Source organism: Lacerta agilis, chromosome 2 (assembly GCF_009819535.1).
Source record: "Lacerta agilis isolate rLacAgi1 chromosome 2, rLacAgi1.pri, whole genome shotgun sequence".
Lineage (NCBI taxonomy): Eukaryota > Metazoa > Chordata > Lepidosauria > Squamata > Lacertidae > Lacerta > Lacerta agilis.
The window spans coordinates 91,862,206-91,996,570 of record NC_046313.1 but is presented as its reverse complement, the minus strand read 5'-3'; the positions used below and the strand labels follow the sequence as shown (position 1 = coordinate 91,996,570).

Here is a 134,365-nt window from a genome sequence, read left to right as displayed (position 1 = left end):
CAAGGGAGAGCAGGAGCCTTGAAGTTGTTCGCCAGGCGTCAGCAGCACCTGGTCAGCAGACTGAGCCGGTGCACAAGTCACTATGTGTCTTCCCCAGTAAGCAAGGTGTATTGTGTTTCTATTTAAATTACAGTAATCGTTTTTAAATTTGCTTGTCTGTATATAAATTGCCATTTGCGAATGGTTACAACAATTGATGTCATCTTTTTGTTTCGGTGATGCAAATCCTCCTTTTTGGCAACGCTTAACTGGCCATTGTCGGGGTTCGGGTGCTGGAGCTCCTCGTGCACAAACTTAAGCTGCCCATGCACGAGGTACCAGTAGCGGGGAAAAGCGGCCAGCGTTCCACGTGCTTATGAGCACAGGCACCGGCCAAGTCTCACAATCTGAAGGAAGCTGAGTAAGACGGAAAATGACTCCGAAGGTGTGTGAGTTCTTGAATGCCTTCTAACTAAAATAATGCCTCGAAAACTAATGGATGCCTCGAAAACCAAAGGACGCCCTGAATCTGAACCATGTAAAGCAAACCAAGGACATTGCGTTGAAATTAAAATTCTTAAAACCTTTACCCCCTTTTCCCCAAATGACGACAGACAATGGATCTTTCTTTTTTGGCTTTGGCAAAACCCGCATAGGCTCGTCTTCTGGCCCTAAGCTAAGTTTCCCTGAGCTCTAAGTCCCTGCGCGCCAATTCTTCCGCGATACTAAATTAATCTAAATCTAAACCGAATATCTTCCGCAATTCTAGCCCTAGGCTAAACCTAAGAAACCTAACTAAGGCTAAACCGAATATCTTCCGCGAACTAAACCTAACTAAAGGCAAAAACCCATCCAACCCAACCAGCCCGCTCCCAAAATCCCTTAAACTAAACTTGACCTGAACTGAAAGTAAAAGTTCCCAAAAGAATAAAACTTGCCTAAGCGGGGAGCCTCAGCCTTTTATTAGGGAACAGATGTGACATCACGATTGACACTTCAACCAATAAAACCACTGTTGCTGCCCTCCAAAAAGGCGGGAAGCAGATTTAACGTTCATTGATAACTTCAAATATTGCCGGAACTACAAATAAAAGGCGGATTAATCTTATTGGTAAAGCAACTATTCATTCTTACTTTCACTTTTGCTTTCACGCGTAAAGATACTAAAAGTAGTTCTCAAAAACCCATTAAAGCAAATGAAACAACCGCGGATCTTTTGACGGATCCACGCAGCGTATTCCGACAGGCCATCATTGTTCTGGTGTTGAAAATCTGAGCTGAGCATAAGCTCAGAGGCATATTGCTTCTTAATTTTAAATGTATTTTTTGCGCGCGCACAAGTCCTGCAGTCATTATTCTGTACCCGGCACTTGTTGATGGACCTGGAACAGTGTTTTGGAGCCCATGGCAGGATGGTGTCCTGGGCCCCTTCTTACCTTGCCAACAGGATAGGCAACCACAGTCTTTATATCCACCAAATGTAAAACATTCCATGTAATACACAAAAGCATTTTTAAAAAATAAAAAAAGTTTAGTTTAAAAGCACTTTCTAGAACCTCAAAGCAAATTACAGTGGTGTGGCGCAGGCATCCTCCTGGATACCTCAACCAGAAGGACCCTCTTGGCCCTTTCTTAGAGCCCAGGTGCTGAAGGAGGTGCCACCCATGTTGCCACCACAGTTCAATTAGCAAATAATGTATAAAATAAAAGTAGGACAGGGGGCAGAGGGAAAAACAAAGAGGGAGAGGGAAGAACAAAGCAACATCCCATGCAATCCCAATGCAATCTGTTACCTGAGTTATTAACACTGAGGACATTAGTCTAAGCATATTAATTAAACAACAGGGACCTTTAATTTAATAGAGCATCGAGCAGAATGTGTCAGACCCTCTTCCCAACTGGGGTTTCCCCTGCCTCAGAGGGAAACCTCTCTTGGCCTTGCTCATTTCCACAACCCCCCGCAAATTATATATACATATAACAGACGAGTGTTGGCCAGGAATCTCATAGCTGTCAACTTTTCCCCTTTTTTTGCGGGAAATTCCCTTATTATAGCATTGGGGAACAGCAGGGAGGGTTGAAAGCTATGTATATAGCAGTGGGGAACAGCAAGGAGGGTTAACAGCTATGGCCAGGATAGGAAGCACATCTGAATTCTGCTTCAGGCAGCAAATTGTCTTGGGCTGCCGCTATACAGAAAAAAAATGTTTTAGAAGGCTGCCTGGGTGGTAAGAAGAAAGAGCTGGAAGACTCTTAAGAGCCAGCCCCAATTCAACCCCCTGCAGCAAGTGAAGGGAATCTTGTCGCCACATTCCCACACATCAGCATATGCAACCCAGACATCAATGTGTCATACATCGGCTGAGTCTTGCCCTGGAAATTTTTTTACTGGTGTGAAGCTTCACTCCATCTCGTAACACCCCGTCTCGACTAACATCAAAGCTCCAAACCATGAGGGTATGAACACCGCACCCCAAGTTGCTTTAAATAAAAAATAAAAATCATTACAAATAAACAAGACAGACATTTGAGAGACAGGAACAAACAATGGCTTGCCTATTTGGCATCATATGGTTCACAACTTAAGAAGACGAAAAATGATGCAGAGTGGAGAAATGGTTATTGCAGAGAGATAGAAACAATGCTATGAATAATAAGATCATGATTCCACGGAACCACAATGGAGTGTTCAGGAATAAGCCCTGGAATGAATTAAATCCAGAAACAAACAAAAAATTAACCCTAACCCTTACCCTGCCAGCCACAAGTTTGTCTTTTGACATAGTTCATGGATGGTCACCATAGGTTTGGCTTTACCCCTGGAAACCCATAAAGAATGAGTGCAGATATTACAAAGCGGGTTCTCCTTCATGGAGAGCACCTGTTGCAGAAGGGTTAACAAGACAACCCCCTGTTGCTGGGCGGGTTAGTTTGGATGGCCACGGATGTGATTGGGCTCCTCTTGTTGTTGGGGAGATGTTGATGTTGTGAATTGTTGATTAACAGCCATAGGCTTTAAATTCCCTGCACACAACGTTGAGCTTCCTCTTTTCGCTGCGTGCATCGGATCTCCCGTCCACTCTCCCTGTTTTCAGGACATTTGCATTTGACCTTGCTATGCCTGTCATGGGGTCACCTACTTTGGGGCAGGGGCCTGGTAGGAATTTTGTCCAATTGGCTGGTGCCATTTGGTTTTTGCCTACTGCGTAGCAAATCGTCACAACTTGTAAGGTTGCGGTTAGGCATTGGTTAAAATTGGTTGGTGGAGGGGTAAGGAATCGGTTGTGCCTGCCCCTCAAAATGCTGCTGCTGCAAGGGTATTCCATTAAAGGAATCCAGGGGCTCACCATGCTTTTGTCCGTACCCCCAGCAAGGGGCTAGGGCCACGCAAGAGCCCCTGGGAGCATTTAGGGAGAGGTGAGGGCCTGGAACCCAGCTCTATTCTCTCCCCTAAAGTGTTTACCCTTACTGACTTCACTGGCTAGCGGATTCGGTTCTGTCCCAGGGCGAGGGACAGGTAGTCGGAACCAATGCCAAAGCAACCACTCACATTGTTTTGTATTTAAATAAAGTTGTGGCCAAAATTATGCCAAAAACCTTAAACTTAAATTGCTGTGTGAAATGTGAATTTATTTGGGGGGTGTCTTGGGACCTTGACATGCAGTAGGAAATACTTCCTCAAACCCAGCATCGAGGAAAAAGGTCAAGTTAGTCCTCCGTCCCACTCCCTGGGCAGCAGTTAGTTGAGCGGCGACAAGCAGAATTGTCATCGGTGAAGATGGATAGCAAACAAAGCTGTGGATCTCTTTATCTGTGGTTTCCTGCAAAACTTGCCTGGGGCCCTGGAGAACTACAGTCAGCCCAAGTAGGCAGTACTGGGCTACAAGGGCTAGTCAGCTGACTCAGTATAAGGGAGCTCCATATATTTATAAGTAGCATGTATGGAGCTCCCATCTCTGTTAATAACATTTAATACTTAGGGGAAAGTAGTTGCAACATCTCACAGGTGGCAAGTACAGGAACTCACAGGAACTTTTTTTTCTGGTCAGCTGCAAGATCCCTGAGGAGTTCAAAGCTTGTGAATCTGTTTTAACAAAGTTGGGGTGGCCTGGGAAAAACTTTATGGGGTGTGTATGTGTGTAAGTGTGTGTATAGGAGAGTGGGGGGAGGGAAGAATGAGAGCGCACATGTGTTGCCTAAACCTAGCATTTTAGAAATTGGTCGTCATCATAACCCCCTCTATTGTCAATGGCCGGAGGTGAGTGTGGATCCTTTTATAATCCAAACACAAGAGGGGAGGTATCAGCAGGCTTGGGAAAACCCAGGAGGTTGAAGAAAACAAGAGAGAGAGAGAGAGAGAGAGAGAGAGAGCGCTCTAAAGGGGGGGAACCAAAAATTTGCCCAATGGGGAATGAACATGCTCAGTGGACATGGAATGCTGACTGACTGGTGTGTGGGGTGGATAGAGTATCATGGAACTGGGCATGGCTGGCTGCCTCACTAAACTAGAGACTTTGTGGGTAAATGGTCCCCATATCTGATAAACAGAGCTTTACTAAGAGGTTAATTACAACTGCTGCAGCAGAAATTCACATTAACATCAACAATTCATATTAACAACAACAACAACAACAACCATTCACATTAACAGATCCAAAATCACCACTATTTCACCACTGCAAAATGGATTAAACACACAAACATGCACTTAGTTCCGTATGTGGGTCTCCTGATACCTTATGGTTGTCCCTTTCTGTCTTCCCCCACATCACAAACCAGCCAAAGTGAAGCAATTCATATCCAGAGCACATGATTCAATACCCAAAACACTTACCCTCTAGATGCAGTGAAGAGGGGGCTGCAAAGACTTTCACATTTGTTGCAGCATTATTTATTGGCAACTCACTCTGGATTCAGCCATGGAAAGACTCTTAGAAGTTCACAGATTTAGCATTTAAATTGAGCGTGGCCTTCTCCAGAGGAATCATTTAAAAGATTAAGTAGGAGCAAGGCTTTGGGATGTGATTATTTACAGTTAGTCTATAGCCAAATTAAGGGACTACGGGGTTTTAGTGCCACTCTCAAAGTACTCACAACCACCCCAAAACGCCCTCATGTAAGGCCCATCAAAGTAAATGGATTTTGGCACAAGAGAACAGATTGAGAATCAAGCTCTGTACCCTGCTATAAATTACAAAGTGGATTCTTTTCCAGTGTAAATTGATACCAGGGATTTCAGCAACATTATGCCACTTCGTCCTTGCTGAGGAAATAGGCCGTAATAAGCCTGTACTTATTGTTGCAGTTGTCTTTCATTCCAATTACGGTCCTAAATCAGAGGTGCCCTTGATCATAGGACACATATTACAGCAGTTTACGAGATATAAACATTTAACATCTATACTGAGCCACTGGGAGTGGTCATTGGGAGATTTGAGATGAGCTGTCTGCAGTATGGTGCTGACACCCACCTCTGTTTCTCAGTAACATCTGAATCAGGAGAGGCTGTGCATGACCTGAACCGGTGCCTGGATGCAATGAGGGGCTGGAGCAAAGTAACGAAACCGAGGCTGAACCCTGATAAGAGGGTGACTCTGTGGGTAGATGATTCCCAGGTCCAGTAAACAATGGTTTACTAAAAGGCTAGATACAAAAACAAAAAGTTCCACCACTATATTAAGAAACCTCTATCACTTTTTGTCTTGGCAGCACCTTTTGTGGCAATGGGACTAGTTTAGGGTTACCATATTTCAAAAAGTTGTTGAGCTTTGAGGGTGGGGCAAAGTTGTTGAGCTACTGAAGTTTTTAAGCTATTTTAAAGGAAATACTTCAATTCCGACATGGGTTGCCATATGTCTGGGTTTCCCCACACATTTGCCAAAAACAAAAAAAAAATGGGGGGGGGGGAACCCTGGACGCCATTTTCTACAGATGTAGTCGAGTTTATCTGGAATTCTGACCATCATGTTGTTCACATCTACTTGCATCAAAGCCCAGAATGTGCTTTTGCTTTTAAATGAAACACATTTCAAAGCTGCACCTAATCATAGCTGTCAACTTTCGGATTTCAAAATAAGGGATCAGCAGCCTCACCTATGATAGTCACGTGGCAGTGGTGGGCGGAGCCAGAAGCAAAAGTGGGCGGAGCCAATGGGAAAATATGCCGAGGCTCCACTCTGGGCGCAGCAGACCACGGCCACCAGGACCGGAGCGGAGAAGACGCTGAAGATCCTGCCTCGTTCCAAGCCCCACATCCCTCCACTCCGGGCTCGCTTCCCGCCGCCGCAGCCACGTGCGGTTCCGGCTGCCCGAGAGCCGCCGAAGAAGAGGCGGAGCCTGTGGCAGTCCCCTCGCCTGCCTCTCTCTCTCTCTCCTCCGACGCTCCCCCCGCCCACCCCTCCCGCCCAGCGCAGGAGGCTGAGGCGAAGCTCCTGAGGAGAGCGAGCGAGTGAGAGGCAGCTGAGGAGAACTGCTCCCCCAGCACCCCCACCCCGCGCCGCCAGTCCTCTCCCCCCCTCCCCACACGCCTCGCTCAGGGAGGGAGCACCGCGGCTCGGACTTGGTGCTCAGGGCACCAGCGAGCTGCGGGCGCCGAGCTCGGATGGGCGCCGCCGCCGCCTTCTCCCATGAGGAGACTCTTCTCGGCTCCTCTGGGAGCCGTCCATGCCACGCAGGCACCCCCAGAGAGCCCTTGTGGCCGGGCGCCTCGGGCGAAGCTGAGGCCACCTCGGTAAGAACCACCACCACCAGCAGCCACCGCCTTCCCGCCCTCCTCCGCTTAGTGCTGCCTGCACTGAGACGGCGGCAGCTAGCAACAGCGCCAATGCCAAGCACGCATTCAGGCGCGAGCCGGGTGGAGCCTCACGCACCAAAGCAGGTGTGGGACAGGCGGCGGCAGCCACAGGTGCAGCTTCTCCTGAGAGGCGAACCCAGGAATATACGTTTTTTTTTTAGTAATCTGGGATTGCAGCGGGATACACGATTAAAAACGGGGGAATCCCGGCCGATACGGGATACTTGACACCACTGCACCCAATACACACCCCAAGGATAACTAGAGGAAGCAACTAGAGGAACATTCTGGGGAGAAGGAAAGTCCCATTCATTCTGAGACATCTCCACCACAGAAATCCAGCAAGGTGGACTGCACAGTCCACTTTAACCTGACTGCAAGTCCTGTGTGGAGTCACCTCTTAGGCCAGTTTTCCCCAAACCTCCAGATGTTTAGGACTACAACGTCCATCTACTCCAGAGAGGTTGAGCTGGCAGTGGCTTATGAGAGTTGTAATCCAAACCATCTATGGATAGACCATGGAGAACACAGCGCCCTGAAATAACAGCACACAATCAGTTAAGTTAGATCTATCTTGCTATGCCCCTGTTTATAAAGGAGCCTCAGAGATCGGGATCTGTTTTCTGTCCACTGCCACCTTCCACGGTTCTAGTTGCAGCTGCCATCTCTAGGCACATGCTCTCAAGATGAATCTGGTCACCTGAGTACCCCCTGCTTTTACTCAGTATCTTGCAGGTACTAAGTTTAGTTTAGTTATTGCTGGAGAACTAAAAAGTCCTCTGGAATTTTCTGTAGCGTGAATTAGCTGCCATTTATACTCCTGATGCTCTTTAGGCAGTCTCATCTCCCCACAGATGGTAACCTTTCTTTTCCAGCAGGCATTTCAAGTAAGCTGTATTATGTTTCTCTTCTTTTCTTTGTCAGTGGTTTCCTTTTATTATTGTTTTAGACGCCGCATTATTTGATTGCTGGGTTGTTTCATTGATTGCTCTGTAAACCACTTTGTGGTGGCCTTGCATGGTGAAAAGCGGCCTGTCAATATCAGAAATAAAAATACGGGGGACCCGGGTGCCCTCAGCAGGCCCTGGCTGCGGGTGGAGATGCTCTACTGCCGCCAACTTCTCTGCTGTCAGGCAGTGAAGCTCCAGCCAGTGCTCATATGTTCTTTGCTGCTCTTTCTCTCACATCCTCGCCTTGTGTTTTTCTCTGTGTAACAGTCGGCACAGGGAGATCCTTTCAGAGATCTGAAGTGCAGACAGCGTGGGTTGCTGCCTGCCTCCTTCCACATTCTCACGTGCGCCCACGGCTCTGGCTCTCTGCCACCTGTCAAAGGAGCATTTCGCTTCCTCGTTACTCAGCTTTTGCCCGCAGGATCTCTCCCAGCCTTCTGCACAGACAGGGCCACCCTCCCTTCATGCTCTTACACCAAGCAACTCAGCTGTGCTCCATCCTGAAAGGTTAAGATCCTTCTCTCTTCGTTTGCTTTCAAGTTATTTCCGTTCTGTGTTCAGCAGCATATGCCTCCAACATACTGGACGCCATGTTATTTGTTCTAACTTTCAGAAATAATGTTTTAAAATTGTGTTTATGTTTGTATCCTCTGAAACAGGGGTCCCCAAACTAAGGCCCGGGGGCCGGATGCGGCCCAATTGCCTTCTAAATGCAGCCCACGGATGGTCCGGGAATCAGTGTGTTTTTACATGAGTAGAATGTGTCCTTTTATTTAAAATGCATCTCTGGGTTATTTGTGGGGCCTGCCTGGTGTTTTTACATGAGTAGAATGTGTGCTTTTATTTAAAATGCATCTCTGGGTTATTTGTGGGGCATAGGAATTCATTCATTTTTTTCCCCAAAATATAGTCCAGCCCCCACAAGGTCTGAGGGACTGTGGACCGGCCCCCTGCTGAAAAAGTTTGCTGACCCCTGCTCTGAAACCTCCATGCTGAAGAGACTCTGGATGTGCTCCGCAGGCATCAAATATGGAGCAGGATGTTATACCATGGTTAGGGCAAGGAACGTGGAACAAGATTTCCTCTCCTCTCTCTGTGATCTCCCTCCCAAATCTGTTCTGGAAAGTTGGGGGAGGACCCCCAAAACAGATTTTTTTTTATGGAGGTGAGGAAGTCCTGTAGCACAGGTAGAAGTCCATGAACTAATGGGGCACCTCTGTTGGATGCAACCTTGACTGCAAAATGCATCCCTGTCTTCTTTAACAACAAACAGTGCACTCATTTGATGCTGTTTTCTCTGGCATCTCTTACAATCAACTCCACTTGGACCAAGTGGATTCTGCAAAACTTTCAGATCTTATTGCCCTACCCAAAGTCACAAACCTGTTCACCTGAGTAGGCTTGATTGCCTACTTTTTACACAAGGTCATATGGATTCCGAATTTTATTTAAAACAAAAAAACACCAACTCGTCTGGGATTTCCCACATCATAAGCTAACTGTCATCCTAACACGGCTATTTTTCTTCCCAAGTAGGGGCTTGGTTTTAATTTATAGATAGGTGAGTCTCAGCATTAAACTAACAGCAGGGTTTGCCCATCACACATGCTCTTGCTATGAAATAGAAGCAGGAGGTAGCAGGTATGGAAGTATCAAGTCAATGACAAATATCACCTAAGCTCCAAGGTCCCTGTACCCATGCGGGGATGTCTTTATCTGGATAAAATCCAGGGCTTTTCTTCAACTGGAACTTGCAAGCACTTCTCAGGTGGGTGCCAATGCCATTCTAAGAGAATGAGAGAGATGTTCACGGCGAGTTCCAGCACCTCTTTTTCTAGATAAATTGCACTGTTAAAATCTATACATGTATATAGGGCTCAGGGAAGTATGGAAAGCAAGCTCTACAGAAACTCAAGAGTGGAAAGTAGGGGAAATGTCATGAAATCGCTCCGAAGAATATCCCAGCAGCTTCTGCCACCCCCCTAAAAAAAGCTGTCAACATTCTACACTTTTGACTATATTGAAAGGAATATGCCAAACGTGACAGGGTAAGTATGGAGAGAGTTGGAGAAATTGGATCCTTTATGACTGGCTAAAGCATTTTATCCCGGGGATAGATCATGGCTCTGAGCATATGCTTGCGATGGCTGGAATCCAGATGGGAAGCCTGTGAGCAGGGCCTGAGCGCAACAGCACTTGCACCTCTTGTGGTTACCAGCCCCTGGTATACAGAAGCATACTGCCTCCAGCTCTGGAGGTTTCAACATAGCCAGCATGGTTAGTGGCCTTCTCCTCCACAAATTTGCCTAATCCTCTTTTAAAGCTGTCCAGGTTGGTGGCTGTCACTGGCTCCTGCAGGAGCCAGTTCCATGGTTCAATTATGGAGGTAGGTTAGCTTGAAAGTCAGGAACTTTCCCAAGGGCAAGTGTGTGGGGCGTAGGGAGCCGCTTTGCTGCCCAGGGCGGCAAATGTGAGGGCACCCCCCAAGGGGCGGGGCGCTGCTCCCTAGCGCACGTGTGCCCTGACGTCACGAAGCATGTGCTGTGACATCACAGCACACGCGCAGCATCCCAGGTGGACTGTGCATGGGCAGACATGCGCAGTCCACCCAAGATGGCGGGCGCGAGCGGCCGGCACCCCTCCCGACCGTGTGGCAGTGCGGCAACCTTTAAGGCTGCAGCACGTGAACAGCAGCACAGACGCTGTGCTGCTGTTCACGCGCTGCAGCCTTAAAAGTTGTCGTGCCCCACGCACGCCAGTGGCACCGATCGCGGGGGCGGTGCACCGCCCCGAGTGTCACACACACACACACCCCCGGGGCAGCCCACCGACCGCCCCCCTTGCTCCACCCCTGCAAGTGAGCTTTTTGACTGAGGCAAGATGTGAATTTGAGTTTGCTGCATCTTCAGAGCCCTACCCATTGTGGCACCCTAGCTCTCATGCAAACAGAACAGGATTGATCTAAGCTGGAAACATAACTTTCCAGAGGTTGTTCTTGTCTTCCAGGATTGGCTAAACAATTGTGTGCAGTGCCAAGCATCATTGGTAGGGTCCTTTCCAATGGCTCAGATTTATCCTGGTGTCGTTGTGTGCGGGTTGCTAAAGTCACTCGGCTGTGGATTGGCCACCATCACCCTTGCATTGTAGGAGTAACTCCTCCAGGTTCAGAAGGGCAAAGAGGGTAGCAAATTCAGCACCAGCACCTCCCTGCGTACATTGAACCACACAGGTAAACTTGAATTTTTGCATGAGGGTTCCCCCTTCCCCCCTTATTAACATGCAGCAAAACAAAGCTGTCTGCATCTTCCCCACAAGAGCTGCCTAAAAAAGAATTGCATGAGGCTGAGGCTGGATTTACAAGCATTGTAGTTATAGCAACAGGCGCTTGAGTTTATGCAAGAGAGCTCTGTGAGACGGTTACACAACCGCCAGCTTCACATGAAGAAAAGGGAATGTGCTGGAGAAAGTATATGACCAGGAAGGTGACAGAAAACTCTGGCAAAGGGCAAGGCAAAGATTGCTGCTGGCAGGGAAGACAACCTGCCCTCCTTTGATTGGTCTCTGCAATAATTTCCCTGATTTTATTGTGTGGGGGCGTTTTGTTTTGTTTTGTTTTGTTTTAGCGCAAGCGTCTAGCTTTTCTCTCTCTCCAGGCTCAAACTTTCATGTCTCTCCCTCCCCACACCTATCCAAGCTCATTCATGCCCCTGAGTAGTGAAATAATAACTGCAGGGAAACGATGCAACCTTCCTACCTGTGCATTTGCGACTGAAAGCATCCTGCAAGTGTGTAACGTGCACTCGTTTGGCAAGGCAAGTCGGTGTCCTTAAATTACACAGTGCTGACTTTCTCTTACTCACCGCAGGCAGTTGGGCTAAAGAGCAATTCTCCCTGCCTGCAACTCAGAGTCCCTGCTAGAAAATCAATAGTCATTTGGCAGCATCCTGGCAGTGAACCAGCCATATTGCAAAGTCTCCGGAGAAGCAGCTTTTAGTTCCACCTGGCAAAATCAAAAAAGCACGTTAACAAAAAAAAAAAAAAAAAACCTCAAGACCCGAAGAGTCCTCATCCAATTCTGGTCCTGCTCTCTGGTCCGATTCACTCTTTTCTACACTGGGTTCTTGTAAGACAGCCCAAAGCCCTGCAAAAGTTAAAGCTGCTTCTGCTGACAGTTACATGTTGGTGTTGGGCAGGCTGAGAAATTAATCCAAGTTAATTTCCTGCAATTTTGGAGGGGTATTTTTATTTATTTATACTGTGTTTTAGAATTGTATATTCTGTTGGTGTAACCTGCCTTATGGCGAAGGGAAGATAAGAAATCTTATAAATAAATAAAGTAGACCTGAAAAAATTATGACCCACCCAAGCCAAATGCAGCTCATGAAACACAGGCTTAATAACTGTTGTTGTTGTTGTTCAGTCGTTCAGTCGTGTCCGACTCTTCGTGACCCCATGGACCAGAGCACGCCAGGCACACCTATCCTTCACTGCCTCTCGCAGTTTGGCCAAACTCATGTTAGTAGCTTCGAGAACACTGTCCAACCATCTCATCCTCTGTCATCCCCTTCTCCTTGTGCCCTCCATCTTTCCCAACATAATAATAATAATAATATTTTTTTTATCAGGGTCTTTCCTAGGGAGTCTTCTCTTCTCATGAGGTGGCCAAAGTACTGGAGCCTCAACTTCAGGATCTGTCCTTCTAGTGAGCACTCAGGGCTGATTTCTTTCAGAATGGATAGGTTTGATCTTCTTGCAGTCCATGGGACTCTCAAGAGTCTCCTCCAGCAGAGCCGTCTTAAGGGGATCTGCTGCCCTGGCGCGGCTATCCCTCCGGCGCCCCCGCCATGCCGCCTCTTCGCCGCCTCCCTCCCGCGCTTGCCGCCCCTTGGGAGGGGCATGGCGCTGGAGCGGTGCGGGGCTCTGCGCGCCCTTCCAGCGCTTCCGGGATGGGAGGCGAGGGCGGCCGGCTCGCGCTCCCGCGCGCAGCCGGATGGCGCGGCGCGGCTGGGCAGCTTGCGCTCCGTGCGCAGCCGGCCGCCCACCCGATGCAGCGCGAGCTGCCCAGCCGCGCCGCGCCGTCCGGCTGCGCGCGGGAGCGCGAGCCGGCCGCCCTCGCCTCCCATCCCGGAAGCGCTGGAAGGGCGCGCAGAGCTCCTGTGCTCTGCTGGGCAGCCAGAGGGTGTGGCGTGGCCGGCCAGCTCCCTTGCCGGGAGTCAGAGGGCGCTGCCGGCAGGCGCTGCCAGCGGGGCTGGAGGGCGGAGGCGCCCTCCAGGCCATTGCGCCCTGGTGCGCCGCGCCACCAGCCCCAATGAATGAGACGGCTCTGTCCTCCAGCACCATAATTCAAAAGCATCAATTCTTCGGCGATCAGCCTTCTTGATGGTCCAGCTCTCACTTCCGTACATTACTACTGGGAAAACCATAGCTTTAACTATACTGACCTTTGTCGGCAAGGTGATGTCTTTGCTTTTTAAGATGCTGTCTAGGTTTGTCATTGCTTTTCTCCCAAGAAGCAGGCGTCTTCTAATTTCGTGACTGCTGTCACCATCTGCAATGATCATGGAACCCAAGAAAGTGAAATCTATCACTGCCTCCATTTCTTCCCCTTCTATTTGCCAGGAGGTGATGGGACCAGGCTTAATAACTAAATGCCATATTTTTACTGGTTGCCTGGAATTCTCAAAACTTGGGGTACTGTTAATCAGCTAAGAAGGGCAAAATGTGTCACTGGTGGTAAATTGTGCAGCCCTGACAGCTAATACTATTCCCCTGAGAATAGGACAATTGAAATTAATGCATGGCAGATCAGAAGGTAGATCAGGATCTAACAAGAGATCAGCGAGGGTTTCCAAAGCCCAACTTATCAACAACAGCAACAACAAAATTTCCCCACCTAAATCAGGCTACTGAGATGTGGAAGGTCAACCAGGAGTGAACTTTTCTGTGAAACAACTGCGAGCTCAGTTCAGTCCTTTTTCCGGGTGAGAGTATGCTCAGGGGCTTCCTGTTCTTTCGTTTTAACTTTGTGTCTAAGGACTCAGCTAGATTGGTAAAGAAAAAGCATTTTATATGTGTTGTATATGTGATTCCTTTTATAACACTGTGACACCAGAAGGCGCTGTGGAGTCCCGTCTTTCCCTACCGGATTTCCCTGTATGAGTTTTCAATGCGTTTAAATGAATTGCTTCTTTGATGTGTCTAGATCCAACCTAACTGTAGCTGTTTTATACCTTACTCTGGTTGGTAGCTCTTGGGTTATATCTTGGGCTTCTAGTAAAAAAGAAAGAAGATCCATGAAGCCTGAAGTCTGCCCATTGTTCATTTTTTTTAAGACTTAGAAAAGAATGCCCAAGAACGAATGCCAATGTCAACACCAGAGAATCATCCCATTGCCTGCAATGAGTAATACCTTCTTGGTGCTAAATTGTTAAGCCCAGATTCATAGTTGACGTTAATAACAACTTCTTCCTTGGAAAAATGCCGTATTGAAAGACAATTTCCTGTGTTGCTAATGGATTCGGAGTTCTTTAAATTCCCTTACGGTTCAACTCGCACGCTTAAAAACAGTACGGGAATATTTATTTTTCCACACTACCCAGTAGAATGCACAACCAACGCAAGTTTGCATCCCTAAAGCAGCTCTGTGCACACTTACAAGCAAATCTCAACTGGTGGTGGCAGCGGTGGCGGCAGCAGCAGGGAGAACGGCACAACTCTTCCCCCCCCAGGGTGTTGCTTGTGATAAGGGGGAATATTAAGACCTCTAATCTGTTTCCAATGTGGAGGTTACAGGGGGCCATTTGGGAAGGAAACCCTGCCAGGAAATGTATGGAGTCTCATTATCTTTTATCTTACTCATGCAGAAAGTTTGCAGAAATCGGCTGCTCAGCCACAAAGGAGCTTTCCCAAAGAATTATGCAGGCCGTGTGTGCATGCTTATCAGGACTACAAGAGCAACTCTCCATCAGCCAGCTGTGGGGCCTTGCAGAGATAAAGCTATCCCTCTGCCCGGCGCTGACTTTGCGGATAAATCATCCTGTCCCCTCTGCGCCATTACGCCTAACCTCTGCTTGGCCCTCTCCAATTGTTAGACAATTTTGCTGCAAGAGCCAAAACAAATGAGCAAAGCATCTGCGCCTTTCTCAAGTTTCTCCAGCCGTTACTGCAAGCAAAAAGAAAAAAGAAAAGAAAAGAAAAAGAAAAAGTGGAAGGGGGGGGGAGAGAAAAAGCAGCTGCTTAGCTTTGAAGAGCAAGGTAGCCCCATTATAAATGGGCCTATGCAGCTTTTAATGTGAGGCAATCCTACACCTGCACACACACACAGAGCCAAGGCAGGTGGGAAGGGAACATGAGACGAGCCTGGGAAGGAAAAGCGTGGGGTTCAGGTCTCCCGGATCCCAAGCAAGGTTCTTTTTCAAGGTGCAGAGCATACTCATAATATATCATGATTATCACAACCTTCAGAGACCAATTCATCAGCAAGGAATGCATATGCATTATTTCCGCGATAACACACATACAAAGTTGCCGACTCTTGAAATAAGGTTTTTAAAAGCCTGGTCCTTGGGGATCATAGATTAGCAGTTCCAGGAATTGGGGGCAGGGATGTCAGGAGGCAAGGAAAGCTCTGCTCATCTAAGGCAGCCTTTCCTAACCTGGTTTTCCCCAGATGTTTTTGGATTGCAGATGCCATCCTCCCTGATCATTAACTCTGCTGGCTGGGACGGATGCAAGTCCAAAATATCTGGCATGTGCTAAGCTACAGAAAACTAATCCAAGGCTGTTGTATTTTTTTAAATTCCACTTTCCTCCAAAAAAAGCTCCTGTTGACTACATTGTTCTTCCCACCTGTGAGTTTGGAGTAGGCTGAAAAAGAGAGACTGGGGTCTCAACCACATTTCTGCTTGTCCCATCTAGAAAGCATGGAGGATCCAAGTAGTTTTCCCCAGCTCCACTCCTTTCCCATGGAAAATCCGTTCTTTAGTGCTCAATCAGAGCAAACGTCAATCTGGAGGAAAACCTGAATTGCCATTTACTCAAACTGTGAGCTACAATACAGACCTCATGGGCTGGCGGTTTCCCACTCCCATTTTAAAACTGAAGACACTGCTTGTGTTCCTCTTGCATGCTTCCAGAAGCATCTGGTTGGCCACTGTGAGGACAGGAGGTTGGACTAGACAGGCCATTGGCCAGATCCAGCAAGTTCTTCTTATGTTCTTATGAGGCTGAAAGCAAGGTCCTCCTTTTCTGGGAAGCTGTTGTCCAGTTCCAGTTCTAGGGTGGTCCCTGGGGGAAAAAATGTGGAAGAAGAAGAAGAAGAAGAAGAAGAAGAAGAAGAAGAAGAAGAAGAAGAAGTGGAGGAGTTTGGATTTGATATCCCGCTTTTCACTACCCAAAGGAGTCTCAAAGCGGCTAACATTCTCCTTTCCCTTCCTCCCCCACAACAAACACTCTGTGAGGTGAGTGGGGCTGAGAGACTTCAAAGAAGTGTGACTAGCCCAAGGTCACCCAGCAGCTGCATGTGGAGGAGTGGAGACACGAACCCGGTTCCCCAGATTACGAGTCTGCTGCTCTTAATCACTACACCACACTGGCTCTCACTGGAACATGATACATGGCTGAGAAATGGTAAAATTTTAGGGGTACATCTCTTTTAGCTACTCTGGTGTTCACACCTGAGAGTTATGCCAACTTACTCCCTGTTTTTCATATCACAGCATCATATTGAAATATTATTACTTAGCTAGGTACACACCTTCATTGTTACCTTAAAAGCATAGGTGGCTGACCTGCAGCCTCAGCCAGCATGGCCAATGGCCGAGGATGATGGGAGCTTCAGTCCAACAACACCTGGAGGGCCACAAATAAATTACCCCTGCCATAAAGAGATGACAATAGTGGTGAAGGAGAGCAGCCACAAATACAGTGGTGCCCCACTAGACGAATGCCTCGCTAGATGAAAAACTCGCTAGACGAACGGCATTCGTCTAGCGGAAGCTGCCCCGCAAGACGAAAAAGTCAATGGGGCTGCTTCGCATGACGAAAACTTTTTTTTTAGCGCGAAAACCTCCGCGCTCCATTGCCGCCGCTTCGCTAGACGAATAATTCACTCTACGAAAAAACTCGTAGAACGAATTATTTTCATCTACCGGGGCACCACTGTACAGTTTATACTGCTGGTCAATCACATCAACAATGGAGATCCTGTAGCTCACCCTCCAGCTGTTGTTGGACTCCTACACCCATCAGCCCAGTCAGCATGGCCGTTGGTTAAGGGTCATGGCTGCTGTAGTCCAACAACATCCAGAGTGCCACAGGTTCACTAACTCTAAACAGCACATTGCTCTACCAAGTGGTGGGGAGAATGGTACCATTCTCAAATTTCTGATCAGGTATGGAAGTGTCAGAAACGTAGCCTCACTAATTGCCAGGATCATAGAATCATAGAACTGTATCATTGGAAGGGGTTCTGAGGATCATCTAGTCCAACACCCTGCAATGCAGAAATATGCAGCTGTCCCATACGGGGATCGAATCTGTAACCTTGGCAATAGGTTGACCACGCTCTAACCAACTGAGCTATCCAGGCTCTTGGTTATTGATATTATGGATGAATGATCTGCCTAACAGCTGCATCTGCATGTGCACTGTGGGAAGTTGTCACTTGCTGAAATTATTATTATTATTATTATTATTATTATTATTATTATTATTAGGCTCCAGTACTTTGGCCACCTCATGAGAAGAGAAGACTCCCTAGAAAAGACCCTGATGTTGGGAAAGATGGAGGGCACAAGGAGAAGGGGACGACAGAGGATGAGATGGTTGGACAGTGTTCTCGAAGCTACTAACATGAGTTTGGCCAAACTGCGGGAGGCAGTGGAGGATAGGCATGCCTGGCGTGCTCTAGTCCATGGGGTCACGAAGAGTCGGACACAACTGAACGACTGAACAACAACAACAAATTAGAATTAGAATTTATATACCGTCCTATACCCACAGGTCTCAGGGCGGTTCACAGAAATTGTTGTCTGTATTGTGTTCCAATCTTCTTAGCCATCCAGGTGAATTTTCCTGGCTTCCCAGAACAAAACACAGAAAAATATGTTCCAGTCAATAATTTAGCGTACCTAGGTGGCAACATAATTATGTTAGCACAGCGCTGTAGGCCTCTGTCTGGTAGCACAAGATGCTATGAGTTTTTGTTAACACGGGCTGTATTTAAACACATTGGATCAATTTGAATCAATTTGACATGTACACACTTCAGGGCCTGGCTAGTTTCAAATCAATTAAAGTCCTTATGACTTTATGATTAGAACCCCAAGGTTATAAAACATTAATGTAAAACTCACAGTTTAAAGTGGAAACGTAAAATCCCAGAGTTATGCTTCGCCAAAAATAAAAAAATAAAAAATGTATATATCACTGGAATCATTATATAAGCTCCGCTGAAGAAACAAGGTAAGGGCCATTAGACTGTAAATTGTGTGTAGCTGGATGTAGGCTTTTTTTTTTAATAAGGAGAGGCTATAATTAGGGTTTGCTGGACAGTTAAATGAAAATGAGGAAGTGCAGTTAACTAGCAGCCTTCAGCCGAAAGGCAGAAAGGGGAACAGAAGCTCCAAATCAGAATGTTAACAATGGGGTCGTTTGTACAAATAAACAGAGACATTCTTGTTGGTTTTAACTAGAAAAGTAGAATAGATTTGGGGTCATAGTCAGCACAGAAATAGTCCTCATATCACAACCATCTTGTTTTCTTGAGTCCAAGTTGTGGTGCTGGGTGAGGTGTTGGGTTTGGACCAGGAAAACCTGGACTCGTATCCTAGTTCAGCCATGAAGTTCATTACACACACACACACACACACACCCCACATTTTTTAATCTAACCTTATAGGATTGTCCTGAGGCTACCATGGAGACATACACTCCAAGGCATACAATCCAAAGCTCGTGAAATCATAGATTATAGATGGCCTGCAGGCAACATCTAGTCAATCTACCCAGTGTTCCATGTGATCAAAACAATGGCAAGCATGGTCAATGGCCAAGGATGATGGGACCTGTAGTTCAACAACATCTGGAAGACCGAAGGTTCCTTACTCTTGCCTTAGAGAGTGTGGGAGGTTCACATGTCACTTGGTTTGCTCATGTCACCAGGATCTCTTTTTTCAGCTGGCGGCTTTCAGCAGCGGATCGGCACCCTGCTTTTGGTACTCTGGACTTCATTGTGCCTGTTGACCTAGGGAAGGGGAGAAATTCAGTTTTGCATCTTAATGAGAAACAACCTAATTCACACTTCTTTCCAATAAGTGAACTGAAACACCTATCCTTCAAAACTTCACTCATCCAGATTTTATGAAGCAATTCTCCAACCAAAAAATCCATATGTTAGGAAGAAAGTGTGCATAAAAATGAATATGTTAGTGAAAATGACATACAAAGATGCATTGTAATAGGGGGAATTGCTAGCAAACATGTGCCCATTACTCAAGACTTCATAAAATAATTGTTTATTGGGAGACATTGCTGACCAATTTTCATGAGGATTTTTTGAATCGCAAATTGCTGCAGAAATGTGGAGAGCTGCATTAAAGAATGGAAAAGTGAGAAACGGAGGGAACCAAAATTGAAAGATAAGTCCATCCATATACTGACCTACAGGCTTTGGATTACACTTGGACTTACTTTGTTGGGTGGGTGGGTGTTAGAGCATAGGCTTGTACACGTTACACTGAACACAGGGTACAAATTGTCTCTGGACATGTACCTGCAAGTGTTTGTGTGAACGTGTGCATACCTCTTGATTTGTACAGCTCAACTATTTGCAAACAACAGGTACATAGGCCATACACACATTGAACTTTACACGTGAACCATGCTCATGTAATGCGTTTTGTTCCAGTTGTGAGCCTATGAATGGAGAGTATTTGTGTGAAATTCACGAAATGGGCAAATCACAGCTAGGGATGCAACCTTTTACAACCTGCCACTATAGCTGAAACTTTGAAAACAGCCTGCCGTACGGACATTAGCAGGTGATAATGCTTCCTTCCATGCTAGGAAAAGTTTAACCCACTGTGCTGAACAGGACACTGCAGGCCATGCATGTTTTTCTGATAAGCCAGCAACCCGAATCACAACCAGGCTGCATTTAAACCATTCAATTATATTTGTATCCTGCTCAAGCTTGGGGCAAGACAGTGGGATTACACACACACACACACACACCAGAATAAAAATTAATAATAATAATACAACAACAACAACAACAACAACAATACTTCCCTTGCCTCTTGCCTGTTACTCTCCCTCAGATAAGTGGCAAACCTCAAAACTGTCCTTCACTGTACAGTATTTCCACTTTGCTGCTCCAAAGTACCGAGACAGTAAATCTTTAGAAGTGCTGCTGGAGAGACAGGGCCAAGAGTTATGCTCATGCACCTCTAAATGATTACAGTTCAATGTCTTCCTGGGATATGGTGAGTGGCAGAAGGGGAGGTTATTTGGTCAGCGCAGGTACAAGGGGGGTCATTAGTGTGCGAGAGCATGGCAGATAAATGGGTCAATTTGGATTTGCTACTCAGCCTGACAAGATGGAATTGCTGGTCTTATACTGCTGCAGATAATTAGCTCTGGCGACTGCCTTTTAGAGCATTGGCAGGCTATAGTTCCTCTGTTAGATGGTGACGGGTGTTTTTGTTTCAGACAGAAATTCTCCTTTTACGGATGGCCGCCTTTAACTCCATTAGCAGTCTGGTTGTGGTACTGGCACATTGTTACTATACTTATTTAGGTGTCCCTCCCCCCCACTTTAACAAAAGCAAAGGAAAGCTACCTTCTCTTTTAGGTACATGGAGCTATTCATTTGGGAGTCTATACAATTGATGCTTTTGAATTATGGTGCTGGAGGAGACTCTTGAGAGTCCCATGGACTGCAAGAAGATCAAACCTATCCATTCTCAAGGAAATCGGCCCTGAGTGCTCACTAGAAGGACAGATCCTGAAGTTGAGGCTCCAGCACTTTGGCCACCTCATGAGAAGAGAAGACTCCTTGGAAAAGACCCTGATGTTGGGAAAGATGGAGGGCACAAGGAGAAGGGGACGACAGAGGATGAGATGGTTGGACAGTGTTCTCGAAGCTACTAACATGAGTTTGGCCAAACTGCGAGAGGCAGTGAAGGATAGGCGTGCCTGGCGTGCTCTGGTCCATGGGGTCACGAAGAGTCGGACACGACTGAACAACAACAACAACAACAACAACAACAACAACAACAACAATTCTATATGTGTCCACTCAGAAATAAGTCTCACTGAGTTCAAAGGATCTTACTCTCAGACGAAGGGCTCGTCCACACTTCTGCTTGTTCCACTCCTTTCCCTTGGAAAATCCCGCTGTTTACCAGAACAAATGTCCATGTGTTTCTCTACAGACTGATGTGTGTTCCAATCCAGCGGTACCTCACCCCAGTCTATCTGGACCTCCTGAGCTGCCTCTGGCATCCCCCACGGTACATACAAGGGCACAACATTTGTATATTGAATATGGGAGGGGTGGCCAAGTAGCACCAGCAAGATATGGTTGAGCCCCAGCTCCCATCAGCCGCCCTCAACTAACATGGTCAGGGATTATAGGAGCTGGGAGTTTTCTTTTGTAGCAGGGCAAAAGAAAAATCTACCAGACCCATGCCTGCAAATCATACGACAAATGGAAGAAAACACAAGAAAAACAAAAAGTGTTTGTGAGCCTTCTATCTCTATGTCTCCTTATACCTACAGTATTAAATGCACCAGAAAGCAGTTGGCAATATGGGCTGGGATATTAAGAATAAAACAGCAGCTGGTTTATCTCAGATGAACATTGTGTTTGTTTGTTGTCAAATGGGGAAATTGTGACTTTTTATTTTGAAAAAAGTTGTGGGGAGAAGGTAGGAACTCGCCACTCCCAGCTGTGTCCGAAAACTACTCTTTTTTGTTAAAAATGCAACCCTTTTAGAGAAGTTCGTTGCAGAACAGATGGACATATGTCTAAGAGGATTTAGTTGTTTCGAGGATCAACACCTGTCCTTTGGGGAGCAAGCTATAATGCTTGGCATTTTAGGGAGTCTGCAATTCAGTCTTGTATTGCTTTTGCCATATGGTTTTACTTCAAACAAAATGGCATCCGGTCCCTCCTTACTTCCTTAGTTTCTAATGCACAATTTACAACGCACTCTAGGGGAACAGGCCAGGCTTTCAACCTAGCTATCATATTGTAGAGGGAACCTGGAGTGCAGCACAAATGTTTTTCAGAAGGCAAACAGCCAGCATGCACACACACACACACACACACACACACCCTCCCCCGAGATATATGGAATACATGCAAAATATTTTTAATTAAAAAATGAAGCAATTATTGTTGAAGATAAACCAAACATCTGCTTCAGAACAAAAATATAGTAGAACGTTGAAGGTTTTATTCACATTTGGCTATAAAATCTGAAATCTAGATGCCAACTTTTTGTTGTTACTTCCCCCCTTTTCCCCCTCTTTGCAGCTAAGCAGAGCCCCACTGAAGCCTAGATATGGTTCTACTTCTCTTCCAATCCAAACGTAACAGGGCTTCAGAAATCCCTGCACTGGACAAATCAGCTCTCTCTGTGTTGGCTACAAGCTGAGAAGGAGAAGTCAGGTCTATATATTTTATTTACAAAAAGCATATTCAAGGTGGTTCACAATAGCCAAATAATTACAAGTCATAAAGTATAAATAAATAAATAAATAAATAAAGAAGAACTTGCAGATCCCATTACCTGGTTTCTTTAAGAATCTACATATGAGGATGTGTCATTTGTCACAGGCACTTTTTCACGGTGAGTGTGTACACTGGGAATGCTCACATTCCACCCACCTTGGCAACAGCTGCTGACCATCTTCAGGCTTCCTGACAGGGAAGGAAATGTCTGCATCACTGCCATCTTGGTGTTGCTCTCATCTTGCCTTTGCTAGGCAGAGGGCCTTCTCGGTAGTGGCGCCCGCCCTGTGGAACGCCCTCCCATCAGATGTCAAGGAAATAAAGAACTACCTGACTTTTAGAAGACATCTGAAGGCAGCCCTGTTTAGGGAAGTTTTTAATGTCTGATGTTTTATTGTGCTTTAAATTCTGTTGGGAGCCGCCCAGAGTGGCTGGGGAAACCTGTGGGAATACGCTTTAGCGTCTCCCGTGCGACAGCCGCTGCGCTGATCCTTCCGCGCTGCTGCGCAGAAGGAAAAAGAAGATCCAGCCAAAATTGGAGTCGGGATCCCCCCGCTCCCCCAAAAGCGTGCCAGGTAGTCTCTAGTTAACGGCTGTTAAGGGTGTTTCCCGCCCGGAAGGGCTTGTTAATGCTGAGTTGTAATTGGTTGGTGTTATGCTGATGACGATGTACAAAATGCTAATAAATAGCCCCTGCCTCAGTTTGAGGCGATGGAGAGCTCGCTCACTATCAGTGAGTGCCCTTCACGAGTTGACTGCAGTCTATTTTATTTTCGGCCTCCTTCTGCTGCTTCGGCCGCCTTTTGCTTTTCTTGCTGCCTATCGCTTCTTTAGCCCTCTTCAATTCCTCCAAATCCTCACGACCTTCAAGACTTTCATGACCAGCTGGAGCAGGTTACGCCAACAACTGGTTATCCCAACAGAAACCCAGCCAGATGGGCAGGGTATAAATTGCTGCTGCTGCTGCTGCTGCTGGAGAAACTGTATTTTATTAAATCAAAAGATTTTTCAAAATCACCCTTCAGCCTTATAACTACTGGGGCAGTAAACTAAAATAATCATACCGAGATAAAATGCAGCAATACAGCCAATACTCAACACTTAAAATGCCCAGGGAGATAATAAAACATGTTTAGCCTGATGCCAAGTGGATTGTCATAGAGTCATAGAATCATAGAATTGTAGAGTTGGAAGGGACCCAGAGGGTCATCTAATCCAACCTCCTGCAATGCAGGAATCTCAAGAATTCGTGGGAGATGGGTGTCCAACCTTGTTCCCTCTTCCATGTGACAGCCCTTGAGATATTTGACGACGGCTAGCACATCTCCTCTCAGTCTCCTCTTTTCCAGGCTAAACATACCCAGCTCCTCCAAGTGTTCCTCATAAGGCTTGGTTTCCAGACCTTTTATCATCTTGGTCACCCTCCTCTGCACATGTTCCAGCTTGTCTATACCCTCCTTAAGTGGTGGCGCCCAGAACTGGACACAGTATTCCAGGTATGGACAAGATGTCGTAGCTGCACTTTCCCCATGCCTTACCTCAAGACATTGTGGTGCAGGGAACTGTGGGGTTGTTGGGGGTAAGCAATGGAGGGCAGCTGAAATTAAGAGTTCTGAAATTTCACTATGGATTGAGATGCTCATGCAACATAAACCTACATAAAGTACACACCCCAAGCCTTTTGTTGCAAACGATATGTGCAGAGGTGCTTTAAAGGGGGATGGAACATAATTCACAATGCAGACTTATTTAAAATAAATAAATAAATAAATAAATAAAGCCTGATAAGTGAGAGAGGTTTTTGGTTAATGTACAGCTGAGAATGGCAAAGGAAGGAAGGCTGGAAACTGGAGAAGCTTGAGCAAATGTTTTTACAAGCTCCCTTCGAGTGGAGTTCATGAGAGATTCCTGAATCTTGGCTTGCTGCCAGCAAAACACTAGTATATTTATTAGGGAACCTGCTGGCTTACCAGGAAATTACAGACCAGTTAAATACTTTATACAGCTAAGTAGTTTATTAAGGAGCTATCAGAGATTATGAAAAAGGGAGGGTTCTGGAAAGCATAGTGTTGTGAGCCTAAAGCCAGGAGGGCCTCAGAAGGAAGAGGGGACGACTCCACTCTGCCGGGTGCCTATACAGAAAAGCGAGGTTTTTCCAGTTCCACCTGTGCCAAATGGAAGGGAACAGTCAATAATAAAGAATAATATGGGCAGGTGGAGAGTGGCTCAGATTAGTCCCATACCTTGGGCTAGCAGATGCCAAAAAGCCAATGTAGATAAATGACAAACATTGAACCTTGAGCCTAGAAATGAAATGATTAAGCGCTGCCCGGGAGGAATGGAAGACCGGCCCGAAGAACAATCAAGGTTATTGCAGGGAGTAAAGTCACCGTGAGAGGAAAGGCGTGTTTTGCTTTGTGGGCTTTGTGTGAGAGACGGTAAACAATATACCTCATTTGCTTGTGTTCTTGTTTCAATTTCCCAGCCTCCCCCCCCCTTTTTTTTGCTACTCTCTCGGCAATGTGATGTTTATTTCTATGCCTTACCAGCGACTGGAAATATCTCCTGTGATTTGGATTCTCCCCACCAATCCACCCTTATATTTGGAGCAATGCTTTCTTGGTGAGCTGGATCGGTACCTTGGCACAGTGGGATAACTATTTCTACACTGAGATTTCTTCTCAGCTACCTGCCCCATTGCTCCAGTTGGTCAGGGCCATTTTTGGTGGGTGGGGCAGTACAGGGCCATTTGGGCTAGGCCTAAAGCTCAAAGGGGGCCTCAAATTTAGGCACTTGCTGTCTTGTCTTGTTAAAGTTGTCCTAAAAATTGTCGGGTTTCCTTCCCGGTTATAAATTGGGTCCGTCTCCAGAAGGGAGTCCGGTAAGCCCCGGAGAGAGCACTTTGGACAAAGTGTTTGATAAGTTTTGCAACTTGCTTTTATGCCTGTCAGACCAGAATGTGACACACTCTTAGCTTGGGGCAGCAAATTGGTGCATTTGCCCTGGAAAATGCTAGAAAATGTGTGTGTGTGTGTGTTTTACAAAATTCAGATTTCTCACCTCCCCACTGCCCCATTGTGCCATATTTCGTTTTTATGTGTCTTCGTATTTTTTTAATTGCTAAGGGCCTCAAAACTTGAGGGCCTTGCTTTTATGATGGCTAGGGCCTCTGGACCCCTGAGAAGGCTTGTCTGAATCCACTAATAGGAGGAAATGGCAGCTGAGCTGGGCTGAGGAATGTCATCCCCAGACTTGCTCAGCTTCGGCACTGTTAGCGTATCCCATGTCATCCAACTTTTTCCGACCCCAAACTGGGAAGCGCGTATTCCAGGATGCGCTCCCGGGCAAGTCACATGACCTGCACCTCACCCCCCCCAAAAAACCCCAGCACTTTTTCAAGGCAAAAGTACAAGATCATGGCACCCCAAATGGCCACCGAGATCTCACACCAAAAAGCATGGTGTCCCTTTTTTCCAGAGCATTTGAAAGGGTATGCAATGCCCTGGATGAGGCCTACTTCATTCTTTCCCACAATGCTTTTGTTCACCATGGGATGTGGGATGGGATCCTTCCCAGAAAGAAAAGCAGAGGACAATACTGAGATAACCTCTCCTGACTTCTTGGAGCATAACCCTTTCACAAGCTATGTGCCTTTTACAAGCAGCCATGTTGACTACAAATTCTAATGTATGTTGCGCCACACACCTGAACCGCCTAACCACTTGGCAAGACGACAGGGATAACTAAGATGCATACCAGAGCGCTCACCCCAAGCTAGTTTGGCCAGCTGCGTGACTTCAACATATACTAAGATGAAACACTCAAGTTTCATACTTGAGTAAGTCATACTCAGAGCAGACCTATTAATGGACCTACCGGTAAGTGGGTTTGTTATACTTTTATTTAAGATATTTTTCAGGACAGAAACCTGTTCAGTGTGCCGTGCAAGTCAAAGCAACAAAAGAGAAAGACAAGGATACAAAAATCTAAACTTAAAAACTGCAACTCAGCAGCTCAGGGCTAGATAAAATATGATTCAGTCCAGCCAGTACCCAGCTAATAAACGTCACGCCTAGAAACATCATGTCTTCGGGGGCCCTCCAAAACCCTGCAAAGCCTGCAGCACAGAAATGTGATCTGGATCTGATGGAAGGGAATTCCCTAGCCATGGAGCCATCATCGAGAAGCACCTCTCACACACATGGCCACTCACGCTATCGACTAAGTTACTTAAGTCTATTGATTTCAGTGGGTCTAGTCTTAACTATTATTGAGTATCGCCCATTAGGTTTACATTCTGCCTTTCTTCTATGATGGAACTCAATGTGACATACAGTACACATAAGCTTCTCAGGCGGTCTCCCACTGGGATGGACAGATCCATCAGTCCATGCCAGTTCTGCATATGCTAATTTAGTAGTCCTTTCCATCCTATTTCCACGTTGTTCTGCCCCCCCCCCTTTTAAGTGCAGAAATTCACATTTCTGGGTTGTGTTTTTCTCTAAAATACACCCCTTTGTTTGCATTTCAATTGAAAATATGCATTCTTGAACGTACTTAAAAATGCACATTTTATATGCATTTTGGTTCTTCTTTTGAACTGAGAACTACATTGCAAAATTTGAAGAAGCATGAAAGCTGAAAAATAACTGCATTCTAATCCACAAATTAGTTACAGGAAGTGTGAATCAGATCATTCTGCTTAAAAGTACCGACAAAACCAAACCTTCAGGCACCCCTGGTCCAGCCCCAAACGTACTTAGGGTATGTTTGCATGACTGCTTACTCCGCATCCAGTGTGCTTCCACTGCAATTTTTTGAAGCTGCAATCACACCGTGTTGCCACAAACCATATTGACCCTGTAGTTTCTTGACAAATACAACTGTTTGATGTATCAGCAATAATGTGGACGTACCCTAACAGCGGTTGTGCAGGCGCAGATGAGCACACAGACACAGACACAGATGACAACTTTGCAGGGGCAGGGAAACCAAAAAGGCCATGCACATCAGGTGAGGACATCCCTGCCCCCTCTCTGATGTGAACAGCTCTGTGAAAATGTTGGGTAGGGGGCTGCATTTCAAGTCACTAATGTGAATGTACCCCAAGTTTCATCAAGGTTGCCGCATTATATCAGAACTTGATTTTAATGAAACTTACTTCCAAGTAAAAAGGCATAGGATTTCATCTCTAGTTGAAGGACTGTACTTCTGTAAATAAGTGTGTGTGTGTGTGTGTGTGTGTGTGTGTGTAACAGAGAGAGAGAGAGCATAGAAAAAATATATACAACACATCCCCCTGGAGAAGCTGATGCTGTTTGCCTTTGTTCATGTGAGGATGCAGCCAGGCAGTGGTGCAGAGAGTTTGCAAGCTGTTGTTATGGAATCCTTGAGCTGCTGAACAAATCCTGTAGGGAGTTCATGCTGTCAAGAGTTTAAGTGGAACACAGGCCCCATTCTGGCCCCTCTGCACAGCAGGGAATATCACTCTGTGGTAGTAGAATCAACAGAACTGCAAAGCATTCCTTTGTTAAACTTTCCTCTGGCGATAATTCCCGAATGCTTGTACAATCCTTTCCAAAATATGTGTCGTGTATTTATTACTGCTGCACTGGGTAGGAGCACCACTATGCCAGAGAAATTCCTTCTTGCACACAGGTACCAGCTGTGCTCTCCTGAGATCAGCTTAGGGCTTGTCCACCCTTCCATTTGCCTCACCACGTTCCCCTAGGAAAATCCGCTCTTTAATGCTGAATCAGAACAAACGGCAATAGGGTTTTCCGCAGATTGTTGTTTGTTCCGATTCAGCAGTAAAGACTGGGTTTTCCCAAAGAAAGCTGCAGAGCAAACAAGAAACTGCTTGGACCTGTGCCTAGAATGCACGAGACAAGTGGAAAACCTCTCAACCCCATGCTTTTTCAGGCACGGGTCAAGTGGAAGTGTGAACGAGCCCTTGGTGTGGCTTGGTCATAAAAGATGTTAATTTACAGTAGCTCAAAGCAACAAGTTGCCTCAGCCATCAGGTCACAACCTATCAGCAGTTAAGAGGCTGAGAAACTTGTTTACTCTGTTTTAGCTGTGGGCCAGGACATCTGGAAAGGAGAACTGGGCCAGAGAAATCAAATTTTTGAACTTTGAACTCCATAGGTGCTGCTGCTTGTGGGGACTGATGTCCCCTGGGCCTGCTGAGCCTGTATATTTATAAGTAAACAGTATGCTAGCACACAAATTGTCATAAATCTCCAGTGCTCTTTCATCCAAAAGGAAGTAGGAGCACAAAACATTTCCTATAACCTTGCACGTCCAGCAAATTAGCACCATTGTCCCATAATAGGTTTGCCTCCAGTTCAAATGCCTTTTTGTAGTATTGTGCAGGTTGGCAGCATTTCTGTCATATATTTCCCATGGGCCCATGTCAGCGCAGGGCAGGCTGCACACAGCAAAACCTATGGAAAGAACTGCAAATGGGTGCATTTTGCAATGCCAGTCTCGTTCTGCAAACATGAGTGAGACATGGGGTGTTCTTCTGCAGGCTGTTCGCCACCTGCCTGCCTTCTGTCCAGTGCCTGGTGTTTTGCTAATAAAATCCAGTATGCAGATGTGGTGTGGAATTGTGACACTGACCAGTTGTGACAGTGACTGCTCTGTGCTGGTCGCCAATGACAAAGTCTTCCAGCTGAAAGAAGCCCGATTCTTCACCTCCTCCACACTACCTGATAACAGACAGGAGCCAGTAGAACAATGGCTAGGATAATACGCAATGTCAAATGTTTGCTTAAACGAGTACACTGAGTCAACAAGGATCGTATCTAGTTAAAGAGGTAACCTGTTCACGTTACAGCTTGACCGTGGAAAAACTATTTGGGAAAAGCAAACTTTCCCAAAGGTCATTTGAAGATGGTCATGGCACAGCATGGTGATGGTGTTGAATTATTATTTATTAACATCTGGGACACAAAGGAACTGCAAATCTTTCTAGACTCAACATGAGAGGGTTGTAAATATCTAAATGTCTCAAGTCTTTTGGGCAGGGAACTGCTAAAGCTACTGGCATCCCTCTGTTTTAAAGACTTTTTTAATTGGTGAGTGTTGGGTAGGGTGATGAACAGGGTGATGGCAGGGTGCAGACTGGGGAAATGAGGTTTAAACCCCATTGCAGAGTGCGGAAATAAGGTTTACATAGGATGACCCAACTGCCAACATGTTTGCATCCCATTCGTTAGCTCAAGAGAAAGTGAGAGCAGCAAATGCAATGAACTTTACAGAGGAAGCGCGAGTATATGCTGATTTATTAATCCTGCAGCTGTGGGACCTTTTACCAGAAGAGTAGCTTGCGCATGGAACACATGAACAGTATATATTTTTATGAACAATACCTGTATATTCCCCTCATTCCCTTTACATTTTTTTACTCTCCGTGAGGAACAGTTCTGCCTATCCCCATGAACCTTGAAAAACCTGTCGAGGAGGGAAGCCACCCACAAGCTGCCCCATATATAACCCAAGAGCAGCCCTGACAGGTGAGGCTGAACCTCCACCTAGTCCAGCCTCCTGTTTTGCATTGGGACCAATCAAATGTACCTGCGAAGCCCACAGGCAGGACTTGGAAGCAAACCCGGATTGGCCTCAGTGTAATGTGTGAATCCTGTGGTGGTATGGTGTCTGTACCTCTTTGGCTCAGCTTTTTCCTTCTACCCAAGGCTGCTGAAGCAGATGGAGTGCAAGTAAGCCTGGAGTGGAATATGAAATCCACTTGATAAGATCCATAAATCCTTTTCTCTCTCTATTGAAGTCTGCTGTGATTAAAAGGACCTTTGGTTGGCTGTGTTGCCTCTGTTGGCATATCAGTTCAAAGGCACTCCAGGCCAGCTAATTTTGTAAATATGAGTGTTGCACATTTCTTTTGAGCAGATTGTGTGGTCACTTGCTGGGGTTCCAAATGAGAGTCTGTCTAGAATGAGGTAATGGTATCCCTACTGCCATAAAGAAGTGTCTCGCTTACTATTTACTAATTTAGCATGAAAACCACTATATAAAATAAGAGATTGTGCGGTGACTAAAACACGGTTGGCCTTGCTGCTTCACAGCTGTCAATTTCACTCTTGCTCCCCCTCCCCAAATCTGTCTTTTCACCAAGGACAAATTCTAAGGGCTGCAAGTATTCTAGGCTATTTCTTTTTCTAGAAAGAGACACATCTAATGAGACTCTTCCAAAGCCTGAAATGTTTCCAGCCGCAAAAAGTTATATGCACCCCCATCTGCACTCAGCCTTTATTGTAGGACATGGTGATTTTTCTTTTTAAGCCAGCCTTTATGGGTCATAAATTTTTGTCTTGCACTCTTGGATGTACTTTAATTCTTTGTCTGCACTTGGGTGCACAGCAAGGTTGACCAAAGAGAGCTCTTCCAGCTTTATTCCTACGGTTTTTGAGGACCTGAAAGTGAAACATAGGGATCTTTATCCATACAGAGGAAAAGAGGGAAGTGGGAAGCAGATAAGGCTAGGCTCATTCTTGTGTTACTGAACAGAACCATTGAAAGATCAGAGGTTCAAAAAAAAATTATACACAAAAATCATTAACCCATGAAATTCACTGATAGGATGTGCATATGATAGGATGTCCACTTTTATTTTGGTTTTGTTTTCAAATGTAGCAGGCAATAGTTAGTACCTACTAGATATGCTTCCAAAAGTTTCATTTTCAATGACTGTCTTTTGCTCACTGATGACTAGAGTCCCTAAAACACAGGGCTGCATGCATTCTAGAAATCCACTCCACCCAGGTATGTAAATGTGGTAAGAATTGCTTGCTCCCTGCATGTCTTGTCCATCACAAGACCATTTGGCCCTTTGCTAGAAATGTTAGAACCTGCCTTATACAGAGTCAGACCTTTTAGTCCATCTGGTGTAGCTTTGCCTACACTGGCCGACAGTGGCCCAGCACAGTTTCAGGCAGGGGTCTCTCCCAGAACTACCTGAAGAAGCCAGGGGTTGAACCTGGGACCTTTTGTTACCTCTGTGCTGTGGCCCTCCCTGCTCCTCCGCTAAACTCATTATTTTCATTACCACAATTTGGATTAGTAGCTTGATGCTAGGAGAGGCGGAGAGGGTGTATGCACCCATGCACCCAGAGACTCTGCATGTTCATACACACTTTGGTACAGCACGCATGCCCTTGTAAACTGGGTATGTGATCCCGAGATTAAACCCAAAAGGAACCCCCTGTTTCCTGCAAGCAGAAAGCAAAGAGCAAAAACCAACTCGGAGCAAACCTTGCTCGTTCCAATATGCTGGCAATATGCTGCCTAAACCCTGAAGTCATGTCTGTCAGGAAAGCACCTGAGCATTCATATATACTATGGAGTAATTGCTAAGGGGCTGGGCTATTTTTTCCTCTTGGTATTTTACAGCAGTACAAATAAGAACTAATTACACTGAACCCAAAAGCAGTCTAACTGACAGGGACAATTTAGCCTTTGAGGGTTGAATATAAAGCTCCCATCTATGGCATGAGAAACGCTTCGGCTCAAAGGGAGCTCTTCCTGCTGCCAGAAACCATGCGCCAGCGGTTTGGATTGACATGAGTGGATGGCCCTGGCAGCCTGCAGTTGCCCACGTGCCTGGTGTGTGTGTGTGTGTGTGTGTGTGTCTGTCTGTCTGTCTCTCCACCTCACCTCATCTTCCCTCTTCTGCTTCCTTCCTTCCTCGTATTTCTCCCTGTGAAAAAGGCATTCTCCCCTTTACCTGTAATGGACCTCACACTGTCATCGTGTAGCCTCCGACCCAAATTCCTGCTGCCTCTCCTTCACTGTGGATGTCTGGAGAGCCTAAACAGCCTGCTTTGAGAGCCACAGAAATGACAGCTCCATATTTAAGAAGGGAGTATCTATTTTAGGGGAAGACAAACATGCAGAACGACATACGGCATCACTGGATGCATCTTCTTGGATTCATCACTGTCCTCTTCCTTGCCCAGCATCAGAGTTTCTCTGGTGAACGAACCAATGAGCTGCAAGGAAGGGAGCAGGCGTGGCTTGCTAGCCGCACCAAGAGCAGTCCTAGGAAAGTCTTCCAGCCAAGTTCCATAGTAGCATCCAATACCGAAAGATGTTAACAGCAACAACAGGGTGTAATTGCCTGTCAGGGCTGGAGTCAGAGGCAGGTCAGCACAAAAGACACAGGCTCTGTTGTCAGTGAATTAACTCTTTAATTCAAGGAAATGGCATACAACTCTGCAACACTTCCCAGTAGGTCTTGCCCCTATGGAGCAGTTGCCAGGACTGAAGGTCCCTGCCTTCCACCCTTTCTAAGACTCCTCCTCTCCCAGATGTTTCCCAAGCAGTCTCAAACTGCGCCTGTGCACCTCTGGCCTCTGTTCTGCTCTCCACATTCTTGGAGACCAGGAGAGAAGGGAGCTTGTCACGGCAGCAGCAGATTCTTCAGCAGCCTCTGCTTCCACCTTGGAGTCTGAACTGCTCCCTGTCACAGGCTCTTCCTGCTCACTAAACCTTGTTGCCCCTTCAGCATCCAGCCCCTCCTCCCCATCTTCTACCTCTGACCTCTCACCAGTGTCCCACCACCAATCCCCTGGCTCTGAGCCTTCCTTTTCTGAGGTTTCCCTTGAGGGTTCCCCGACTGGTGCCTCCCACCACTCCTCTTTATTCAGCCAGTTCCTGACATTGTCATTATCTTGGGAGGAATCCTCAAGCAAAGCTTCGCTTGCAGTGTTGAGGACATGCCTATGCTGAAAGTGGGAGCAGTGGGAACAATATCCTACAGAAGCCAGGTGCATCTAAACCAAGAGGATGGTTAGTTTCTCAAGGACCTTCTAAAATGGGGCAACAGCTAGTGGAGAATTTCCAGGTTTCAGTGGGGTGGGCAGGTTGAGCAGCTGCAGATTAAATACCATCTATCAGTCTGCCCTCCCTGAGTATCATCCCAGCCAAGAAGGAAGCCAGAGCTTGCCGGATGGCTTTTGCCAGCTAGGCTGGGCACGAGTCCATCTTGCAGTGGTCGCTTGCCTGCTGCCATGTACACATTCCCCATCAGTTGGCGATACCAAATGTAGCCAAGCCAAACAAGAGAGAACAAGACTGGTACTCAAAGAAAAGAAAAAAATCTGGCTCTGCGTTTAAACTGAATGGCCCTAAATCAAGTTGAAAATGAGTAATTTTGTTTGCAGAACGGAAACGGGAGAGCTATTTGGTCTGAGCACTGCAAAATGTTAATGTTCCTGTTATATTTACGCTTTGTAGACTTTCACAGAAGCTTGCTGTGCAAGCCTGGGCAAGCCTACCCGGAAATAAGGCCCATTGAGCTCAATTAGATAACACCCGTGTGTGTGTGTGTGTGTGTGTGTGTGTGTGTGTGTACAGGATTACAGCCCTAAGAGTATTTTCTCACAGCTTGAACCACACAAGGTTGATCCCTCTCTCCCCAATCCACGTGCTGTGCTTCTAAATCACATTCCTCCACTGCTGTCCCCACAACAGATGAAGGACAAATATGTCTTCCCCTGATGACCCCCCCCCCATGATAAATTCCAATTCTTTCACCTGCAAATGTCATCATCTGTGTGCATGCAAAAGCTGCTTGAATCGTTCACACCCCAACAGAACTGCAGCTCTTAGTTTCAAACTGTATGGAAGCTGGCTTGAGAGAAGGCACATCAAAGAGGAGTATTTCTCTAAAAGCTACCGGATACAGATGGGTTGCAGCTAATGCCATTTGAACCCAGCTTAGAAAACCAGTGGCGAGAGCACACTGGAGTTGCTGTGAACAGTAAAGTGAACACACTCTTAGTCTTTGTAATTCTGACTGTTGAAATGTCCCAGGGCAGTGTGGTGTTGTGGTTAAAGTGTCAAATTAGAACTGGGAGGACCCGGTTTCAAATCCTGATTCAGCCACAGAATTCACTAGGTATCAGTGGGCTTATCTATCTATCTATCTATTGCCTAGACAGATTTACTTTGCCCCCCATGGCAGACAGATTTGCCATGGGGGGGCAAAGTAAACAGAATTAAAAATCAAGTTCCAGCAGCAAAGGTTCACATATTCACATATGTCTAATTATGGGTGCAGTTCAACACTAGGCCTACTTGGAGGAGACGTACTGAAAGTAGTGGACATGACTAAGGTTTATTAATTTAAGACAGGTGTATTCTCAACAATGACATCATCAACAGCAGCAGCAGCAACAACAACAACAACAAAAGTTAGTTGAATTCAACCCCATGGATATAGAACCAGAGTTAACTACTGTGGCACAGTGATTACTGTATTCTTATGTGGAGCGAGAAACATGATGCATCACATTAAAATACTAGAAAAAAGCACAGTTTACAGCGGAAAATGCCCCCTCCAACTGAACTGTCATTAAGAGCAGGAACTGGAACTGGTGTGCTTTGGGTGGCAGAAAGAAGCAACTGCCACCAAAATCCTTCCTAGTTTACCAACAAGGCCCACATTCCCCCCCCCCACACACACCTTCTTTCTCACTCAGTTGTTCCCCTGCGCTGACAGCATGCAGAATGCCTAATGGTGGGGTAACTTTTGTCTGCAGCTGCTATACCTAATTGTCCAGCAGCAAGCAAAATATAATGCTAAGGATTTAATTTCCTCCAAGTTGCTGTAATGTGATACATGGCATAGAAGGCATACTGGTTTGCGCCAATGGGAAAACATGAAGAGATCTCCCATAAGGGAAGGGGGATCGCGTTTACATCACATTAGGGCAAAGTCTCTGTTGTTTAACGCTTTCTGAAACGTGGAAAATTGTATTAAGGATGTGAAAATTCTCCTGAAATCTGTTATGGGTCTAAATTTGAATTGGGTTTTAGGTTCTTCCAAGCTGTTTCCCATCAGCCACCAATTTGTATTACGTGACTTTGAAGAGCAAGAGGAATGGTCTCATTCTGCAGAGACAACAATGCAACACAGACCTAGCCTCCATACCTGGCATCCTAAGATGGTGGCCAGGACCCCAGCAGGGCCTACCAGTACTTAACCCTGCTCCAGGCCCCAGCTACATTGGGTAGCTAAGCCTGGAAGCTTCTACAGTGGTACCTCGACTTACGAATTACTCACATATGAACATATGAATTTTTCGACTTACGAATGAAAAAAGTGCCCGCACGCCTACGAATTTTTCGACATCCGAAGGACATCCATTGGCGGTTTTAGATGGGGTTTACTTGACTTACGAATTTTAGATGTGGTTTACTCGACTTACAAATTTTTCTGAATTTTTCGTTTCCAATGCATTCCTATGGGGAAATCGCTTTTTTCAACTTACGAATTTTTCGACCTACGAATGTGCATTTGGAACAGATTAAATTCATAAGTCGAGGTACCACTGTACTTTAATTTCACACAATGGCCCCAGAGTGAAAAGACATGCACTTTTGGGCATTGTGGGAAATTAAAATGGCAGCTCTCAGCCTCTGCCACTGTCAAATGCAGGGAGGGGGTAAGGAGTCACCAGAGAGACTTTGCTCAGGACCCCTCAAATCTGGATTCATCTGGAGAATAAAGGCAGAAGGCAAGGGACGCAAAGTGGGATGCTATGGGAAATAAAAAAAGAAATCTCCACGGTCTGAGATTGTGTTGGATTCATCTGCACACAACATGTAAAAGTGTAAAAGTAGTGACTGTGGTGCGAAAAGTCGGAGATAAAACAAAATAGTTAGTGGGCTGTGACTACTGATAATTTCAGAAACCCGCAAGCTCATGGCTTCTTAGTTAAGGCTAGTATTTCCTGTCTATCCACCTTCTGACACATATCTCCCACATCAATGCTGTGGTCTCCATTCTGAAGGTGCTAATTTAAAAAGGCAGCAGCGCTTAACACTAAGAACCACAGCACTTGCCTCTCACACAACTGTGCTCACTTGTGTACAAGTCCCTGAGCGCAAAACATGCATACGTCAGACGGCACCTCGGTTGCAAAGGGCATGTGTGTGGCATGTTCAGGCACAGTGAATTAATTCTACGTTATCTCTTTAAGTGCAAGACAGTTGGCGCACTCCAGCCCCCACCCCCAAAGTCTTTGGAGCCCCTCTAGACAAATGTATATAACCACGTTAATAACCCTGTTTCTTTTCCAACACTTTTGTGGAGCCAGTAGTTAAGAGACAACACACCTGCTATTCACTGCTTGCCACTTTAAAATAGAAGCCAGAGTCTTATACTGTACTGTACCTGATAGGGATGATTCAGGAGCAAGGCAGAGCCAAAAAATAAAAAAGCCCTTGCATTTTTCAAAAGGCTCCTGGGAGGCCTGAGGGATATTGCTACTGCCTGAGTGCTGGAAGAAAGACTTGCTCCCTCCTGCAAGGCCCATTTCAACCTGACCTAAGGAGCGGAGCTCACACTTTGAGCAGCTAAAAGAGGCTCCTGGGACATTGGGTTGGGGGCAACTGGATAAAATGTTTTAAACCATTCTAATTTTGGCTCCTCTGTTTTGTTTTTGTCAGGTTGGTGTTGGTTAAATGTTTAATAAGGGGTTGGCGGTTATTTTAATTTGGGCATAACTGTAAACTGTTGATTGTTATTGTTATTGTTGCCGCATCCTCATGAAATGTTGGACCATTGGCTACGCAGTGCCCGATGGGCTGTATAAATATATTCATAAGATCTTGTTTGCAGAAACCAGCAGCAGAGAACCAGCAGCAAGAGCCTCTGTGCCTCAGACTCTTGTGTAGAAGAGTTGACACCATCCATGGCCCACTGTCTTGAGTCTTTCCCTGAATCTCACATCTAACTGCAGAAAGTGGTACCCAATGATTTCAAACAGTGATCATTAATTTAAAAAAAAACCCAGGATATTAATGAAGTTAAAATTTCTCGCCCTAGGAAAGGGCAAATGTTGGAAATGTAAAGCAGCTCTATTCAGGAAGCTGTGTCTTCCACACGTTCCTCACTTCTCGCTCTGTGTTCAGTGAAGTCACATGAGGATATCCCAGAATTATCTGCTCTGCATTTTGGAGAGGTCATAGTCCACCCTGGGAAAGGGGCAAGCAGACTCTCATATGGTAATATGCAGCTGAAGGGCCGCATTATTTTATAAGGAAAAGTCCACAGATTAGAGGTCTGTGTGCCACTGCTGGGAGATGAGGGGGAGCCTATCCATATATTGTGGTGGTGCTGGACCATGTACCTAAATCATAGAATCATAGAATTTTAGAGTTGGAAGGGACCCCCCAGGAATCTCAGCTGAAACATCCATGACAGATGCCCATCCAACCTCTGCTTTAAAACCTCCAAGGAAGGAGAGTCCACAACCTCCTGAGGGCGTCTGTTCCACTGCCAAACAGCTCTTACTGTCAGAAAGTTATTCTGAGGTTTAGTCAGAATCTCTCTCTCTTTTTTTTCTTTTTTGTAACTTGAAGCCATTGGTTCGAGTCCTACCTTCCAGAGCAGGAGAAAACAAGCTTGTTCCCTCTTCCATGTGACAGCCCTTGAGATATTTGACAATGGCTATCATAGAAGTGTGCGTGCACACGAAAGCTCATACCAAGAACAAACCTAGTTGGTCTCTAAGGTGCTACTGGAAGGAATTATTTTTATTTTGTTTTGACTATGGCAGACCAACACGGCTACATATCTCCTCTCAGTCTCCCTTTTTCTAGGTTAAACATACCCAGCTCCTTCAACCGTTCCCCATAAGGCTTGGTTTCCATTCAGTATGTCCCCTCTCCTGCCTTCATCTCTGCCCACCACTGAGGGCCAAGAGATGCATGTACCAACCCCACTGCTACCACACCTGGGTAGCCAAGGACAGCACTTTTTCTTTCTCCTCACTGCCTCTCTGACCCCAGGGCCAGTTCACCTGCAAGGCAAGGCAAGGCAACTGCCTCAGGGGCAGGATCCACAGAGGCAGCAGATCCTAATGTAGATCTTTTTACAATCACATTATCAGAGTCCAAGGACACATTCCAGCCAAGTTAAAGCACTTTGCCCCCAGGCCTGAGGTTCCCCACCTTCCTGGGTTAGGTGAACAGGATCAACACCTTCTCTGGAAAATGATATGATTAAAAAGAGAGAAATTTTAATATTGACCCATATGCAGTCTTCTGTTTTGGAGCTAGGCTAGGGAACAAGCAGTTAACAGTAGTATGGCTGTGGTTCCTATTAGTTTTTAGATTTCCCAAGTATATTCTTCGAAACTTTTTTCTTATTTTGTGAGAAGAGTCATTTTGGTGGAGAAGGCGGAAGTGCGGCGGCGGGCGGGGGGGGGGCAAGACTCTCATTTGAAAAAAGAAAAAGAATAGAGCAAGCTGCAGAAAATCCATCAGTTCAGCTGGCTGCTCCCCATATGTTCCATGGAAGTCAGCCAGTGTGTCAGATATTCATTCATTTTGGGCGCTAAATATCTTTTTCATTTCTGAGCAGCTTCAATTTTCTCCATGTCTCGGGGAATAGTTTATGAGGAAATAGGACCTTGAGGGTGGACAGATGGAGAAAAATCTCTTCTCCTCACACAGCTGATCGCTGCAATCTTTCATCCCCTCAGCGCAGGCTCACCCTGCTAGCATACAACTCTTCCTTCTGAAATAGTCTCATACCTGAAGGGGGTGCAAATGGCTCCCCAGGATTGATTCAGAGTGTTTTCACCCAGGCTGCAGTCAGTCAGCTCAGCTCAGGCGGATCCAGGCTGTGACCCACAACACGCAAAAGCCTCCTTGTGTGTTGCCCAGCTTACGTTTCCCACACCAGAACTGACATGGGTCAGCCATACAGGAAGCATCAGCCTGATATGATCTCCGGGCTGCATGTTGACAACTCACTAGGGACATTGCATGTGGGGCTGCTGAAGTAACCTTGCTCCTGTTTCCACTTGCAAATTTGACAGTATCAGACTTGGGCTCAACAGCAACTAGAGGTGGCTAGCTCACTTCAGAAGCCACTTTTCTTTCTCTAGGCACTATTCATCTTGTTTTGACTCTTCATCAGTAGCTGGGAGTGAGCTACACCCACTCAGTTTGGACCTTTTACTCTTTAGCCAGGATCAAACTTTCATTAGCTCCACGTCCTAATCTTCTGCATGGTTTGGTTTCTGAACCTGTTTCTTTCTCTCTCTTTTTCATAATAAAAAAAATCCCCCATCTCTTCAGTTCTGTTATTATGATCTGTGCACCTCTCTACTCAGGCGCGTCTTTACCCTTTGGGGTAGTGGTGCGGTGAACCAGGGCGCCAAGCTGTGGAGGGCGCCATGAGAAGAGTCCGGGGAGAGTCCAGGGAGGGGAGAGAGGGGGCTTGGTGCCTTCACGCCTCCAGCTCCTGTCCAGAGGTGCTAGGACCCTGTTCCGCTCTGCAGCGGCAGGGTCATCCCTCATCCCAGAACTGGGCTTGGCTGGCTGGCTGGCTCCAGAGAGTGAGCGAGAGCAGCGCCAGAGGTGTCTTTTCCATTTGGTTTAGGGCGCCCTGCGATGCCGCGCATGCTCAGCAGGGGCACCCAGCAACAGTGTCCAGGAACAGCTGTGCCTGCACCGCGCGCTGCTTGTGTTCAGGGTGGCGAGTGAGGCAAGTGGCGAGTGAGGCAGTGCAACTGAGGCAGCCGGCTCCAGGCGCCCAGTGCGTCATGCCACCCCACCAGCCAAAAAATTTGGAGTACAGTTGCTAACTGTCCATGAAAAACTGGCCTGGCCAGAGGGTTGTGGGCTTTAAATAATAATAAAAAAGAGTATCTGGGCCAATTGCCAGGATTTTGGATTATTTTAAATGCCAGACAACTGGCCTGGCTGTGACATTTCTGAGTAAAGCCAGATTTTTGAAATCTACCATCACTGTCATTTACAATTAGGCACGCCGTAAAAACTGTAGCCCACACATCTGCACTAGATTGTAAGATTTGTGTGTATCCTGGCCCAGCCATGAGACAAAGCAAAGCAAGAAAAGGATGCGAGACAATAGGAGGATCTTCTAATGCTCTTACTTGGATGTCATGTGAATGAGAAGAAAGCTGTTTGCTGTTTCATGCATCACTATTGCATGTTTACTGCCAGGGAAGGGGAAGAGGTGCTTGCGGGATTTTCTGCATCAGGCGCCAAAAGAACTTGGCTGGCCTTGGGTACTGTGTCCTGATTTGGATTGGAGAGGGGCGCTATTTGTCACGTAGCCTCAAGGACCAACATGTCTTTGGCTGGCTCTGATTGTTGTGTCACATATCTGGGGTCCCTCCATAACTGTCCAGATATAGGAAACAATATGGTGCCATGGGGACTGCTCTCATAGCTCTGTGATGGATTCTGTCTGACTCTGTATCCATCCATATTCTAGAACTTTTGAGATTTTAAGCTTCCGACTCTGCTCACCGGTTCCTTTCTTATCTGTGATGCCTTCCTGCTATGGATAAGAAGCATGGCCTCCTAAGATCTATATGCATGGCTTTCAGCAGCTCTGATTGCACAACGTGTAACTGCCCCTGTCCCTGTGAATCTCTAGACACGTTATTTTTAAGTGGGTGAAGACAACAGCAAATGCCACACCTTCGGACTAAGCCTTGGGAGATTGTGGTTCAGATTTCAGTGCAGGCTATTAAAGTCATCCTTGATCCAGACCCCAAGGAAAATGGGAAAGGAATGTGCCAGACACAAAGAAGTAGGGTGGAGGGGAGATAAGTTCCAGTGCTGCATATAGATTCCTTCACATGAACAGAAGGTGTGATCACAAAGCAAGACAACAAATGGGAGTGAATGTTAACAGCAACATACATATTTTCTTCAGATGCCCCCACCAGCATAATTTACTCCTGCCTGGTTCTGCTGGAAGGCCTGTGAAATCCACGTGAATTCTCACAGGGGTGCCCCAGCCATGCCCTCTCTTTCTTTAATGGTCCAATTTACTCCACAATTGCTACAACCTCACACTGTTTTGGTTTCTATAGAGAGATTTGCTTTGATCCAATACAATGTGCTCCATTCTGCAAATATGTTGCACTACTGATGAACATTTATGCCCATTGGCCCTTCAGCTGAATTATTAACAACAAAACTAACTAACCAAAGTGTTAGTTTTCACCTACAAAGCCTTAAACGGCTCAGGACCGCAATACCTCAAGGATTTCTTCTCGTCATATGAACCTACCTGGACCCTGAGATCATCATCTGAGGCCTTTCTTCGTGTGCCTCCTCCATGACAGGCCCAGAGGGTGGCAACATGAGAAGCAGTCTTTCCTTCAGTGGCTCCCCATTTGTGGAATGCTCTCCGCAGGGGTTTGGCTGGCACCATCCTTATTAGGCGCCAGGCAAAAACAATCCTCTTCAACCAAGCCTTTGGCTGATTAACATCCAATGCCCTTTTAAATGTGTTGTGGGAGGGTGGGATTATTGGTCTTTGTTCTTGTTTTTATGATGTATTTTGTGTTTCTGGTATTGTGTTTTTATGTTGTGAACTGCCCTGAGATCCGCGGATGAAGTGCGGTCTGCACATTTAATAAACAAACAAACAAACAAACAAACAAATAAACATTCACAATATTAACCAAGTTCATTCATTTAAGTCTTGCGAACCTGAAAGATTTATCTTGTCTATGTCTGTCTTGAAAATTAATCTGGTGATGGCTGTGGGGTTTAAGGGAAGGGCTGTAGAGGGTTTTTGTCCAGAGATACAAACAGCAGGCGTCTTTATCCCCGTTGTATACACGTCCAACCAGTTCCCCATTACCAGACTGAATTAAGTCCCCCCCGACTTCCAGCCACTCAAGCTTAGGAATGTCAGCTTCAAAGCTTGAGAGCAGCTATAAATCTCCCATTTCAGTGGGAGCCAAGGCAGCCTATGCCTTCTCCTGTCTGTTCCCTCTCTGGCCTTTTTTGTCCACCACCCTGCTCTCCTTTCCGCCTGACATACCTGATCGATTGCAGTAGGTTGGGGAGATTAGTAGATGACAGGGCTGTGGCAGGAAGAGACAGCAGAAGCAACAGTTGCCTGGGAGATTTAAAGCTATGTGTTCTCCAGCTTTGAATCTGGAAAGCCTGGTCAGGATGGTCAGTTTTCAGTGTGGTAAGAACACAGGAAGCTGCCTCATGCAGAATCAGTACATTGCTCCACCTAGTTCCATATTGTCAACACGGACTGGTAGAAGCTTGCCAGGGTTTCTACTAGAAGGCAGCCCTACCCAGAGATTCTGGGGATTGAACCCAGGAGCTTCTGCATGTGAAGCAGATGCTATACCACTAAGCTATGGTACAGCGTGAGTTGGTGTTTATTTTTGGCCTTGCTGCCTCAAAATGGGCTGGAAGCCTCCAGCAAGGGTAAGACGGCTGCTGCGAACTAAAAGGGTCCTGGAAATCTGAATTTGCTTCTGCTGGCTTGAAGTAAGCTGCTTGTAATGACGGCTGCGAGGATGCTTCTAGCCCAGAGATGGAAGGAGGGAGAAGGGCCAAGCAGAGAAGAATGGCAGACCAGGTTAATGGAATATGCAGAGTTGGCGAGACTGACAGGAAAGATCAGGAACCAGGAAGATCAAGTTACAGGTGGGTAGCCATGTTTGGTCTGCCATAGTCGAAACAAAAAAAAAAATTTTTTCCAGTAGCACCTTAGAGACCAACTGAGTTTGTTCTTGGTATGAGCTTTCGTGTGCATGAAGAAGTGTGCATGCACACGAAAGCTCATACCAAGAACAAACTCAGTTGGTCTCTAAGGTGCTACTGGAAAGAATTTTTTATTTTGTTTCAGGAAGATCAAGTATTTCTAAAAGACTGGAATAGGCTTTTTTTAACATACTTAAAAGACCACTGTAAACAGTTAAAATCATTGGCGGGGATACAATGACACTTTTAATGTGAAATGAACTTTGGAAACTATGAATACATAACAGATAGATAATGGTAAAAGATGTAGAAAAAGAAAAAAGAACATATTTTCTTTGGAAATGGAACCCGGGGAAAGAGGGAAGGAAGTCCGAAGGTTCGAAAGAACCTTTTTATTTTAATGTTTTGAAATGGCTGAAGTTAAATTGTATAAAATTATGCAAAACCAATAAAAAATGAAGTAAGCTGTTTGTGCAAAACAGAGAATAACTTGTTTGCTTTGAGAATAGGATGTCACAAGCCAAGGACAACTGTTTGCTTTGCAGAAGCCCTGCATACATTCTCTGCTCTTACTCTAAACAAATTGCTTGCTTTTTTACAGGCTCAGCACAGTGTGTTGTTGGCATTTTTGTACTACTACTACTACTACTGCTGCTACTACTACTACTGCTACTACTGCTACTGCTGCTGCTGCTGCTACTACTACTACGGTACTTCGTACCCCACCCATTATTATTATTATTTGTACTCTTAATGGCTGCTAAAAACTTGCTCTTTTTTGACTCCTGCCTTAGAATAGTCTCCAGTGGCTCCTATTTAATAGACACAGGGCCTGTTTTCTCACTTGGGGTGGCACTTGCCAGTGATGGAACAGACACTCCAAGCTGAGGGAAAACCAACAGAGTTTTATGCAACACAGAATATACAGTTTGTGGGGGGATATAAGTGTACCAATGCATGCGCTTCTTTGATGTCTCTGATATTTCCAATCTATAGCAGGGTTTCCCAAACTTAGGTCTCCAGCTGCTGTTGGACTACAACTCCCATCATCCCTAGCTAGCAAGACCAATGGTCAGGGGAAAGTATGAATCTGAGCTAAGTTCCGTTGTATGCATGTAGGCTTTGTTTCATCTGGGGAGGAGGTCTGACGGAAGAGTCAACATGGTTTCCTCCAGATGTTTGCTGCACAGCAACCTCCAGCAGCCCCAGATGGCATAGCCAACGGTCAGGAAAGGTGGGAGATGGGCTCCGCCTACGTTCTGCAGGGGACTGCATTGGCAACCACTGGCTTAAGTCCAAGGCTTTGTAGAAAAGGCAGCCTAGCAACCTGCACCTGCATAATGAACAGGGTTTTGCCATCTAGGCTGGGGCTCTGGTGCTACACTCAAAGAGGTTCACAGCTTTGAAGGATAACCAACCTTTCAAGGAGTCTACTGACATATTGCATGCAGTTTGTAGAACTGTAGATTCAGGTTTTACAGCCAGCAATTAGAAACCAGCAAAAAGGCTGGGGCCCTGAATCATTCCCTTTGCGACAAAGAGCAATGTGTATCTATTTGTCTATGCAGAGCATCCCATTTTCAGTCTTATTAGCACAGCACTGAGAATACTATATTCAGCCTAACAGAAATTCAAAAGTTTAGTTTTCCCTGCTCAGAATATGACAGATTGCAGGGAGCAACAATGGAGTGATTGAGAGCCTCTACTAATCACATCAATTGATATAAATTACTTTGTCAGCTCCACCATGCAGCTGCCTGTAGGATTTACACCTCATTAAGCTTCCAAGTGCTAAATGAATCAATAGGGCTCAGTGCTACCATTTTTAATTAATTGTTCTAGTAATAGGGCAAAAGGAACACAGGGAAAAAAGTAATAACCAGAACTTTGCTTCCTATAACTCTGGACAAGTTTGTGGATGCTGAAATCCCCCCTCTATCAATTTGAAATGTGTTTAGAGATTATCCCCGGAGAATAGCAAGCAGCAAATAATAAATGCAAATAATTGCTGCTAATTATTGGCAGAGGTCTTCTGAACATATAAAGTGCCAAGTAATCCCTGTATCATTTAGGGCCAGGCTATGGCCATGGGCAGCCATACCTAGAACTAACCCGGTGTGCGTGTGCGTGTGCGTGCATGCCCCAACCTACTGCCCCCACAATCAGGACAGAGAAGGACAGAAGCATAGCTGTCAAGTATCCCGTATTGGCCGGGATTCCCCCGTTTTTAAACATGTTTCCCGCTGCTATCCCGGATGACTCAAAAACCCGTATATTCCCGGGTTGTGTGAGAAAGTGGATGGGGTGCTTTGGGGCAGCGTGCCGAGAAACGTGCCCCCCGCTCAACAGCTTGTTTTGCTCCCCTCTGGCCGTGCGCCTTGCAGGCCTGCCAAGCTGAGCAACGCGCTGCCCGCCCCCCCCCCCCCCGTTCCCACCCGGCAGAGCCACAGCGACCCTTTAGAACTGAGGCTGGGGTAGTAGCGGGGACCGAAAGAGGCGTGCGGAGGAGAGTATGAGACCGCCGCCGTCTCCAGCTGAAAAGCCCGCCAAGCCCTGCGCCGCCTCACACTGCCACGGTCGCAGGTAAGGAGAAGCTCGCCCGCCCGCCACACTGAGGGATAATTAAACAAGGGCTGTTTTTTGTGGGGGCAGTTGCGGGTTTGTGCGGCTAGTTGCCGCCTGTTGGGGTGTTTTGAGGGAGACGTGAGGTGGCCTCAGCGCTCACAAGGTTAATTTGTTTGCCTCGTTCCCTCTCAACTTTGAAGTAACTATTCTCTCTGTGTGCTTACTCGGGGAGCAAGTCCCCCATTGGAGCCGGGGAGGCTTGTTTCCCTGGGAATGTGTCTAGGAGCGGTGTGGGTGAAGAGCGTGGACGCCGTGTTCTAGCTGCTCTGCCCACTTTTGCTTCTGGCTCCGCCCACCACTGCCATGTGACTGTCATAGGTGAGGCTGCTGATCCCTTATTTTCAAATCCGAAAGTTGACAGCTATGGACAGAAGGCTGTTGCGAGTTGCATCCACTGCTAGTCCTGCTCAGCTCTGTTGAAAGTAAAGGACACAACTAGCTTAGATTCAATTTATTTCAGTGGGTTTACTCTGAGGAGAACATAGGTGAATACAACCCCTATGCTCTTAATCTTCAGGACTTGGCCAATCAATTGCAGGCGCCTTCTGGTTTTTAACTGCAGATTAACGTTTTGCAAAGAAAACCAGGGGCTGTTCTGTACAAGGAAGACAAATATCCCAGTAAACTTTAGTGCAACACACACAGACACAGACACGGACATGGACACAGACACACAGACACGCCTCTGCCACGCTAGCAGGAATATTTGATGCATCTACAATTTTGCTGCTGGAATGCTTGTGCTTGTCTGTGATTATCAGAAGCACCTAAATATCTGAAATAGAAGCCTCTGTTGGAGTCCCTTCTCCTATACTTAGGTTTTTGGAAGCTACCTGTGATCCTTCAGTGATGAAGTCCTCAAGGGCACATTATTTGTATTGTTGGGGTGGGTCTAAAAGATCTTATGGGGTCACCTTTAGCCCAGCAATTTTGATGGTAAGGTGAGCTCGCTAAAATGGTCAGGCTGGTTGGACCAGTTTTTCCTGGCAGGTTTTCTCACGTTAGGGAGATGGCGGTAGTAGCTGTCTTTTCCAATAGCAGGAAGGGATTTGAATGGGCTAGAAAGCTAGGACTCATCCATTCATTCGTCCTCCACCGGAGCACCTGGATGGGTGTGAGAAAGACACAGAGCACTGTGTTCCTCCTTGTAGGAAAAGGTGCTGGCCGTGCCCTTCCCCCCAAGAAATCAGATGGAAAGCTGCCAGCTCTGGGACATCTCTTGGGGTGCTTAATCTGGTGAATCTCCATCTATGATCAGCTGCTGTACCTGTGTAAATAAACTATATATGATAAAACACCACTAAAATGCCGGGGATCTCATTTCAAAAGTAAAATGCTTAGGTAAACTCTGCACTCCTGGTGTTTTTCCCCACTGGAAGAATTGGGGCGTGTGTAGCAATATGTCCTAGGGCTAAAGGAGAGCCACTAGTCTCATGGAAAGCTGCTTGCCTGCTTCTTGTAATCATCTTCTGTGTGCCAGATGTTTGCCAGAGACTTCTCTGGGACTCATCTTCCCTTACCAGTAAAATAATAGCTGCAGCTGTCTAATATATATGTGTATGTGTGTGTATGTATATATAAAGATTTTGCATATCTTTATACTGAGTGCTTCTAAATCGGGAGGTTCGCGCACACAGCTTTGAGTCATATTACAGAAGAATCAAACTGGGGTTCCGGTGTAAAGTTATCTAATTATTCAGACAATGCCGTTATAGTAACGAAAAGCATTCAGCAGTGCTTCCAATTTCCTACTAGTAGGGCTCACAAATGCAAGGGCTCACAGCTGCTTCTCCTGTTCAGTATTTGAGATAAACCGAGTCAGCTCGATCTTTCATCAGGACTATGTGAGAAACTGAACCTTATGGCAAAACAAGCAAGTCCATCAGCACAAGCATTAATTCTTGCCCAGGAGACTGACTTTCTCTCTCCTCCCCCACGTGCCCTAACACCCCTTCTCTGAGCCAATTGGAAGCAGCAGAGGGGAGGGGAGGGGAAATTCCCATGGTGCTAGCTGGAGTTTTGTCGATTATTATTTACTCATTACATTTATACAGGCATGTCCAAAGTCAGTTCGGGGGCATAATCCGGCCCCTGTGGCAGTTTTATTTCCTGGGGTAAAATCCTAAAAAAAGCCCAACAACTTCAATCTTTAAAAAGTCCAACAACTTCACTCCCAGAAAAGGTCAACAACTTTGACCTTTGACCCTCACGCATGTCCACTTCATCAAATCTGGCCCTGTTTGAAATAAGTTTAGGCACCCCTGCATTTATATATCGCGTGTACCTTTCAAGGAACTCAAGGTGGTGTACATAGTTTTCCTCCTCCCCATTTCCTCACAACACCCCTGTGAGGCAGGCTAGGCTAAGAGATGGTGACCGGCCAAAGGTCACCCAGTGAGCTTCATGGCTGTGCAGGGATTTGAACCCTTCTCATCCTTTACGTTACACTGGCTCTAGGGAAACCGCTTAGTTGAATCCGGCCCGCTATGCCAAAATTTTCCTTGCTATCACTCAGCTCACACATTGAAGGCTTGCAGTAGCCTGCAAAATATAGTAATAAAACCTTAAAGCAGGGGTAGGCAACTTAAGGCCTGTGGGCTGGATGCCGCCCAATCACCTTCTAAATTTGGCCCCTGGACAGTCCGGGAATCAGCGTGTTTTTAACATGAGTAGAATGTGTGCTTTTATTTAAAATGCATCTCTGGGTTATTTGTGGGGCATAGGAATTTGTTCATCCCCCCCCCACAAAAAATATAGTCTGGCCCACCACATGGTCTGAGGGACGGTGGACCGGCTGAAAAAGGTTGCTGACCCCTGCCTTAAAGCCTTAAATGGCTCATGACCGCAATACCTCTCTCCATATGAACTTACCTGGACCCTGAGATCATCACCTGAGGCCCTTCTTTGTATGTTTTCTCCATAAGAGATCTGGAGGGTGGAAAACAAGAACAAGCTTTTTCTATAGTGGCTCCCCGTCTGTGGAATGCTCTCCCCAGGGAAGTTCACCTGGTGCCTTCATTATACACCTTTAGGCGCCAGGCAAATATGCTCTTCAACCAGGCCTCTGGCTTATTGATATCTGATGCCCTTTTAAATGAGTTGTGGAAGGCGGGATTATTGGTTTGTTTCTGTTCTTATCACGTATTCTGAGATTTTTATATTGTAATTTTATGTTGTGAACCACCCTGAGATCTACAGGTATAGGGCGGTATACAAGTCGATAAATTAAATAAATTAAATGCCCAGGGAGTCCTTTTGCTCTGGGTATAGATTACCACAAGAATAGAGGAATCCAACCGCAAGGAAATACCTGGAACTGTTGGGTGGTTTCTTCATCTATGAGTACACCCTGACATTTGCGAACACATCTGTGGCATTCATAACTGACATTTCTAGGGGCACATAGAAAACATAGTATGGAATTAATGTGTATCCTAGAGTATCAAGCAGATTTTGCTGGACAACGCTCTTTATCCCTGACCATTGGCCATGTCGGCTGGAACCATTAGCGCCTGGTGTGTGTGTGCAAGGTTGTCCACACTTGGTCTGGCCCATCAGGACTCTTCTATTTCAGTTCTTATGCAATGGCTGCTCATAGTTCACCAATCTCAACCCCATCCTTGGTCCGCCCTTCACTTTTTCCTTCCTTGTATCTACATCGTAAGACCTTGAAGAGTGATTAGCTCTTTGTCCTGTTGTGTAGGGCGGGCAATTGATAATTGATCATCAGTAAAGGCCATCATAAAGTATGCATCATCCACTGTATTATTGTTTAGCATATCTGCCTCACTCTGATATCGATTGCAACGTCTGCTTGTTTTGTGATCCTTAACTCACTGAATCCAGCTACCAGCACAACAAAGCAGGCCGCTACCCAACCTCCTTTATTTGGAAGATGGCAAGTTACCCAATATTTCACACGGTGAACAAGTGAGGATTTGGACCACCATTTCCAAATCTACAATATGTACAGTTTTAGATATGGAATATATACACCCAGGGGTGGAGCAAGGGGGCGGGGGGAGGCCGCCCCGGGGGGTGACACTTGGGGCTGTGCCCCGCCCCTGTGATCGGCGCCGCTGGTGCACGGCAACTTTTAAGGCTGCAGTGCGTGAACAGCAGCACAGCGTCTGTGCTGCTGTCGCGCGCTGCAGCCTTAAAACTTGCCATGCCGCCGCACGGAAGGGGTGCCAGCTGCTCGCGCCCGCCATCTTGGGTGGATATGTGCAAAGAACTAGATAGCCGCTTTGCCCCCCTACGCCCCTGTATGCACCAACTCCATACTGATATCTAGTTCCTTGCAATGGGTGAAAAAAGTTTTTATTTCTTTAACAGAGTTTATATAATGCTTGATTGTAATAAAATCTCAGAGAAGTTTTATTTAGAAAAAAATTTTAAACGATCAAGAATTTTGCAGAAGTGGCTTTTATGTTGTGTAGAAGATCACCTAAGAGATGAAAATGGTCAGTTAATGAAATATCGGGGAGGCGGGACAAAGCGCTGTCTGAATGCAGCCTATAGTGACTGGCATCACTCATTGAGCTCCACAGCAGATCACAACTTGAACCAGGGTCTCCCCAGTCCTAGGCCACTCTAATCACTATAAGAACCTGACTTTCATGATGGTGCTAGTAGTGGTGAAAAGGTGCCCACACAACACCCAGTTTTACCTGCTCTTGAGAAAGTTACAGACACTATCCTGATGTTTTCCACACTACATCCGGGCCTGTAAGGACAAAGGCAGTAAAAACAAGCATTCTTTACCCCGTTTTTTCTTTTTAAAAATGTTAACCTTAAACTTAAACGAGATGGTTGGACAGTGTTCTTGAAGCGAGTAGCATAAGTTTGGCCAAACTGCGGGAGGCAGTGGAGGATAGGGGTGCCTGGCATGCTCTGGTCCATGGGGTCACGAAGTCAGACACGACTGAACGACAACCTTAAACTGTTTTAGGCAAGAGTTCATCCCTGCCAAACTGTCACAGGTTTTCAGGTTAAATTATTATAGGTGGTTTTGCTTAAATCCAATAAATAATGTTTGGCAGTATCAATTCCCCTTTATAAATGTGGGTTTTAGAACATCACCCGCAGAGAGTAATAACACCCCCCAAGAGAAACCCCCACCAGACCATCTCATAAACTCTAATGGCTTTGGAGTCTCCGATAACAGAATTCTGTGTGGCAATGCAAGCAAGGAACCTGACACTGAAGAGTATGAACGCCATGTTCTTCTGTGGAAAGTCACTTCACACCTCGATTACAGCTTCTGCCAACCACTTCAGATGTGAAGTATAATGTTTTCTCTGGCGAGAGGAGGCCATTAGCACAATAAGCAGTTAGCACTGAGACTGTGAACTGAGCAGTACCAAGGGAAATCACCTCAGAGTGTGGAGGCTCTGCAGGTTTCTTGTTTTCATGCCGCTCGGAGGAGCCATTTCAAGTGATTCAAACACATATGCAGATAAACCACCCCTGCTTTGGTTGGGTGCTGACTGGGAACAGCTGCTCAAAGATACCGCATGTGGGTGCAAAGTTAGGACATAAAGATGTAAAAAGGGGACTTCTTGGTAGTGGCACACAAAACTGTGGAACTCCCCCACCCTCCCAATATTTATCTGTCTAAAACTGAGTGGCGACTGTTGTTTTATTTAGAAACAGAGAGAGAGAGAGAGAGAGATTGATTCTGTTGTGGTTTTAAGATAATTTTGAGTTTGTTTAACTGTATAGTGCTGCAAATCCCCCCCCCATATAGGCTTTATCTGTTTGCTTTGAAAGCCATTATCTTAAAGTGGGCTACAGTTTTAACTGAAGTCCTGAAGTCACTTACTGTGATGCAAGTCCAGCTGAACTTAGTGGGATTTACTTCTGAATACTGTATATTCTGGCGTATAAGACTACTTTTTAATCCAGGAAAATCTTCTCAAAAGTTGGGGGTTGTCTTAGTAAGTTTTCGCTCTAGTAAGTTTTATTTACGGCCATTGGCCCAACACATAAAAACACAATTCCAAAACACATATAATATTTAAAACCTTCGACAGAGGCTGAACCCTCTGCTCGTTACTAAATAAAAGCACAGACTGTCCGACTATCTATTTTCGCATTTTGGCTCCTGGATTAGCGGGGTTCTCCTGACCATACCAGAGCCCTTTTCCTTCTTTAGAGCTAAGACTCTGTTCAGGTATTTGGCAACAGTTCGTGATCTAGATGGATCTTCGTCGCTCAATAGAAATCTCAATTTGGTTTCTTTGGCATCACCCGTGCATCCCACTAGATATGGAGCAAGTAACTTACTCTTAAGCGAGGAATAATGAGGACAGCTAAGGAGAATGTGATGCAGCAATTCAGGTGATCCACAGTTACAATCACATAAAAGAGATATCTGTCCATTAGAGATTCTATTTTCCATTACCTTGGAAGGGAAGGTGTTGAATCTTGACTTTATAAAGGCATATCTTATACACCGGGTGGAGAATCTGTGGTTGAGTATATCTCAAACTCTATATTTTAACTGGAAAAGTTGGGGGTCGTCTTATATGCCCAGTCGTCTTATACGCCATAAAATATGGTAGGTATGCATAAGGTGGCAGAGCAGACTGATGAATATTATTTCAAGAGCTGCCCTTGCCCCATGCAATCGCACAGGGAGCTTCATAACATGAGTTTTTCTGCTGTGCTATATGAAAATGTATAGGATTGTGTCTAATGAAGTCAGCCCATTAATGCAAGAACTTCCACCTGTGCAATGGGACTTCCCTCCCCCAATTTGTTCTTGGGCTCCCTCAACCCTTGGGAGATTGGTGGTGTATGCGAGTGTGCAGAAGGAGGCATTCCCATTGCACAGATAAATGTTCTTTCAGTAACAGGAAGATATCATTGGATACAGTGGTTGATGGATCGGCTAGCCTTAGAGGTGTTTTATGTTCTGTTGCCTGATATCAGCACTTGGGTTCCTTGGGTTTTCCCAAGGGCACCTGGGTGGCCACTGTGAGAACAGGATGCTGGATGAGATGGGCCATTGGCCTGATCCAGCAGACTTTCCTTATGTTATTGCATGACAGCGGCTTCTCTTTGCTTCCCCAACCCCATTCCAGATGTATCTGCCAAGGTAAGCTCACATCTGGACACACCTGAGAAAAGCAGCAGGTAAGTAACGCTCTCCCACCCTTTGCTGAGAAACTACTGAAGAATCCCACACCCCACAACAAAGCACCAACTCTCAAAAAACCCTATTAAAACCCCTGGTTTTATTTCAATGCTTCCATTGTATCCCGACTGTGCTAATTCAACATACGATGCTTCAATATGCTGTAATTATGCTCAAAGAGAAAAGCTGACTTCCTTCTTCTTCTGCTGCTGCTGGTAAAGCCATCGCTGGAGGGACTCCCCTTCCCGCGGCACCTGTGCTGGATGCTATCCTCTCGCCTGGCCTCAGAGCCCACCCTCTTCCAGCTCTGCAGGAACAGATGGAACAATCATTGCACTCATTCCACAGTTTGCCCCCCTGCTGCTGCCTGTAAGCCTTCTGCAGTTGTAATACACATAATTAGGCAAGTCAATGGCCAGTGCAGCAGATTAGAGGGCGGAGCTGCAGCCAGCAAAGCAGGCCGGCCAATTTATCTACTGTAGTGAATGGGACAGTTTCCTCTCAAATTACTTGTGGGGGGGGGAGTGTGGACAGGAGGCAGAAACCAATTATGCCACTCTTAAGCAGGGGCAGGAGGGTGTCTTTCTCCAGCCTTGGCCACTGCCAAGGAAATATTTAAGGGTGGAATTTATGGGATTAGTTCCTCGCTTGGCTCACTGGTGATTTATGCTTACAAGTCCCATTAACATTTATGACTCACTCACTGGAACCGTCTTGCTGCTCCTGCGTAATTAGATGGCACGTTGTTCCGTCTTATCCTGGTTACAGGTTGAACTGCACAACTCCTGCCTTCCTGGGAGCAACGTCAGCCTTACCAGGAAGACTACGTCTTGGGGAGTTAATGCACACGCAAGAATTGCAGCATCAAGAGCGGTGGCTTGCTTGGCTGAAACACAATGGCCCAGAACACACAAAAGGGCAGCCTGACATCCTCTCAAATGCAGTGCTTTTCAATATTCAATGGTTCGATGCTTCTCAATGGGGTTCACACGTCCAGACACTGGTGTCACAGGCTCTGCGACACCAGCCAGGACATGATGGGAATGGCTGGATCTGACAGAGGAGGAGGAGAAAGAGGACCCTGGCACTGGAGGTGGGGAAAGTTCAGTCAGTGGTGGCGAATAGGGCTATGCCCCACTGTTGCCAGACGTCCTGGCGAGGGAGGAGTTGAGTCAGTCCCTACCCCACCTCCAGAGAACGAGCTTCGAGGAGTAGCCGAAGAGCTGGCTGGCCAATCAGTGGAGCCGGCTGAACTGGAGATTGAGGGGTGGGATCAGGTTCCATGCCAAGGACACACTATCACCTGTGCCAGCGCAAACCAACCCAGCACTCTCTCTCCCCACCCCCCACCCCCCAATCCTCATAAGAAGTACTTGCTTGCAAGCTCGGTCTTTCTTGCCAAGTATCCTAGAATTCTGCTTACGGACTTTTGAGCCATGTACCCTCTATTCTGGCCTGATGCAGAGACTGTGTGCCGACTTCTTAATAATTTTATAACAATACTTTTATTACTGTATTTGGACCCCACCCATCTGACTGGGATGCCCCAAGCACTTTTAGCTTTTGGTGTTTCCTGGAGTCCAAGAACTGCGTCAAAGTGTAGAAGCCGGGACAGCCAAGGCCTTGAACGGTAAGTCATTGGATGATGTACACCCACTCCCTTTTCTCAGATTGAGTTCTGCACGGCTGCAATTTTGCTTTTGCTGTGAATGTCTCTCTCCTTTCTTTCTGCAAAGCTGTTTGGGAATCCCTCCAGAACTTCACCAGATGCAGCATAGGCGGTTGCCGCTGGGTGATTTGGGGGAAATGGTCAGAAATCAGATTGTTGGATCCAATCCATTCAAAGAACTGCAACAATTTTAAGAAAGAGCTACTGTCAACCACAGCAACCCAGTGCAACACAAAAGTACTTCCCCATGTCATTCCATGGAACTTCCCAACCCTGCGTGATGTGGGTGGGGAAACAGTCTAGGGGCATGGGTAGGCAAACTAAGGCCCGGGGCCCAGATCAGGCCCAATCACCTTCTCAATCTGGCCGCAGACGGTCTGGGAATCAGCGTGTTTTTACATGAGTAGAATGTGTCCTTTTATTTAAAATGCTTCTCTGGGTTATTTGTGGGGCATAGGAATTCGTTCATTATTATTTTTTTCAAAATATAGTCCGGCCCCCCCACAAGGTCTGAGGAACAGTTGACCGGCCCCCCTGCTGAAAAAGTTTGCTGACCCCTGGTCTAGGGTGCTCACACGCACATTGCTTCCATGAATATGTGGAGAGCACCCCACAACATCCACATAGGAAGTTTGAAAAGGGTACTCTACGCATGTTTCAGATAGTGTGCCAAAGGTGAATACTATTTTGTAGACACATAACCCAAATGTTTCCTGGTGCAAATTCCTTTTCCTTCCGACAGCAAAGCATCCAGCTAATGACACAATTCCGCATTCGTTCCACTCTTCTGTCTTATCTTTTCGCTGCTCTGGAGAGCCTTCTGCCTTATCTCAGAAACAAATGGCGTCCAGGACAGCTTTAAGCAGCAGAGCCATTTATCTGCCTGACATGTGTTTCCCTGTTTGTTTTCTCTAGCCTTGAGACACCAGCTTTGACAATATTTAGCTGTGTCAACTGTGGCAGGCTGTTGAGCCCACTCACTCCAGAGGTATGAATCAAATTCTTTGGTACGTTCATCATATACTGGAGTAAATAGAGGCTCATCAGTGCTTCCTTCATCTGATATAAAATGAACTCTACATATCTTTCAGGGTAAGGAGTCAAAGGTGGGAAGTTGTCTTTTTAAAATAAAAAATAAAGCTTTGGCCAATCTACAGCATTACCCTTGTATAGCTCTTCAAGAGTTACCAGGCAGAAAAACTTTTCTTTCAGAATTTCAGTTCTGTCATGAACACAATGAGCGTATTTAGTGAAAAACCTGTTAACATGTTGATACTGAAAACAAGTATTCTGTTTACATTGTGTCACACTGATATACAAATGCCAAGATATCCTCCTTTTGAGGATTCATTAATTTGATCCTTTTGGGGACTTCCTGTTCAGTCTGGCCAATTTTTTTCTATTTTCTGCACAGATCAAGCAGGTATGTGAACTAATTATGTGAATCAGTTAACATGTACACAGATCACCAACCAGGGATAAGACAAACTGTATGTTTTGTTTTGTTTTGTTTTTGCTTTGGGCAGCTGATTGACAGTTTACAACATTCAAGCCAGGCAAGGAGTGGGAAACCTCCAATTACAGTATTTGGATTAAAATTAACCCACAGCATTCTGAAGTGGCTAACCACACTCCCTGGAAGTATTTTTTAAATGCAAATTGGGAAACATTCATTTATTTAAATGTTTATTTGGTCACCTGATCACTTAGGTTTGGGGTAAAGAGCCATGAAATAAAGAATGGTATCAACCATCAGTTAGCATTTATTAACATGAGGCAGAAACCCGAACCACCAACTGACTTAACCTGGGCTCCTAAACAACAGCTCCAAGAGAAAAGCTCTTGCAATGTTTGCAAAAGGTGCTGATGTTATGAAAAGCCTTCCGTTGGACAGAGTTCCAAGTAAAGGAAAAACCTCTCCAAATAAGCTTTGCTATTAGAATATGGACATCATGGTTAAAATAGGTCCAGATACTGTAACCGGACACACAGAAGGCGGTCACTTTGCATATGGAACAGAACAGAGGAGCATCACACTTCAATCACAGGTCGCAGCAGAGCTGGCTTCTCCACAAAGCAGCATGAAAAGGAGATGCATCAGGAAGACACAGGCTTAGGTGTGTGCATCCTCCTTCAAAGTTTACAAGTTTTACTAAGGTAAACAACAGAGGAACATACTGTAATGCATCAGCTATGGAAAGTATGCAGCTGTCCGAAGTGTATACAGTATATGAATCTGAGTACCTGAATGGATATGATTTATCTATTGTAGGAGGAGTGATCTAAAATAGCACACTCCTTCCCTCACAAAGTGAAGCATGGGGAATGACAGTGTGAGGAAGATGCGTGAAGGGGACCCTTTTCCTTGAACAAATTTATACACCACTTACGAGTGCAAATGCGAAAGTGCAACAGCTTTCAAGTGTGACAGTTACAAGCACTGGGAGAGAGGGTGGCTGGCTGACCATAAAATAAAGACGAATGAACTCAAAACACATCTGCAATAGATTATTGTAGCCACCGTTTTGGAAATAGTTAGGTCTTTTCCCTTGTTGGCTTTGGCTGGTGAAAGCACCACAGCCAACCTTGCTTGGTCATTTATCAGGTATAAAGATGGTTGAGCAGAACAGGGGCTATAGCAGGGCAGGAACAGAAATCTGCAAGATTAGAATGCCGGGAACAAAAATATCAGGAACACAGACTTCCCAATGGTGGGGGGAGAAGGCAAATGTGAGGCACTGACTTCTAGCTGCTGGTGGGGTGTAGCGAGGCATTTCCTCTTTCTTAACGTCAGGTGGTTGAAACGCATGCTGCTACAGGCATCCTGTGAGTGCCACTGAAAGCTGCACCCCCACATAGAGGTCCCTCCCTTTCCTCTCACAACATTTAGAAACACTTGGCTGTGCTGTAACATCACCACAGTCTTGTCCCGCTCCACATCGTTGGCTGCCACTGACAGGGATGGAGGAATGTGCACAATGATGTCACGGCACAGGGTTACGTGGTGGTCATTGTTGTGGGGGAACACACCTGACAGAGGGTGCTATTTTCAGAGGCAACCTTATGTTGTGCATCACCCAGGCGTATCACCCAGGCTGAAAATTCCGCTTCCCTTTTAAAAGTGTTGGGAACACATGGAATGCAAGAATGTACTTATGTTCTTGCATTCCATGTGTTCCCAACACTTTTCAAGGGGAAGCGGAATTTTATCTCCGCTTACTGAAATTTCCTGAGCATTTGGTGGGCAGGGCGGAGAGAAGAAAAGGTGGAGAGGTCAGGCTCCAACTCTGCCAGAACCAAGTTAGAATTGAGTAACCTACAGAGGAGGCAAGACAATGCTTTGGACAGAATAAAGAGATTGCTTTCGCAAACATAGAAGCTGTCAGTTCTCAGAGAGAAACAGAGCTGTTTTGAGAACACAACAGGCAGGCACCCTCCCCAGTTAGCAGCCACAAAATGGAAGTGCAAGGGTGAAGAATGGTACACTATGAACTTTTGCAATATAGGTTTCTTTGGAGCGCCGCAGTGTTGGGATGTATGTATCATATACACAGACACGTATTTCTTTTCAAATCTGCACAACACATCAGGCATGTGAAAATGTACTGGCATAGCCTGGAGAATTTATTCTGCCTCTGCCCACCACAGTGGCAACATACTGTCAAAGAAAGGGTTCAGTGGAATTCAGGATGCCGAGTTCAAGAGATGTGCATACCGTTCGGACATGGATGCAGAAGACACATACAGCTCTGCCTACAGTTAGTTAATGAAGCTTAGCTACCCAAGAGCGAAGCAAGAGGATAAGTTTGTAGTTCAGGCAAAAGTCTAAAAGGCAGAAAAACGCAGTATATACTCAGCTCTGTCGTTGAATGGTGGTGCATCTTTTGGTGAGCCAGCTAAAAAGAATGTTTTGTTCCTTTCGGACCAGGACTAAACACTAAACCCACCTTTCCTCCAGCCTAATCACATATTAGCAGTGCAGCAGGAGTACAGATAAACCGAAATCAAATGTTCATACTGAAAAGGTAAAATATATTCTGACCATGTACATGTTCAAAAAAGAAAGAAAAAACACCATACTATTACACAGCCATGTATCACAATTAAAAAAAAGAAAAAGATGAGAGCAATCCTATGTACTCTTACCTGGCAATGAGTCCCAATAAGCTGTGAGAAAGTACAGGATCAGGAAGCACTGGCATAGCCGATATCGCACATGCAACTACTACTGAGGCACATCTTATTAGATGCGAGTGCCTGTGATGACCAAGCCCACTGCTAGTTGCTGTACAATTGACACTTCGAAATGGTTAAACTGAAATAAGGAGGACAGTAATATCCCGAGTGGGAAATTTAGGAGCTGGGAAACCATGATAATGAAATACAACATTTAAATATAGATTTGAACTATAAGCAATCTGCAGAATACAAATCAGCAAGCTTCATCCATGTTTGATCATACCTTTCATAATACTTACTAACCTCGAATGATGCCACTTCAAGACTAACTCCAGAGAATAGGGAGTCTTGTTTTATTTGCATGCATCACTGCTATTTGACAGAGGAGTATTTGCTGAAGTGGCCCTTGGGTGTGAAAATGAACCACAACAGCTAGCAGTACAAAAACCCACAAACCCCTAGCCCACCCCGTCCACATTTCCTTAAGAAGCTTCTTTTGCGCTGCCAAGAAGCAGAAGAGCGCTGGGCTTTGGAGTCACCTCTAAGAAATGTCTCTTTCCATTATGATCCGGCGAAAGTCCTTGAGGCTGAGCCGCGCAGCTTGTTCCTGTCTCTTCTGAAGTGCTGCCGCTGCCACTTACAGAAGGCAAACCTTCAGGCTGCTCCGTAAGCCTAATTGCCGCCTGCATTTGCTTCCCTAATTCCTCTATCAGTTTCCCGGGAACAGATGTAGATTGCAAAGGAGCCTTTGATTTTTCATTACTAGCATCTAACGTCAAAGTGCCCATGTCTCGCCTTAATCCATTACAGTCAATAAGCAGGGCTGTCCTCTCCTCTTGGAGTGTGCTTTGTAAAGGATTTATTTCCCCATCTTCGCTGGCTGAGGACTCTTGTTCATCTGAATCGGAGCCTCCTGTCTCACATGATGAAGTGCTGCTTGAGTCTTCAGAGTCACTCGCAGCTCCTTCGGAGGGAGGCAGCTGCGGCTCGGAGACGTCTGTGCCAGCAGCTTTTAACTCCTTTTCTTCCTCTTGCACGAGAAGCGCCGCTGCTTCCAGCTCGTCAAGCTCAAAACCTAATTTGGTCTTGCTCAGCTCTGCCTTCTGCACGCATTCGGCAAGGGCTGCCAACTTCTTTGACCTTTAAAGGAGGAGGGAGGGAGAGAGAGAGAGAGAGAGAGAGGAGAGAGAGAGAGAGAGAGAGAGAGAGAGAGAGAGAGAACTCATACATTTTGGTTACACTCTGTGCGCCTGACAGATACAAAGATTATCAAAAACCAACAAACCTCAGTGATGACAAAACTGTAACTGGGGTTGCCCAAATTCCCAGAACATGCAGAAGCTCACTATGCATTCCATTTAACTCTTTCCAGTCCCTCAGCAACACATTATGAAAGAACATTTCTATATGAAGATTTGATTAGCCGATATCTCTCAAGTCATTGGGCCAACATGAAGCTGTACATCTCTCTAGCCTAGAGCATTCACAACACTTTAGCAAAGTGCAAAAGTTATGTCAGAAGATGGAACAGAAGGAAATAGCTTAAAGAGAAGATTACTTCCTTCGGCTGAGTTCCTACCACTATTAAAACTGGTATCGAGCCTAATATCAGACTGGGGGCGGGGACCAACTATTAATCTGCAAGTGTGTATGTCGCTAGTGACCTGTGCTTGGAAACAATTATCTGTGGGCTCTATTTTTAATTGGATAGGAAAATGTGTCCCATACCTTCTCGTGCTTGTATTATCTATACGAGAAAGATGTCAACTTGGTCTCTTTTTACCACCACCGCCTATGATAGGATAAGGCAACCTGGTCCAGTTCTGTGGTAAACCTCATGCAAATAAATCACGATAAGCAATAATTTGTACAGCCTGGTGAATGGTTTTGTCCCCCTCAGGAGAGACTGCAAAAGGGGGAGTCTGAAAGGTGAATTCCCACTCCTCAGGCTGCATTTGACAAAGCAAGTTTCAAAGGTTGCAACAGAATCTCAACTATATGCTCCGAGACACCATAACGTAACAGACGGTCAAAACAAAATAAAAAATAAAAAAAATTCCTTCCGGTAGCACCTTAGAGACCAACTAAGTTTGTTCTTGGTATGAGCTTTTGTGTGCATGCACACTTCTTCAGATACACACATCTGAAGAAGTGTGCATGGACACGAAAGCTCATACTAATAACAAACTTAGTTGGTCTCTAAGGTGCTACTGGAAGGAATTTTTATTTTATTTTTTATTTTGTTTTGACTATGGCAGACCAACACGGTTTACCTACCTGTAACTGTAACAGATGGTGTTTACATAACTTGTTCTTGGTGAATCAAATGGTAACTCAAGAAATAGTAATAAATATTACAAGAATACTTTCATTTCAATAGCGCTACTGAACTGTCAAAGGCCACTAATATGGGAAGTCTCCAAAGCCACTAATAAAGAGTTAATACTGCTAAATTAAGAATTAGGAGCTGCCTGCCCACCTCTATGGACAGTGATTAGCATCCTTTTCAGTGAGCAGATCAATGGCATGAAACAAGTGCATGTTTGTGCGGGATGAGCTGTGCGTGTAAGAAAACAGGACGATGTGTAAGAACACTTTAACCCTGCGCTGCAAACGGAGGACGCTTTGTTTCATTTGACTTTTTTTAAAAAAGAAAAAAGAATGATGGGGATTAATTTAAACAAATTAATGGCTTCAATAAGCATTTAACGATGGCACAGTAACTAATCTGTAACACTTGAATTAAGGGATCCTTACTGGTACGCCTGCATGTGTTATTTCCTTTTAACAGAGAAGGGTGCTCTATGCTGGCTGAGTACTTTTCAATACTTTTACAGAGGTCAAACAGAGCAAAACTGAGCTGCAATTTTGGCCTTTGCAGAATGCAACTATCTGCTTTCCGCAGAACCGGAGCTGTGCTCATTCACTTACAGTCTTCCCCCATCTCACAGCAGAGCATCTCTCCAGGGTCTCAGACACTAGTTTGTCTCTGCCTTGCTACCTGAGATTCTGTAACTCAAAGCACCAGGAGCTGAACCTAGGACCCTTTGGATGTGCTCTGCTGCTGAGTTACAACCTTGCCTTTAATAGCCTTATAATTGGGGTTGAGCTAAAACATTCTCCTGGAACCTTAAAAAAAGGGGGGGGGGAATATGTTGCTTTGCTTCTTGGAATGGAAGCAATTTGGGAACGGGTTAGAGCATTTTTTTTTCTAAGGCAACTGCTTGTCCCCATCTTTACCACACACTTTAAAATAAAATTCCTATAGGGGATTAAAAAAAAAAAAGGCATGCACCGTGTGTTATACTGAGTAATTATCCCCCCTGGGAACTAGAATATAAAGATCTTTAAAATCATTCAGCTGAGAGAACAAGCACTTTAACTTTTGCCTCACAGGAGTTGTGTATTACATTATCAGCTGCTCACTCTAGTGTCATTGTGTCATGCCTCGCAGGTTAGCAGGGTTTGGCAGAGGAAATGAAACCCAGTCAGTTACGGCAGGATTTATAGCAAACCTGCTGTTGCAGGAAGTGGTGAAAAGTTGATTGATAGCCTGAGACAAAGCTCTACTGGGAAAAAACAAAAAACACAAAAAAACAGGATGCATGTCTGCTATTTATACCTGGCTTCCCTTTCTTTCTTTCTTCCTCCTTGATCCATATTTCATACAACTCTGTTGCTTTTTTGTTCTCTTCATTGTGTAAAAAGAAAAGAAAAGAGGGGGAGCCTTCTAGGAAAGGATATATTTTTGGCATTCTAGCAAAGCTGCCTCATGAGAAGGGAAGACTCCCTGGAAAAGACCTTGATGTTGGGAAAGATGGAGGGCACAAGGAGAAGGGGACGACAGAGGATGAGATGGTTGGACAGTGTTCTCGAAGTGACTGGCATGAGTTTGGCCAAACTGCGAAAGGCAGTGGAGGATAGGCGTGCCTGGCGTGCTCTGGTCCATGGGGTCACAAAGAGTCGGACACGACTGAATGACTGAACAACAACAAGCAAAGCTGCAGACTTCCCCACTTATAATTCCCAGGAGAGGTGACTTCTCCTAATTATTGTCCCATAGCAAAGTTCTTTTTAAAAAAATCAAAACCCTCACAGCAGAAATATACAGATGCCTTTGCCAACCTGCTGCCCTCCAGATGTTTTAGACTGCAAGTTCCATTAACATCTTGAAGACACTTGGTTGGCTGGCAAGGGCCGTCCTCAAAGCCACAGTGTGCACAACCCAAATCCTTTAAATCAGAGATGCTTTGGCATATTCGGGCAAAGCACCTGCTTTTGGAGACAGTTGGAACCACATGCGCATGAGGCTGGCCGATAATCCGTCTTCCTCAAAACAGGAGGCATTTAGGCAAAATGATAGCTCAGTCAGTAGAGCAGGAGATTCTTAAACCTCAATGTCATGGGTTCGAGTCGCACATTGGGCAAAAGATTCCTTCATTGCAGGGGGTTGGACTAGATGATCCTTGTGGTCCTTTCCAACTCTAGAGCTCTATGATTCTACGACCTTTTAGCACTGTGGTTTAAAGTAGCTGTGTTTTAGTAGCTGTATGGCCTTCTTTCTTGACAATTTGGAGAGACGGTGCCATCTGTTCATATGTTATGGGTGGCATGGGCTGCATCTAGCTTGTCAAGTCACTTCTATTGGTTCACCAACCCTAAAAAAAACCAGGCATTCCTGCTTTTCCTGGCAAAGACACCTCTTTCCCCTCTGGCATGGCACCCTGCAAGAAAGTCTTGGTGCTCAGATCGGCAGGGTATAAAATAAAAACCATTATAAAACAGGGACAGAGGTTTCCTGTTGCCTGAGCACTAAGGTCTTCTTCCAATGGTGTCATGCCAGAGGGAGAAGACGTGCCTTTGTAAGGTTAAGTGGACAGATTTCCTCTCCATCCCAGTCATGGGCTGGGAGGAGAGGTCCCTCTGCTGATCAGCAATAGAATGGAGAGGCTGTCTGAATGTGTGTGTGTTACTATTCTTTATTGGATTTCCTAACCACCCTTCACCATAAGGCCCCAGGGCAGGTTACAACAATATAAAACAATATAAAAACAATATAAAAATACAGGCCCTGTATTTGTACAAAACTATGTACAATCAGAAGAATAGTGTGGATCCTTAAATATCTCTCTCAGGTGTCAATGGTCAGGGCAAAGAGGTCTGATGAAAGCTATACAATGAAGGTGCTAGACACACCTGTGAGGATGAAATTCCACAGCTTTGGGGCTTCTTCAGAGGGTGCCCACTCCAGGGGCACCATGCCCCAAAGCTCTGAGGGTGAGGGAACTACCAAGAGGGATCTCTTTGCCAATCTTAATACCTGAGAGGGACTATAGGGAAGGAGACAGTCTTCCAGATATTTGGGGCCTAAGCTTTTTAGGGCTTTAGGGGGACCGAGGACCTTCAAATCGGGCCTGGAAGCAGACTCATCAACCACTGTAGCCATTTTAAAAAATGGATTGCATGAGTTCTAAAATTAACCCTGGCCAGTACCCATGCTGCACTCTGGACCAGTTAAAGTTTCCGAGTCCCATGAAGAGCATGTTGAATAGTCCAGTCTGGAACTTATTGGAGCATGGAGTGCAATGGCCAAGTAATCTTTGTGCAAAAGGGGGTGTAATCTGATCAACTAGCTGGAGCTGAAAATAGACATCTCTAGCAACTAAGGCCATACCTGTGCCTCCACTGACAATGTTGGAGCCACACGATGAAAGCGTACTTTCTGTGCATGGCTTGTTTGTGTGGAGAGTAGGCATGTGCATGCTCTGGCAATGCCACCACTGGCATGCGGTTTTCAAAAGATTGACCAACCTTCAATGTGGCCCTCAGGCCGAAAAAGGATGGCCATGCCTGTTGCAGGGGCAATAAACCTTGTGGTACATTCCCATTTACCATCACTTAATTCTTCAGCCCACTCTCTGATCCAAGCAATGCAAACCTTGGAACATCTTTCCATGGTCCAGCACTATGGGAATGACTCCTGCATTTGCACACTCTGCTGCCCATTGCTCCACTTAATTATTTTGTGACACCCCCCCCCCTCCAAACACACTGGCAAATTATCGTTTGTGCTTCGCCTGCAAACTAGGAGTGACTAATTAAGCTGAGCATGCAATGAATGGTGGTAGCTTTTTGTCCGGGAGCACCAAACCACTGCTTGGCATTATGTGTTAATCCACCCACCGTGTCCAAGACAAGAAACCTTCTGTTTAGATAGGAGCTTAGGCGTAAATCTAGGGGGGGGGATTTCATCTGTATGCACCAGAAACACCGAATGCACCGCTGACAGAGTTGCTCTCCGATGATACAGCTTGGGCATCGAAGTGGGAGAGGGTGAAACCACAGAGCAACACCCACACATTTCAAAGGCAAGCAGTCGTGTTATCAGAATGAATATTACATGCGTCTGGCTACCAGCCAGATCGGCAAGCTTCAGAACTCCAAAGCATTAGAGCAGTTCACAGCCCTGGCTTCCAGCCAGGCACACAAATTACTCACTCAAAAAAGGACACTGGCATTTATTTTCAAAGATAGGGAAGTCATTCCTTGTCTCCCAACAGGGCTGAAGGAGATAGTTCCGAGGCCGTATTTGAAGCAGAGATGCATCATGCAGCCTACGCAAAAAAGAAAAGAAAAAGCAAGCGCTGCTCATCGCACAAGAATCCCCTACAAGGATCCCTTTCCCTGCAAGCGAAACTGCTGCCATTTTAAAAAAGAATAAAAGCGCAACTACAGAGCCAAGTGGCTGGAGTAAACATTCTGACAAAGGCAGTTAGACACTGTCAAGAACCGTTCTTTAGGCTGTAGTCCCTGGAAAGAAGCATCCTTGTCAGAACAAGCTTCTTGACGTTCTGGGAGTTTCTTGATGTCGGGCATGCTTTCCAGCAAATGCGTTCCCCAGGCAAGCAGTTGCCAAAGAAAAAGTTTCCCTGTTCCAGTTTCATGGTACCTGTTTTTCTAAAGCTTCAGTGAAAATAGTCACCCACAGTGACAGTGAAAGCGTTCATCCTCTTACAGGCAAATCTTCAGCTCTAATTGTACCACTGCTGCTTTTCTCTCTCACACCCCCACCCCCACTCCTTTTAACTTCATATCCTGCTCCCACTGGCACCTGCACTCTCAGTTTCGGCTCCCCCCCCACTAGTTAGCTGCTCCTTCTGGAGAGATCTTCCCTCTGCCATATCTCTTCCCACAATCCTCCTCTGTGTCCTCCCCTCTAACCCTTTTGAATAAGACTAGAAATTTTCTTAAGATAAGCAGTTTTGCCTCTCCCCCCCCCTCCAGTGATTTAATTGCTCTCTCCACAGAGAAGTACCAAGAATCAAACTCCCTTTGAGAAACAAACACTTACAGCTTAGAAATGCTTTAAGTCTGTTCACCAATTAACAGAATATTGCTATATTCTGGGGTGGGGGAAGGCTTTAGGACAGGCATCCCTCCAGATATTTTGGCCTACAACTCCCATGATCCCTAGCTAACAGGACCAGTGGTCAGGGATGATGGGAACTGTAGTCCAAAACATCTGGAGGGCCGAAGGTTGGGGGTGCCTGCTTTAGGACAACAAGCTCATATGTTGGCGTCCATTAAGATACTGTAAATTCACAGAAAGGGGTGGTTGTAGCTGGGGGTGGGGTGGGAGGGACACAATGATATTTTACCAAAAGTAGGTGGTAATGAAGAAACTTAAGTCTTGTTCAAATATCTCCTGTGTCAGAAGATGTTGTGACCCTGATTCCTGGCCTTCAGGGGATGAGGATTCCCAAAAACACCCCCCATGAGCCATTTGTGTCTGTGCCTTGGTCTGAGGATACAGCACTGCCATCCTTAAGAGTTGGAGGACTGCATCACTGGATAACAATCATCACAGGAGACCCAGTGAGACCAGAGTGTCCCTTGCTCCGTTAGTGAGTGATGGAGCTAGCTGGGGTCCTTTAATTGAAAGGGCACCTTCCTGGGGGACCGGGGCTTACAGCAGGGATGCTGCTGCTGCTGCAACAACAACTATATAGAGCTCAGTCTGTTTGGTACATGCTGAAGCAACATCAGATTTCTGCTCTCCCATAGCACAGCGTGGACCCTACCCTGCCTTCAGCCCAAGCCAGAGTTGTATACCCAGCCAAAGCTTGACCTTTACAGAAATCAAAGCTCACCTCCAACAGAAAACACTTGTGCAAAATATAGTTCAAAAAAGTTTGTTGCGCACTGCTAACTTTCCCTGCTTAGTATCTCACCCAGCAGTTGGAAAACCAAGTTACTCATCATCTTTGCAAAGGGGCAAATCTATCTTGATTTATCATGAAAGGGAGACCTCCATAGGGGGCTCCAGTGGAAGTTCATGTTATTGGTAACATACTAATAATAATAATAATAATAATTTATTATTTATACCCCGCCCATCTGGCTGGGTCTCCCCAGCCACTCTGGGCGGCCTCCAACAAATATCAAAATACAATACAGAGTCACAAATTAAAAACTTCCCTAAACAGGGCTGCCTTTAGGTGTTTTCTGAATGTCAGGTAGTTGTTTATTCCCTTGACTTCTGACGGGAGGGCGTTCCACAGGGCGGGCGCCACTACCGAGAAGGCCCTCTGCCTGGTTCCCTGTAGTTTTGCTTCTCGCAGTGAGGGAACCGCCAGAAGGCCCTCGGCGCTGGATCTCAGTGTCCGGGCTGAATGATGGGGGTGGAGACGCTCCTTCAGGTATACAGGACCGAGGCCGTTTAGGGCTTTAAAGGTCAACACCAACACTTTGAATTGTGCTCGGAAACGTACTGGGAGCCAATGCAGATCTCTCAGGACCGGTGTTATGTGGTCCCGGCGGCCACTCCCAGTCACCAGTCTAGCTGCCGCATTCTGGATTAATTTCAGTTTCCGGGTCACCTTCAAAGGTAGCCCCACATAGAGCGCATTGCAGTAGTCCAAGCGGGAGATAACCAGAGCATGCACCACTCTGACAAGACAGTCTGCGGGCAGGTAGGGTCTCAGCCTGCGTACCAGATGGAGCTGGTAGACAGCCGCCCTGGACACAGAATTAACCTGCGCTTCCATGGACAGCTGTGAGTCCAAAATGACTCCCAGGCTGCGCACCTGGTCCTTCAGGGGCACAGTTACCCCATTCAGGACCAGGGAGTCCCCCACACTCGCCCGCCTCCTGTCCCCCAAAAACAGTACTTCTGTCTTGTCAGGATTCAACCTCAATCTGTTAGCCGCCATCCATCCTCCAACAGCCTCCAGGCACTCACACAGGACCTTCACCGCCTTCACTGGTTCTGATTTAAAAGAGAGGTAGAGCTGGGTGTCATCTGCATATTGATGAACACCCAACCCAAACCCCCTGATGATCTCTCCCAGCGGCTTCATATAGATATTAAAAAGCATGGGGGAGAGGACAGAACCCTGAGGCACCCCACAAGTGAGAGCCCAGGGGTCTGAACACTCATCCCCCACCACCACTTTCTGAACACGGCCCAGGAGGAAAGAGCGGAACCACTGTATAACAGTGCCCCCAGCTCCCAACCCCTCTAGCCGGTCCAGAAGGATGTTATGGTCGATGGTGTCAAAGGCCGCTGAGAGATCCAGCAGAACCAGGAAACAGCTCTCACCTTTGTCCCTAGCCCGCCGGAGATCATCAACCAGCGCGACCAAGGCAGTTTCAGTCCCATGATGAGGCCTGAATCCTGATTGGAAGGGATCCAAATGGTCCGCATCTTCCAGGCGTGCTTGGAGTTGTTCTGCCTCTTGAAATTACAGTTCTGCCTCTTGAAATTGCTAGCTTTTTGAGAGAATGGGCTAGTCCAACTGGGTGGAGAATTACTAACTTCAGTACCGCTGCAAAAATCAGGTCTTCCCTTCCTTAAGATAACCTCCCAGGACACAGAAGTGTTGAATAACTATCACCTAGTGGCTAATATCAAAAGGGACGCAGGTGGCGCCATGGTCTAAACCACAGAGCCTAGGGCTTGTCAATCAGAAGGTTGGCAGTTCGAATCCCCGCGACGGGGTGAGCTTGCGTTTCTCGGTTCCTGTTCCTGCCAACCTAGCAGTTCAAAAGCACATCAAAGTGCAAGTACAGTGGTACCTCTGGTTATGTACTTAATTCGTTCCGGAGGTCCGTTCTTAACCTGAAACTGTTCTTAACCTCAAGCACCACTTTAGCTAATGGGGCCTCCCGCTGCGCCGCCAGAGCACGATTTCTGTTCTTATCCTGAAGCAAAGTTCTTAACCTGAAGCGTATGTAACCTGAGGTACCACTGTAGATAAATAGGTACCGCTCTGGCGGGAAGGTAAACGGTGTTTCCGTGCTCTGCTCTGGTTCGCCAGAAGCGGCTTAGTCATGCTGGCCACATGACCTGGAAGCTGTACGCCGGCTCCCTCGGCCAGTAACGCGATAGGAGCGCCGCAACCCCAGAGTCGTCCGCAACTGGACCTAATGGTCAGGGGTCTCTTTACCTTTACCTTAGTGGCTAATATCACCTTCAAGGTCTCATACAGGAAGTGGGGGGGGGTATTCCCCAGCTCTGCTAACCAAGGACAATTTTAACTAGAAATTCCCAGAATGGAATTCTATATGGAAAGTATATGGAATTTCTATATGGAAAGTACATGCTCTGTCATTCAGCTGCAGCCACTTCAAGGCTTCACTGAAGCTGGCAGAGATCAGTTTCACAGGAATCGCTAATCTAGCCTTTTTGTGTTGTTATTGCACACCCGCCCCCGCCCCAACCTATTTCCTTTAAGTAAACAGACTGCGTAGTTGTATGATGAACCAAGTGTCAGGAATATACTTGCCAACTTAGAAGGAAAGCTTATTAGCCCTTGTGATCTTTGCCAAAGGAGCCAAGCACAGTGGAAGCAACTTCCCAAGAGAGACCCAAAAGGTGGGGACGGGGTGGGAGGGGGGGTGGAACCACCGCTTGATAATCATTATGCACAGAAGAAAAAAGGCGAGAAGATGGGAAGTGAGAACAAGAAGATGGGAAGTGAGAACGTGACCCTGGGCAGTTTAACACACACACACACACACACACACACACACACACACACTGCCTGTAATGCAAAACATAGGTAAATGTTCCCTGAAGTTTCAAAGCTCTTTTGATAAGCATTTAATTTAGGAAGATTAAAGTCACTCATTTTAATTCTCCCATGTGATTAATTGAGCCTTGCGATTACATTAAGGTGTGCTCGTACAGTAAGTACATTTGTAGTAATGATAGCTTATTATTATGCCAAGAGTGATCCTACATAAACAAGCATAATAAGGCTTTTTCAAAGTGTTGTGCATGGTAATTATCAGTTGTCGTAGTGCCAACTGCTTAAGGAAAATGTTTAATTGCAAGCTAAATTGATCGTATGCATATTTTTATTTAACACACAGCTTCGAGGAACAGACAAAGCAAGGGAGGCAGCACCTCAGAAGTTGCCCACACACCTGGAGTGACAACTGATAGGGAATGCTACATTCCTTTTCTGGCGGGCCTAGTAGTCACCCTGCTTTCATTCTGTTGTTTCTGCTAAATTTTGTCCAAGAAGTTCTTAACCCTCCATGATTTGCATAGTCTTTGGACATCAGGTGGCAAAATAATTTAGTGCCTTTTCTTATTTTATACAATCCCAGCACAGCTCATCTAAAGAGGCAGGGCAGATTTTGATCTAACATTTTTCACTGCACAATGGTGTTTAGGAAGTATACCTGTGAAGAAGTGCAAGTGCAAATAATGATGTCACAATGCAGACATAGGCGCAGGTAACGTTTTCCATTTGCTACCATTCCAAAGCTTGGGGGGGGGGCATGAAAAAGTATCATGTTTGAATCTGCCTATATAGAAAGATAACCTTGTCTTATATACTGGTTCATTGCCTCAATTTCTGTAGGAGTTATTTTTATTTTTATTAATGTAGCTAAACAAGCATGGTCTAAGGCAGGGGTCAGCAAAGTTTATCTTGCCTGGGCCGGATCGGTGCCAAGGAGATCCCTCTGTGGGCTGGATCACATGTGTACGTGAGTGTGCCCACCCACAATTTTCAGTGTCTGTGTGTGCGTAGACGTGATTTCCAGCACCATGGAAGCAAGTCCCCATGCCACGCTGCGCCGGTTTAGCACAGCACACGAGCGGGTGGCTTGGTTTGGTTCGTGGGCTGGTCAAACGACCTTCCCCGGGGGCGCTTCCAGCCCATGGGCCTTAGGTTGCTGACCCCTGGTCTAAGAGCTTTCTATCATCTAGGTTTGTTGCATAGTAAAACTATAACTCCTTTTTTATTTTTTATAAAGCATATTAAGGAATTCTCAGTATCCTTTTGAGTATGAGCGTGCTAGCTATGGTTAAAACTTGCACATACAGATCAGAGACACAACCTTGCATTCAATGGTGGGCTGGGCAAATCCTACTAAAGTGAAATTTTCTTACAAACCTACTTTCAGGAATGCAACATCATGACAACCCTGGTACTTAGGAAGGTTTCTTATGCACATATATTATGCCTAATCTGTAAAGTTTGTGAGTATGTGTAAGCAACTTCTGCTAATATCATGCACTGATGTAACTGCACACAACAATACATATTGTAAGACCCAAGTAACATGCCACTGAAATGCAACTATTAAATTCATTTTCCACTGTAGTTACTGTATATACTTGAGTATAAGCCTAGTTTTTCAGCACATTTTTTGTGCTGAAAAAAGCTGCCCTCGGCTTATACTCGAGTGAGGCGGGCGGTGGGGGCGGTGAGAAAGAAGCCCCTTCTCTCCGCTTGTGCTGCCACCCGCTCTCCCCAGTTAACCATTCCTTAAGAAGTGTACAAGAACAACGGTTCTTTATTCTCCCCAGGCAGCTTGTTCCATTCCTGAACTGCTCGCATAAATGCAAACTTGGCAAAGGAGGAAGAGGAAGGAGCAGCTCGTTCCTCCTTCTCCTCCACAGCGGCAAAGGTGAATCGGCTTATACTTGAGTCAATAAGCTTTCCCAGGTTTTTGTAGGAAAATTAGGTGCCTCGGTTTATATTTGGGTCGGCTTATACTCAGGTATATACGGTAAACATCTTGGCAGGATTCACCTACAGAGCAAAAGATGCCTATTACTGTACCCTGCTGAATTGCAGGTATGGCTGAGGCCAAGATCCTAAACACTCTAACTTACCGGTACCTTCCAACTAAATTGGCTTCTAAGGATATAACTTAATCCAAGGGTATCCAGTCTCCATGCTGGAGATGGAAGATACCCTTTGGAGATCCACTGTACTGGGGCTGTGTAGGTGGAGAAGAGAATGGGGAGAGATTTTGCTGTCTTTAGCAGAATGTGCATCATCTCTGTGAATAAAAAAAGCCTTAATTCTTCCCAAAATGTCCAAAAAGCATGCAAACTCTTCAAAACTCTCAGGCTATCGTATGATTAAGCAGACAACAAACACTATTCCCTTTCAATGTATAGCAGGGGCTAACGTGCACTCACATACAAAATGACACCACACTGTGGTCATCTGTACAGCACACTGGTTTTACAAGGAAGTGTTATTTAATTTCTATGTACCCCGCAGGTGACCAGCCAAGGAGTTCCTGCATTAGCAAGAGAGGGAAGGTAGGCATGTGTCTGATCACTGTGCTTCTCCATTAACTACTCTGCCACAAAAGACTTAACAGCTTTTAGCAGAACAAAGGGTTGGAAAGTGACCCATCAGAATTGCAGAGCTGGATGCTTAAAATTCATCATAATTGTTTCACCTACAAAGAGAAAGCTGGCTAGACAGATTATTTCGCACACACAGCGAAGGATGTCAGAAGAATAAATCTACCTGGAATCTGGCCTGCTTATCACCTGGGTGCAAAGATCATGCTTGCTGCAAGTCCTCTGCCTTCTCAGGTTTTAATGCTGTTGCATCAGCATCTTGCTGCCCTCTCACAACTTAAATCAGCCTTCCTCAACCTGGTGCTCTCCTGAACTTTTTGAACCACAACTCCCATCAAACACATTATTACAGAGGCACCCATTGCTCTTTCAAAAATGGGAGCTGACATTGTTAAAAGCTTCCCCTGTGTTTTCGTAAGCTTCTGCGAAGATATTTAGGATGGTTTGGAGGTCATCCTCTGAGCGTGCACACACTATGTTGTCATCAGCATACTGAAGCTCTATGACGGAAGTTACAGTAACCTTACTCTTTGCTTCCAGCCTGCTCAGATTGAAGAGCTTTCCATCTGTTCGATATATGATTTCTACCCCAGTGGGGAGTTTCCCTTCGACAAAGTGTAGGATCATGGCAATGAAAATAATGAATAGAGTTGGGGCAATAACACAACCCTGTTTAACACCTGATCCCACTGTGAATGGTTCTCTTTGAGAGCCATTGTTATCTGCCATTGTTGCTGTCATATGGAGAAACGTGCTAAGAGGAATGCACACTTGTGTGGAAGGATGTGTGGGTCCAGAATTGGCCTCTGCAGTCACTTACGGATTCATTGTTAAAACCGTGTTTATGGAAGACTATCTTACTCTAGCCAAAGAGAGTGTTTTCAGATCTCAAGGAAGGGGAAATCTCTCTTGTTGGAACAAGTAAAGAGCTACCAATGATAAAATATAATAATATTAAAACTCATTTTTACATCCAGACAGAGCCAAGGTGTTCATTTCTGCACTGAAGTTCTAAAACACTTAAGTGGTGAGGGAGTTAAGAACACACACCTTGGAAATAAAAATTTCTATATAATTTAGGGGCAGTAACTGCAGACAGATGACAAGGACCGACATCAATTTAACTACAGAAGGTGCAGAACTAAAATACATGAAAAGCTCAATTATGCTTCAATAAAATATTGTGTTGAAGCAGCCCCTCTCATTCAGGAGCAGCCAGGGTCAACAACATAACAGATAATGAAACAGAAAATTCAGCCACTTTTTAAAGGGAAGAACTCCATAAATGAACCAACAGGACCATTTTATGAGCAGCACTTGAGAGACAAAAATATTTTACAATTGAACATTTAACTGTGTGCAAACAAACACACACACACACACACAGAGAGAGAGAGAGAGAGAGGGAGAGAGAGAATATCTCAGGCTTCAAAACTTCCTATGTTACTGAAGCATTTCTTTTCAAGGGGTAAAAGCCCTGAAAGGTGTGCCTGGAGAGACAGATCTTCAGCAACTGCATTTTTAACATATATGTATTAGCAGATATGTATGGAAGTAATGATGTATGGAAGTGAGAGCTGGACCATAAAGAAGTCTGAAAGAATTGATGCTTTCGAATTATGGTGCTGGAGGAGACTCTTGAGAGTCCCATGGACTGCAAGAAGATCAGCCCTGAGTGCTCACTGGAAGGACAGATCCTGAAGCTGAGGCTCCAATACTATGGCCACCTCATGAGAAGAGAAGACTCCCTGGAAAAGACCCTGATGTTGGAAATATTGGGGGCACAAGGAGAAGGGGATGACAGAGGACGAGATGGTTGGACAGTGTTCTCGAAGCTACCAACATGAGTCTGACCAAACTGCAGGAGGCAGTGGAAGACAGGAGTGCCTGGCATGCTCTGATCCATGGGGTCACGAAGAGTCGGACATGACTAAACGACCAAACAACAACAACAACAATTAGCAGATATGCTGTACAGTGGTGCCCCGCTAGACGAATGCCTCGCTAGACGAAAAACTCGCTAGACGAACGGCATTCGTCTAGCGGAAGCTGCCCCGCAAGACGAAAAAGTCTATGGGGCTGCTTCGCAAGACGAAAAATTTTCGTCTTTTTTTTTTCGTTTAGCGGAGCGCGGCTGTCATTGCCGCTTCGCTAGACGAAAAACCCGCTAGACTGTATTTCAATGTGCTTCATCACAGCTTCAAGGTTATTTCTAATTAACATCTCAGGTTGCCATTAACAAGCTTCAAAAATAATAGATATAAATTTAATCATACACGTATGTGCATTTCTCTGCGTGCATGCACATGTATGTGTGAGTGTGCTCTGCTATATTTATTAGGAACTGAAAGTACAATCAAGCACCGTAGAAGACTTAAGACACAAACACAATCGACGCATTCTTCTGTCCCAAATGCAGGTGCTTGTGGCCCTCTGTTCTACAATTTCACAAGTCAGAATCATAGTTAATACCAAGGGCTACTACACACTGCATAAGCACTGAGACCCGGCTCTGGCTTCCTTGCGAACACATGCAACATGATGTGTCCCATGGTAATTAGCTAGACTCAACAGGAACTTCGCCTAAAGGGTGGATTAGTCTTTCATGGTATTGTGTACACAAATTATACACCATCTGAATACCACTGGTTTTATAATTGCAGCTTTTGCTAAGTGGCTGTGTAAATATCATAGCTGCGGAATCTTGGAAAGGAGAGCTGCTGCATCTGTTCATTATGCTCGGCGCAGTGATGCAATGCCCTCTCAGTACATGCCGGCTTGGTCTAAAGGGGATGCCAACAGCAGTGATCAATCAGCAAAAAACCAGACTGCGCTGCACTGCTGTCATCAATGGTATACAGATGCCATTTACCACAGGGAGCTTCCCCCAAGCGTGGCAAAGCTACTTCCGAACAGCACATCATTTCCTCTAGCAGCAAACTTGGGTGCAGAAGTGTCTATTCAGCCTGGAAGTGAAATGGGGCCACCCAGTGCTTTTTTCTTTTCTTTCCAAGTTTAAGGGTACTTTCATTTTGACTCAAGAAAATCACCATTTTATTGTTCAAATCGGGGGCAATAAATACAGTAAATGGAGAAAAGTACAAAGATTCAAAAAATGTTTAGGGGTATTTGTACCCCTGCGTCCCCCCAGAAAAATAGCACTGGGGCCAGGCCGTCTTAAGGAGATCGGCTGCCGTGGCGCAGTGATCCCTCCGGCACCCCCGACGTACCGCCTCTCCGCTGCCTCCCTCTCGTGCTTGCCACCCCTCGGGAGGGGGGGTGGGCGAGCAGGGGATGAGGGGCGTGGCGCTGGAGCGGTGCGGGGCTCTGCGCGCCCTTCCAGTGCTCCCAGGATGGGAGGCGAGGGCGGCCGGCTCGCAGCCCACCAGGGACCGGCATGGGCGTCAGCGATTGCGCCGCCGGCGCACGAGCGCCCAGCCGACAGCTCACCCTTGGGGGTGGGGGCGGGTTGGGGAGGGGAGGGGGCGGCCGGTATGCCGGTGGGCTCGATCCTTCCGGTGCCCCCATGCGTCCAGGGGAGAGCGCTGGCGGCACAAGCACCCGGCCGCCTGTGGGGGCAGGGGGGAGGCCGCTGGCGGGGCCACGCTACTCTCCCCCGCTCGCTGCGCTCAAAGACGGGGCTGTGCCACCGGCACGCGAGCACCCGCCCGTGGGGTCGGGTTGGGGGCACCCGGTATGCCAGCGGGCTCACGGGGGCGCCCCTGGGGGCCCGGTGCCCTGGTGCGCCGCGCCACCAGCCCAAATGGACGAGACGGCCCTGACTGGGGCCGTCCAAAAACACAGTACTGTTTCCTACATGCTTGGATACTCTGTAGATATGCCTACATTTATGTTTTGTTGTTTTTTAAAGTTTAAAGATCCAGAAAACTCCAATATGAGTTCCCTTGGGGTACTGCTGACAGCAGCTGAGCTGAGAGAGAGAGAGAGAGAGAGAGAGAGAGAGAGAGAAGCAGAGGGGATTGGTGGATCCCTAAAGAAACAAGAAGTTAGGTAGACTGTTTGAGGTATACTTATTAATTCTACATTTGAGAGCGGTTAAGACAGTGAATGTTAGGATGGCAGTTGCAAACATTGGTATTTTTTTAAAGGATCGTGGGAGGATGGGAGAGAAAATATGTGTTCATGACCCTGACAGCTCACATCCTGGTGTATTTGAGGGGCGGGGGGTAGAGAAGATAACTGTCTTGCATTATACAGGGATGTTTCAGAAAATGACATTATCCAGAACTGTCTCTCCCTCACTTCACCTTTAAAGCAGAAGGCGCCCTGTCACTGTGAGAAAAAGAAGTGTCATTGATCCCTTCCCATTACTGAAACATCCCTCACCCCAGACAGTCAACACTAGAGAACTCCTGTTTCAGGCTTTCTGTGGCCCTGACACAACCACCTCCCTTCTTAGGTGCTGGGAATACACACTGCAGCTCCCATTTGTCCATCTATATTGCAAACCGAATTTGTAACAGGAGTGTCAAACCAGGGGCACAACCCTTGCCACAAACAGTCGTGAGCATAATAAGGCCCTCCCGTTCAGGCCTATGCAAAAAGCCAAACCGAACTCCAGCCCAAAGAAAAAAGCTGGATTCTGAGAGCAAGGGTCCACAGTTCCACTTGCCACGCGAGTCACGATGAGGGCTCTGCCACCCTGCATGAAGCATGGAAAGTGCAAGTCTTCCAGTGTGGTGTAGTGGTTAAGAGTGGTAGACTCGTAATCTGGGGAACCGGGTTCGTGTCTCCGCTCCTCCACATGCAGCTGCTGGGTGACCTTGGGCCAGTCACACTTCTTTGAAGTCTCTCAGCCCCACTCACCTCACAGAGTGTTTGTTGTGGGGGAGGAAGGGAAAGGAGAATGTTAGCCGCTTTGAGACTCCTTCGGGTAGTGAAAAGCGGGATATCAAATCCAAACTCTTCTTCTTCTTCTTCCTCCTGAGACTGAAGCTGGGAAAGGGGGCAGGATAGCATCTTCACAACTGTGCTGTCCTTCTGAGGCACTCTGTGCCCCGAAGCCGAATGGTAGGAGAAAACAAAGAGAGAAGCAAAGAAATACTTTTTCTGGATATGCAGATGGGTTCTCTCTTGTTCCTGAGAATTCCACATCATTTTGGAAAACAGGGAGAAGCTGGCAGTGTCACTTCTGTGCTGAAGCTTGATAACTGCATTTAAATGGCACTACCTTTCAACAACAACAACAACAACAACAGCTTGCTTGAAATTTCTATTTAGTCATTAGAACATTGCCATTTTAATTGAGGCACAACAGAAAGCAGGGGGTCCAGAAGGCCTTGCACCAAATGCTACAGGCGATTTGAATCAGCCGGGCTGTCGGGACCCACTTCCCATCTCCAATGTGGCAAAGCAGCTTGGCTGCAACACTTCTTGAAAACACCTGTCAAGGCACCCCTGGAGAGAACAAGCGGCGAGTGGCTTCCCCACACGCCACTGTGCGCCTCACGCACCAAGGCCATTCCCTGGAGAGCTCTCCTTACACCGAGAGGCTCATCATGAGGCTGTTCAGCTGGAGAGCGCTGGAAAGGCTGCAGTTCAAGCGGTGCAGAGCTCCCAAGTATTTGACATCTGATGCAAATGATGCATCCGTCAAATAGGCACATTCACTTTCTAGTGTTTGTCAAAGCCAGTACTGTGTGTGTGTGTGTGTGTGTGTGTGTGTGAGAGAGAGAGAGAGAGAGAGAGAGAGAGAGAGAGAGAGAGAAGCCCGCTTAACATTCCTTTTGACGGAAGCTAATCAGCAAGTGGAAAGAGTAGCAGGAAACAGAAGGTACGGATATTGAAATGGCCCAATTAATGGACCTGGCTCTTCCGGTTAAAAAAACAACAACAGCCTTATCAGAAGCAGAAGGGGGGGGGGTGCAGGCTACGGCAGTGCATTGCAAATAGCATTACTTGCATACAGGAAACCGGAATTAAATTACGAGTGCATCTCGGGGCAAATAACAGTTCCTCAACAGGGCAGGATAACAAGCAATACAGTAGATGTGAAACCTCCTCTGGTGGTTATCAGCTGTCAAAACAATGACACGGACCATTCCACACTGTACACAAGAGGTCTTGCAAGGAAAAAAGAAGCAGTAACAAAGCAGAGAGCCCAAAGAGGTAGCTGAGCATACAGATTCCTGTACAGACTATGAATAAACGACATTTATCCCAATTATAGTTTTTCTCTATTAGGGGTTTCCCCCCTTTCCTTGAGTTGGTAAGGTGAAGAGATACTGGTAGCAGAAAAGGACGAGGTGCAAATGAATGCTAGAAGTGAACTTGGGTGTGTAAAAAGGAATGAGACCTATTGTTATGGTCTGAATATGAAATGTCTGGGTTCACACTGGAAGCCAATTTTCTCCTTCTCTGCGAGCTGAAGTGACAGCAGCCCATGAAAGAAGAAAAATCCAGTTTTCTTCGGCATACTGTGACAGGGAAACCCCTCTCACCCCCCACAAAGGGTAGCAGAAAACAACAGGACATCACACTCTTTCTGAGGCAGATCTTACTTCAAACGAAACACTTGATATATTTTGCTTAAAACATTTCTTAAAAAATGTTTAAAATGCCAATTCCAAAGCCAAATACAGTCCCTCACCCCCATGTTTTGGAGGTTTAAAGGGAGGGAGTCTGGCTGTGAGAGCTACAACAACAGTAAACTGAGCAGCCCTTCATGACCCACCCCCCTGGGGTGTGAGCCCATGGACAGAGGAATATCTGCCTCTCTGCCATTTCCCTCCATTCAGTAGTGCTGGCCCTCTCTGCAGCTGCAGATATGGTAGGGCTTTGGTACAGCACCGCTTGGCTTTTCTCCTTGCAGCAAAGTGAGTACAGCACCAGGCAGGAGGAAGGCTGGAGTGCAGCAGGCTGACTGGCTGAAGCAGCCTTTGCGTAGAGGGCGAGAGAGAATTCATGGATGGATGAAGGGAGGGAGGGAGGGAGGGAGGAGTGAAAAGGCTGGAGGCAAGCAGAGGCTGGAGGTCCCAGAGGGAGACTGGCTAGCTGGTGTACGGGGAGGACCTGAATGTAAAAAAGAGAAAATGAATGAATGGATGAATGCATGGATGGATGGATGGATGGATGAATGAATGAATGAATGAATGAATGAGATAGCTAAAAACTGGAAGACAGAGGAATTACCAACGATTGAAGAATGGCAGATGAAAATGATGGACTATATGGAACTTGCTGAAATGACCGGGAAGCTTCGTGACCAGAGGGACGAAGCGGTAGGAGAAGAATGGAAGAAATTTAAATTGTATTTAAAAAAATTATAGTAAGATTGAAATTTAGAGGTAACTTGGAAGATAAGTTAGATTGCAGATTTAGAATTATGTTGAGTGTTAAGGAATTCGGAGATAATGAATTAAGACAATAGTTTAAAAAATGGATAGGATTTTTTGTAAAATAAGGTTTATACAATGTAAATAAATTACTAAAGATGAGAGACAATAAACGCAGGAAGGGCAGATGTGAGGAAGTCAATCCACAATGTTAAGGAAAGAAGCAGTTGAAATGAATAGTTTTTTGTTTCTTATTGTAGTTTGTTTGTAATAGTTGTGTTGTTGTGTATTTGTTTGTTGTATGTATTTTGTTGATGTTTTGAAAAAATTAATATTTTTTTTTAAATGAATGAATGGGGAGGTAGTGGTGCCAAAAGTCTGGTGAAGGATTGAACAGTGTGGTGTAGTGGTTAAGAGTGGTAGACTCGTAATCTGGGGAACCGGGTTCGTGTCTCCGCTCCTCCACATGCAGCTGCTGGGTGACCTTGGGCTAGTCACACTTCTTTGAAGTCTCTCAGCCCCACTCACCTCACAGAGTGTTTGTTGTGGGGGAGGAAGGGAAAGGAGAATGTTGGCCGCTTTGAGACTCCTTCGGGTAGTGATAAAGCGGGATATCAAATCCAAACTCTTCTTCTTCCTCCTCCTCCTCCAGTAACTCTGAATGTGCAGAACTTCAGAGGCTCGCTTCAAGTAAAGCATCTACAGAAGATGCTAAAGCAGCATAAAATGCTAAGGTGTGGCATTTATTTTCATAATCTGGACAGGAAATCTCTTAAAGGAAACACACCCGCTGAGAATTTATAGTCCACACAGATGTGTGCTATGAAGAGGAGCTGAGTGGGAGAGGGACTTAGAATATTAAATGATATTATTTTTTAAAGGAAACCATACCACTCCAGGTTTGAGAGAGACGCAGGCTTTCACTTGGGCTTTGGAAATGGCTTGGTATTGCCCCCCCCCACCCACCCACCCAATGTCAACAAAGTCCAAAGCCTGGCAGCCAATCAAAGGATGCAGCGGCAGTGATGCAGTTTCCTGGCAGTTGGCTGGCCATTGCTGGAAGGAGAGTGCTGGACTAGATGGACCCTCCACCTGAGCCAGAAAAAGCACGTCTCACACTTCAGCAGTGCAGCAGAAAAATATTAATAACGAAACAGATGACTCATTCAGTGCACATGCACACAAAAAAGTACAAACTGTAATTAAACTACAGTTATGAGCACTGGTTTCAGGAATAAATTTTGTTTTGAAATAGTGTTCCATCTAACCAAGGGTGCAATTAAGTTGTGACAGCAGCAAGGCCTAATCCAGGTCCCACCAATTCTCTAGGAAGCAGAAAGGTGGGGAGAGATTTAAAGAGAAACACTCCTAAAACTGTTCTTTTCCTCCACTTTCAGCCTCTTCCAGTTTTAAAGTGCTGCGCTTTAAATCCCACTCTCTACTTTAAATTGGATTGAGCATAACATGCAGCATGACCCTTAAGTGTGCATGTAGGATCTATGCGCATGTGTGCAGATACATGAACTTATAAAATACATGAACTTCCCAAGCATATTCCACATATTTCCTATTAGCACATGTATGAGAAAAAGCTCTAGATTCTCAGGTGTATATTCACAGGTATGTGTCATGACAGACTAAGCAGTTGAAGAGCCAACTCATCAGCTGACTTATGCTCCCGTTTAAGAGGAGATGTTGGGAGAAATGAGCAGTAGGTTCCGATTCCGTTCAGCCAGAGGGGAAGTTCAAATTGCCACCATCATCCCATTGAGACTTTTGGAAATTCCTTTCAAGAAAAAAAAATATTGGCCAGCAGGGGCACTGAACTTTCATGTCAAAATGACACACAAGATTGGGGCTTGCATGTCAGCTGTTGAAATATAAGAAAACTTATTTCCTTTCTAGGACTGACCATGATTTAAATTGTAGCTGTGCTCCCATGACTGATGACATGACTTTCGTGGTAGGTAACTGGGGAAGGGCTGGTGGGGTGGGGTGGGGTGGGGTGGGGGAGTAGCCACAACAACAAAAAATGTATTATTATTTTTCTGTTCCACGAAACTTGCATAATCTTGATCTTTTTGGGTTTACAAAAATCCCCACTAGATGCCTGACAAATGGCAGGAGGTTCTTCCTCTCATCCAATGACACAAACCTGTCTATCGTAATATATTAACGCACGGTCGTTCTTCTGGGCATCCGCAGGCTGTCTCAAGTCCTGGGCATTAGCTTACAGCGACTCGTGGCAGCATGGGGAATCCCTGTAGAAACAGCTGACAGTGGAGGAGCAAATCCCCATTCCCCACTAGAAGATTATCATTTCAATATAACATCAAAAGGACCGTTAGAAAGGAACATTTGCCCTTCCTTTCCGTTTCTGCTCACCCCAGTTAAGCAGCTGATAGTAGAATCACTGCCAAAGGGTGTCAGCTACTGACAAGGCTGCGAACAGAACAGAAAGATGCTATTTGCATGGAGAGAAGCTTCCCCTCTTTGATCACAGCTGCAAGCCGCACCTGCTTAAAAAGGCAGCAGCTACACAGGCTACATGTCGTCCCTGTAGTCAAAACAGAAGGAAACAGCAGAGAAGTGCTGACTGAAGAGAGATGACACGAATCGCTGACCCCCCTTTCTGCAAGCTGATAGCAAACTGCCGCCTGCCCCGCAACTTAAGAGAAATCAAAGCGAGAACCCAAAGGGAGTGAAGAGCTTTGCTTCCATCCCCTCCCTCTACCTGTGGCAAGGTGCATCGCTCAGACACAGCCGCAAGGAACAGGAACTGTGGGGAGGGGGGGAGATGATGGAATGAACAGCGGGGAAGGAAGAGGAGAGAGATGGAGAATCAAAAGGAAAATGTGAGCAAACAGCTGGGAAGGGAGCTCGAATCCTCCCATCTACCCCCTTTAAAAGCCATGTCATACAGGGTTGCTAAAGCACATAATAAAGGGCACTTTCTGGCATCCTAGACTCGTCTGTCGCTCCTCCCAGCCTGCAGGGCAAACTCTACTGTTGTTCAAAGCCTGTGCGCTGTTGTACACAGCCTCCGTTACTCACAAAATGCTCTTGGTGCAGTTGCTGCTTTTACAAATATATTATGGTGACAGGGTGTAGATATGGTGCATTGTACTTCAGCGTAGGAATATGGATAGGTCGGGATAAAACATTTAAAAGGGGGGGTATTATATTCAGCTAAGTTATACAGTACCTACAGTAGCCCCGTAACAATTAATGGAACTAAGTTAGTCATGCCCATTCATTTCAATGGGTCTGCTCTGAGTAGGACCAACACTGGCTGCAACCCTATGCAATAGTGCTTAAGTGGTTCCAAGGGTTGGTCTAGAGGTGGATGATACAGCATCCTTACTGAGGCTGAGTACCTGGATGGGAAAAGAGCTGTGAGCCCTGGGCAGGGCACCTGAAGTTCCATCAGGAATTTAATACAAGAAATCAGTGGGCAGGAGCAGGGTCGGAGCAATGGGAAGAAGAAGAAGAGTTTGGATTTGATATCCCGCTTTTCACTACCCAAAGGAGTCTCAAAGCGGCTAACATTCTCCTTTCCCTTCCTCCCCCACACTCTGTGAGGTGAGTGGGGCTGAGAGACTTCAGAGAAGTGTGACTAGCCCAAGGTCACCCAGCAGCTGCATGTGGAGGAGTGTAGACACGAACCCGGTTCCCCAGATTACGAGTCTACCGCTCTTAACCACTACACCACACGTTACGGGGATTTGAACCTCCGACCTTTATGATCAGCAAGCCCTAGGCTCTGTAGTTTAATCCACAGTGCCACCCCCGTCCCTCTTAAGAAATCAATGTGTGAGCTCTAATCTAGAACTAGAATAGCTCACAGATGTCCATCATTCACTCCTCCCCTGCCACAAGCAGAATAAACACTCCAGAAAAGCCAGAGTGAAATTTGGCTGTGAGTCCTGTGGGACCTGCTCCCTGCCTTGCAAGCCTTTTCCACCTGGCCTGGGAGGGTGGGGCCCTGACTGACTCCAGCTACAAAAGCTGAGGCTGCTGAACAGACTCTTGGGCTAGGGTGCTGTTTGGGTGCGAGGGGGTGGTTGTTGCTGTTGGTTCATTGTATTTGAGATCTTGTTGTGATTATGTGGAAATTGTTCCGTTTGGTTGTGCATTTTTATGTTTTGTTTATTGTTTGCAACTACTTTTGTTACACCGTATTGTGTATTTTTTCATGTTGTGAGCTGTCTTGAGCATGGTTTGAATTATGGAAAGGAGGCAGACAAATAAAATTTTGTATGTATGTATAAGTGGACCTCTGGTTCACGAACCAAACCTGGCCAGCCACACCTCCCAATACGGCCTGCAAGGCTGTTTCAAGGAAGCCATTCCCGCCCAGCCGACACCTGATCTCATACTTTATGACATCAAGTGACAGATAGGCAAGCAGTCCCACTAAACTCTCATATTTGGGACAGGCCCACGCAGAGCTTGTCTGAGGCTCAGGGCAGGAGTCTTGTTCTTGGCATGACAGCGTAAGTCTGGCATGCCCCTGGCAGGGTCCCCTAGCTGGCTTAGCCCTCTGAGTATACCCTGCTGCCCCTCCCTCTTCGCAGGCCTGCATTTGGTCCACCAAGGAGTAGAAAACTAACAACCAAATAACATTATTCACCCTTGATTTGCCATTTCATCAGAATCCATGACTGTGGTTTGCTTCTCCCTATCATGATCACTATTCAACCTTAAAACCATGGTTTGTGGCTGGCTTGTTTAGAACCCTGGGCTCAGAACTAGTGGGAGGCTGAGCTTAACCACAACTTCATTGTTTGTTTCTTCTGTATGCCTCAGGGAGGAGTAAAGCAGGAGCAAACTCATGCACAATAAATCAGGATAAACTACAAACCCTGGCCACATGTGGATGTGGCCAGCTTTTCTTCTCTTTCAGATGGGATTCTTTCCAAATCTGCCTGGACTCCACTGTTAACAGGTCTGATCAGATCATGTCAACAGACTGGCCAAAAGTCACTCAGTTAACTTCATGGCTGAGAAGGGTTTTGAACCTGGGTCTTCCTGACCCAAGACCAATGCTCTGGCCACTTGGCTCTCATAGATAGCTTTAGAGAAACCAGACCACAAAAACCTAGAAATGCACTTACCTAGCCCCCTTTGTACATTAGCAAGTCAGGTAGAACACAAGCATAACAACACACTCTTAAGGACAATTGCTAGGCAGATGAAAAAGGCAACAATGCCTTCTATCAGGCAGGGGCTTTGAAAACTACCCTATCCATGACCAAAGGCCACCCACGCAATAAATAAAGGACAAGCTTAACACAGCATGTCTTCTCCAAGGCATAAGCAGATGCGATGCGACGTTCTGAAAGTGCTGCCAGCTACAGCAATGTTCTGCTTGTAAGCTGCGCTAAGAGGGAATTACAATAATTGAGCCTTTGGGTCATGGAGGGCTGAGCTGCCGCTGCAAAGCCATCATGGGATAAAGCTGAGGCCTTCTTGGATTGCACTATATCCGAAGCATATCTGTCACTCAGAGGCAAACCAGCACTCTGGGGCTGCTGCAAAAGTGACACAGTCAGAGGCATCACCAAGGGCATACTCAAAAGGATTTCATGCAAATCACTAAATCGCCTTTGGTGCACACATTCACAAAATATACTGTGTGTGCGTGCACACATGTGAAGAAAGATTCTAAGTCTATATTCATGACTTCAAATAAGAGAGTCACTACATGGCCGTTATTTTGAGTGAAGCAACCTATATTGAAAGCTATGTAGTTTTACGCAGACAAACCTAGACTGAAAGTGAAAGGGTCCAGATCTATCCAAGGAAAAACATGGAGCCAGCCTTGGGAAGACATGTTTCTTCTGCCTTTGCCAAGAGAAAACCCAACGGCCCATTCCCTTCCCTGCCTGAATTTTAGTATTACATGGACCCCAAAGCTAACCATGGAAAACACTAGTTATGTTTCCTCTCAAACAGGGTTTGATGTCCCATTTCACCCTAGATGAACACCAGAGACATATACTGCTAAATAACAGTGAAGGCAAGGAAGGGAAGGGAAGAGAGGAAGGACACGGTCCCAGGCTGGTCTATGGTTTATGAACAATAAATTACACATGCACTGGATCAATGTAACCAGCCGTCATGAAAGGAAAGACTAATTCCCCGCTGTATTAGAATTTCGTTATTACCATAAAGAGAGAGGAGGCCACTTTGAAGGTTTAAGCCAATGCACTCTTCTCACTGATCAGAAAAAGAGAGGTATGTTTCTGTCCTGGAGCATGAGAGCTAGACTAAGGAATACGATTTTCCTTCAGCGAGGGGCCAGGTCATCTTAAATCACTGAGGGAAAGAAACCGGTATGCTTTCACTGCACCAACTTTGGTGGTCTTCGTGATCCAAAGCAAATGAAAAGCCAGCCTCTGCACCCTCACCTCAGTTTTTTTGCAGCTCATCTATTATATAGCATACCTGCCGCCTTTCAAAGATTTTCATAACTCGAGAGGGATTCCAGAGGCCCAACAAATTTATGTAAGTAATGAGAAGGGAGAGGGGGGAATAAAAACCAAGCCCTTAACGGAAGGGCTGGATTTTCTTTATCTATGACAGATGTCCAGCATTCCCTAAGCAGCATTTAGTGCCACTTCCTAAATACTTGACCAAAAAGAAAAAGGGGGGGGGGAAACCCCTGACAAATTAATTTTAATTCTATTGTGAAAACTAAAGCAGTAACAAGGTTGACAGCAGGGGATGTTATAAGCTCGCTTAGCAGGAGGATCAAGCAAAGTGGTGACACGCTGCATGACCTCAGGGGTTAAAGATGCAATTTTCCATCTGGCCGCATCTGGCTTTCCAACATAAAACGTTGACGACACCTGCCGAGATGCCTGTATGAGCTGCCTCTGCTGCTCTCTATGTATCCGCTGCAACCTGGGAGAGCCTATTAACAGCTTCCTCCTTTCGTGTTTTGCAGATTTGTGCAATATGGCTCAGCCACCCCTAATTGCTGCACTGCATACAAATAGAATGGTTTATGTGGAATGCATATAAGGGAATAATTAAAGCAATAACTATTAGAAAATTACTGGGCATGCAGTATTTGCTTTATGGTGCAGCATATGCTGAGTCTGATACTGCCAAATGCTTTCTTGAAATAAGTTGAAGGGAGGAGCCGAGAAGAGAAGAGAAGAGAAGAGATTAGCCACATGCCGTGTCTCAGACTTAAGGATGTTTTCCAGGGGGGATATTACCATATTGGCTCAAAATGTAATGCAAAAAATGTAATGGGCAAATTACGTCATGAAAATTAGATTTGATGGTGCATTTACATTTGCCAGGAAGTACTTTTTTTTGTTTCGAAAATTGAGGTGCGCATTAGATTCACGTAAATATGGTAATCTTTGCTCATGTTTTACCACAGCAAGCAATACCCAACGTAACTGGAAAGGATATGGATTAGTACTGCCACAGGATAAAACTTAGCACAGAGGGGGCAAGAATTTACTGGATTCAACTGGTTTTTTATTATTAAAAAAAAATCCACTACTGTTTACTATTCCACCACCCTCTCCACTTAGCCAGAAACTGTAGTCCTGGCATTTTCTCATTCCACCAGTTGTGTCACCATGACAAATTACCTGCCCTCTTAATCCCTTTTTAGTTCCACTAATACCATGTATTTCAACACTTTCATTCACCTTTTATCCTTCAAACATATCGTAGCTGGAGCAAACAGACCAGAGATTTGTAACAAAATCGAAAATTCTTTCTAGTAGCACCTTAGAGACCAACTGAGTTTGTTCCTGGTATGAGCTTTCGTGTGCATGCACACTTCTTCAGATATCTGAAGAAGTGTGCATGCACACGAAAGCTCATACCAGGAACAAACTCAGTTGGTCTCTAAGGTGCTACTAGAAAGAATTTTCGATTTTGTTTTGACTATGGCAGACCAACACGGCTACCCACCTGTAACAGAGATTTGTAGTTAAAAGCTGAAGGTAAGATAATTAATAAATCTTACTTATAATATATGTTTCCTTGCAGCTAGGTTATTAGACTTGGTTCAGTAGTTGATGTTATTGTAGCTTAATGGTGTTGATTTAAGATGTCTGGATGCTTGTTTTAGTTTCTGCAGCCACACAGATAACCATAACCAGCTGCCCTTCGTAAGTCCACCTCAGTAAACTCACAAGCTTGTTCAATGGGCTCTACTTGACATCTGCCTTCTGGACAGGGTTCACAGCCTTACACAGTCAGGAACTCACTGCTTCCTGGGTCAACTGACAGTGACAGCCACACTGTCCTCAGTTATACCCCAAAGCTGTTGCTAGGAACCTTCCAACTCCTCTCTTGCAGAGCTTCCTCGCTTCTGTTTTCCATGATTTCAGCCTCTAGGCTGATCCCATACACTTCAGGTATGCTCCTGCTTCAGGTTCTCACTCCAGGCTTCCTTAATGTTTCTTCAGACTGCCCAACAGGCTCCTAAACAGCACTGAGCTTGGCTTTATATACCCTTCAGCCAGGACCTCCAACCAATCAACATGTTTCTGCTAGATTCAAAACCTATAATTATGGGCCAATAGATTTGAATTGAATATCCGCTATGAAAGTGAGAGTTAGACCATAAAGAAGGCTGATCACCGAAGAATTTGAATTATGGTGCTGGAGGAGACTCTTGAGAGTCCTATGGACTGAAAGAAGATCAAACCTATCCATTTTTAAGGAAATCAGCCCTGAGTGCTCACTGGAAGGACAGATCCTGAAGCTGAGGCTCCAATACTTTGGCTACCTCATGAGAAGATAAGATTTCCTGGAAAAGACCCTAATGTTGGGAAATATTGAGGGCACAAGGAGAAGGGAACAACAGAGGACAAGATGGTTGGACAGTGTTCTTGAAGCTACTAACTTTCAATTCAATTCAATAACCTTTATTAGGCATAACAGACCAGACGATTTCAGAACAGACATTGTGTATAAAATATATAAGATATAAACTCAACAAAGTAAGGCTTGTATTAATTAAATCTTTAGCACTAAAATTCACTACTAATCCATAAAAAATAACTTCAGACTTCTCATAACAAACCTTAGTTAAAACATCAGTTGGTATAAATAACATGAGTTTGCCCAAACTGCGGGAGGCAGTAGAAGACAGGAGTGCCTGGCGTGCTCTGGTCCATGGGGTCACGAAAAGTCAGACACGACTAAACAACAAAACTGACTGCTTATATGCTACTACCCCATACATAAAAGTTGAAACCTTGCCTACACATTGCTGTGACAGTTTGACTGCCAAATGGCAGGCTGCCAGCAGAATTTGTATGCTATGTACTATGTATATATTATTTGGCTCTAGCCAGGAGCAAAAGACAAGGGTTTTCTTCTTCAGTTAAATATGTATTCCAAACAGTATTTTTATATGAATTATTTAACCAAATTTATATATTGCTTAATTGTAAATAAAACCTCTAAGCAGTTTTACCACTATCATAACATTAAAGTAAAGTTTCTCTACACAGGCAATTACTCTTATCTCCACACCTCCAATTTTGCCACACAAAGTCATTCCAAATGCACAGGGACTTCTGACAAGTCTTGTAGTGGGGGCAAAAAGCACCATCTAATACCACCATTTCTGCTGCTTAGCAGGTATAGAAGTCAGTGAGTAGACTAGATGACCATTTTTATTATTAGTAAACATCTCAAATTAGAAAACTTGAAGTGTAAGTTCTCTTTACACCAAAACATGGGACACTCAGCTGCAACTAATCCATCAATAGTATTCAACTCTTCAGAGACTATTTCCTCTAAATGCTTACATTTGGAATGCAATTTAGTTAAAGCTGGTTTATTACACCTCTGGTGGGCATGCTCCAAGACAGTGGTTCCCAATTAGCTAAGTACTGCGGACCCCCTGGTTTTCGAAAGCCAAGCCATGGACCCCTTACTTTTGGAAATGTTGATATCTCTATCCCAGTTGGGAACTCTAAGGCACAAGCTTTCTAAGATATGGTTCTGCATTTTATAACATGAATTAAACTTTATATAATCTGATGTTTGCCTTAGCGTGATTTAGATGAAATCAGGAGGGAGGACAACCAACTTATTATCAGTCTGTTGATAGCAACTATTTAGACAGTAAACTAAAAAAGCGAGAACACTACTCAGTAAGAGAGATTGGATGTAGAAGATTGTATATTCTGCGTTCTTATTTTGTATTTTTATGTTGTGAACAGCCCTGTGATCTTCGGATGAAGGGTGGTATACACATTTTAACAACAACAACAACAACAACAACAACAACAACAACAACAACAACAACAATTCATGATTCTCAGTGAGAAAAAGATTCAAAGTCCAGTGGTGGCAATTATATTTGAAACCATGGAGACAAGACTTGCAAAACAACCCACAGTTCAAGCATATCCCTTCCATCACTTTTTCAAACACTTTTACTTACCCTCAGCACAAATATGCTTATCCATATTTAGCCATTCCTTTCCTTTCTGCCACAATACTCTTTTGCTTCCAGATTTGCAAGCAATCAAGATTTTTGATTCAGAATAAATGCCTACAGATTAGGTGCCTTTATGCAAAATAAAGACACGGCGTAATCTTTTTGGGGAGTTCTTTGGTACACAATATGAAAAGCCTACAATATATCTCCTCAGCTGAATGAGTTTGTATTGTACTCTGCAAAATGCTGCTTAGCAATTTTACTTTAACGTAGTTAAGCCATTTTCCTGGTTCTCAAAATTGTCACAACACAGGAATTTTTTTAATACTTGCAGCCTGTGTGTGTGTGTGTGTGTGTGTACAACTTGTCTGAAGAAAGCAAATCTTATCATCAATGTAGAATTCAATTAGAAGTTTCTGCTTTTGCCTTCCAAGAAAACAGTGCCATTTGCAATAAGGAATTTGAATATTGGATCAATCATGCCAAAATGCTTTCATCAATAGAATGACAAGACATAAAACTTACTTGGCTTTTTGAATCCAAACGCAGTAATCTGTGATATAAAGGTCATTAAGAATATATGCAGGATCATTTTCTCGAAAAATCTTGTGAATATCTAACAGACACTTCAGAACTGCACTCTTGCCTGTAAGAGAGGAAACCATATGAACACATTTTCATTTTTCATCCCCACCAGCCAGTCCTTATAAAACTCTCCTACTTGAAAATTTGGAATGAAGTTGACCGAACACCTTAACAGTAACATGCTATTAATTGCAGCAAATTATCCCTTTAAGATATATCAGTGGTTCATAAAAACCTGAGAAGATTGCCAGCATAGTAAACCCCCTGTTTACATGTCAGAATTAAGGAAGAAGAGCAAAACTTTAGCATTAAGGAAGAAGAGCAAAAACACTTGGCATTATATACAAACCAGAAATAGCAGTTTAAAACAAACTCTGGTTTGAAGGTGGTGTGACGGATTGGCCCTAAGATGGAGGAGGTATGACAGCCCAGCGCCAAGAGTTAAGCCACCTTCATTTTTGACAGACAGTTCATCCTTTGGGGGCGGGGCGATCCCCGGTTTAAAAGGAAGGAACGGCCGTTTTGGCAGTTGAAGAAGAGGGAGGGAGTGTGTAGTGACTGGAAGAAGAGGGGTGTGGGGGCCAGGATAGTGGTGGTTAGGCTAGGATAGGATGAAGATTAGTCAGTTATACTGAAAGAGTTGGTATTTTAGATGTAATTAAGCTGATGAACTATCGAAATACATGAAGCACGATGTTCTGGAATAAATAAAAGCTTGTTTTTTGTTGAGCCAAGAGAAAAGAGGCATTTACCGTATTTTTCGGTCCATAAGGCGCTCCGGACCACAAGACGCTCCCCGCCGCCTCCCCCCATCCCCCGTCGCGTTCGGCGGGACGTGGGGGGAGGCGGCGGAGGTGTTGGTGGATCGTGCTAGCAGCTCCGTGAACGGAGCTGCTGGCACGATCCACCAACATCCCCTTCGCTCCCCGCCGCCTCCCCCCATCCCCCGTCGCGTTCGGCGGGAGGTCGGGGGAAGCAGCGGAGATGTTGCTGGATCGTGCTAGCAGCTCCGCTCGCCGAAAGAAGCTTCTTTCGGTGAACGGAGGTGCTGGCATGATCCAGCAACATCGCTGCTGCCTCCCCCCACCTTCCGCCGAACGCGACGGGGGATGGGGGGAGGCAGTGGGAGCGAAGCCGTCGCTCCATAAGACGCACAGCGATTTTCCCTTCCATTTTAGGAGGGGAAAAGTGCGTCTTATGGAGCGTAAAATACGGTATTTGGTCCAGCGATATATGGATGCTCATGAGGAGGTGAACTCAGGGAAAAGACAAAACTGACCTGCAGGGTGATAGTTTGTGTCTTGGAGTTTCACTCAGGAGGGTCAAAAGGGCAGAAACCTCAGTAAGGCTACACAGTTACTAAAAGGGTTTAGCTAACTGACGCAGTGGGGGAATCTAATGAGAGAGATAGCCCCAGAACTGATAGAGCTGAGAGGTATTCTCAACCCAGGAGCCCAGAGCAATATATATATAACAGGCCACGACAGCTGGACAAGAGAACCCCGTTACTAAGTTATCCCTAGTTATAATAAAAGGGGATTGTCCGCACAGACGGACCTCAAGGATCTAGGTGGGGTGAATAGCAAAAGTGGCCCGGAACACCTCAGAAATAATACACTTAGTAACAGAGGGGTAGTTGGCAGGGAGGTTCATCGCAGGTGCCTCGTTTAGGAACTGAAGGAAACAAATAAGAGGCAAAGCCTCAAAATGGTACTCAAAGGTAAATCTTCATTCAGTAATAATTGTCCTTGTGGGGTGTAAAACAATTAAATGTACTATGTGGTTTGGTTGAAGATACCCTTCCTCAAAGTCACATGGTAAAAGGTTCTCCTGTCAAGGCAGCGTCTTTCTGTTGTGTAGCTGTTCCCAATTGCTTCAAGAATTACCTGCAACTTGCAGCAGACCCTGGATGTAACTGAGGTTTTAGTTCAGGATTACCTCCCTGACCAACTGTGCTGTGATGGGGCCTCAGACAGGAAGAGGCAGCTTTTAAAACGTGGGTGCTGTTCAAAAAAGGGGCTTTGCAAAAGCAGAAACTAGCAGGCTGAATTTTGTCTACTGGCATAACCAGTGGAATTGCTGCAAAACGACTGGACACGTTCCCAGTTCCAAAAAGGAGGCAGGCAGCAGTAGCACTACATGCCTTCTGGAGCTTCTGAATTCCCCCGAAGAGAACATTACAAGAATCAATCCCAGTAGTTACACAAGCATGTCACAATCTCACCTTTTAAATTTGGGTTCTGTAGGAGTGGGAGTGTAGGCAAGAGGGGTCAGCATTATTAATTATTATTATTATTAATATCATTACTATTACTATTTATGAGATTTATGTAGTGCCCTTCATCATAAGATCTCGGGGGCAGTTCACAGGATCCAATGAAAAGGGTGGAAAGATTGTGTGAGAGGCTGCAGGTAAGCTGACTGCAAAGAGCTGGCTTCACCAAAAGTGTAATTAGATGGGACATGTAAATCTGATGCGTCTCGTCTCTTCTTAGCGAAGAGAGAGACTGTTAATCAGAGAAGGAATTCCTTGCAGGGTGAGAGGCCTCTAGTCCCCAGGCAGGGGGGCAAATTCAGCCCCCCCCCACGTCTCTGTCTGGCACTTAGGACTTTTCACTGGTCATACCCCCTCCTCATCCCCATTTGTTCTCCCACAGGAGGCTTACATCTTGCCCTCCTTGAGTATTTTTGCCTGGCTGGAATAAGCCCTTGAATTTTTGGCTGTATCCGTATGCAAGTGTGTGCCAATACTAGACCACTGTACAAAGGAAAAAATTGCCTCTGGCCACTTCCACTATTGGTACTATTGGCAGATGCCCCAGAAAGTTGCCCAGATGACAATGTCTGTCAGTCTGAAAAAAGCTCCCCAGTCCTGCCTTAAAGGGGCAGGAGAATAGAAACTTGGTTTTCCCATTACACATTGAGAGTAAAGGTTTCGAGGTGTTTTTTGCATGTCAGCGTAGGTGCCTAGATATTAATGAAATGCTCAGTTTTTCATAAGGTAACAAGACTAGTTCCTGCAATTCGGTGGACTGCTGCTATTACAGGTAACGCACCATCTCAAGACTGCTGTGGGCAGAAAAAGGAAGCAAGCTTTTAAAGTGAATGAGAGCCCAGTTATACAGCTACGTTAAATTGATTTCTGAAGCACGAGACCTCTGCACTGAACAGCTTCAACCCACTTCTCCACCATCACTTCCTGTTCTCCAGAGAATTTTTCTTCTGCAGAAAGCAATGCTAAAAGTTCAAATATATCATGAAATGCTCATGGGCCGGTGGGGAGAATACAAACCTACGATTTGTCAGCATAAGCACCTGAATGAAAGTGGGGTGGGGTGGCAGCTTTCAAAGAATTTGAGCCTTGTTCTCCCTTGTAACTCCACATCAGAGCCTGAAAGGGATAAGTAATGGGTGATGTGACAAATCAAATGCTCCTTGGTTGTATTCGACTCAAAACTCCCTCTGCTGTCCAAGATTCCATGACTTGGAATATCTCCAGCTGGGAGAGATTTAGACGGAACGCAATAGGTATAAGATTTGCAGAGAAGGAATGTGCTATAAAACAAAGTCCAGGGCTCCCTGCAAGCTAGTGAGAGAACACATGCACAAAGCTGCAAGTCAATTACTGGCCTACTAACGAGAAAACTTTGCTCTCTGCTGGGTTACAGCTATTATGCCTGCCCTCTTCTCCACCCTAAAGCTTACTGGTGGAAAGTTGTGGAAATCAAAATTTGGCCTAATACTTCACATGAGAACCTATCCATTCTGAAGGAAATCAGCCCTGAGTGCTCACTGGAAGGACTGATCCTGAAGCTGAGGCTCCAATACTTTGGCCACCTCATGAGAAGACTCCCTGGAAAAGACCCTGATGCTGGGAAAGATTGAGGGCACAAGGAGTAGGGGACGACAGAAGACGAGATGGTTGGATAGTGTTCTCAAGGCTACTAACATGAGTCTGACCAAACTGCAGGAGGCAGTGAAAGACAGGCGTGCCTGGCGTGCTCTGGTCCATGGGGTCACGAAGAGTTGGACATGATTGAACGACTGAACAACAACTTCACATGAGAAAAAGTAATTGTTTGAATCATGGGCATTATTCCTAATTAGACACACTGCTTGAAGTTATGGTTTTTCAGATACATTGCCAAAGAGGCATCTAAAACAGCCGTTAGCAGAATCTGGAGGAACAAGATTATTCAGATACCGATATTCTAAAAACATGGCCTATCACGACTTTGTGCTCTAGGGCTGCATCCAACCCTCATTTACTCAGCTCAAATTACTGGCCCTAATTAGCATTATGGGCCATCAATTTCAAAGGGCCTCCTACAAGCAGAAGTTAGTTGAACACAACGCCTAGTCTTTCATGCAAGATCCTTTTCAACAGGGAGATTTATTTGTTTACTTGTAGAAACGTCCTGCTTTTCTGAAGGCTGTAGAACAGGTTCCCAGACTGCCTCCCATCCAGGCACTGACCAGACCCAGAACTGTTCGGCTTCAGCAGTTATTGCCTCATGTGCCTTTGCAGTGATGCTGAGGCTAGTCCAAATAGCTTCTAGCCCAGTAAAGATACAGAACATCGGGATTAAACCCAGTTGAAAGTAATGCAGTGCACCATTACAGCAAACTTTAGCTAGGTTTGGGCCACAGACACTGGGCCACACTGCAAGTTAAACATGCTGTTTTTAAAATGCAGCCAGAACCTACCACACATCTCTAACAAAAATTCAGACCTATCTCCCCACCCACCACCCCAGTTCCAAATCAGCACTGTGGTACAGAGAGAGTCCGTCCCCCACAGGCCCCTCTCCTACTGAGAATGCTCAGGCTTCCTTTTGGTGTGCCTTTGCCCTGGATGTTTTTCTCTCCAAATATTTTTTGTACTTTTGCAAACACTGAGGTTCATCCAAGCCTGGTGATCTGCTCCTCTTGTGTGCAGATGTTGCTCTAGCTAAAGAAGGCTTCAAAGAGGGTGACTTTGCGATTAAGAAGGTTGGCAACCAACATGAACGTTCCAAATGTTGTTAGCCTACAACTCCTACAATTCCTGCCCACCGGCTGTGCTGCTGGGACCTTGTTGGCTATGCCAAGACAGGATGTATTCTAAAAAGATATCGGGATACCAAACGCTTGAGGTGAATCACCAGGCTGGTAGCTACACAAAGTCATGCAACAAGCGAGGTACATTTTCAGGCTGGATATGTTCCGTCTCTGGATCAGGAGTTTGAACCAAACGTTCAGCCAAGATCAAATGCTGCTGGTGTGTCCCTTTTAGTAAACTGTTGGAACTCAAAACACATTTTAATATTTTGTCGCCTGAACAATAGAACCAAATACAACTAAGATTTCATTTCCTGTTACCAAAGCTCATGAACCAGGCCTGGCATCCTAAGCCAATCAGTATTTCAAGGCAGCAAGCTCCTTTAAAATAAATGGGATTTGCTTCGAAGAAGATGGATTTGGGTCTAGTGCATAGAGATACAAAGAACCTAGGCAGAATGGGAAAGTGAGCCAGAGCACATACCTCACCTACTTTTAATCAAAAGTAGTAGTAGTAATTTATTTATACCCTGCCCATCTGGGTGGGTTTCCCCAGCCACTCTGGGCAGCATCCAACAAAATATTTAAAATACATTAAAACATCAATCATTAAAAACTTCCCTAAACAGGGACGTCTTCAGATGTCTTCTAAAAGTCAGGTAGTTGCTTATTTCTTTGACATCTGATGGGAGGGCATTCCACAGGGCAGGCGCCACTACCAAAAAGGCCCTTTGCCTGGTTCCCTGTAACCTCACTTCTTGCAGTGAGGAAACCACTAGAAGGCTCTCGGAGCTGAACCTCAGTGTCCGGGCTGAACGTTGGGGGTGGAGACGCTCCTTCAGGTATACTGGGCTGAAGCCGTTTAGGGCTTTAAAGGGCAACACTGACACTTTGAATTGTGCTCGGAAACGTACTGGGAGCCAATGTAGGTCCTTCAAGACCGGTGTTATGTGGTCTCAGCGGCTGCTCCCAGTCACCAGTCTAGCTGCCACTGCTAGCTGTCTAGATCAAACACAATCCTTACACATGGAAACAAACTAGATACGTTCTTCCTACCGTAGCTGAAAGCATACAGGTTGCAGAAGAACATCTGCAAAATTCATAAAATGCACCAGAGCTACTTAATTAATCTATTTTTACACCATCTCTCTCTCCTAGTTTACTAATTATGTCAAAAGCCATTTTAATATTTCATGTCCTACTAACTCGCTAATCAAATGCTTATCAAATTCAACCGAGCTTGTACATGCTGCCTTTTAAAATTAGATCTAACAAGACATGAGAGGAAGGAAAAGTGTTAACATGTCAATGTCCTGCTGATCAAAGGACACCGAGCCGTAATGCACTAACATATTTTGTTCCCAAGACAAAAGTCTGCACACACACACAAAAAAAAGGCAAGCACATGTTCAGGGACCTGGATTCTTTTGTAGTGTTACCCTAGCAACAGTGAAACTTTGAAAATTCTAAGTTTAAATAGTAATTTAGAGGTCTGGCACAAGAGCTGCTGTGAAAGGCATACTGCCTCCCATATAGCCACTGTTTTTGCTAGTTTGCTACTTGGCCTGAAGATTACGGGGTCATCCACTCTCAATACTGTGCGAGAATGCTTCTCGTAGCTTAGTCAATTCAAACGCCCACCCTAAGGCCAAGCACAGGCAGACAACAGATACCACTTGAGCCTTTTCATCGAACAATACTGAAGTGCAGTTTCTATAACACGACTAATGCAAAATATTTAAATATTTATCCCATCTTGCTTGCACTTCTCACCCCAGACCACCACTACAGTCCTAACCTTCAGTAGCAAGAGAGGCCTTCTTGTACTCTTAAGAATGCTAGGTTCCCATTCAAAAAAGAAGTTCTAGCCCACATAGCTGCAGAATGGTGGCCCCATGTTTCTGGAACACCCTCGCTAGGAAGGTATGTGTGGCCCCTACAATGCTGTCTTTTAAACAAGCTTTGAAGACCTCCTTATTGCAAGCTTTTAAAATCAGTATTTGGGACTGTGGTGAATTGTTTTCTGTCTGTGTTAAAACTAAAAGTTTATTTTCTTGTAATCTTTTTTAGGATCTCAACTTCTTTTAAAAAACAGGTTTCATTTAAGTATTTTTTGTCCATTCTAGGGCACATTGCAATTGTCAGTGGTTTATTCCTCTAATTGTAGATAAATGTGGGCAAGATTACACCCATTACTTATAGATACAACAGGCTTTCAGTGCACGAGTATTGACATTTTAATGCCAATTATTACTCACTTCCACTCATAATACTACATTCGTAGTAATTACCTTTACACACCATTATTAGGACTATTCTTCCAACTTATTTAGTCAAATAACGTGTCATTAAGTTCTATCAAAGCATCTGGAAAATCATTATTGATCATGCTACGCACTCTTCCTTTCTCCAATGAAATAATACGAGTGGACGTGGTTAAGAACTCATTTTTGTCAACTATACACTCAAGCCCAAGTTATTTAAATTCCAACCACAACTCCAACAATCATTCAACTGAGCCAATCACATTTCATCTTAACAATGGTTTCCTGGGTAACTTCACACAATCAAAGGAAAGCATTTGCCAGTATGGGAAGAATTAAATCAGTTCCTTTTTGACTTTTTACAATGCTTTAAAAAAAAACAACCCACAACCCACAGTTGAACATTATGAAGAGTAGAGAGACTGGGAGACTCAAAGGGGTACAGTGATATTTTGGTTCTACCTAGTTCATTCAACAGAAGGCTTTGCTCCCTGTTACAGGTGGCTTTCAACAACACATTGGGTGGCACTCAACTAAGCATTACTCAGAAGAGACCTACTGAAATTAATGGAGCTGACACAGTCATCTTTATTAATTTCAATATGTCTACTCTGAGTAAAACTTAATGGAGTATCACCCACTGTCAGAATTTGCTACAAGCCAAATGGTCCAAGACATTTCCATTCATTGTATATTCAGGATTATCTGTAGACAAAGGATCTCATGAGGCTCAAGACAGGGACAAATCCCACTGCACCGTAGACAACGGTTTCTTGCCTTGTTTTTGTCCTTGTCTTTTAAACAAGCAAGTCATGTACCATGACATGTACTATGGTGATCTGTTTTCACTGTGGCATTTTTATTATAATTGTTGTAAAGTGCTTTGATTTTTTTTTAATGGAATTGCAGTTTAGAAATATTTTCATAAATAAAGAACTTCTGAAAATAAGACAGTAACATCTAACTGAATTAAACCTTACTTTTAAAATTGATTAAAGGTAAAGGTAAAGGACCCCTGACAGTTAAGTCCAGTTGCAACGACTCTGGGGTTGCGGCACTCATCTCGCTTTACTGGCCAAGGGAGCCGGCGTTTGTCCACAGACAGTTTTTCCGGGTCATGTGGCCAGCATGACTAATCCTCTTCTGGTGAAACCAGAGCAGCACACGGAAATGCTGTTTACCTTCCCGCCGGAGCAGTACCTATTTATCTACTTGCGCTTTGACGTGCTTTTGAACTGCTAGGTTGGCAGGAGCTGGGACCGAGCAACAGGAGCTCACCCCCTCGTGGGGATTCGAACCGCCGACCTTCCAATCGGCAAGCCCTAGGCTCAGTGGTTTAGACCACAGCGCCACCTGCGTCCCCATAAAAAAATTGATTAGACTATGACAATTCTGTATAAAATAGATTTGCGCTGCAATCGTACTCATGTCTACTCAAAAATAAGACTTACTCCTAGGCAAATGTTGCAACCTTAAGAATGTTTATAAACAGAAATAAAATGATACATTAAATTCCTAAAAAGATGCCCCATGAATAAACCCAGATTCCTTCTATAGTAAAGTTATCTAAAACTATGCTTTTGTGAACAAATGTATTCACCACACAAAAGTACCCAACTAATTTGCCATAGCCAAACTGTAAAGATAAAACTTAAAGATCTTACCAAGTTGTAATATTGTAACGGTGTCATTTAAGGCCCGAGTCACTAAACTGAAGTGTCGGTAGAGTGGATAACACATAACTCTTCTCCCAAAGGACATCAGAACTTCCGAAATGCTAGTAAAACTCTGCGTGGAACAAACATTTTTAAAGGCCACAATTACAAGCGAAGAAAACATGTTTACTTCAACAGTAGTTGTAAGACAAAAGGAAACAGCAGGTTGTTACTTTCCTATGAAATCACAGGCAGTGTTGTCTTGCCAGTGAAATTCCCATTCGGTTTCATATTGGAAAGCCCCTAAGCCTCACCTACAGGCCCCATACCATCATCCCCACAGTTCAGCAGGCAACAGGGCATATACCCTGATTAACCGAAATAAGCACAGCTATTAAGTTAACATTCTGAAAACGTCAAGGAGGAATATATTTGCCGATGTCCTGTAAAACGCAGCAAATCATCTGCCCCTTCTGTTCTGGCCACGATGGCAGAGCAATTATCGGAAGCTCTTATTGAGCAGAGTCTTACTTTCGCTTTACTTGACTGATGCTCTCAGCACAAGGACCTCTATTGATTTTATGTTAACTAATACGCCTGAAATCTAAAATATCAGGCTTCTTGTCATCTAACTGGGGAATTAATATATCCCCGCAGCCTAAAAGGAAAAGAAATACCTTCCATCCATTAAGTTTTACAATTGGGATTTATTCATAAATGGGCCCACTCCTATGAGAGGCTCTGATTAATTCACATTTGCATGATACTCATAGGGTGAACTTATACAGGTATTCTCTTCCTTGCTCCCATGCTACAGTTACATTGTTCGAAGAGAACACAGCTATCCCTTAATACCCTTTTCAAATTAAAAAGGAACAACACATTAGAGAATATACTTTAAGAGTCCTTTTGAAAGAGCAAATATGTTTGCCATTCTCCACTAAGAGTAAAATAAAGAGTAAAATTAAAATCTGGGCAAACTGCGAAATCTTCTTAACTGTTTTGTAGCTACCTATCTCGAGTTGAAGCTAATCCTTCCAGGACAGGCCATCTCCCCAACTCTTGAATCCAAGAACTTGGAAGACGTAACAGGATTCCGCTTCAATTTATTGGCCCACATCCAGCCCAAGCAGTCTAGCGCCTGAATTGCCTTCCACAATTCAGATGGCATGAATAGATGGAGCTGGGTATCATCTGCATACTGAGGACACCCCACTCCAAATCTCCTGATGACAGCTGCCAGCAGTTTCAGTGAAGATGGTAAATAGCACGGAGGATAAGGTGGAAGCTTGTGAGATGACTACTTTCTTGAAACAGCCTTTGAAGGTAGGAGTAGAACCAATGTAATACAGTGGCCCGAAAGGAGATTCCGACTAAACATCAGGGGAAACTCTCTGACAGTAAGAGCTATTTGGCGGTGGAATGGTCACCTTTGGGACTCTCCTTCCTTGGAGGTTTTTAAGCAGAGGTTGGATGGTCATCTGTCATGGATGCTTTAGCTGAGATTCCTGCATTGCAGGGGGTAGGACCAAACAGCCCTTGGGGTCCCTTCCAACTCTACAATTCTCTGATTCTATCACCCCAACCCCCCATCTTCCAGAGCCACTCCAGAAGGGTACCACTGTCAACAGCATCAAAAGCTGCTGAGAGATCAAGGACAATGAGCAGGCTCACACACCATCTTTCTCTCCCAGCAAATGCCATCAATCAGGGCAACCAAGGCAGTTTCAGTGTCATGACCAGGTCTAAAACCAGAATCGCCCTGTGCAATAGTTGTTATAACTGGGCGTCTAACACTTTTGGTCTAGGGAGGTTCTCCGAAGAAGGGAAATCCCTGTTTTCAATCTGCTTGTATTCCCAAAGATTTAAAAGATAGTGCAACAATACAAATGAAGTTACAAGTAGAGATGGCATTGAGAGAACCAATAATATACTGATAATAAAAAGCCCACCTAAGAAGAAATATCCACTTCAGAAGGGATAGGGTGAAAGGTAGCATTCCAGATATGCCTCTGTTTAACATGTATTGCCCTATCAATAAACTTGTTATAATTCATCTTACCTCCAGCCAGCACAGAGTTGAACTCAGCTTTCGTATGTTCCACGGAGACTCAACCTGAGAAGGAGGGGTTCAGGAAACCAAATTAGAACACAACACTGTGTTTGTAAAAAGAAACCATTTGCACAGGAACCAAGAAACTGAAAACTGCAAGATATATTGGTTCAATTAAAGCACATTTAGATCTCCTCCATATATTTGCAGATACTATCCAATTTCAATTCCTCTCCCCAGGGGCGGAGCAAGGGGGCGGGGGGCGGCCCACCCCGGGTTCCAGAGGAGGGGGGGTGACACTTTGGTCGGCCCCGCCCTACCCCACCCCACCAGGCAGGCCCCGAACGGGGGCATTCCGCCTTTCCCCCTTTTCAGTGGCTTTTTTCGGCGCGAGGGACAGGCCAGCGAGGAGGGGGCATCATGCCAGCGACAAGCGTGATGCCCTTCCTCACTGGTCCACCCCTCGTGCTGAAAAAAGCCGCTGAAAAGGGAAAAAGGGGGAAGCAAAGCAGGCACGTTCAAGCCGCCTGCTTTGCTTCCCTTTTTCCCCCCTGCGGAGCCGCGGCATGGAGGCGAGGGGCGGGCCAGCGAGGTGGGGCGTCATGCCAGCGACAAGCATGACACCCGTCCTCGCTGGCCCACCCCTCGCCTCCATGCCTCATCCGACGTGCCTTGGGCAGCGCAGAGGCTTCCTCCGCCACTGCCTCTCCCCTCCTCCCTCTGTATATTTTGGTGTTAGACATTAGAGAACCATGATTGGGGGGGGGGGGAGAGAGAGATAATAAAGATTTAGAGCACCTAGGTCAGTACTATCTCCCTGAACATGTGTGGCATGTCCATTTCTGGACCTTTATTTTTCCTTACCCTCTATGGACTGTGAACATTTTCCATCAGCCAGTTCTCTGGCTTGAGTATCTGTTCCAAGTCTCACCTGTCGACATACATCCAGATTTTCTAGGTCCTGGTGCTTCTTCAATCCTCCTCCCACCCAAACCTGCACCTCTAGCTCTCCGTCTCCAAAAATCGTATTCCCAGGTAGCCCACAACAGGTCTCCCCAAACGGGCAGTGGAAATGCCCATGTTGTTCTTAAGCACAGAACCGCTAACTAGGATATGCTACAGAAGACTTGCTGCCTTGCCTCAAGAACAGTAATTCTCAACAAATAATCTTTGCTTCCAACAAAATAATGCTCCTGAGTCTAGAAAGCATCGAAGAAAACTTGTTCCCCACAAAAGGAAAAAAACCTCAACATGTGGACAATGAAGATTCCTCAGATAGCTGTAAAATCATTTCCTCTTCCTTTCCTCTACTGCTAAATACAGCTCAGCAGAGTTGCTGTAGCAGCATCCAAGAGAGAGAGAGAGAGAATACCTCACACTTTGGACTGTTAATTTCAAACAGCTGCCTGGCAAACCACCCTAGTGATATAGCATTTCGGTGCTGCGCTTTCAACGTCAGGAACAAAGTCCGCTTTAAAAGCCCTGCCTCCCAGATGACAGAGAAATTCCCTGTAGCTATTCTAGCGGATCCACTTCACTGAAGTTTCGTACAGGGGAGTAGAGGGGAGGAACTCACATTCTTTTCTCCTTCAGTGGCACAGATTTCATAGCAATAAGCCAGAAGTATATCAACTAAGCTCAGATATACTTGATGACAGGATCTTTTATCAAGCAGGAAAGTTCTGTTGGTGAATTTTCTTAGCTGCTCTTTCTCATCTTCCGTAAAGGAAACTAAAAAAAAAAAAAAAAACCACACACACAAAGGTTATTTTAACACACCATATCCATAGCCACACTAAAAACCACATACTTTGAATTAACAAGGGTAGTATTGATGAGAACTTCTTCCCAAGCCCCAGAACTACTCCTGTGTTAAGTTCAGTATTAACCATTTGGCTTCTGCAGCACCTGCTTGCCTGCATCCATTCAGAATTAACAGAAGTTTCCTTCTGACTTTGCTCTCAACTTGCACCACATGCAGTCAAAAAAGCTGCAACTATTCCATTCTCTTGTATACAGGGACATATGTCAATCTGATTTCTGTTCAGTATATCTAATAATAATAATAATAATAATAATAATAATAATAATAATAAATTTATTACACCCCGCCCACCTGACTGGGTTGCACCAGTCACTCTGGGTGGCTTCCAACGAAAATACAAAGCAAAACATTAAATAAAAATAAAACATTAAAAGCTTCCCGAAACAGGGCTGCCTTCAGGTGTCTACTAAATTTATACAGTTGTTTAACTCTTTTACATCTGCCGAAAAAGGCCCTCTGTCTGGTTCCCTGCAATTTCACTTCTCGCAGTGAGGGAACCACCAGAAGGCCCTCAGAGCTAGAGCTCAGTGTCTGGGCTGAATGATACACGTGGAGACGTTTCTTAAGGTATTCAAAGTGTGTAATTTTTATTTTTATTTTAATAAACCCACTCTTCAGACAAAAGGGCTCTATGAACAGAGGGTCTTCTCGGTAGTGGCGCCCTCCCTCCCATCAGATGTCAAGGAAATGAAAAACTATCTGACTTTTAAAAGACATCTGAAGGCAACCCTGTATCGGGAAATTTCTTATGTCTAATGTTTTGCCATTTTTAATGTGCTATAAGCCGCCCAGAGAGGCTGGGCAAACCCAGACAGATGGGCAGGGTAGAAATAAAATAAAATAAAATAAATCATCATCATCATCATTATTTTAAAAAGACAGTTCCTGCACTCAGGCTGACAATCTTAGAGGAAAAGGGCATGGGGAGGGAGGAAGTTAAAAACAAACTCGGGTATCTGTTTTTCAAGGTACAGAGTGGTGTCCAACTAACTTAGTCCATCACCGCAAGGATTTCCACTTGTGTAACACAACTCCTGTAAACCTCCCCCATCATGCAGGCCCCCCCCAAAAAAACAACAACACCAGTTACATAATTTCCCCAGCCTTTTGGAGCAGCTCTGGGGAGGGAACCTGGGCACACCTGGGGAGACAGAGAAGAGGGGCAAAATCCCATTGTGCAAGGGAAAATCCCTGTGCTGAGGGAACAAGTTAGCGGGATACTGCCCACAAAACTCTTATAAAGAATCGACTCAAATTGAGATAGCTGAGGGAAAGGAGGAACCAGGGCCGTCTTAAGTATATCCGGCGCCGTGGTGCAAAGATCCCTCTGCCACCACCGCCCCCCCCCATTTCCCAGAGTTGCCGACCTTTTTACAGCACTGCCGGCAGCTTTGTGGGGCTGGAGGAGGCGGGCGGCGGCTGGAGGGTGGCTCCTCCGGTGGGGATGAGGCAGAGGTTCCGGGCGCACCGCTGCTTCAGTGTGGCATGGAGGAGGCGGGTGAGGGCAGCGAGCTGATGCCAGGAGGCGCAGTGTCCAGCCTCCCTGGCGCCCTCCAGAACTTGGCGCCCCGGTGCCCTGCGCCACTTGCCTCTATGGGCAAGACGCCCCTGGGAGGAACCAAAGGTCAGCAGAACTGATGGAGTGTCCCTCCTTCCCATCTCTCCCTCTGCTATTGCCAGCCAAAATGGCTGCTCCTAGGTGACAGCTGGAAAGATGGAGGGCACAAGGAGAAGGGGATGACAGAGGATGAGATGGTTGGACAGTGTTCTCAAAGCTACTAACATGAGTTTGGTCACGAAGAGTCGGACACGACTGAACGACTGAACAACAACAACAAGGTGACAGCTGAGAGAGAACGTACCAGAGGCAGTTTTGTCTAAAAGCAGAGGATGTGGTAGCAAAGCCTCATGGCAGCAAGGAAGATGTAACACTTAGGTCAGGCAAGGAATGTGGCTCAATGACGGCATAGCAGGCCAAAGCTCCCCAGGTTCAATCCCTGGCACTTTTTAGCAGGCCTAGAAAAAGAACTCCCTTTCTGAAACCCTGGAAAACTGCTGCCAGTCAATGGGAAAAATACTAAGCTAGATGGACCATCTGTCTGTCCCATGTCATTTGCCTTAGATCAAATGAAGTAGAAGCACATTATACAAAACACATCTGAGTCTGCTAGTGATCAACAAGTCAGGCTAGCAGTCGATTCCCTAATGCAAGAAGACCTTTGATAGATGACTAATGCAAATGTTTTAGATTTTAAAGACATCCCTTCAAGACGTGTCTCACCCTCGCTTCAAAACTTACTGTAGTTGTCAATTATTTTGAAATCTAGACTGGATAAAGATTGCTCCCTTTAAACTGTCAATGCAAATACTTTCAGGTATATCCCTTTGAATGTAAATGGCGTCAATAGTTCAGTGAAGGGGGAGGGGGGTAAAAACACAGACCAAACTCTGATTCTTTTCTTTTAACAGACGTATGAAACAGCATAGCAATTATCTGAAGAAGCTGAAAATTGGAAATGCACATGCAAGTTGTACGAAAAGTAAAAATCAAAAGCTGCAGCAATAACTGAACTGCAGAAATGATTTTAAGTTGATAGAGATAAGAAAAGATGTTAATACAGTGGTGCCCCGCTAGACGAATGCCTCGCTAGACGAAAAACTCGCTAGACAAAGGCATTCGTCTAGCGGAAGGCTGCCCCGCTAGACGAAAAAGTCTATGGGGCTGCCTCGCAAGACGAAAAAATTTCGTCTTTTTTTTTTCGTTTTGTGGAGCGCGGCTGTCATTGCCGCTCCGCAAGATGAAAAACCCGCTAGATGAAAATTTTCGCAGGACGAATTATTTTCGTCTAGCAGGGCACCACTGTAGAAGGTATATTCTGATTAAATGACATCTAAGGGAAGAACATATTTAATATTCTGATTAAAGGATATCTAAGGACGCGGGTGGCGCTGTGGGTTAAACCACAGAGCCTAGGACTTGCTGATCAGAAGGTCGGCGGTTCAAATTCCCGCGAAGGGGTGAGCTCCCGTTGCTCAGTCCCTGCTCCTGCCAACCTAGCAGTTCGAAAGCACATCAAAGTGCAAGTCGATTAATAGGTACCGCTCCGGCGGGAAGGCAAATGGCGTTTCCGTGCGCTGCTCTGGTTCACCAGAAGTGGCTTAGTCATGCTGGCCACGTGACCCGGAAGCTGTACGCCGGCTCCCTAGGCCAGTATCACGAGATGAGCACCACAACCCCAGAGTCGGACACGACTGGACCTCAGGTGTCCCTTTACCTTTTAAGGGAAGAAAAATGTACTTTTGTATGTGTGAATGTCAGCACGCCTGCAATTTTTGTTGCTAGGCCACCCCAGTTTAGCACTTTGTGCATTCAAGTGAATGTCTCAATGAAGATCTAGTTACATCTAAATTCTTTGAAGCACTAATAATAATACTAATAATAATTTTATTATTTATATCCCACCCATCTGGCTGGGTTGCCCCAGCCACTCTAGTAATACTGAGATATGTCCAAACACAGGGCTGTCTTAGAGGGATCGGCCGCCGTGGCGCGGCGATCCCTCGGTGCCCCCAGCGTGCCACTTATCCGCCCGCCTCCCTCCCGCGCTGGCCGCCCCTTGGGAGGGGGGGTGAGCGGGGGATGAGGGGCGTGGCGCTGGAGCGGTGCGGGGCTTTGTGCGCCCTTCCAGCGCTTCAGCTGGGGCTCCTGGAGGCGAGGCCAGCTGGCTTTCAGCCCACCCACCCGTGGGGGCGGGGGCGGGTTGGGGAGGGGGCGCCCGGTATGCCAGTGGGCTCGTGGGGGTATAATTGCTCATCTTCCAACATTGTGTATGCAATCAAATGCCAACAGTGCCCTTCAGCTCTTTATATTGGACAAACAGGCCAAACCCTACGCCAAAGGATAAATGGACATAAATCTGATATCAGGAATCACAAGACAGAGAAACCAGTAGGAGAACACTTCAATCTCCCAGGACATTCTATACAAGATCTCAAAGTAACCTGCCTTAATACAAAGGAATTTCAGAAATAGACTGGAAAGAGAAGTTGCTGAATTGCAACTCATTACCAAATTTAAAACCATGGAGAGACCTGGTCTGAACAAAGACATTGGATTTTTATCTCATTATACATGACAAAGCTATCTTTAGCCATCTCACCCCTTGCTTTTTCTTTAAGACTAATTGCAGTCGTTAACCGTTGTCAACAGGTTTTCCACACCCATCAGCCTATCACCCATTCCCACCACCCTTCTGAGTAATACCCCTCCTCACTCTCTCACTATGGTGGTACCTCGGGTTAAGTACTTAATTTGTTCCGGAGGTCCGTTCTTAACCTGAAGCGTACTTAACCTGAAGCACCACTTTAGCTAATGGGACCTCCTGCTGCCGCTACGCTGCCAGAGCACGATTTCTGTTCTTAAACGGAGTTCTTAACCTGAAGTGTACTTAACCCGAGGTACCACTGTTTATATAAGGGTCTGGTGACTTCTGTTTCAGTGTATCTGAAGAAGTGTGCATGCACACGAAAGCTCATACCAAGAACAAACTTAGTTGGTCTCTAAGGTGCTACTGGAAGGATTTTTTAATTTTTTAATTTTGTTTTGACTAATAAATAAGAGTGAGACTTGTGAACATTTCATTTAGGCAGCAGCAGGGCAACCCCACACATATCTACTCTAAAGTAATTCCCACCAAGTTCCAAGGAAGCTTACTCCCAGGAAAGCAGGCATAGGATTGCAGCCATAGATGCAAAGGGAAAGACCAGGCCTTTAAAAAAAAAAAAAAGCATCATTTTTCTTCTCCTATAAAAGGAAATTGGAGACTGATCGCTAGTAAGCATGATAGATTACTACGAGACAAAATAAATTACCTCAGAGCATGTAAATGATATATTAAATGCATGTGTCTGCCTACGCTTATGAAGACTGCTTGTCGCCTGAAAGAAAAGAGCTTTAGAATTCTGCATTGTGAAACCAAATAAAAATGAACTGCTGTTAGGCAAGCCAAACGTGACTTTTAAAAGAAGTTAAATCCTTTCACCTGACGTTTGGGGAGCAAGGCTTCAGTTTGGGGAGCGAGGCTACCCATCTCCTTCCCCCAACTCCATGAGGAAAGCCAAGTAATTAGTTAAGCTTATGTAAAGAATTTGTTTGACTTGCTTTGCATAATGGAAGGAAAGGAAATTTTGGCCTGTCAGCGAAAGGAATGAAGCGCCCTCTACTGGAGGGATACTTAGTCACCAAGCCAATAATGATGGCGGCCTGCACATTATTATTTCGGTTTGGCTTTGAGGGGGGGGGTGTCTTTTAAGCAGCCTGGTGTAGGAAGGCTGGAGCAGAAAGAAGCGAAGGAAGAAGAGACAAGGAAGCAAACAGATGCATCGCACGAAAGCTAAAGCAGAACAGCTAAGAGCTGTGATACGCACACACCCTGTCCCAAAACGTGGAAATAAAGTATAGCAAATCAAGCAAACCCAAAAATGCAAAAATAATAATCAAAAAAATCAAAGATAAGCTATTTTATTTTTGTTTCGAATATGACTTATAAGAAAGTCTGTAAGTGTTGTAATCTAATGCAAGTGGCCTCATGCTTTTGGCTGCAGGTTCCAAGGGGGGGGGGGAAATTTTGTTAATCTGATATAATCAGCCCTTGCACTTCTTTCTGGAAATATTAAAGCCTCTGCAGTTACAGTGGTTGTTATCAATAAAGAGAATTTACAAAAGCAATCTTTTTTTTTTTAAATTCCATTTGCTTTATTTAAGCGCCACAGATATCCATTCAAAATGTCACCTATACAATTGCATTACATGACATGGGTGCAATACCTCTTTTGAAGAGTAAATCTCACCGCATATCATTACCGTAATAATTTCTTCTATTATAAAATGAGCCAGGCTCAGATTCATTTTATTATGAAGCATTGCAATACAGCAGGGAAGACAGGTGTCATGCATTTTTTAAAGCCCCCTTATTCTTAATAGCCCTTCTTCAGATTTTACCTGCATCAAGGTTACACACTGTAAGAATTATGAGGGACCTCACAAGCCCCGTTTCAACTTATTTAACTGCCAGAAGTTATCTCCCACAAATGCTCATCCATTTCCACTAAGTTGCTAAGGATAAATAAATCCATAGATTCTGATTGCTGCTACAAGCCCATCACTCAACCCCTCGCTAAAGACAAGGTCCAGTCGTAGGTACACTGCACACAACCCAGATCATGTTGTGTATCATGAAATGTAGAAACCACATAGCACATACCTAGGCAAACAGCTCCTTAAGATCTCACACAAGAGGACCAAGGTGCCCACTTTCATTCAAGAGCTGAATTATGAAACCCAAGCACAGATTTAATGCTCCTGTGTATGTTTCTTACATGAATTTAATAATAATAATAATAATAATAATAATAATAATAATAATAATAATTTATTTATACCCCATCCATCCGGCTGAGTTTCCCCAGCCACTCTGGGCGGCTCCCAATCGAGTATTTAAAACAATACAGCATTAAATATTTAAAACTTCCCTAAATGCCTCCAACGATGCAATGCAAACTTCTTTGTGTGCCTTCTCCATGAGAGGTCCGGAGGGTGGCAACACAAGAACAGGCCTTTTCTGCAATGGCTCCCCATTTGTGGAACGCTCTCACCAGGGAGGTTCAGCTAACACCTTCATTATACACCTTTAGGCACCAGGCAAAAATGTTCCTCTTTAGCCAAGCCTTTGGCTGATTGACACCCTTTGCCCTTTTTAAATGTGTTGAGGAAGTGTTATTGGGTTGTTTTTTGTTTTTATTATGAATTTTAGGTATTTATATTGTGATTTTATCTTGTGAACCATCCTGAGATCTGCAGGTATAGGGCAGTATACAAATTTTAACAACAACAACAACAATTTTCTAATGTGTGCTTCTTATTCAGATTTTGCAACCCAAAATGCCTTTACAAACAAAAGCTATTGATGGTTTGCTTTTTAAATTTCTTTAAATAGTACAAGTTTAATTTTCCTCGCCACAAAATACCTGGCAAGAACAGAAAGCACTTCCACTGTCAATGGTTCAACTATAAAAGGGCAGATAAAGCAGTCCTTAATACTGTCGTTTGGTACAGTTAACCAAAGGAGGATAGCAAAAAGACACATTCATCAGTATCATCCAATTTGAAAATGGCTTTTAGTCAAAGCACGGCAACAACAAAATGAACCCAGTCGCTATTTGACTCCACTGCTAAGACAAATGTCAAATGAAAATTTGAATTTGCAAATAGATTTCATTAACTTTATAGTTATAGTCATTAAATGTGCAGTAGTCTTAACAGGCTGCTTGGGCACACTAGGAAGATACAGTGAAAATGGGTTCTTGCCCCTCTTAATAGTGTAGTGCACTGACCCTTCTCCACTTAAGATATTCTCACTTGGTTGGTAGGCAGACTCTGGGACTGGTCCAGTGTTGTGCAGAAACGCCAGTCACACCACACTGTATATGAGACCAGCTCCAAGAAACCAAAAAGCAGGAAAACGTTGCCTGTGTTTTAGGATCCTTTCTAAGGGTTCTCAGGAGAGTGAAAGGAAGGGTTCTGGGAGACCAGGAAGAGCAAAGCAGCAATGGCTCTTTTCTCTGTTCTTATTGTACCGTAAAACCTCGAGCAAACTTTTGACAGTCCTTTCAAAAAGAAGGGAAGTTTCCATAGTCCCTTCTTTTTTTGCAAAGGAGAGCAAATACCTGGTTGAAAAATACCCACTAAGAGGCCTCCTGCTGTCTATCAACATCCACAGAAGATTTGGAAAGTGGGGTCCTACCAAGTACTGCCTGTCTGCTCTCGTCCCAAGGATGGCTTTCTTGGGAATCCATCTTCTTTCTAGAGGCTTTAACCCACCAAGGCTCATATTTCAACAGATGGTGAATAGTCTCATCTTCAAAGAAGTCAGCACTGGAAAGATAAAAGGATTCCTGCATCACGGTCCAAGATTAGGTGTTCACGTATGTTGCCAAATAATCTTAATACGTAATCATCATTTCCTTGAGCTTCTCAGTAGCATGCAAAGGTTTACACACCTAGAGGTGCAGGACTCCCAGACCCACCTGAAATTTGTGTATCTTGCTACAGGGGTGATGCAAGTGAGTTTTATCTTGCTCACCGGAATGGAGGATGGAGAGAAGGGAAGGTACAGAATTTTGTGCAGGTTTAAATGTACCCCACCATACAAAGTTAAAGAGTCATACCTATTGTTCCACCCACTCCTTGTCCGTGCAACTAAATAGCGTAACACAGTGAGATATGGGAGAAGGACTGTAGCCCATTGGAAGAGCACATGCTTTGTCTGGAAAAGGACCCGGGTTCAATCGCCAGGTATCGCCAGGTAGCAGTGGTGACTGCAGTCCATTGAGACGAGTAGGACACAATGCAAGCAGCCCCAACAGGAGGCAGATGCAGTCCACTAATCCTAGTTTCATCCCCATCATCCTCCCTGCCAAGTTCTACAAGAGCAACACTGGGACTCTCCATCTATTGAGAGAGACAATGGAGTGTGCCTCACGGGGTGAAGTCAAACCGCTGGAGAATCACAGCCCTTGCTGCGGCTTGCAGAAATAGGTAAATCGTAACTGCTGCCTCCTGAGTAGTTTCTGCTGCATTAGCAGCACCAAAGTGAACTCTCTGGGCGCAGCCTAGGCGGTCTGTATGGAGGTCCTGGGTCAAGACTTCCCTCTTGGCCTCGCTGGTGTGGTCCAAAAGAAATCAGAGCAATACGTTTGGCACCAGCTTGGCTGCAAGAGTTGCTGGAAGGAGGCATACCAGGCACGATCCAACCGTCTTAGCGACTCCACTAAGGAAGGGTTTACTTCTCAGTCTTTTCTCCTCCCAAAGATGTCACGCAAGGCAGCGGGTACACTGCGACAAAGGGGGAGGAAACAAGCAGGCAGTGTCACCCTGAGCTGCTTGTAAGTAAGAAGGCAGGCAGGTGGGAGCTGGCTGGGGAGGGGGACTAAGGTTGGTGGGGCAGTACCCCATTTGTCTTAATGAAGCAATCTCTACTGCCAGTATTGTTGGCAATACTGGAATAAATGGACGAGTGGTTTGATATAGAGGCAACCCCTATGTAAGTTATTATCCCATTTCTCAAGGCCGAACAGCTGAAATATGCAGCAAAAATCCTGTTTCTTTGATCTTGGCCAGAGTGGATCAATTGCACCTATTACACCTTAGAGTACTATACTCAAAGATTATTATACTCTATTATGTGGAGTAAGAAAGGTAATTTAAGGGAGTCGTGGGGTTTCTTATGTTGACAACGTTCTGCAGTAGTTGTGTCTACTCAGCTTGAATTTCAGCTGGCCTTTGGCTCTAACAGAGTCTCGAAAAAAACAAACCTGAATCACATCAGTCATCAGCTTCTGGGGCTATTATACATTAAAAAGAGTCTAAAATGCAGCATAAGGCAAAATAGTAGGAGATACGGAAACCACTCATTTCCTATTAAAAAAAAAATAGTCCTCTTCGATCCACTTTCTATTAAATGATGACAAGATGGTCAACCGGATATTGCAGAAACACGTCATAGGCAAGGACTTACAGGTAATGATCAGGATCGAATTTGGCATCTTCTGCTGCCAGCCTTTTCTCTCTGCGTTCAGCTGCAGGGGTTATGTCTGGGTTTTTGATATCGATAACATCATTAAGTTCATCCTGCGAAGACAACCACAAAAGAGTAAGGGGCGGGGATTGACTTTGTTAAAAGTTTAGGCAGAAAACTTGCAAGGTTCATCTCAAATCTAAGCTGAAAATGGAGACTCGGGTGGTATCAGGGATAAAGAGAGCCAGTGTGGTGTACTGGTTAAGGGTGGTAGACTCGTAATCTGGTGAACCGGGTTCGTGTCTCCGCTCCTCCACATGCAGCTGCTGGGTGACCTTGGGCTAGTCACACTTCTCTGAAGTCTCTCATCCCCACTCACCTCACAGAGTGTTTGTTGTGGGGGAGGAAGGGAAAGGAGAATGTTAGCCGCTTTGAGACTCCTCAGGGTAGTGATAAAGCGGGATATCAAATCCAAACTCTTCTTCTTCTTCTTCTTCTCTTCTACACCCAGCTATGGCACTATGCCCAGCTATGGCCTGAGTTTGCCTGGCCTCGGTCATTTGCATTCCAAGTAAACTCTGATTGAATTTATGCAACGAGCTCTACATGAGACTGCTATTGAAAATGGTCAAGGAGCTTGAGGTCCAAGGGACACACCTCTGCTGGTATCTGCCCACCCCGTGGTTACATCCTATTTGAAAATATTGCAAGCTCCTGCAAGAAGCACCTTCACATTACTCCTAAACAAGTTTGAAAACAGGAGCCTGAGAACAAGTATTTACAGAACCCCACTGCTTCCATAATGAAGAAAGCTGAACAGTTCATTTAACACAATACTTCCATTTCCTGCATTGTATTCTTCGCATGGAACTGCGCTGTGTGGATTCTTCTATTTGCTTTTACAGAGAAAATCTTCCCCCCCCCAAACCAAAAAAATCAAGAAAGCCCGCAGCACCTAAGAACAGACAACACGATTCTAAGATTTATATTTAACTGTCGTTTTTCATCATACAGGCTGCTAAGCATCTTCCACAAATTTCAACTGAAGACACACTATCTCAGACCATGGAAATCCCCTGAACGTTGGCATCCATCTGTCTCGGGAGACAATGGAGCGAGTATTCAGGGGTGAAGTCAAACCGCTGCATTAGCAGCACCAAAGCAACCTCCCCAGGGTGCAAGCCTGCCGATTGGCCACCACCACCAGGAGGCTACTTCAACCTTCCTTCCCCTCTGCAGCAGGATGAGGAGCTGGCCACTGGAGCCGAGGCACATTCGGCTCCACACTTTTTGGACATGGAGGGGTGGGGGTGGCCCCCGCCCCAAAGGTATTGGGGGGCACAAAAGGGCTCGGCCCCTAGGAGCTGGAGCCCCTGCCTGTAAGGCAGCAGAGGTTTAGGATCAGAGTTTTCCTTCTCCTAGATGGGCTACCTTCCCCTGAATGTCGTTGTGAACATTTTGCATGGGGCCAATTACGCAATGCAAAATCATGCGCAATTTCATTAAGCATCATGAACCCCGGGGTCACTCACATGGGACTTTATACAGAAATTCCATGGTGTCAGCAAAAAGTGCACTTACGATCAGAATGCACAACCTTTTGTAATGATTCCCACTTAATCATTGCAAGGGTTTGGATTCAAAGTTCCCACGAACGGAACTCCAGCTCACAGAGTCTTCCTGCTAGACAACCAGAGTGGGAAGGCATTTTTCACAACTCCCTTCTACCCCTTGCGGTGCCTTGCTCTCTGAAAAGCTGCTCCACAAGGTATGGAAAAGAAACGCAGCAGAAAACAATGGAAGCAGCCTCCCTTTGCCTTATTCCATGGGACCTACTGCCAAAGGTAAGGACAAAGGATTTCACTTTATAGGTTAAGGCTCACATTGTATGGATTGTTTCAAATGGGCCACTGCCCAACCTCAAGGTGCTTCCGAACATATTGTCTGCTTATAAGAATGGGTGGTATTCAACTAAGTTTCAACCCGTTGATTTTAATGAGCGTGACTAAGCTGGCCCCAACTTCAACGGGTCTCCTGTGAGTAAAACTTCATTGAATGCTACCCAATGAATGTGAACAGCCATGTTGCCTTGACATCACACATTTATTTGTAGGATCCACCCAGATATCAATGTTTGTGCGTTGGTTTTATTCCATTTCAGTGGCAATGCCTTGAGGATTTCCTTCACGCAGATATGTAATGCGTTTCAGATTTCGTTCTGGATTGGGGACTGAGGGAAGAAACTGTGCCTGTTAGAAGAGTTGAGGGGTTTGTTATTTGCTTTTAAATACCCAAACATACCTGAAGACGTCTGAAAACTCCCGATTTCAGATTTCCAAATCCATAGGTGCAAGGTGAACATTGGGGGCTGTCTTTGTTTTCCACATAAGGAGTCTGTTCAATTTCCCAGTCAAATTCTTCTTCTTCCTCCTCCTCCTCCTCCTCCTCCTCCTCCTGATTTTCAGCACCTGAAGTGTTGAGGTCAGGTTGGTGGGAGGAACGAAAAGGTAACAAATCTTCCAATCAGAAAATTCCTTCTCAAATTCCGCAAGGCACCACCAGAGCCCCCAGTTTGGAAACTGGAATCGTGCTGCTTCACGCTGCCTCCCAGATCATCCACACAGTGGAAGTCGCTTTGATTAAGAGGATCAAGATGCATAAAGCCCATGAGGTGGAAGCCCCAACCATGTCATTTAATAATGGGGGAAAGTGTGCACCTTCGCTCGGGGTACATACGCTACGTTTGTTTGTGCAGAAAGACAGAGAGATAACCGTAAGAACCAGAAAAACTGATATTGAGCAAAAGACAGGATTAGTACTTGGCCAACATCACACATAAATCTGCCCAGTTCACTGTAATGAATTCCACTTTTAGGTTTATAATGAAGTATGTGTATATACTCCCAACTCCCCATTGATGCGTCTCCTATTTGCATGCGACTGCACACGCACACCAGGGACCCAGAAGTGGTGCCCGGAAATGGCAAGTGAGGCTAGTTCTCAATGGCGAGATCAAAGCATGTGTTGGGCAATATATGGTGAAATTATTAGTGGAGTAGGGGGGCTGAAAATAATGCCAATATATTTCACATCCAGCAACCAACGTGCCCTTTTGGTTTCAGATGGAGGCTTAGTTTGGTCAACTGCAGTGGTACCTCGGTAGTCAAATGCCTTAGTTGTCGAACAAATTGGCTTCCGAACGTTGCAAGTGAGTGTTCCAGTTTGCAAATGTTTTTTGGAAGCCAAACGTCCAACGTGGCTTACACAGCTTCCAATTGGCTGCAGGAAGCTGCTGCAGCCAATCAGAAGCCGCACCTTTCCCCCCAAACCATTTCAGGAGTTGAATGGACTCCTGGAACAGATTAAATTTGAGAACCAAGGTACGACTGTATACATTCCAGAGTTAACACTAAACACATTCCTTCTGGTAAATGAACCATCACTGCCACTAGAGGGACATGATTTTGCATCCCAGGCTTTTTAGACTTGTCTACCCATGTACAGTGGTGCCTCGCAAGACGAAATTAATTCGTTCCGCAAGTCTTTTCGTCTTGCGGAAATTTCATCTTGCGAAGCACGGTTTCCCATAGGAATGCATTGAAATTTAAACAATGCGTTCCTATGGGGAAAAAAGTCCGAGCCTCCTGCCGGCGAGCGGGGAAAGCGAGCGGCAGAGCGACCGGTGAGCGGGGAGAGCAAGCAGGGAGCACGATCGGCAGCGGGGGAAGCCAGGAAAGCAAGCGGGGAGCAGGATCCACGGCGGGAGAAGCCAGCGGAGCAAGCAGGGAACGCAGGAGGAAGCCAGAAAAGCAAGCGGGGGACACGATCCACAGCGGGGGAAGCCAGGAAAGCAAGCGGGGGACACGATCCACAGCGGGGGAAGCCAGGAAAGCAAGCGGGGAGCAGGATCCACGGCGGGAGAAGCCAGGAAAGCAAGCGGGGATCAGGATCCACGGCGGGAGAAGCCAGGGGAGCAAGCAGGGAGCGCAGGGGGAAGCCAGAAAAGCAAGCGGGGGACACGATCCACAGCGGGGGAAGCCAGGAAAGCAAGCGGGGAGCAGGATCCACGGCGGGAGAAGCCAGGAAAGCAAGCGGGGAGCAGGATCCACGGCGGGAGAAGCCAGGGGAGCAGGCAGGGAACGCAGGGGGAAGCCAGAAAAGCAAGCGGGGGACACGATCCACAGCGGGGGAAGCCAGAAAAGCAAGCGGGGGACACGATCCACAGCGGGGGAAGCCAGAAAAGCAAGCGGGGGACACGATCCACAGCGGGGGAAGCCAGAAAAGCAAGCGGGGAGCAGGATCCACAGCGGGGGAAGCCAGAAAAGCAAGCGGGGAGCAGGATCCACGGCGGGAGAAGCAAGGGGAGCAAGCGGGGAGCGCAGGGGGAAGCCAGGAAAGCAAGCGGGGATCGCGATCGCAGTGGGGGGAGCAAGGAAAACAAGCGGGGAGCGCGATCGGCAGCAGGGAGAGGAGCGGGGAGGGCCTCGAAGCCCTCTCCGCCGCCACCGCCAGCCTCCTGCAGGCTGAGCAGGTCTCCTCCGGGCGACGAGGCGCAAAGGGCCGCGGCCACCCGCCTGCAGCGGGGCAGAGAAGCGGCCCTGGCCGGAGTCTCCACGGGCTGAGGAGCCTTGGCCATGGCGGGAAACGAAGTAGGCAGCAGCGACGGAGGAGAGGCAGTTGGGTCTTCCCTCGCTCGCCGCTTGCTCTCCCCAAGCCACAGCCAAGAAGGGCGGCAAGAGCGGTGAGTGAGCGGCGGCAGCAGGAGAAAGCTGGGTGTGGGGAGCAGGGGCCGCAGTAAGGGAGAAGCTGAGGCTAAAATGGCGCCGGACCTACCTCCTACCTCCCGGAGCGGTGAGTGTTCTGGGGTTTGCGGGGAGCCAAGGGCAGGCTCGGCTGCTCCACCTTGGAACTTGTGAGCCTCGGCGGTGGGAGGAGGCGAGCTGCCGCTTCCGGTTCCCGCCACTGCTGCCGCTCTCCTTGCAGCAGCAGGTTCCGGCTTTTTCTTAAAGTGGTACCGCGCAAGACGATTCGTTTTGCGAGTCACGGCCATTAAAAAATTCGTTTTGTGAATCACCTAAAAAATCGAAAAACCCTTTCGTCTAGCGGGTTTTTCGTCTTGCGAGGCATTCGTCTTGCGAGGTACCACTGTATCTGAAACCAAAGGGGCACACTGGTTCCCATATGTGATCCCCCCCCCCCTCCGCAGCTCTCCTACCCCATTATGTAGCCCTACTTCAGGGAGAGCTGGCTGCAGCTTTCATTACGCAAAGTGACAACTGAGAGCACATACTGGGATTTTACCTTGGCATTTAGAGCCAAGAAATTGGAGCAGTAGCAGATAGCCGATAAGCGGGGTTTCCCTCTCCCATCATGAAATGATAGTGCTGGTGGGGTACCTGAAAGGGGGAGACTCAGACGTAAGCTTCATTCTCATGCAAGGGGAAAGAGGAAATCCTGGAGAGTTGGTGTCAGTTAGTGTTGATCTGGCTCCCTCGATCTCAATGCTCTCCAGGCATGGTTGGACTACAACTCCCAGCAGCCCCTAGCCAGCATAGCCAGTGGTCAGGCATAATGGGAGCTGTAATCCAAAACATCTGGGCAGCACTTGATTGGGGAAGGCAATAATAATAATTTTATTATTTCTGAGCTGCCCATCTGACTGGGTTGCCCCAGCCACTCTGGGAGGCTCCCAACAGAATATTAAAAACATGTAAACAGGGCTGCCTCCAAATGTCTTCTAAAAGTCAAAAAGTTGTTTATTTCCTTGACATCTGATGGAGGGGGCGGGTTCCCACAGGGCGGGTGCGATTACCAAGAAGGCATAAAAGGCAGCTTCCCGTGTTTCTATGACCAACCAGAAGCATTATCAGCCTATGTAAAGCATTAAATTCCTATTTGCAGGAAACAGGGCAAGAAAAACATCTATCACATAAATTCATGCTTCTCTGAACTTAGAGAGAGGGAGAGAGGGAGAATTAAAATTGTACAAACCCATCTCTTCGACTAAAGGTTTTGCAGATCTGGATTTCTTTGGCGCTAACAGAGCTGTCAACATGTCTAGCCCATCAAAATTCTCTCCGGGAACTTCCTTGGGAAGATGGATTGTAAAAACCCCTTGAAAGAAAAGGATTGAGTTAACGAAAGGCATTTCTCCATTTATCCGGATAAGCTGGTACTGGGGTGTTTCGAAAAGCAATAGCAAAACTCCTGGCCAGGCTATACTAAAAAAACAAAAACAAAACCCTCCCTGCTCTCATTTTTGCTTGCATTACTCCAGGGACAGAGGCCTGCAAGTGAAGCGCCCCCATTCATTAATGATTCCACACATTCATAAAGCAGGAAAAGAGGCGCACAGGTGATTACAGCTCATTTTCAGCTCCCATCCTAACTTGCAAAAGGAGGATCTGCACACCCTCCCAGTGGAAAGATTTGGAAGTCACACAAGACGCAGTTCCACATCTAGACCTCATATCTCAAAAAGGCCCCTCTTCAAACAGAACGAGTGCCAGTTGCTTTTGCTTTCTTCCACCACCTCCCATATTGCAAGAGAGAGGCACAAATTAAATACATCTACTACATGTCTACTGGGAAAACCACTTCCATACATTACTACTGGTTTTCCCAGTAGTAATGTACGGAAGTGAGAGCTGGACCATAAAGAAGGCTGATCGCCGAAGAATTGATGCTTTTGAATTATGGTGCTGGAGGAGACTCTTGAGAGTCCCATGGACTGCAAGAAGATCAAACCTATCCATTCTCAAAGAAATCAGCCCCGAGTGCTCACTAGAAGGACAGATCCTGAAGTTGAGGCTCCAATACTTTGGCCACCTCATGAGAAGAGAAGACTCCCTAGAAAAGACCCTGATGTTGGGAAAGATGGAGGGCACAAGGAGAAGGGGACGACAGAGGATGAGATGTTTGGACAGTGTTCTCGAAGCTACTAACATGAGTTTGGCCAAACTGCGGGAGGCAGTGAAGGATAGGCGTGCCTGGCGTGCTCTGGTCCATGGGGTCACGAAGAGTCGGACACGACTGAACGACTGAACAACAACAACTACATGTCTTGCTCGATCAGTCCAAAAACTCAAGCTAAGAAGATGGGGAACAGACACGGCACATTCTTCCCAGATTCATAATTTGTCATGCAACACATTCCACTAGATAAGGCTATGTTTGATGCTCTCTGCACAAAGAAAATTGTGGCATGGGAAGCATTGTTGTCTTCCATCTAGCAAACTTAAACCATCCCACTTATCTCTACGAAGCAAAACATTCTGAAACAACCAGGACAGCTAGCTTCATTTTATACTACTGCTAGAAGTGGAAGCAAACGTAACAGCAGAGGAATCTTGCATATCACACTTCCTTCAAAATGAATATATTTAATTAAAAAGAATTACAAACCTGTGTCGTCATACGACGCTCTCTCTCTCCCATCCTCTACAATTCTTCCTGGAAGAGCCAATCTGGGAGGGGTGGAATTAAAGGCGTTTAATCACACTATCTGATGCAGGGGTAAGGATTAAAAGGAAACCAGGGACTGGTTGCCAGGCTTTGGAAAACCTCCTTCCATGTACACTTCAATGCAAAAGAATGCCCAACTGGAAGCTGTGCGATTTGAGTAAGGTAGCGAGAAGAGCAGAGAATGAAGGCAGAAAAGGACAGGTTAGGTACAGTGGTACCCCATGTTACGCACACGATCCGTTCCGCATCGTGCTACGTAACACAGGTGTGCTTAACACGAACACCCCCCCCCCAAAAAAAAGAAAAAGCACGGAAGTAGCGCGATTTGAGCGCTTCTGCGCATCCGGGGGTTGCGCGCTTCCGGGTTGCAGGTGTTCTTTACTCGAACGGCCGCACCCCGGGGTGTGCGCAACCCGGGGTATGACTGTACCGTATTTTTCGCTCCATAAGATGCACTTTTTCCCTCCTAAAAAGTAAGGGGAAATGTTGGTGTGTCTTATGGAGCGAAGGCTCCCTGTCAAGCAAGCGACGAGAGGTAACGAGCAGCGGGGGGCAGCAGAGATGCTGCTGGATCCTCCCCACCACATTTGTTCGCAAAAACAGGCTTGTTTTTGTGAACGGAGGTTTCAGGAAGGATCTAGCAGCATCTGCTCCACTGCCCCCCGCCTCTCACAAAACACGGCGAGAGGCAGGGGTTGGCGGCGGAGGACCAGCAGCCCAAATGGAGCCCTTTTGGGCCGCTGGTCCCACCGCTGACGCTGCCCGCCCCTCGCTGAACACAGCGATAGGTGGGACCGGCGCCAGTGGAACCAGCAGTCCATTCCTCCCCTCCCCCCGCTGCTGACAGCGGCAAAGCGGGCAAGGAGGAATAAACAGCCCAAAGGGGCGGGGGGGGGACGAGCAGCCCCGTCCACCCCTGCTCCATGTAAAAAAAGAACTGAGGCAGCCACTTTTCTTGCTGTACAGCGAGCTGGGAGAAGGGACGCATGGGGCTGCTGTGCGTCCCTTCTCCCCGGGTGGCTTTTTAAAAAGCGAGGGGGGGGGAGCACAGCGTCAAGGTGGCTCTCCCCCCACTTGCTTTAAAGCCACCAGGGGAGAAGGGGAGCTCCGCTTGCTTGATGCTGTGCGCAGCTCCTCCTCTTGCTCCGGAGTTGCTCACAGTGTCACCTGCATATGCTATATTATTATTTTTTCTTGTTTTCCTCCTCAAAAAACTAAGCGCATCTTATGGTCGGGTGCGTCTTATGGTCCAAAAAATATGGTAACTGCCATGTGCCTTGCAGAATGGTGAATGCATGGCCTTGAGGCCCTATCCCCTCTCAAGTCCTGCTTTCTCAATATTTTAATAAATACTAATTGTCCACTGAAAAGACTTGCTCAACAAGCATGAGTGTTACTCCAGATGCCCATGCTGGCATCTAATATAGGGAAGCCAGGAGAAAAATAGTAATTCAGAAACAAGAGCCAGTTCAGATCCCACCTCAGCCATGAAATCACAAAGTGATAAGTCTCACCCCACCCTCTATAATAGAGATAATACTGGCGCCTCTTAAGGAGCTGTTGCAAGAATATACTAAGTATGTATGCCAGGTGTTTTCAACATTCAAAATAGCACTATATAAATGCCAGATGTGTCATTTACAATGTGCGTATAGAACACATTCACAGAAAGTCTTCAGGGTGAAGTGTAAGCACACTTCTGCTGAAACAAAACAACGTGCAACAGCAAGCCCTGGGCTCATACATTCGTTTTCTCCCTCTTCTGCACAAATGAGGAGGAAATCTGAAGCGTTCATTAACGGTTTGGAACAAACCAGTTTCTCATCTCATTTGAATACAGGATACCGTAGTTTGCACAAACCAGTTAGATTAATAAGCCGGGGTTGTACCTGCTGTGGGTCCCAGGATAATTCTCAAAACAAACCACAGTCTGAATTCAGCCAATATGTAATTCCAGAATGTACCGGTATCCTATATTAAGGATTTTCTGTCTCTCACACACAAATGAGCAAACTTGCCCCCAGAGACACAGGGGGGAAGCACTTATTAACACAATGTGACAAACAATACATAGGCTATTAAACTCAACATAATGGTGTTGCTTACCTGAGAAAGTATGGTTTTGCATAAAACTTGAACTCCTTCCCTTCAAAATAGACTTCAAACTCTGAAACTCGTGCATATGGTACTTTGATTGTTATTGTAAGAAAATCCGGATCCTGACTCAGTTCAAACGATGGAGTTATCATGCTGAATACTGCTCAAAAGCCAAAGGTGCTGCCTGAAAAATTATGTCATGGAAATAAAAGAATCACCATCTGAGCAAACATAAGAGAATACCAGTGACAGAGGAACACCTGAGTATGATAAATGGATTTCTGTTAATTACTTTTTCTAATTGTCCATTTACTGGCAGTCTGAAATAGTTTTGTAAATTTTATGAGGGGGAGATCCCCCCCCCCCGTTCGACTCCAGGGTGACTGCAGTCTGGCGCACCCCTCATCCTAAAATTGTAGGACCCTGAGGCATCTTAGCGGGCATCATGAAAAGGCCTGAGGAGTCTAAAGCACAGGGCAACCATCTCAGAGACCTCAAGAACACCAATTGCAATAATGTTGGTGATAAAGCAGCATAGTACAGGCCCAGCCATCAGGGTCCAAATCCCATAAACACTACCCAATGTCTTTGGAGCACCCTCCCAGGCTGCTCTAGCTTTTCAGGGGAAAATACACAATGAAACAGTAACTTTGGGGAGATGTAAAGCTATCTGGCAATCCATTTTTGCCTTACATGAGTTGTGCAAGTGGCACAAAGCAGAGACATTAATGGCTATCAGATCAAAAGGAGATGGTAGAACAGATCTTTCAAGGGGCTGGGGTTAATGTTTGAAGTGTGTACCCCATGTGAATTAAAGCAAAGGTTTTATTCAAGATTTTGGGACTTCACTGAAAGTTGGAGGGAATATGCTTTCAGGCTTAGGAGCGGTTAAATGACGGGAAGTAAATAGGACTGAGGACAAAGAAAAGTTGCTCAAGAAAAGGCCTGTGGAAGGAGTGTAGGATGCTGCTATTCATAGGGAATTAAAATTGCCTCTTTGGCAAAACGGGGAAACACTTTCCTTGGGTTTTAAGGAGAATGCCATCAAGCTTCTGAGAAATCATAAACAAAATATAGCTTTTACACAGCAGTGTTGCCAGGAGCGTGACTGCATCAGAGCTTTGTGGATGGGAAGATTGGAAGCTAATACCTTGAAGAAGACACTAGATGGAAAATGCCGACATGACTGATATGAGTAATCAGTGAGAGTATGTTGGGGGGGAAAGATACAGAGGGAGATGCAAAAGTTCAAGTAGATCTGAAACAAGAGTTTATGAGAGCTAGGGAATGGAGTCACGGCACATGACAGAGTGGAAAGAGCCGCTGGGCGCAGGATAGATTTTATGATGACAGGCCTATTTGCCAAGATGAAGGAAAGTAGGGAACACTGCAGAAACAGATGATGTTATTAAGAGTGTTCATGAGTTGGAGATGTTCAATCAGGCTCTGGAGCGGCTGGTGAGACAGTGGAGCTAGAAGAAGAAAGGAAGCAGTACAATGCACCCATGTTCACACATATTTAGTATAGTGGGTCCCATCTGCACTATACATTTAAAGCAATATCACACCACTTCAAAGAGTCATGGCTTCCCCCAAAGAATCCTGGGAACTGTATGCTACTTGGTTAAAGGTGGTGAGAGAGAGTTGATAGGAGCAGGGGCGTTCCTAGCCCCTTGGCCGCCCGGGGCGGGAAGCCAAGAGGCACCCCTGGGGGCGGGGCATCGTGACGCGTGCGTGCGTCATGACGTCATGACGCACGTTCACAGCGCGATGCCACGCCCCCGGGGGGGAAAAAGGGAAATAGCAGGTGCTTGAGAGCGCCCGCTTTGCTCCCCCCTTCCCTTTCGGCTTCTTTCAGCGCCGAAAGGGGAGGAAAAAAGGAAGCGAAGCCAGCGCTTAAACGCGCCGCTTTGCTTCCTTTTTTCCTCCCCTTTCGGCGCTGAAAGAAGCCGAAAAGGGAAGGAAAAAAGGAAGCAAAGCGGCGCGTTTAAGCGCCGGCTTTGCTCCCCCCCCTTCCCTTTCAGTGCCGAAAGGGGAGGAAAAAAGGAAGCAAAGCGGCGCTTTAAGCGCCGGCTTTGCTTCCCCCCCCCTTCCCTTTCAGTGCCGAAAGGGGAGGAAAAAAGGAAGCAAAGCGGCGCTTTAAGCGCCGGCTTTGCTCCCCCCCCCTTCCCTTTCAGTGCCGAAAGGGGAGGAAAAAAGGAAGCAAAGCGGCGCTTTAAGCGCCGGCTTTGCTTCCCCCCCCCTTCCCTTTCAGTGCCGAAAGGGGAGGAAAAAAGGAAGCAAAGCGGCGCTTTAAGCGCCGGCTTTGCTTCCCCCCCCCTTCCCTTTCAGTGCCGAAAGGGGAGGAAAAAAGGAAGCAAAGCGGCGCTTTAAGCGCCGGCTTTGCTTCCCCCCCCCCTTCCCTTTCAGTGCCGAAAGGGGAGGAAAAAAGGAAGCAAAGCGGCGCTTTAAGCGCCGGCTTTGCTTCCCCCCCCCTTCCCTTTCAGTGCCGAAAGGGGAGGAAAAAAGGAAGCAAAGCGGCGCTTTAAGCGCCGGCTTTGCTCCCCCCCCCTTCCCCTTCCCTTTCAGTGCCGAAAGGGGAGGAAAAAAGGAAGCAAAGCGGCGCTTTAAGCGCCGGCTTTGCTTCCCCCCCCTTCCCTTTCAGTGCCGAAAGGGGAGGAAAAAAGGAAGCAAAGCGGCGCTTTAAGCGCCGGCTTTGCTCCCCCCCCCTTCCCTTTCAGTGCCGAAAGGGGAGGAAAAAAGGAAGCAAAGCGGCGCTTTAAGCGCCGGCTTTGCTTCCCCCCCCTTCCCTTTCAGTGCCGAAAGGGGAGGAAAAAAGGAAGCAAAGCGGCGCTTTAAGCGCCGGCTTTGCTTCCCTGCCCGCTTTCTCTTTCGGCCGCCGTTCGTTCTGTCGCCCCAGGAGCAGCAGCAGCTGCTTCTCCCACGGCGACGGAGCGAGCGGCGGTGCGTGGGGGTGAGAAGCGGCGGCCCCTCCTGCCACTCCCCACGCACCACCGGTCACCCCGGGAGCAGCAGCGCTGCACAGACGGGGTGCTTGGCTGAGCGAGCACCCCGTCCGTGCAGCGCTGCTGCTCCCGGGGTGACGGAGGGAGCAGCGGCGCGTGGGAGGGGCCGCCGCTTCTCACCCCCACCCGCCGCTTATCACCCTGTCACTGGGGGCGTACCGCCCCTACCGCCCCTCCCCAACGACGCCCCTGGATAGGAGACCTCTGTTCACCTAACTAACAGATCAACAATTCTACAGGAATTCCTGGAGGATGCTCTGAGGCGGCCCAAAGCACATTTCAGTATGGAGACCTACAGTTACTCCCCCCCCCCAGCTTGTTTATTTTTGTTGGATACAGATGCCCTCATCTGTGCCATGCATCCACAGGGAGCTCTGAGACACATATGATGCACTGGAATCTCAGAGGACACTCTCCCATTTGCCTGGGCATATGATTTGCCCTGGTTGAAAGCACGATTTAGGGTACAGACCCCCAGTTACTTTTTTATGGTATTATGATGCCATTACACATTTATGAGCATTTCACAACCGTGATTATTTTAACTGAATAACATTATTGTTGGGACAAAGGAAGTAGACCCCTGTTCCTGTACATATATAAGCCGAGGGATATCCTAATATTTATTATTATTATTAAATGAATAAATTTGTGCACCAACCTTCATCCAAAGATCACACGGATGTTCACAACATAAAAACAAAATATGAGAGCATACAAACTTTAATTGGGAGTTCAGGGACACGTGATCGTTCCTTTTTTTAAGTGCTTCAAATCTTCTAGCAAATAAAAAACTTGGAACCGCTAACTAACCTCAGCATCGCCAGCCACATTTTTATTAAGTGAATTCCACAAATAGGAAATGAAGCCAATACTGTATCACTTTTCCCATTGGCGACTCCCCTTCCCCAAACCAGCAACTGGTACATTCCCTCTGACACCCATCGTGATTTACCGGTAGGAGCCTCAAATAAAGCCTGCTTCCCTTTCACAGAGAACACAGCAAACATGTTTCTAAATGGTGAGTGACTCAGAGTCCGCAGTAAGGTACAAACTGCTGCTTTTACACACTTACTCTCTCACACACACGTCAATGGACAGCACGCCTGTCGAAAAGCCCAGAGCTAAACACACATGCTGCCCCTCCTTTTAGCGCTTGTGTATGTGTTTATATGTGTGTGGATATGTGCGCGCATGTCTGTGTGTATGTTGGTGTGTGCCTGAGTGTATATCTGTGCATGTGTGTCTGTGCGCGTATTACTGTCGGCTACAGCCTCCATTTCCACACACCTCCATCCATCCCCGCTCTAAAAGAGTACGAAAAACGTCAGGCTCAGCAACCAGCCCCGGCCAACACTCACCCACGGACCCGACCGAAGACCACGCACTTCCACACACGCGCTGGCAGAACCCGTCTTCCCCTACCGCCCATGGCCCGCCCATCCCGATGGCGCATAGGCTTCCAATTGGCTGGAGCCTGCGGTCAACAACCATTCCCTCCAATGGAGAACAAGGGTCTCTCGGAGGCGGGCCTCTTGGGAGGAGGGCTACAAGTTCATTGGCAGGAGCTGTCGGCTCGCGCCCATTCACAAATCGCCGAGAATGTGAAATAAGAGGGCGGCGCGGCGGAGTGAGCGTCACGTGACAGGAGCCCGCGAGCGAAAGGAATGTTGCCATCTCGCGCTTGCGCTCTTGCTGAAGCGCAGCGCCTTCCTTTCGTTTCACTATAACGGGAGATGCAAGCGAAGCGGGCAGCTGCGCGTGACTTTCCCTAGTTCTGTGTTTGCCGCTAGCCACGCTGCAAAGAGACATTTTTTTTCTCTCTTTGCAATGCAAATGCTTGGGCTTTTCAGTAATCTCCCAAGCAGGCAGCTACCGGTAATAGTAATACTACTGAATGGCAGCGAAACTGCATCCCCACTTCCTAGTTCCTTACTTCGCTCAAAACTTCGAAGAACTAAGAAGCTGCTGTATCCACAAATTAAAGTCCATATGCCCCTGAGCCACCAAATAAATATCATTTATGTGCATGATTGGGTGGTGGGCTCTCTTTTTTTAAATCCCAACAATCAAAATTATGCTTGGGAAACACTCTTAAATGCATGATGACAACAACACCATTAAAAAAACTGATGTAACAGGGGTGCCCATCCCAAAACATGCTTTGGGCCAGCGAGAGGGTCCTCTACAAAATGCCAACCCAACGTGTCCTACTGTACTGGCGCATAGTCAGTTTGGGGAAATCTGGGGGGGGGGGGGATAAGTAGGCCTATCTGGTGACATGCACCCCAAACATGCTTTAAAGGAAAAGGGGGACCCCTGACCATTAGGTCCAGTCACGGACGACTCTGGGGTTGCAGCGCTCATCTTGCTTTATTCACTGAGGGAGCCGGCATACAGTCGGGCATGTGGTGTGGTCAGCATGACTAAGCCGCTTCTGGCGAACCAGAGCAGCACATGGAAACACCGTTTACCTTCCCACTGGAGCAGTACATGTCCAATTTATCTGCTTGCACTTTGACGTTCTTTCAAACCGACCTTCTTATTGGCAAGCCCTAGGCTCTGTGATTTAACCCACAGCGCCACCCGCGTCCCTTTGGTTCAGCTCAAATCATGCAGCCAAACAAATGGCAGTGTCCTCTATACAGTCAAGGGCATCCATGCAGACAATGATAGCCAAAATATGTAGGAAAAAATAAGCAACTGGGTGTGTCTCCGGAGCAAAATATGCCTTGGGCTGGCACAAATCATGCACCCAAGCAAGCAGGAGAGTGTCCTCTACAAGGTGCCAATAGAACAGGCATCAGGCTATGAGTGTATGATCTCTGGTGCCCTGGAGGAATCTTGTGAAAGTAGCCAGGGGCGTCGCTGTGGAGGGGCGGTAGGGGTGGTACGCCCCCAGTAACAGGGTGACAAGCGGCGGGTGGGGGTGACAAGCGGCGGCCCCTCCCGCCACTCCCACGCACCGCTGCTCCCTCCGTCACCCCGGGAGCAGCAGCGCTGCACGGACGGGGTGCTCGCTCGAGCACCCCGTCCGTGCAGCGCTGCTCCTCCCAGGGTGACCGGTGGGGAGTGGTGGGAGGGGCCGCCGCATGTCACCCCCACGCACCGCCGCTCGCTCCGTCGCCGTGGGAGCAGCAGCGCACAGTGTGTGCGGTGCAGCTGCTCCCGGGGCAACGGAACGAACGGCGGCACGTGGGGTGACAAGCGGCAGCCCCTCCCACCACTCCCATGCGCCGCCACTCTGCTCCCTGCCCGCTGGGCTCAGGGAGCGGAGCCCGGGGGAAAGGACAGGGGCAGGCCAGCTGGCCCAACCCCTCTCCTTTCCCCGGGACGGCTCCGCTCACGGAGCGCAGCGGGAGAGGGGCGGGCCAACTGGCCCGCGCGGAGGCGTTGTTCCGTGCGCATGCGTCATGACGTCATGCGCACGGAGCGACGCCCCGGCCCCATGGGTGCCGCTGGGCTTGCCGCCCCCGGCAGCCCAACAGCTAGCTACGCCCCTGAAAGTAGCAAATGAATTTGATAAAAATAAATGTAATAGAAATGTTTTTTATATTGGAAAAGACTACTATGAAATATAGGAAGAAAAACTCACGACCAGTTAAGGATCTAAAATGGGGAGGAATGGGATCTGGAACAGAGCTCCCAGAATAAAGGTTTTATAAGAAGGCAAGAGAGAGGAAGTCCCTACCCAGCTAGGTGACGTTAGCTCTTGGCCCAGTTTCCAAGAAGTTTGGTCACAATAAAATCCACTCTCCAATTGAAATCAGTGGGCATACATTATTTGCAACTAACCTGGTGACAACAGGGCATAAGTGCAACTATACCTGCAGTCCTATGCACACACATTCAAGAGTTAGGCCAATGTGGTTACAGCATTCTAGATACGCAGCCACAAGATTGAGCTGTATGGCTGAAGTTCTAACACAATGGAAGCAAGTCCCGTTGAACTTGCTTGTTCTGAGAAAGAATGCAATAGGATTTAGGGTACACCTTTTTCTGAACTGGCCAATGTGTTTAAAACTGGGCATATTCCAATATGAAGTAGGGCTTTCCAATTCAGCTGATTGATAAATAGATAGATATAGATCTCTAAAGAGGGGCAGGATTTGGGGAGTGTTATCTGTTTATATGCTTTTTCTTTTTTTACAATGCTACCCATTCTCTTTTTGCGGGGTATCTGTTGGGAAAGGTTTAAAAGCTTTCACATTTGAGCAATGTGACAGGTACAAGTTGTTTTGAAGCACAGTGGATATTTTGTTGAGCATCTGGTACTTTTAAATATCCTGCAAAGAAGGCTTTTAAGGAACTAAACAGATATACTTTTCAAGAATGGCTACACCAGTGCTGTCAAGTATCCCATTTCCCCCGGGAATCTCCCTTATTTCAAGAAGTTTCCCGCTGCTATCCCTTATTTTTTATATCCCTTTAATTTCCCATTTTTTCAAAGGAAGCAGCTCCTCTCCCACCCCCTGTTGGCCAGGGACTGGGAAGACCTCGCCTCCTTGCAGCCTCAAAGCAAGTGGGAGCCATTTCCTGCGCTTACAGGCGTCGTAGCCCACGGGCAGAGTTTCCAAAATACAGTAAGCCTACTGCACGCGTTCACACCAGTGCCGCCCACTTTTGCTTCTGGCTCCGCCCACCACTGCCATGTGACTGACCCCGGGATAGGTGAGGCTGCTGATCCCTTATTTTCAAATCCGAAACTTGACAGCTATGGCTACACCAATGACAAGATTGAGAGGGTTTGGGGGGGTAGACACACACACATAGTGGTCACTGTCAGGCTCCTGGCTTGTCAATTTGAAGATGCCTTGATACAGTTTGGTATCGTGCACTAAAACAGATGCAACTTACAGGATAACAAAATAATTACTGAAGATACATTTTCACATGGTTTCCCAGCCACATGCTGGTGGACTACATGAAAGTACCCTCACCAATCTCCAAATGTCATGGAAATTGTGTTTCTTCAGATATTAGAATATAAAATATCTCTCAATACTGCTGGGTGCAAGGGAGCATAATTTTTCATCCTTGCTTTTACTAGAAACCAGATTGTGTGAGTTTCTTTCTTTCTTTTCTTTTTCTTAAGCTTCTTCTCTTCTATGCCCTGAGGGACACCCTGCTAATCTAATGTTCCTTAACGTGATCTTGTTTTCCAGGTCATTGATTTAATTTCTCAGGACTTTATAGGCTATAATACTTTCACTCATAACAGTGTTATGACCATCCAATGATATCTTTTTTATTTCCAGAGTAGCTCAGTCTTTATCCAAATCCCTTGCTTAATCCCTACAGAGAGAATATGGAAAGCTGAATTTTTTGATTCCATGTTATTTTTTAGAAGGAAGTCTAGCTACTATTAAGTCCAGTAAGTTCCTTGCATGAGGCATGAGGCATAATATATTCTTGAAATGTTGCCCTTTGTTCACTTTCAGTATTCCCTTCTATCAAATGTCAGGGTTGTCTTACAATAAGTGGAGGAATAAGAGAAGATAGAAGTTATTTTCATTCACTTGCCTTAATATTTATAGCCCAATCCTATGCTTAACTAACAGAGCTATCCAATATTCACACTGTGGGGAGGGGGTACACCACAGCTTCCCCAGCCAAAGGGCCACCATATTCAATGTGTTCTGAGGTCAGGAAGGAGGAGGAAACACTCATCACCAGGAATTACAAAAAACATCATATATGCACTCAATTTCCCTGGAAACTCTGCAGCCATCACATGCCACCCACATACAAAAGCCGCCAATGGGCCTGCAACAACAGTGAAGTGACCCCTAGACACCCCTGGCAACACCACACACAAAGACTGTGCTCCTGTGTCCCCCACTTCAGCAGCGCCAGTGGGCCAGCCCAGTGACATAGTATGGGGGGTGGCATGGTGTGTGTGTGCCCCGGTCCGCAAAATTGTTATGGGAAACAAAAATTCAACACCTAGTGCTGCCTATATACAGCTGTGCACTTCCCTTGCTGCGTTCAGTTGGAAACAGCTGCTCCATACGATCCAGGAAGTGGCCTCTCCAGACAACGGAGGGGCTCTTCTTTTCTTATCTCTGTGCCTGCGATTTGGGTGATGCGGATGCCATTAGGTGTTGAATCCATATGCAGACTCCATCCGTTTCCCTCCCTTCCCCCACCTCCCCATGGGCAGGCAAGCCATGCTATGCCACTGGGCCAGCCAGCAGCAAGCTCAGTACTGCCAGCCATCAGGCATCCCTACAGGCAGGGAATTGATTCTTCTTATGCTACTCAGAAGAAGGGTACGACAGAGGATGAGATGGTTGGACAGTGTTCTCGAAGCGACTAGCATGAATTTGGCCAAACTGCGGGAGGCAGTGAAAGATAGGCGTGCCTGGTGTGCTCTGGTCCATGGGGTCATGAAGAGTCGGACACGACTGAATGACTGAACATGCTACTCAGGAACACCCTTTCGGAACATAAAACACAACAGAACATGTGCGGTGATTACAGTGCTGGACTAGGGACCTTGGAGGCCACGGTTCAAAGTCCCACTCAGCCATGAAGCTCACTGGGTGACTTTGAGTCAATCATCCACTCTCAGTCTAACAGGGTTGTTGTGGAGAGGAGGAGAACAACTGTGGCCAAAGCGTTGAGCTCCTTGGAGGAAAGGTGAGGTATAATGCAGTTAGAAAATAAACACAGACAGCAGGATGGCTGAAATGGAGCATGATCATGGGCTTCATAGAGAAAGAGTGTAACTCAACCCTGCATCCTGCACTCTTTAAGTTCATACTCCCATGAGGTCGTGTCTGAAGAATAATGATTCTCACTGGAACCAAAGTAGACATTACTCCATATTTGTGACTGCCACCAAATCCAACCATCACATAACTTCCCGCTCCCATAGTCTCTGGGAAAGCATATTCATGTCCTAACATCATAACATGGAGCTGAGGAAAGGAAATAAACCATGCTGTGATATCAGAAAATGGGTATCCTGTCCTAAGTCCTATCTACCACAGCCAGCATGACCAATGATCAGGAATGATGCGAGTTGCAGTCCGACCACCTTTGAAGGCCCACAGATTCCCATCTCTGTTATGGAGGGGGAATAGGGAGCTAAACACAGCCGCCATTTTCAGTGGGAGCTGCCAATTCAGTATAATGTCCTATATTTTTGTGGCGACATGAAAAAGTCATATATTTCTCATCTTACGCCTCTGCAGTAATAGACTAACAACCTAATTATGGGATCAATCATCTTTATCAGCTGCTTTTAAAAAATGATGTATCGCTAATGCCTTTTACACTGGACTGGTTCCCATGTTAAATACTTTTTTCCATCCTGTTTCTGATGATGATAAGATCATTACTGTCAATTTGTAACTAGGCTGATGTTACATCACTTCACCTGTTTTATGTTATTGGCTGTAATCCACAAACCAGAGAAGTTGGCGTACTTTGCTTTGAAACAATTAATGCATGTTTTATTTTATTTTTCAGGTACGGGAATTGTTCCTGCAAACTCTTGTCCTAACCCTGATAGCTTGATCTGCAGGCATTAGCAGCTGATGTTTCTTATTCCCATGTTATTAAAAGCTCCACTTACTGGTACAAGTAGCAGCTGAAGGCACAGGAGCAGGTCAAAGTACTTTTTCTGCTCAGTTGGCAGCTCTATGTCAAACACGTGAATTGCAAATCCCTTCAGATTTTTTTTTTAAGGTGCCAATGAATCAAATGTGTGTACTAAGAAACAACATTTAACCACTGATATACATTGCAAATGGAGTTGCCCTTCTCTGTGTCCAGACTATGGTGGAAGAATGAGTAGCTGGGAGAAAAGGACAAAGGACTTTCACAGTGGCTGCATCCATATTGTGGAATAATTTGCCCTATTCAGTTAATTTGAACGCACATACCCCTGACATTTGGTGAATAATTTTCTGTTCTGGCAAAGTTCTGCAGTGAACTTTATTTTCTTTTAATCTCCAGTGTGTGTTTCTACTTGTTATTACTGTGTTTCTCCTAAAATAAGACATTGGTTCTACTGTATAAAATAAGCCATAGCAGGATTTCTATGCATTTGCGAAATATAAGCCATTCCCCGAAAATAAGCCATATCCCGAAAATAAGCCATAGTGACGCGGCACCTCCCATTAAAACAGCCTGGAGAGGCGTGGCTATGCAGCGTACCAATACGACGTGGTTAAAATAAGACATCCCCTGAAAATAAGCCATACTGTGTTTTGTTGAGGGGGAAAAATATAAGACGGTGTCTTATTTTAGGAGAAACACGGTATCCAATGTTAGCCATACTCGGAGCAGACCCCTTTAAATCACTGGACAAGAAATTTAAGTCCATTAATTTCCACGGGTCTATTCTGAATATGATTGATGTTGGATATCACCCATTGGCCACCTCATGAGAAGAGAAGACTCCCTGGAAAAGACCCTGATGTTGGGAAAGATTGAGGGCACAAGGAGAAGGGGACGACAGAGGGCAAGATGGTTGGACAGTGTACTTGAAGCTACCAACATGAGTCTGACCAAACTGCGGGAGGCAGTGGAAGACAGGAGTGCCTGGCGTGCTCTGGTCCATGGGGTCACGAAGAGTCGGACACGACTAAACGGATGAACAACAACAACAACAACAACAACAACAACAGCACCCATTGTATCTTGTGCACTGGATGAAGTCGGTTTATCCACTAACCTGGGAGTAAGCTCCATTAACGTGTTCCAGCTGTGACAACAAGACACTGGATCCCAAACTTTTTAGAACTCACAGTGTGAGTTTATGGTCGCCTTACTTCGACAGCAAGGGTGGAGAACCCTTCAGTTGTTGCCGGCCTCCAACTCACATCAGTCCC

General features: G+C 46.0%; 1 protein-coding gene across 3 annotated transcripts; it reads right to left on the bottom strand.

Moving 5' to 3' along the window:
- Positions 1–58,539: 58,539 nt before the first annotated feature.
- Positions 58,540–126,980, bottom strand: SHQ1 (SHQ1, H/ACA ribonucleoprotein assembly factor). Of its 3 annotated transcripts, none has more exons than XM_033141213.1 (12): positions 126,884–126,980; positions 122,527–122,701; positions 120,361–120,422; positions 118,948–119,070; positions 115,258–115,424; positions 112,957–113,069; positions 111,184–111,314; positions 103,133–103,287; positions 101,566–101,619; positions 99,513–99,636; positions 90,485–90,605; positions 58,540–59,748 (listed from the first exon to the last, which is right to left on the bottom strand). In XM_033141213.1, exons 2-12 carry the CDS (start codon positions 122,667–122,669, stop codon positions 59,091–59,093), a joined length of 1,851 nt encoding a protein of 616 aa, XP_032997104.1. In that variant the 5' UTR covers positions 122,670–122,701; positions 126,884–126,980; the 3' UTR covers positions 58,540–59,090. The 3 variants fall into 3 exon arrangements, with proteins under 3 accessions (XP_032997104.1, XP_032997106.1, XP_032997107.1); XM_033141215.1 differs by having other exon boundaries at positions 126,880–126,960; XM_033141216.1 differs by lacking the exon at positions 58,540–59,748 and adding an exon at positions 61,893–62,177.
- Between the last annotated feature and the right edge of the window lie 7,385 nt (positions 126,981–134,365).

Coding starts and splice junctions, on each gene's coding strand:
- SHQ1 (XM_033141213.1), bottom strand. CDS start 122,669: ATGATAACTCCATCGTTTGAACTGAGTCAGGATCCGGATTTTCTTACA. Junction 113,070..115,257: donor GAGTTTTCAGACGTCTTCAG/GTATGTTTGGGT, acceptor TTGTCTTCGCAG/GATGAACTTAATGATGTTAT. Junction 99,637..101,565: donor CAACTCTGTGCTGGCTGGAG/GTAAGATGAATT, acceptor TGTTCCACGCAG/AGTTTTACTAGCATTTCGGA.